Source organism: Scleropages formosus, chromosome 10 (assembly GCF_900964775.1).
Source record: "Scleropages formosus chromosome 10, fSclFor1.1, whole genome shotgun sequence".
NCBI classification, from domain to species: domain Eukaryota; kingdom Metazoa; phylum Chordata; class Actinopteri; order Osteoglossiformes; family Osteoglossidae; genus Scleropages; species Scleropages formosus.
The window spans coordinates 17,866,183-18,010,361 of NC_041815.1; the positions used below are offsets into that span (position 1 = coordinate 17,866,183).

A 144,179-nucleotide genomic window follows, 5' to 3' on the forward strand; every position below is an offset into this window, starting at 1 on the left:
GAAAACATACCATACTGATAATAAGAACCCATGCACTTAATTTGTATAAATGATCACTAACAGGCAAACCAAGTTTGTCAATGCAGCATTTATGGAATTAACCAGATTGAATTAGACTGGTTGCACACAAACACAGCTGATAGTGTAGTAGTTAAAGCTGCTGGCTTTGGACCCAAAAGTAACAGGTCCAAATCTCACCGCTGACTACCGGGGACGTGGTGGCACAGCAGGTTTGGCTGGTGCTTTGTTCCATGGTGGGTCTGGGGTTTGAGTCCTGCTTGGGGTGCCTTGCGGTGGACTAGTGTCCTGTCCGGGGTGCGTCCTCAGTCTCGTGCCCTGTGTTGCTGGGTTAAAGCTCTAGTTTGCCATGGCCCTGCTTGGGAAAAGCGGTTGTAGACAGTGTATGTGGTTGTACACAAGTCCTGCTTCTAGAAAAATGTTGTCCTGCCAGTTTTTCTGTACATTATGCAAAGGGTCAGGTAGGCAGATTCACCATCCACTTACATGACTTCTATTAGGATCCTTTCCAAGATACTTGAAGAAACCTAAATGGACAATTTTTGCAGAACACTTTCCCAGTCAGCAGTGCTGAAATTTTAAACATAGTCACAGTGTTTTTTAAACGTGTTTTGTCAACTCTGCACAGAACAAATGCTTTATTAACTAACAACAGCTGAAGTCTACAATATTTTCTAAATGAAAATCAATAACACCGAGACGTGATGTTGAAGAAAGAAATAACATGACCGCTAATGTAATGACTTTCAAAGAGCACAATCTTCCGAAAGAAGAATACATTATCACCTAATAATTGGCGTGTCTGTGGAGGGCTGGAAATTAAAAATTAATTATTAATAAAAGAAAAATACATATGAAAAGACTGAAATGAAATGAAAGACTCAAAATGTTTTTACATTTTTACAAATGCATATTTATTAAGCTGCATACGTTTAATCATTACATACGATTTTATGAATTTCCTTTCTTTTGTTACTTGTTTTTAATTTATGCAATTATCTCCTTTATGTGAAGCTTCCAAAAAAGGTTTTGTTACATTTAAGGAATAAATAGACAATCAATATATACTAATTAACCAACAAACGAAAGGCATGATGAGCGGCGCCAGTGGGCGGAGCCAATAAGTTAACTCCACCCCCTTCCCGCGAGCTGCAGGGGGAGAGGGGCTTTTCCTTCGCGTGGCCGCGCGCCCCTGCTATTTAATGACATTATTTTGTTCAATTGCTGTGCATTCACGCCCTTCGCTTGCAGGAATTACTGCGACTTTAATGGATGTTCGGCGGCTGTAGACCGATGAATGGCAAATTTTGAGAACATATAATCCAACCGGTTGTTAAACTCTTACTAAAAAGGCTGTGCAGGCATTTCTGTTAAGTACACTCGAAGTCTGAAACCGCCGGTCTGTTCGATGGATAGAAATGGAAATCATACTGATTTGAGGCATATTTCAGTCCGTTCTGTGTTTAGTGTATGTAAGGGATTTCACCATTTGAAATGTCATACAAATTCACCTCACGTAGAGTAGCCTAGTGGTTCTAATTTGCATTCAGAAGCTCGATTTCATGGCCTCTCCAAACGGCGTAGCCCTGTAATCCTTCTCCTGTGACCTGTCTCAGCAAAACCTGGAGCCCTTTCATTTCTCGGGCAGGGAAAAAAAAAAAAAAAAAAAAACTGCGCCTTCACAAAGAACCAACACCTGTGTTCACATACATAAACTCCTGCACACACCCCTCTTCGCCTGAAGGAAAAAAAAAAATGTACGTGATAAGCGCGTCTCCTGAAACTACTTGGTCAGCGAGTGCGCGAGGCGCAGGTCCGCGCGGCGGAAAGCGCGAGCGTGTCCCGCGGAGTCGATGACGGCGCTCGAGGGCACAGCGGCGGGCCGGGAAAACCGTCATTAGATCCCACGCGACTTCCCACCTTCAGCTATTTCCAAATATTTTCTCATTCGTTTATACAATTCTGCTCTCCAGTCGTTCGCGCCAAGCAAAAAAAAAAAAAAAAAGCTGTACATTATTTAATTTTAAAATAAATCAGATTTTTGTTTTCCGAAAATAAAGACAAGCTGGGCTGCTGTGTGATCCCAAAGTGAATCTGTGTGCGCTACGATGTTTGAAATTTCGGAATAGGATGTCACCTCACAGCCCAAGGTCAACGCGTCTCGGAGGCGAAACATGCATTTGAGGAGTTTCCTCGCTTTAAGGTAATTTCTATTTCCAGCGTTCCACGGTGCGCATGATTTTTCAATTTTTTTTGCCGGTAAGGACGCGCAAATGAATGAATATTTCTGCGCGACGGACGCTTTTAAGGGGGAAAGAGTTGCCGTTCGAGGATACAACTCAAGGACGGCACAACATCTCAGGAGCGGGGGGTGGAAGGAGCCTGTGTTCCTACGCAGGTTATAGAACACAGAACACAAGCAGCGGCAGCAGAGGATCCCTCACTGTGTGCGACACGGAGGCCGAAAGACCGACCGACCGACCGACCGCCCACTGTCCTCTCTCTCTCTCTCCCCCCCCCCCCTCTCTCTCTCTCTCTCTCTCTCTCTCATTTCTCTCCTCCCGGTTACATCCCGCTCCGTGTGCCTGACATTTTTCCTGCTGAACCTCGCCTATGTGACGCCTGTTTCACACAGCTCGGGATGTGTGTTCCTGTGAATACCGCCATTTCTTCTGAGCTGTCACTCGGATGAGAGCGTTTCTTTCTTCTGGAGCATCTTTGACCGAACACATCTCCTCATCTGAGATGTCCGCGTGAGCGCCCGTTCTCCCGTCGCACATCGAACCCCTCCTTACCCACCGACATTCCCGCAATACAAAGGAGCGGTGCGACACACCTGAAAGGTAATCGGTAATCGATCATCTGAGATCTCTTTGCATCCAGTACAGTAGTCCTGCATGTGCTCGTTTCCTCCAACGGCGCGTGGGCTTCTTTCTTTTTTCGCCCGTGATTCGCGTTGAACTCGATCGGAATGTAGGGTAGTAACTACTGTGTCGTGCCTTACTGTTAATTATTGACGCAAAAACTAACTCGAATTGAAATTACTGGAGTTTTCGACACGAAATATGGAAGGCAGAAGGAATGGCGTGTTTTTACATGACCGAATAACGCAGCGAATGAAATTCTGCGTGTCCTAGGGTATATAAATACGATAGCGATGTACTGGTGGGTAAAAACATGGTAATGCTGTGTTGCCTGTGTGTGCTGTGGAAGGAAGGGGAGCAGTACGCGTTTTGCAGACCTCCCATCATCACTGAGGACGGTCTCCTGTTTGCTATGGCGGCTCAGACTCACTTTTATTTTCCCCACAAAAGGCAGCGTTAACGAACGGCGCCACCTGGATAAATATTATAATATTCCAGTTATAATTACTCAAGTGCGGACTTCAGTGCAAAGACAACCGACTTTTTAATGAAATGTGTGCGAACCGACTCAGTCTTTGTGTGTCTTCTGCACAGCGATGTTTTCTCTTTGCTCAATATTTGGCACTCATTCGCTATATAATAATAATAATAATAATAATAATAATAATAATAATAATAATAAGTTACTAACGTAGGGCAGTACTGTGATTTAAGTCTCTCTGATTTTACTCTGATATCAATTAGTATCAAGAGGAAAATCCAGCAGCCGCCACTTTATTATGTACTACCGCATGGATACATGCCAGATGCATGGCAACATGGACTGGGCACCAGAGATTACTTTAATAATCTGCTTGCCAGCTCTACCGTAACATAACAGGATTTAGTCTATATGGCATAATCACCTTGATCCTCTTTGGTATATAGGATAGTCATGTTGCATATTACAACCTGACATAATGTGTTGTTTTGAAAGGTACTAAAAACATAAATCTACCGAATTTAAACGCACTATTTTTGTTGCATATATGCTTATACCTGCATATCAGTTTTAAAAGCAGGAGTCACCGATAAGAGGTGTTTTGGATATTAAATATCTAAGCCGTTCACGGGGAGAAGGTATGCTTATCCAGTGCTGAATAACTGTGCCTGTTGTGGCATCGCACTTGATGGGGCTGGAGGTGGGGGGGGGGTGGGGGGTGTAATTTGACCTTGTGCCATGAATTGACAAGGGAAGCACATCTTCACTTTTCATCCGTGAACTGCCAACAGTAAGAGAATGGCAAAATGAGCTTGCCCGTGGGGGGATTTTTTTGAGGACACACCCGATGCGCTTGCGGGTTTGGTAGTGCGTAACCATCATGAAGTCGGACAAGCTTTGCTTAATGACCTGATGCACCCAAGAAGGTGTTGTGCCACTTGACTAATGTGAGTGCTGCTCCACAATGCACAATACTAATGTCGAAAAGGCATCAGTTTAAGTCAAAGTTGCACCTCCATTTCTGCATATGTTCTTAGTTGTCTCAACTAAGAGCGAGATGAGATCCAGAGAGAGCATTTATACGGCAGCCCGGCATCTACAGAGCGGGAGAAGAGGGGATAATGCCTGCCAGTGTTTGTGCAGAACTGCAATCTACTGGAAGATACTCACTGCAGGACTTTATTTCGGTTGCCTGCATTTGCTGCCTTTACCCAATAATTGAAGATGTGGGAAACACTCCTCCTGGCACGACCAGAGGTAGATTTAGTGGAACACATGAAAGGCCTCATTTAACGCATCAATAACAGGGTATCATATAATTGTAATTAAAACTGAAGAGGCATTAAACTGCCTTTATGGAAAGGCAGCATAGGATGAGGCATGTTTATAGTTATTGCGACTTATGTGTTGTACATGGTTGTGATAGGCCTGTGATATTACAAACAGGTGGTTTGCTGGTGGCACCTGGCTGTATTAAAACGCTTTTGGATGGAAGGAACGTGGATGATGAATTACTCTATGAAGTTGTATAGAGAAATGGTCTTTCTGTCTGTAGTTACATGAATGCACTTGGTTATGCCTGCATTCATTGGTTATAGCTGAGATTGGAATTGCAGGTTTCCTCTCCTGCCTGGTGTTCTCTCAGACCTGACAACCTACTGTGAGTAGGACTTGTCACTTCCACTGACAGATGCTGATCTTCATTTTTTTATTTCTATATATAAACATACAGTCTTAGCACCTGCATATTCTTGTGTATTACAGTATATCTTTGTAACTTGTAGCTTTGTTCACTATTAATATATTACAGCTTGTTGGATGGTGTGTTCTGGTTGGATATCCACACTTACAATTCCTTTGATTCGACTGCAGCAAGAGCAGAAGTAAGTGCAGATTTAATATTTTTCCTTTATCTTTTCACTCTCTTTTTTACTTTTTCTTGAACTGGTTATCATCTGTAATACCAGTGGTGTGTTGTAAAGCAATGTAGCCTTTTTTGTTAAATATCTTTGTTTAAAAGTAGTTTTTCACTTTATCAAAGCAAATAGGTAAAAAAGACCTATAATTAATAATAATAATAAATATAGTTTTTTACATCATAAAGCTAACAGCATGACACCCTACAGTACATCACCTGGGCTTGTCTAGCAACAACAATCCAGTTAGAAAGTGCTGCTGGATTTAATTTAACAAAGTTTTTAAGAATCAAATTTGCATATGTGGAACATCAGTGCAAATTTGAAATTTTAATGTAATATTTTAACCTACTGGGATACGGATAGGATAGCTGGTATATTTGAAATATGACTTGCTGATGTAGGTCTTATTAAAAATAAGCAACACATTCTTTGGCTCTGAATAGATAGGACAAATACTTCATATTAAATATTTTATACCCAATCACAGTAAGAAACTAAAGCAGGAAATGCATTTTTTTTTTTTCTATCCAGGCTTAAATTAGTTGAAAATTAATATTCAAAATATTAAACTCAACACAATTCTTTATCAACAGTAGGAAATAACTGAATGTTTGAAGTGTTAACAGAGAGACAGATTGTAAAAATACAAATAATGTACGGGTTTAAATTATAAATTGTAAGTCTGAAAGATCGGCTGTTACAAAAATAAATATTCAACCAACAATATTAAACAATAGAATCTTATTTGTTTTCAGTTATAAAATCGTCTTTTTGTGTAATAGTTCTTTGTATAAATGCTTCATTTTGTATGCTAACCATACGACCTTGCAAAATGTATGTATGGATATTCGTTTGTTTCTACGTGTGTGGCATGGAAATAGAAATTTGCTGAGACTGTATGTGACAATTACATGGTGTTCATTTACTTGATAGTGATAAGGTCTGCTTTTTTGTATGTGAGAGCGGTATCCTATCAGCGTGGTGAAGATTTAGATAGCTCAACACCGCAACTGGCTTAAACAAGTGCACTGAAGACCGATTTTGGTTTTTAATGTCTCCGTGTGTATTCTCTGTTGATTGTGGATTTACTAGATACATGCATACACTGAAGACTCGGTGCGCTTTGTAAGTGAAGTTTTTGTGGAGGTTAGGCACTGACCCACTTTCACTGACTACTTGCTCTTGTCAGGTTGTAGTGGTCTGGAGGCTATGCCAGAATCACTGAGGGCGAAGCTTGGAGGGGTGTACACTGGACAAAATGCCACACACAGAATGTCTATAACCGCTTGTCCCAAGCAGGGTTGTGGCAAACCAGAGCCTAACCGAGCAACACAGGGCACAAAGCTGGAGGGGACACACCCAGGACAGGACACCGGTCTGCCACAAGGCACCCCAAGCAGGGCTCAAACCTCAGACCCACCACACAGCAGGCCCCAGCCAAACCCACTGCGCCATCCTACCACACACACCCAATGAGCAATTTAGTGTGACCAGTTCACCTGAACTGCATGTCTTTGGACTGTGGGAGGAAATCAGAGCATATGGAAAAAAACCATGCAGGTGTGGGAGAAGATACAAACTCAACACAGATTGAGCGAGTCGAAACCTATGCCCAAAGAGCCCTTGGGCTGTGAGGTGGCAGTACTCCCTGCTGCATCACTGTGCCACCCTGAAATTTGGCAGTTGGTGAATGTTTGAGTAACATATGGAATAAAAAATTCTCTATTTGTGTTTTTTCATACTTTAATGCTGATACACACTCCAAAGCATTGCTTTCGAGATGATTTATTTAACATTTTCAGTCCTACACATTTGCATCAGTCTCACCTCTGATGCATGAGACCACATCTCAATAAATACCACAGTGGTCTTAATGGTTTTTTATGTGCACTCGCCCTACAATCCCAAGATCTTCGACAACTCAACACTTTTAAGCTATATTATGTTACTGTGAGCGCATTAAGTTACTGAGCCACTCAAAGCCATGCTGAATGAATAATGCACTTACTGGCATGCTCAGCTTCACTGATTCTTTTCAACAATTATCATAGTCAGCAATACAGAAGTAGAAACAACAAGGAACAATCAAAAGCCAAGCGAATGAGAGGCAAACACATTTATAGCCCACACTTACATTTTTAAATGCCAACAGCACAAGAATTGTAAAACAGCCCTTTAATAACACCCAGCTAGCTAAGTATAACATTTATAAAGTCACTCTTAAGCTGGTTGATAATAAAGCTTTTATGGTTTCGGTTTAATCGCAGTGGTATGTACTTCAGTCTATTTACATATCCTTTCCAACATACAGTTTATTTAACATTCATAAGTATGTTTTTTATTAGGGGTAGGAGTCATGGGTTATTAAATACAATTCCAGACTACACTAGTGCAGATATGTTGTCACTTTTCTTCCCAGAGGAAAAACTTAAGCTTAGCTCAGTGCTCTTACTAAGCATTATTGCAATTTAGTCATTTTAGTGCACCTAGTACATACATTATACTGAATAAATGAGTTGTAATATGGAGTCAACCATCATTTCTGCCAGTATTTTCACAGCTGATATCCTCTGTCTGCTGTGAAATGTAGCCAAAAAAATATACTGTGGCACGCAGTGCCGTGGGTTTGGATGGGGCGAAGAAGGACACAGAGGCAGCATTTATCTCGAATGTGAATTTGAACACCGGCACACAGGGAAAAAACGCTCTCGGCCCGAGTACCCCGTTTCCTCCAGGGCCTGTACATCTATCCAGCCTTCCCAGCCTGCTTAGTGCCCCCAGGCTCTCTTCTCTTTCTCCCCCTGGCAGACGCAGTCACCCCCTTTCATTCCCCGTACGTCAAAAAAGATAACCAATTACAATGAACACATTTCCCGCTCAAACACAGTAATGCGGGTCGTTACAATACATTTATTGTGTAGCCCCCCTTCCAGTCCCACTCCGATTGGAGTGCCACTCATGAAGGGTCACTCACGTCATGGATAAAGTCCATATATCATACTAGTGACATAGATATGTATGCCTGGTTCTATATTTGCATTTTCAGTGTGTGATTGTTTTGCCTTATTTCTTTTATAGTTAAAACTGTAGGAACTTTCAGTGTGTAGCAAATCCTGGGGCAGGTATAACAGATGGGTTTACATTCGGTCTGCAGGGTACCAGTATATAAACATATGGATATGCAAATATATAAACATACATTAATAAATGAATATGATACATGCAGGGTAAGATGAAAAATATCATTATCTATGAACAAAAGCCTGAACCGATTAATCAATTATTCCTCATTCTCTGTGTAGAAAACCTGTAGTTATGGCCATAAGAACCACTGCAATATCTTCCTATAGGGGAATGATATTGAAAATATTTCAGTAATATATTCTGTACAGGGGGGTGCGGTGGCACAGTGGGTTGGACCACAGTCCTGCTCTCCAGTGGGTCTGGGGTTCAAGTCCCGCTTAGGGTGCCTTGCGACGGACTGGCGTCCCGTCCTGGGTGTGTCCCCTCCCCCTCCAGCCTTACGCCCTGTGTTGCCGGGTAGGCTCCGGTTCCCCGTGACCCCATATGGGACAAGCGGTTCTGAAAATGTGTGTGTGTGTATATTCTGCACAGTAATAGTAACTGTGACAGTACTGAACTGTAACAGTAGCTGTATTGAACTAAAAGAGAACAGATTTCTTGCCCATACATGGCTACATTTATCTTGGCTGTTGACAGAGAAAACAACAACACAAGCACTGAGACCATTATTGTTAGGTGGGTAATTAACAATTTATTGGACTGTGCTAAAAGCCTATTGTCCATCTTGCTGGTTATGTTATTGTCTGCTCATTTTTTTCTTTCATTAAATGTAATTTGTTGTAGCATATGCAGTGTGGGCACTGAAAGTCTGGAAAAAGTATTGCTCTATTGATACTATAGTTTTGCTGCAGTTTAGAAGGTGGTATGTAAACCATATGTTTTTGGAACAAGACTAATGGCAGCCAAATGTGGTTGTTTCTTTAACAAGAAGAAAGAAGAAGAGTAAAATAGAATGACTAAAGATAGAACATATAAAATGCTTCATAGGGAGATAACAAATTAGTAAAGGAAAAACTGATGTGGATGACCATTGACTACAGTATCTCACTTGGGATGGAAAAAGAGCCCGCTGTCCCCAAGGCCAGGGGCTGTAGCAGAAATGAATGTTCAGAATTTATTTTGAAAAGCGGGACACCCAGGAACACAATGCATAATTTTAGCTTACCATATTCAGCTATAATAGCAAGTGTGGATGTTTCTTGAGCTGTGTGTGAGTGACACAGAGAATGTGTTCCACTGATGTATGAATGAGTGACCCAGTGTAAGTAGTGTATCTAGCAGTGTAAGTCACCTTGGTGAATAAGGTGTGTAGGCTGATAACTCTACATAGAGTTCATTGGAAGTCGCTTTGGAGAAAAGTGTCTGCTAAATAAATAAACGTACTGTAAATGTGAATGTAACTTAGCTGATGAAAGTTGGAGAGGAGGCTTATGTTGATGTTGAGAAAAGCCTGTCCTGTCAATCACTTCTCCACCCCAAGATATGAAAACTCGCCAGATGACAGAGTTTCCTAGTAATGTTTCAGTATACTGCAAGGGCATATCCAACTTCTCACTGCTAGTAACAGGGAAAGCCATGAACACCTGTGGTACTTTAGAAAAAAGGACATTTTAAATTATAATTGTAAAAAAAGCAAATCACTGAGATACACACAAAGGCGGACACATATTTCTGCTTCGGTTCTGGACATAGATTTAGATAACGTTTAGATAATATTTTAGCATTTAATTCATAGCGTCAACCAGAAAATTGAAATTTGGATTTTTTTAGATGATAGCAAGAGGTTACCACTCTAATTGTGGATTAGTGTTGTGAAGAAAAGATTCAAAACATCAGGATTTTAAAGAACACCAGCATGAATTAGACAGTTTTATGAGGGGTGGTATACATCAGATCTTTCTTTTTTCCATTTTAAAAGATCCACCTAAGCAACACTCAACTCGGTGGTCTTCAGTTGCAATATTTATGGTCACTTTTGTATTTTTTCTTTCCAATCTCACAGCTCTGCTCTGTCTGTCTCCTTTCAGCCACTGAATTTTTTGTGGTTGCTAGTTCTTCAGACTGAGCATGGCCTCATTAAACCAGCAAACTTGGGAGGTGTGTACTTGGAGATGACAAAACCACTAGGTATCTGGATGGGTCAGAACTAACGCTGAAGTGAAACAATGATTGTGTTCCTCAAAGGTATTATGGGTTTCAAGACTCTAGACAATACCTACAGTATGTGTATCCATTCAGTGCAAGTAGGGGAGGAGATGTGGCATCAAAGTTCCAAATACATCGGTGCTAGAAACTTGCAAAGAGCAATAGCCATTGTACTTGCTTGTGCATTGTCACCTGAGCTCTTGATTGAAGCTTGCATCATCATGGGATCAATTTCAAGACCAGCGGAAACTGTAGAGTATCCAGGAAATGCAATAGACACAACAGGAAATTCACTAATGCTGCACTTCTCTAATTTTGTAAAGAATAGGTACTCCAAGAGTTTATATAAGACTTGGTGGCTGTGTCGAAAATACTTAATATAAGAAAACAAAATCATGAGCGTGTTATCCAGATGTGATGTGATACAGCTTATCTCACAAACTGTCACTGATGTAAGCTTTGGAGACAAATGAAATGTTGCTGAGCTTAAACAGCATGCCAAGGTATTCATAGTGTCTGCTAGAGATGTGAAAAGTGGTTTCCATTCATCAACCTTCTGGTTATAGGCACCGTGAAAGTTGAACTTGGTGTGAATTTGTGCTTTTTGCACCAGTTCTATAACTGCTAGGATCAATGGGAGTAAATAGAGATGGTATTGAATCCTGAGCAATGAATATAGGATGAAGGCTGCTGGTACCATCAAAGAATAAGCTATCTGTCAAAGTGTAGGGCCCATTTTGAGGGGGATGGTCTGACCAGTGTTTGCCGAATCCTTGCAGACTTCCATATTCATTCAGGTTGCAGGATTTTGCTGAGATGTGATCTGGTGAAGCTGACATCATTTAAGTTGACAGTGTCACGACCACACCCACACCACAACCAGAAGCACCTAGCTCCGATTAGGCACTTGTCCGCAATCGGAGCACTCAGCTATAAAAGCAATCCCCAGCCCCTTCCCTTTTGTGGAATCTCTTCGAGACAACCGTCCATCCTGTGGTCATGACTCTTCCACAGTGCCTTACCTGGTCTCCTCCATGTCCCTGCCTCCTTGTTCCCTTGCCCCTGTTCCTGTCTCCTACGGCATTGAACCTCGCAACGCCTTCATCGACCACGTCTTCGAATTCTCCCTGCGTACCACGTTTGTGCCTCAGATTTACCACGCTTTTCCCAGACTACAAGTATTGCCTTGACCCAAGAATATTTGCAATAAATGATCCCGCGATATGGGTCCACACCCAGGTCTCTGGTCTGCACTGCGCAACAGACAGTAGCCCAGAAGTTTTAAAAAATGGGAATTATCCATAGACTGTACATCCCCAACCTGTACGTTTTAAGATTAATAGATAATGAACTTGATTTGCAAACATGGACTTAGTAAAACAACAATGTCTCATGATTTGACATGAAGACCAAAATATACTCCCTATCAGTTTCTATTAACAATGAAGTTAGTCTACTAACCACTTGCAGCATCGAGAAATTAATGAAAAAACACACAAACATCCTCCATTCACCTATCTATCCATCCATGCATCCTTCCATTCGTTATCAACATCCACTTATCCAATGTAGGATTTCAGTGGTCTGCAGCATTCTCCCGAAATATGGGGTGTGAAGTCGTTTACACTCTGTATGGGTTGCCAGACATGGGGCAAACTCACAAACATTCACACAAATATAGCTCAACAAATACTGAAATAAAGTACTTGCAACTTGACACATTTTATATACAGGTATAACCTAACACTGCATTCCTGCAGATGCAGGTATTTTTCCTTTATGTTGGCTTGCAATTTTTAATGCAAAAATGGAAAAATATAACTTCTAAAATCTTTCACACAGCAACACATTTTAGTACTGTTTCAAAGTAATATACAAGCAGGTAGTATGCATGTCTGTTCCATGTTTTTTTCTGGGAGCTGGATTGTTTGGAAGCATGTAGAAGTTCAGATTAATAGTATTAATTTACTGTACAAACATCAAATGTATGTGCAGAAACTGTTGCTGTAGCTGAGTCCACTAGCTGAATCTGAGGAAATAGCAGCAATTTGAGTGTGTGTGAAATTTTTTGAGACTCTCAGTACAGTACCTGATATACAGTTATGTATTTAAGGATGTGCTATTGTTAGGTCTTCATATGTGCAGGTAGCATAGTGATTAGCGCTGTTGCCTTTGGTCCTAATGGTTGCAGGTTCAAACTATATCTCAGTTATAGTTCCCTTCAGGGAGGACTTATCCTGAAATTGCCCTGCTGTGTAAATTGTTGGTAGATTAACACTCCAAGTTGTTCTAGAGAAGTGCATCAGATGAATTTAGCTATCTTTTAAATGACTGCTTATTTTAAGGTAAATCTAGGCTCTTCTTTAGGTCATTGCAGTGAAAGTATTAGCGAGCCTGATCTGAATGTATGAAGGCAGAGGAAATGATCTGTAAACAAGGGAGTCTTTTGACTTAGCTCCTTTCAAACATTAAAAAGTATCCAAATAGAGCCAAGCGGCGAGGGGTACACCCCTCTGACTGTATTAAGAACCTTTTTGGAGGTTTAAAGTAGTCCAACACAACATTACTACTTGTATTATACTAATGATATTTGTGAAGTTAATTTTGAGTTGTCCGTTTAAATACCTATGCATTGCCCAGTTGTCTAAAGCATATTATTTTGTGTTACTGAAGATACAGTGTTAGCCAAGTGTCAACTTTTCATCATTTGTAAATAAATCTATAGTTATAATCCACTTTATAACTTCTTCAGGAGAACCTGGTGTTTATTTGATCTTCCTGTGTCACTTTGTTGAGGTTGTTGATTAGACTGATGGTGAAATGCAGAACTCAAAGTGAAGACAAAAAAACTGTCTGCAAAACCTACAAAACTGTCATCTCTCTTAAACTGTGGTTTCAGTGGAGCTTAGAAAGCAATACCAGTTTTAACACTGCCTCTATCCCTTTGGGAACCTGTCGTGTCTGACAGTGTGGAACACACCCATGAGCTATTGGTGAAGTGCTTTGATTATACACTGTACATTGCTGGAAAGCTATGGAAATGTACTTTGAAGCCCCATAGAAGCAATTCATATGGACTCAGCTGAAGAGTTCTTTTATATTTCTACAAGGATGAGCATAAGTTAATGTAGGGCTTCACTGACTGGCCATTACCCCCAAAGCCTAATTGAGTGATTGCAGTCTGACGGCATTCTTTCTGAATTTCAATTCGGACAATGCGATGTTCTCATGAGGCTGAAAAGTAAAGAAATATAAACAGATGTGTACATTTCAAAGTTAAATGACTATTCTTGTACCTCAAATGCAGTTTATTGTTGGTTTGTGTTCACCAGATTTCTTTTTAAACTGAGTGTACCATGTCAGACTGCTTCTTATAACCTCGATTAGTGACAGGTTGTTTGTTTCTAATTTCACCTTTTACAAATGAAATTGACACCAAAGGTGTTACTAGACCAGCTGGCATTTATGAAGAGGTTAAGAAAGGCTTTTTTTTTCTTTTTTTTTTAAGCTTAAGGTCAGTGCAGTACTTGCATACTTATAGATCCAGTGGTTTTAGGAGTTTAGGATGCTTTTAGAATAGTACCTTAGAGGTTTCCTTGTGCAAAAAAATGTTATATAGCAAAAAATCATTAATCTAATGTATTATCTCATGGGTGTGCAGAGGAACCTTGTAGGTCTGTGACAAAGTTGTGAATTTTTAATAAGCTGCTCCTGTGCTAGAATGATTCTAAAGCAATATTTACTGAGAGGACTGTACCTCTCTTGAAATATTTGTAGAGTGCCGTAAATAGATGAAGAAATTCTGAAAAAAATTTCCTTTATTTTCAACTGAGGTGAAGCAAATAAATGGATAACGGAGCAATATTCATAAAGGCTTAGTTTAAACATGTGTGTACCACTATGGAATGTAATTAGGAACGTCATAAATCAGAATTTGTTGTCTTTCAGAACGTGAAGATCAGTTCAGTGTGGTCAGACCTTACTATATTATTTGCTTGGATATAGTATTCTCTAGCCTGTAAAATACAGTCAATAATTTATCTTAGCATGTACAGTATAAGGGAAATAAGTTAGTCAAAACTGAGCAATGCAGGTATACAACTTATGGGTTATAAATTAGCACTTATATTTCAGTATTTCAGATTGAGTGATATTATTTCCATCAGATTTTTCTTATGCATATTTATTCACACCTTTACTAAAATTTTCCCCAGGAAATCTAAATCCAGTGCTTGACTGTATAATTAACCATACCTTTGAATTTATGATGATTAATCTATTTCTGTATTCTGATGTCCTAATTCACATTATCAAGTTTTTTTACTTGCAGGAAAAACATAGTTCAAATGATCAACCTGCTTTTAATAACCCTTCTCCAGGATGCAAGAAATGAAATACAGGAAAAGTTCATAAACTGACAAAAAAAAAAAAAAAGTCCTGATAATTTGTTACCCTGGTCTAGGAGGACAATTTAAAATGGTGAGTAAAGCAATAAAACAAGATTGGTAAATTTATTCAACCCATGGAGAAAATTCTGCATGCTGTATTCTGCATTTTCATCTTGCTGTATCAAACAAGGCCAGAATTATAGCCATTTATGTGTTCCTGCTAATGTAGGTCCATAAGTACAGTTGGAACTATGTTTTTCTAGTAAAAGAAACCACAGTTTCCAGCCAGTTACTACAGAATTTTACTTATTAGTCCTATGCAATATATTTTTTGTATCGGTAATTGACCTTGTCTAAAAATTCCTGAATATTAATTTATGTATAGGAACAAACTAATTAGCATAATGTGTCAATGTACCGCAGTTTAATTGCCTTGTAACAGAAAAAAACTATTAATTTTTTAATATAAATTTTTAACCGTCTCAGTAATGCCAAAACACTAAAAGTTCCCTAGTGGGTAAAAGTGAGGACTTGTTACATTTTTTTTCAGACATTAAAATGGCAGAAGACTATTAGAGCAAAAGTTATTGAATTTTGAATAAAATATCTTTGGATAGCCATATACTGTATGTATGCAAATTCATGTATTTACCATACATTTCCAGTTCTTTCAGTATTTCAGTATGGTCCTTGTCCCAGCTTAGCTATGCTGATACATCATGTCACTCATATTCACTCTATAAAATTCCAGGAAATATTCAAATTCAATAGCTTGAAGATAATTACTGAATTGCCTGGTCTCTGGTGGGTCTGGGGTTCGAGTCCTGCTTGGGGTGCCTTGTGACAAACTGGCGTCCCATCCTGGGCATGTCCCCTCTTTCTCTAGCCTTGCGCGCTGTAATGCTGGGTTAGACTCCAGTTCGCCGCGACCCCACTTGAGACAAGTGGTTTCAGTCACTGTGTGTGTGTGTGTGTGTGTGTGTGTGTGTGTGTGTGTGTGTGTGTGTAATTACTGAATTTCATTGCCAAAAGTAATGCTATTTTACGTACAACTAATAGAAAAAAGCCAAATGTAAACTCTCAGTTGTGAATTAGGGTCATTATACTTTTCACTAGCAGAAATGCAGAATTATCAAAACATCATTCTGTGACACTGGCAGCTTAAAATGTACTGATCTACTTTGATATCTTCAATTTGGTTTAATAATCACTTGTAGTCAAAATAGATCCTTCTCTAAGCTATTCTGACCATTCAGTAAATTCAGTTTTAAAAGCAGATTAATTCAGTGGAGCAAAACAGGTAAAACTGTAGCATCCATACTGGCAATTAGTGAAGGTATGCTGGAGATGAGTGGAGACAAGTGATCAAGTTACACCCCCTAATTATTACTGTTACTTATTACTTATAATAGAATTAATGCTGCCGCAGTACAGTAATAGCAGCAATACTAATAAAATATTGAAATCAGCTTCCTATGACATTATAAAGTGCCAGAGTTGCAGAGTGCAATGGGGTGGTGTAGCATTTCATTTTAGCAAGATAAATTTGCTAATTTCTCTAATAAAATGCCATTATGTGTGATATTGGAATTTTTCTATTAAAATGTTAATTGAATTTTGCATGTTATCTCAGATTTTCCCATACAATTTCAAATATAAATCAGAAATTATTAACTTTGATTAAATAATTCAGTTGTTAAGGAAAGCAGTGACAAGATGTTTTTATTTATTTTTTTTTTTTAATTTTTTGGTTTCGGTGTTAGTTCAGCTGATACATCACATGTTTTATATTTGTTGTTTTTGATAAACTGTCAGAGAAATATCTGAAATTCCAGTCAAGGGCCAAACATGTGGAAAATATACATACAGGGCATTTCCAGAAGTTCCTGGTCACTCAGGCACTGAAGCATTCACTTTCTTTAAAATCAGGGTCATGGTGGTCCAGAGGCCAGGACCGAGCTTTAGGATTGTTAGCCCACACCCTGGATGGGATGCCAGTCCATCACAGGGTAGCCACACGTGCACACATTCATTCACATAGTCAGACACTAAGGGAAATTTAGAGTCACTGATTCACCTGAAAGATGTGTGTCTGGACTCTGGGAGGGAACTGGAGCACCCAGACAAAACGTACCGAAACACACGAAGAACATGCAAACTCCATACAGATGGAACCGAACTGTAATTTACTTCAGAACAGCCCAGGTGAGATGTGACTTTCAAAAATTCCTTGAAATGTTCAGAGATTTTAAAGATTAAATTAAGGCCTTACTAGCTGCTAAAATGCAATTCAAGCATTTGGCACATTTCCATAGATTTATAGATTTTATAGATTTTTGTACTTAAAAGCAAAGCAAACAACATGGGGAACTGAGAAAAGGTGTAACAAATTACTTTATCAATGCATATAGAATCTGACGGGTTTCTTTTCAGCTACCGCACCATGACCTATGAAGTTTCAAGAATTTAGCATAAGACCCGAGAATCAAGGAACATCCTATAAAACCGTTAGCATGGAGTAGTTCCAAGACTTAACATTTTGAAGGAGCATTAGCATTCATGTGCTTTCTTTTTTTCCTGTGGATGTTGTTGCCAGTAGAAAGGGAGCACTCCTTCCACATAGCAATTAGTATGAATGAAACCATAAATTCTCAATTTGACTTTCAATTTTAGGGCTCTAATTAAGAGGGTCTGAACTCTGATGAGGACAAACACCCCAATTGAAAGACAAGAATCTATAAAGCATCTGAAGGCATCTTAGGCTTAGCGTGCTGTATCTGTCTCAGATTTAGTTTTTTGATACCTGCCTGAGACTTGCTTGCTTTGGAGCTATACCAATTCATGTTGCAAACGTTGGTGAAATCATGCGGATCAAAAAAAGTGCAATGTATTTATTTGTTTCACACAACAACACTTGTCCAATTCTGGGTTGCAGTGGTCTAAAGCCTGTTCCGGAAGTCTTGGGTGCTCTAAAGGGTACACCCTGGACAGGGCACCAGTGTGTCACAGACAGTGTACTGTTTGTTCAGAAATTTAGATGAGCATTTATTTTTAGCTTTTTATCAGTTAAGAGAGTAAAATAAAAGTACTTACAGTTTTTTGCATTTTAATGGTTGGCATGTATACTAAGTCAGCATGACTTTTATGTAACTAGCCAAGGGAACAAAATGTGAGGTTTCACATCTATATTTTAAGAGAGAGCAATTTGTTAAATTTAAGATGTCCATATTGAATATTTTTTAAAATAAAACATTTGTTAATTGTTGGTTCTAAGGAAAAATGTGTCACATGAAATTAATTAAAAAACCAAAATAAAACCAATTTTAAACTTCATTTGTGAGATGAAGACCTTATTTACACTGGTATATGGGTATTCATGTTGTTGAAGCTGTTTATGGGCTTGTTTGCATCTGTGACTGCGTGTGTATAGCCGTTACAGTGCAAAGGGAGGATGGAGGAAGGACAATATCCTCATCACCCTTTATTTGAACCTTCCTAGAAAGTAGGAGGGTGTGCAACCCCAAGAAACAAGCCAGAGAGAATACACTCCTGCCAGAAAGAATTTGCTTGTTGGACTTTCACAGTGTCGTGTGCCATGCTGTTATTCCTCACCAGTCATTGTCTTTGTAAATGGCAGAAGAAAACACACATTTTACGCATACCTTCAGTTTATCCTGTTCCATGTAAGAAAGTGAATAATTATAGTTTATTTTTATACAAGTACTCAAAGGACCCAGGTTTCAAGCCTTAGCTCCTGCTACAGCACCCTTGAACAATTTGGTCACCCTGAACCTTAAATAAATTAATAATAATAGTATTCAATCTGCTTATTCATTTGTAATATTATTTTGGCATTAATCAGTGGTTGTGACTGATGATGATTGTCAATGTGGTAGGACTTTCTTCGCCCATGTCCCCTAGTGCTAAGTATAACTGTTTCTGATCTTGATTAACTGAAGTCATGATGTTCTGTAACTTTTTGAAAATATCCTCAGGATTATTTATTCCATGTTTCCTGATATTTTGTTGAATAAGTACACTGAACCAATAACCATCAACAGGAGTTGCTGAGAATTTGTACAAGTCCACTGTCATTTATCTGCCACTCATTTATCCACCAAATGTATTATTTTGTCAAAATTGTGTAACGGAGCGTTCTTGTCGGGTTCGCCTAGACACTTAGGGCTCCAGAAAATAACAAACGATACCCGTCCGGGTTGGTTTCTAACACCTTCAAAGTCTTTATTGGATGCAACACGTGTATAACTTACAAGAAGAGTGGCTGATGCATTCCACTGTGCATGTACAAAGTCCAGCTTATGGCAAACCCCGAGGGGAGAAAAGACTCATCATACACACATATGCACCGCTACTGAACAGTCTCCTAGTGTAACCACATCCAAAATCAAATCTTTTACAATTGCAATGAATGAGTTCATCCCCCATTATAAAACTTTAAACAGCAACCCTTTTTACTACATTTTAATCTGCCAATAGGGGTGTGGTGGCACAGTAGGTTTGGCTAGGGCCTGCTCTCCGGTGTGTCTGGGGTTCAAGTCCTGCTTGGGGTGCCTTGCGATGGACTGGCGTCCTGTCCAGGGTGCGTCCCCTCCTCCTCCAGCCTTGCACCCTATGTTTCTGGGTTAAGCTCTGGTTTGCTGCAACCCTGCTTGGGGCAAGCGGTTTCAGACAGTGCGTGTGTGATCTGCCAATGGAAAAGTGTTCCAGACATCAATTAAATATTGATGCAATTAACCGTCCAAGGCTGCATATACAAATGAGACTGTGTCACAGATGATGTCAGTGGTGCAGCCTACTGGACACAGTGTAAAATAGTATATGGTATTGTGTCTTGTGTTTGTTAGAGTTCAGTCAATGAATAGAAAGTGAAAAGAACCAAACTATTGAAATATATGAAATTTGTGTTAATAAAGAAAAAATGCCAAAGGCATGTCAAGATAAAATTGCTTGTCATTTCAACTAAGAATGGAAAATCGGCATTTCACGCCATACAGTAGGCAATATCTTGACTGAGAAGGAGAAGTGGTCTATCATGTGTGCAGCTGTTTCTTTATCACAAAATGACTCAAAGCATGTGAAAAGTGCAAAAAAATTAAGAAGTGGCGAAAGCCCTGTACCTGTCGTTTACACAGATGAGAGGCAGACATGCTGTAATTATGGAGGCGATATTGACTGAGAAGGCACATTATTTTGGCAGTCAGATGACTGTTGGGAACTTTTTTTCTAACTCTTCTGGGTTGCTGATACGTTTCAAGGTGTGTAATAACATTTCCATGAAGGCAATTTGTGGAGAGGATGAGGGCATTGCTCCATTCAAAGTAGTTGTTTTGAAACTGTACAGGTGTATTGCAGTGAATTACATTTTTACTGAATTTTGCAAGACACACTATGAAGGTTATACTTGCAGTTGTACTCTGCCCAGAGGAAATATATTACATAATAAAATACAGGTATTATTTGATTTCTCTTTATCAAAGTCTCTTCCCAAAACAAACAATAAAAAATAGGCTTTCGGTGTCAGCACCGTTCAGTAATGGAGTGCTTCTGTAAATGGAAGGATGCCTGTACCTTCTAAACTAACCTTAATATTACCACTGTACAAAGACTCATCTTTTTATTGTAATTTGTATTATTAGTGCATAATGATCATTCTAGCCACAAACTAAACTTTGGCATCATGAAAATGACCTGTTATTAAACCATTGGCTGCCACCTAGTTAAGCAGTTTTGTTTCATGGTGTACATCAGTTTCTTTGAAGTAATGGGTTTACATGGTACAAGAGAAGAAAAATTTACAGAGAAAGCAAAGATAAAACTGTACACAAAGGATTCTTGAGCCTAAGAATTAAGATCTACTTCTAAAAAATTGTAATTCATCATGATGTTCTTTTGTATGGAAGAACAGGGAGTGAGGCAGGGCACATGCTGGATGGGTTGGCAATTCATCGCAGGTTGGTCTTAAACACACTAAGGGCAATGTAGTGTCTCCGATTAACCTGAAACACATCTTTGGACTGTGACAGGAAACTGGAGCACATAGAGAAGAACCACACCAACTCCACATAGACAGAGCTGAATTCATACGCAGATTTGAACCCACAGTTTAATAGCAATGAGGGACAAGTGCCACCATGCTGCCCTTTTTTTTTCAAAATGCTACCTATAAACAAAAATGAGAAAAAAAAACAGGATTTTTGTGCTCATAATTTAATTATTCACTCTGCAGTCCACATCCCTCCCATTTTAAAGTAGATACAGATAACTTTCAGTCCTCACTTAATTTCAAAACCTCAGTTTTTTAAAATTATTTTCATTTAAAAAACATAATCCACAAATAATGTTTCTTGTCATGTCAGATGCACTTGAGCTCTTTAATCCTTGCCTAAGCGCATTACCTTCACCCTTGTCATTTTTTCCCTAAAGGCATTTGTGAAAAAAATCTTAAACATAGTATTGCAGCTCAGTTATTTTAAAGCTGTAACTATGGGAAAATTACTCTGGTTACTTCAGTGAAGACATTGGTGAATATTGCACCAACTTAAAATTAGTGAAAAGGAGAAGGATTTTTTTAAAATACCAAAATGATATAACAATACTGTTACTGCAGTCCTTGCCAAGAAACCAGAATACTTAGGGCAAGCAGGAAAGTTCATGCATAGAGACATGGGACTGAATATTAATCCATAATGGTGACTCAAACTTTTTTCACAAACTTTGATGAAATTTAAATAGACCTCCAGCTCTGGACATAAATTCTGAGGTTTAGTAGAGATGTTGCCTGAGTGGAGTACCTGAACAACATTTTTTCATGCATTTTTATTCTCAAGTATGTTTTGATTTTGCCAGCATCTTTGCTTTTGAATTTTCATTAAATGTGACTTTTCACACACTACAATATTTTCCTCAGCAGACTTCAAGATCTTTTTGGTCTTACCAGACATATGTTTTCTTAATTCAGATCCTGCCTACCGTTCCCCTCCTCTGTCTGTCTATAACACTTCTCAGTCTCAATAAACAAGAACCTTGTTTCAAAAACATCAGGTGTTGGATGACAGAAAATCATCATGAAGAACACTAATAAGACAGAACTGTTAATGGTCCCAGAGTCAGGTAGACAAGATCTGAACCCAAGGACCTCAGGGCTACGATTGACCAAGGGCTGTTATTTTATGCCTGTATTAGAAATATATCTTGTTTCTTTCTTCTAAGTAGAGTATATAACTAAGGATATGTGCTTTCTTTGCTTGAAGCAGAAAAACTAGTTCATGCATTCATAAATTTCCGATTAGACCACTGCAATAATCTGCTATCTGGTTGTTAAAATATTTCCCCAAAGGGACTTCAATTTGTTCAGAAGGCAGCAGCACTGCTGGTTAGAACAAAAAATCAGGATCATATTAGTATTGTTTTTGTCCTCCTGCCCCAGCTTCATGTTCAATGAAGGGTACAATATAAGATACTTTTTACCCTTTCAAAGCCCTTCATAAACTTGCACAAAATAATCTATCTTTTTCCATCCTTACAGATTATTAAATAATTGACTTTAAATGTGCTCGGATCATTTACTATAAATATCTGAATTCTACACTTATGGATACTGTTTTCAAGTACCGAGATAATAATTTTAAGTTTTTCCCATACTGGCTTTGTTTTTCTTTTCATTCCCTCTTTGTTTGTAAATAGTTTTTTCCTTCATTACAGAAAAGCAATTGAGGAAATGACAATAGAAAAGCAGTTTAAAAAAATGTAGGATGGCTGCAAATGTGGCAGGCTTGACAGATGGCATTACAAGCTGTTTTCCAAAGAGTGCCAAAGGGCTCCAAGTGTTTCAGAGGGTGGAAGAGGAAATCAAAGACTGGAAAAAGGACTATAAGTGATGTACAGAATGCTGGAGACAGCTTTAGTGATGCAGATGACACAGCCTTTGTTTATTTATTCATCATCTACAAAGAAGATATTCTGCCATTCGATGGTCAGTTATGACTTATCATGTTATACAGACTTCTATTTAGGTCCTAAACTCTTATTATTAAAACATGAGATAACTGGAATGCATGCTGCTACTTCTAAGGCAAATCATCTTACTATTCAGAATGTTGCTGAAAAATGTAAGGTGGTTCATGTAGAAAGGCTAACCACATAATGAATACTATCTAACTGCACCATTTAATTTTTCTGTTTAATTTTTCCAGTCTTATAAATCTTTCACCTCCCTGTCGCCTAAAGCCAGAGAAAGTGTCTAAAATTTGTGTACACTAGTGAACAAAAAAAATTGTGTACGCAAGTTTAGCATTCGGTGTCAGAATATGTCCCAGGTGCTATGTATTCGGTCCGAATCTGAACAATGTGGAGAAAAAAAGTCCAAGAAAACCAATAATAATGACACATCTCAACTTTTCTCCCCAAAGCAGAAATGTTATCAAGGCTGAGTTGTAATTCACTCCAGCTCTCATTAACGAGGCAGTTATGTCAGAACATTCAAAATCTTTTCTACAGCTTCATGAAGAGAACACACAGAATAATGTTTGTTGAAAATAATATCATTTCTGGAAGGAAGAAATGCATAATCATTGAAGGGTCACTGTGAGGTCCATTGAAGTGTCTGTGTGCCACTCAGTAAGCGGAGAAACATTTTTAGATCAGATAGAGCTCACAATATTGTCTTGATCACTGTCTTTCTTCTGTGCAAAGCTCTGAAACAAAGGTGAGGATTACTTTCATTTTCGGAATTTTTAAATGTGAATTAACAGTCATGATTATTTGACAATGTGTCTCGTACAAGTTGCAGAGCTGTGTAGGAGAGCTTCATGATGACATGAGTAGAATAGAATATGCAGCAAGAGATAGATGCTGGATTGCGAATGCTGCTTGTTAAATGAGTGGGCGGGAAAACTGGCTTTCTGATCGCAGCCCAGTTAGCAGGAGAGAGAACAAGCTCTTGCAGAAATTAAAACAATGCTATGGAGCTGTCAGATGTTGTTAAAAAATACTTGAGAAACTCCCAAAATTAAAACAGTACTGTGAGGCTGTTAAGTCCGGGACTTTCTAGAATTTACTGTGGAAAGATATTGTGAAAGAGAAAAGGAGAGGGCCTGAAATTAGACACAGCTTGTAGCTGGGCTACTGTGACAATTGTGATTGAGGATGCTGTGACTAGTGCTGCTCTTTTGAAAGTCAGTGGGACTGAGGAAAGAGAGCAAAATTCAATAATCCTATTGAACTTAATCCGGCTTTCGGCCGGTAGCCAGTGAAGGGAGACCAGACAGGGATGAGGTACACCGATACTAGTATTTCGTCCGCTGTACAGTGCCTTGCAGTAAATTAAGTTTCCAGAGAACTGAAAGTGCCAAAAATACTCATAGGGCTATATATGCTGAAGAAGTACATTAGGCTACATCGGGTTCTAATTTTGCATCAGAAAACTGAAAGGAAACCGCTTGTATACGCTATTTTAGCGCTGCTGATAAAGCACAATTTTTGTGGAACTGGAGTTCTAGCTGTCCAAAAAAACACTCTCATGCCACCACACTTGTTAAGACCAGGTTTCCGTGGGCAGTAGTGGAATGTGATAATTCCTCATCAAACTCTCATTCCGTCAGCCGAATATCCGTAACACACCGGCTGCAGACACACCACGCCTACACTGACGGTAGCTCGTTACGAAACTTGCTGAGCTGGGCGCTCACATTATATTCTGCTAGTGTGAGGTTGAAAATTAGAAATCACACACCGCCCAATGTATACTGGCTCCTTCTGAAGATTCGTTCCTCTGTGAAATTTGATCCCCATTAGTGATAAGTAGGTCTAATGTTTTATTATGTGGGTGTATCCAAGCCACCAGAAGATGGTGAGACAATACAGAATGAAAAGGCATAGAAAACATTTGCCATGGGTGTCTGCTTATGTCGACTTTCCATAGATTTTCATCCGAAATATCACCGTAGTGCATCTTTACAACTATGTGCCTTCCTCGTAATTAGAAAACCATCACATAACATCTGACAAACAGTAATATCAATAAAATAATATCAGTAAAAGCATATTTAATATACACTCATCACTGTCATAAAGGGAGAACCACAGAAAAATAAAACTGATTTTTTGTCCTGGATCCAGTTATTATTCCTTTTGAATAAGAAATGTTAATTAATTCCCCTCACATTGGAAATTTGCCTAACGGGGGTGATTTCATGGAAGAAATGAACCGCACCAGGTGAGGAATGGGTGTGCTTGTTCAGGATCGATCGTGATATTGGTTGATACAAAACCCTTGCCGCTTACCAGTACTGCGTAACTTACACTCAGTCCCTGTTTGCATCACTGTTGAAAATGTAACCCTCAGTCTCCTTTAGTTTCAAAAAGAGCAAAACATCAAAGAAAGAGGTAGACAAAACCGTTCCTCAGATCTAGTAATTCATATATTACATTCCAGACACAAATTCTTCACACCAAGGCTTTGCTTTTCCAATTCAGGAATATGTTTTCACCTCATACAAACTGAGAACACCCAAGTTGTTAACTCAACTTGCTGGAGAACTCAACAACATGAACTCCCTGGTCAGACGTAAGCTCTCTGGCCCAGGCTCTAGACATTTTTTTCATTGCATGACCACAGTATGGAAACTTTTATCTTCTGAATACAGGCATAAAAAATTTAAGCCTAAATACAGTATATTGCATTATTCACCATCTACAAATTTAATATACCTAAAGGGTGTTTTGTTGTGGGAGAACCTAACAGTGCACTGTAAGTTATGTCATAGCAATGTTTACAGCAACATAAATGCATGCAGGAAATTATTTACAAAGCAGTTTCTTATATAGCTAATCTATTGAAATATTTTATTAATTAGCTTTGGCAGTAAGCTTTTTCTTAAAAGGACTGCTAGTTTTTGCAATTTGTGATATTTTGGTAATGCTGTGAGCTTTGGACACTTTCATTGTATTACATGTAGCTGTTATGCAAAAATTTCTGTAAGGGTGCAGTTTTCATTTCAGACAATCTCAAAATAATGACATCAGACATACTGTAGCCATATAAATGTGCAATGAAACGCATGTCTGAAGTCTTTGAGAACGCTAGGTCAGATAAATGCAAGACAGTAGTCACCTTTGATATGATGTGACAGACAAATCATTATTTCCATATGCTGTTCTCAGCAAGTTTTGACTTAAGTGAGATGTTACGTTTGACATCCCCAAGTGACAGTATTTCAAAACACAGATGTATTGAAACAATGCAGAAATATTTCAACGAGGTCACATGATTTTGAAAAATGAATCAGCAGAAAATTGATATGAAGGATGTTGACAACAGAGTTGAAGAGAGCACTGCTGCGCAATTAACCATTGCCTTTACTCCATTCGATGGACTTGCCATCGAGTTAAATTCAAATCTTAGCCTCTGAAGCATATTTTTTCAAAGTAAGGGAGGGAGCAAACATAGATCACCCTTGCCTTCCTCCATGTATGTCGGAGAAGTGTAAACACAGGGGGAAACATGCAAATCCCATGCCCACTGAATTGAGAGTGTAATTCATTACCTTTGATTTGTAATACATGCAGTTGGAGCCAATATATGCTTTGCCAGACTTATACAATGAATAGTAATATGTTAATACTCCTGGAATTTCAAATTTGTTTGTTTGTTTGTTTGCTTTGCAGTGTATACAGCTCTTTCTTAGAATCCCTTCTTAAAGAGAATAAATAAAAAGATCTCAGGTTTTCAGAGGTCCCTAAAGCTGTAAAGATTCCACTGTGTTGGCAAAGCACATTTTTCCTATTCACTGTATTATCTGTGTCAGTTTCATCTGGGGAGGAAAAAAAATTACATAGTTCCTGTTTGCTAAAGTGATTATGATGCATAGTACAGTACTCACTACAGTTTCCTCCTGGTACAATATGCTCTTTACATTTTAATTTTAGAATCATGATTCATCAAGAAAATTCTATGAAAAGCTCTTGGGTGTAAAGTACCATTAACCTGAGTCAGTTTATTGCATTGTTTGTTGCTTTGGTCTGAAGGGAAAGTTAAAATGGATCTCTTGAAACCTGTCAGTAGCCATTAATAAAAATTAAATTGTGAGCCTTCCTACTACTGCCTGCATCTCAGATTATCGGCAGTTTTGTGTTCTTGTTGAAATTAATTAGATTTAGACAGTTAGACTCTTTGATGTTAATTTCTTATACGAATGATGTTGATTTCTTATACGTACAGTTTAGTCATTGGTTATTCTGATTAGTTCTTACACATGTATCACTTCATATTTTAGTTGAACCGTATGTAGTCATGCAGGCATGAGAGAAATCCCTTTTGTGAGCTTTCTAAATAAAACCAACCAAAATCATTGTCTCCTAAATGAGTAAATAAAGATAAAGCATTGAGAGAACCAAGTTACCACCAGCACTGAAAAATTATAGTTCTTCAAGCAATGAACCCTCCAGTTGACGCTTGCTAATATAAGTTTAATAAAACCTCACGAATACAGGAATCCCTAATGTATTAAATCAGCGTATCTTCTTGCCTTGCAGCAGGGACCTATGGTACAGTGTTTCATAAGTTGAGTTATGGTGCTGTTCCAGCATACCTCCAGCTTTGCATCCTCCTACATAAGTCAGTTTTTTTCTTGTGACACATCAATCCCAGTGCTCAACCTGATTCCTGACGACTAAACAGACCACAGAACACTGCCTAAAAATACATCCCAAATATATCAGAATAGATATTTTCCACATATCTACATAATACATTTTCACTTTCACACTCGTTTTATTATTGATATTAAAAAAGACCTTGATTGCACACATCTTCACAGTCCTTGAGTCAATACTTGTTGGAAGCACCTTTTGCAGCAGCTACAGCCATGAGTCATTTTGGATAACTGTCTACCAACTTTGCACAGCAGGATAATGCCATTTTTGCCCATTTTCCTTGGCAGTGTAACTCAAGTTCTTTTTAAGTTGGCTAGTGGTTCTACGTAGGCTGTATTATTCAGTTCTTGCCGCTCAAGGGCATTCACCTTCTTCTTGCAGAGCCACAACATTATTGCTTTTACCATCATTGTCCTGCAGAAAGGTGAATCTCTCTACAGTCCTTTGTCTTTGCAAGACTGGGACAAGTGTTTCCTCCAGGATCTGCCTGTACTCTGCGTCATCAACTTCCTTTGATCTTCAACAAGCTTCACTCTCCTAGCTGCTACAAAGCATCCCTAAAACTGATGACACAATTCTTGACTGCTGGGATGGTGTTTGAAAAGTGAAGTACTGTGTTTCTATTGCATCCACACGTACCATTTTGTGCTGAGATGAAACACTTTTATCAGACCAACTTGCATACTTGGTCTCACCTAAGGTTTTTTTTTTTTTTTTTTTTTTTTTTTTTTTGCTGGAGTTGTGTGGCACATATGAGCTATAAGGCTTCATTTATTGTATATTCTAAGAGCAGCTTTCTTAAACCCAGCAGCTGGCCCTGGGGAAGGAATAACTGAGGCAGTGCCTTCACAATGTTGAACCTTATAGTGCCTCCAGGGGTGTTCAAAGACAATGCAGCACAATCCAATAAAACCCAACCAGAGCTCAAAAAAATTTGAAAAGATATTTTCATATGCACCTGACCGAAGCTCAGTATAATTTAATTGAACTGGACCCAATCCCAAACAAGTTTTATTTATTTCTCAGGCTTAAATTCACCCAGAAAACCCAAGAAGGTTTTAAACATTTATAAACTTACACTGTCTGTTGAGCAGCCAAAGACATTTTGCAAGTGTTTTGTTTCTTCAGGGAAGCACATTATTGGTACCACTTTAACAATCCATTTATTAGCATGCACTGAATGTGAGCCCAAACTTAAAACTGGGATTCTCTGTCCCATAAGGTTGAACCCAAGAGTTAATTTAGTACATGACTATTAGTTTAACCTGAGGTAATTATACCGTTCATTGTGTTTATGTAACACTAATTTATTTATCTGATGCTTTGTTCTACAATGACAAAGAAAGCAGAGTAAATAAAAGTGCTTTTACAACAAAGAGCTACAGATGCAGAAATGTCTCAAAGCACTGTCAGTTTTGACAATTTTTGGCCAGCACGAATTACACAAGTAGCTGCTCTAGAAATGATTGGAAATGTTCAGATGGTTGTGACAAATTATATAGGTTAAGTTTATGAAGCAGCTGAGAGATCTATAGATAATTGGATCCAAAGAGGTGAGCTTTAAGCCCTTTTTCAATGTAGAAAGGGAGTCAGTAGTTCTGAGAGAGAGGGGGAGCTAATTCTGGTATATCAGAGCCCACATTGAAAATCCACGGGCTTTCAGTTTCAGACCTCTTGAGTGAGAGACCACCAAGCAGCCAGATGTGGCAGAGTATAGCAGTCTTCTTGCAGTGTAGGGGCTGTACAAGTCCTGAAAGTATTAGGGTGCAGATGGTTTGGCCATCTTGCAGGTGTTGAATATACTCTGTAGATAAACGATTAAATTTTCCTAATGTATTCGAGTCCATTGTATTTTTTGTTGCAAAATTTGAAAAATGAGAATCTTTTAAAAGACTGTGCTCCTTCCTATCCCCTTTTTTATAAGCTTTTTATCAGAGTATCAGCAATTGCCCTAGGGCCTTAATTGTTTATAAAAATATTTAACCTGATTGCCTCTGCATTGTTTCTATTTTAATTTTCACGAAAAAAGTAAGAATCAAATGAGAATTCTTGTGTTAATATTTTACAGTTCATAAGTATTTTATTCTTCTCAAGAATATCTCTTCTGGCTGAAGCTTACAATGTTATTCACCATCCTCAGCACATTGTGTGTTTCTGCAATTCTTCATGTTTCACATACTGTCACAACCAGCTGACCAACAGTCTCAGTCCATAATAACCTCATTATGGTTAATGTCCTGCTAAATTACAGCCCTCTCCATCAGCAAAGAGCAGTGCATGCATGCATCCAACATATAAAATCAAGACCTGTGCAGAAAGGGGGAAAAAATTATGCCTCTGTTTAAGACAGTGTTTATGTCATGAATGGTGTTATGTAGAAAACGTATTTGACTCTTACTTAAAAGAGTTTGTGTTGCTTGACCTATTGTGTAATAGGGTCGCAGCAAGCCGGAGCCTTACCTGGCAACACAGGGAACAAAGCCGAGGGGGAGGGTACACACCCAGGACGGGGCACCAGGCCGTCGCTAGGCACCACAAGTGGGGTTCAAACCCCAGACCTGCCACAAAGCGAGCACTGGCTGAACCCACTGTGCCACTCCCCCACTTTTACCCTAATAATATTTTAATACTGATATTATGGATGGAGGATACTGCAGAGTACTGGGGAAATGCAAACTCTTTTTTTACTTCTTTTGTTTATGATAAATAGGGACTGTAAGAACAAACTAACCCATTCTGAGAGGAGAATAGAAGCAGAGTGTACAAACTTAATATTTTTTTTTTTTTTTTTTTAAACCAGGGGAAGTTTATAGGGTTTGGATTAATGCTTTCTTTAGTCTCCTATTCCTCTTGCATTCTTTTAAGTGCAATTTTCTTTCACATTCTTTCAAGAGCAAAACATGCAGTAAAATAATTAGATATTCCTTTATGTTATAGTCAGCACTGTGCCTTCAGTCAATTTATTTTAGGTTGCACCTGGACCCAGGTGCAGATGTTTAGGAAATTAATGCTTTCTCTTTTTTATTCCTTCATATCAGCAAAGTCTTTTAGCTGCCACAGTGTTACTACAAGCCAGCAGGGGCCTTTTGCAGCACTTGTTTTATTTTTATATGTGTGTGTTAAAAATTCAGTTAAAAACTCCATTCATGTATTTTTACTACACACACACTGTCTGAAACCTCTTGTCCTGAGTGGGGTCACGACAAGCCAGAGCCCAACTCAGCAACACAGGGCACAGGTCTGTAGGGGGAGGGGACACACCCTGACGGGACACCAGTCCATCAGAAGGCTCCCCAAGCAGGACTCAAACCCCAGATCCGCCAGAGAGCAGGACCCGGCCAAACCTGCTGTGCCACCACACACCCCCACTACATTATTCCATTTAAAAAATAATTTTAATCAAAACTTACAAGTACTCAAATCAGTTTTATTATCAAAAATACACAGTTTTAGTGTTTGGATGTTGTATGGTGCCCTTTTATATGCCAGTCTATACTTATCAGCCTTGCCAGTGAGGCGGAGTGTTTATCAGGTTGACAAAGGGCTCCAGCACTTTATCAATTGTTTTACACTTAGGAACGACATGCTGCTTGTCTTGTATCCCTGTATTCTGTGCAAGGTGTTGCATTGTACAAAGCAGGAGAGTTGTTGCCTAGGAACAGCCTGCTGCCTTGAACTATGAAAGTGTGTATTTCAGGAACAGCCTGGCATGAAGCATCCCCATTGAGAGGGCTGTCCTTGATTGAGCTCTCTTTATTTGGTAGGATTGCTTTTTTCTTTTGAACATGAAGAATTTCACTGGCTTATAAACATTTGACAGCATTATTTGAACATGCTGGTGTGACTCAACTGATTGGATCTTAAAGTCTTCATCTGCTGTAGACAGACTTGTTTTGCAGGTAGAATCTGTACATTTGACAAAAAAAAAAAAAGCCAGTTTCATGGTAATTATACTGGATTAGAAATTTAGGAGTATTGCTCAGAATATTACCTGAGTGCTTCAAAACATAAACACACATACGTGACACAAAACAATGTCACAACCTTAAGATTAGCAGTGTATTAATCCGAGATCATTTTATGATTTTTACATTTACATTTATTCATTCAGCAGATGTTTTTCTCCAAAGCGACATACATCTCATAGAAAATAAAATTTGTGCATTACATTAGGAGAAAGAGAGACATAGCTGCAGACACATGATCCTTAAGTAGAGTCAGTTTGTTTCTTTCCACCATATTCAGCAATGTTCATCACACGAATAGCTGCATAAAACTAAGAATATTAACAATTCCTGATCACCTTCCTACTCTGTTTTTGAGATACAAACATTTACATGCAATACAGGAGTAGCAGCTGTGTGAAGGTTTATCCGAGCATGATCTTAAAGTTATGGTGTGTGAACATTTACATCTCACAAGAACTTAAGAGATCATGGGAAAAGTGAGTCTAGAAGAGGTGAGTTTTCAGTCCCTTTTTAAATGTGGACAGAGTTTCAGTAGTTCTGAGTGAGAGGGGGAGGTTGTTCCACCACAATGGAGCCAGAACTGAGAGCCTCAGCGCTTTACCTTTCATGCGCTGGACCACCAAGCAGGCAGATGTGGAAGAGCGCATCAGTCTAGATGAAGTGTAGGGGATGATCAAGTCTTGAAGATAGCTGGGAGCAGTTCTACTGATACATTTGTAGGCAATAACCAGGGTCTTGAATTTGATCTGAGCAGCTATAGGAAGCCAGTGCAGAGAAACAAGTAGAGGAGATACATGGGAACACTTCCTCAAGTCAAACACAACTCGGGCAGCAGCATTCTGTATCTGCTGTATATTCTGTATTTTTGATTTATTCTAAATAGTAAGGGAAGCCAGCTTTGAAAGACCTTAATTTTAAACTCTTGTAGTGAAGAAACATATTTAATTAATGCAGGTAATGTAATTTTAATTACCCAAATGGCATTGATTATTGTCCTAAAGTCAAAATATAATTGTTATTTTACACTTGTGCAGATGGAGAGCTGATAAAAATGAAGAGTGTTTCTAAACAACACTTTTCAGAGTGGTACTGGACAAGCAATCGCAGATTAACTTAAAGCTCTTGACACGATGACTGCAACGGCAATGAGAGGGAACAGAGAGCATCCTTATCCATCGGCTGAATTGATCAAAAGCTTCCAGTAAAACAATCTGATGATGGTGTTTATACTTTTGCTGACAGCATGGAAAAATCCAGAAATCCCTACTGAAAATGGAGTTAATGTCTGACACTCTTCACTCAGCGGCCAGTGCAAACTGACAAGGGAGTATTGAACAAGTGGGAGACTGATGAACTTACCTTGAAACTAACAGAGCTGGAGAACATGGAGGCTGGGGCAGCAATTTGGTTTTGATTAATACTCCTAGATCAATACCTCTCTTGTCAGCCAGGATATCAGAGTCAAGAGAGCTCACAGTTTGGACAGTGGCAGTCAGTGTAATCGCAGTGATTTTTAAACTATGGATGGACAAATGTCCTGAAAGGGTCAAGTGGATCTATTGTGTTGAAACACAACACTGAGACATTGCTGTCCTTTTATTTATTTTTGGACTACTGTAACAGCACAGCAAAGAGAGAGAACTGTCTTTGACTTTCAGGCCTGTTTTTATCTACCCAGTCAGAATCAAGTTGAAAATCGTTCATCTTCAAATCTCCAGGAGAGGCAGAATCATTTCTACTGTCCATTATGTTGACTTCATCTCTGGACAAATCACCAGCTACAAAGCAAGGAAGTGATACTGAGACCCTCAAGATGGATTGCCCGACGCATGGACACTTGCACTTGTCCAGCAAATGTAATATTTTCAACAGTAAAGCAAGAGTCATGTCTAGAAAAATGCGACTGGTGGCAGTAATTGTACTTTTACCAGTGGCTTCCGTTTTCATGCAATATTGCATAGTCGGAAAAGCATAGCTGGTGTAACTGAATTGCCTGGCAGTCATAACACCATTACTTTTCTGTTTACACGCAGTGGGTGGTTTGATAACAAATGTAATGTAGATTGCTGTGTTTTGTCAGATGGGTGAATTTGGGACAAACGGCACTTCTGTGTTTAGTGCCACAGCTCTAAAGTGTGTTTGTGCTTTTTTTTTATTATTATTATTATTCAGACCTTGAGGAGGAGGTGTGTGCACTAAAATTTTGCTTCCCTATTTCAGATACTTTGTTTTTCTCTTTTGCACTTCAACTACAAGCCATTATCCATTTATAAAAGACTCCAAAGCCAAAGTTAGACTTTCCAAAGGCATTTTGGAAACTTTTAATGCTGTTTGATTACATATGAATTGTCCATTGTCTTATTTTAAGATTGTGTTGAAATGTACAGTATGAGACCTGTGTGGTACTACTTACTCAGAATTTTAACCCCAAAAATGTGTATGTTAAGTGAATTCAGAAAATCCACTTAAAGACACTCCAAATAATCCTTATCTTAATGGGAGACGCTTTCTGTGGACATGGTCTGCTACAACGAGTATGTTTCGCTTTGAGTTCTTCTCACACTGATCTTAGTCTTTTGGATGTTTGGAGTATTCTCATTAATCATGTAAAACATTTATTTTGCCTATCATTGTTCTTCCAGGACTGATGATATGTTGTGCCTATATCATCCACAATTCTCTGTTTCATACTGAAATGCTGCCTTGCTAATTTCTGAAATTATTCTCCTTACATATAAATCTAAAATGCAAAGAAAGCTCCTTGAACGTATTGCTGAAGGTAAACTTCACATCACAGATTATATTATAGCTATGGAAATTTGCTAGAGTAGGTGAAAAATTCTGGGAAGTGACCAAATTTTTCATTAGAGATACTTGTACCTCTTCGACGTTTTTAACACCACTGAACTCATTAAAAAAAGTACATTTTCCTGAATTGAGAGCATGGCTGAAGCACTAAAGAATGAGCAGGAATTGAATATATTGTTGCCTTTGAGAGGAGATAACAGTACTCTCTATCTACAAACTGTGGATTTCATGTTTCACAGAGCTAAGCAGAGCAATTATTTTTTAAGGGAGAAGGCCAAGCAGTTTGCTCATTCTGAAATTAAAGCAGAATGAGAGTACAGCAAACAACCGTTACAGGGTTCAGTACTGTTTTCAGGAATTAACAATCATCTTTACTGCTTTAAAAGCAGTGTAGCATGCTGGGGCATGTCTGGTCTGGGGGTAATTAGGTGGAAGGCAGATGGAGAGTTCAAAAGTTTTTCATTTAGTATTAGATAAACGAAGCACCGTTTATATGAAAATAAGTTAAAACACACAATGAAAGCCCTTTCAGGCAAAATACACAAAAAACAGGCCTTTGTGGATAGCAGAAGATCCAAAAACTTAACACTGTGCTTTCCTCTAGCATGCTCAGGTTTATCGAATGGCTACACCTTGGCTCATTTTGGTTTGAGAGCTATCAGTTTATCAAGTTATCATATAAATACAAGTTCCTGCTAGTAAAGCCATGGGAGGGGAGCACTATGACCATTAGTCATAACTATACTCTTGTGATTGCTTACATGTATATGGGTAGGCAGACATGTATTTGCATTTTAATAGGTATACCTCCCTAGCACAGAGTTGATTTGTCATGAGAACAGCCTGAATTTGTCAGGACATAGACTGGACAAAGTGTCAAAAGCGCACCACAGGGATTCTGGCCCATGCGACTTCCATTGCTTCCCCTAGCTGTTGCAAATTGCCCGGCGGTGCATCTCCAGAAAGCCTGTTTCATCTTATCCCACCAGATGCTTGATTGGACTGAGATCTGTTGACTGGGCAGATCGTTTTATTATGCCAAATTCACTGCCATGTTCCTAGAATCATGCGAGGACAATCCAAGCCTTGTGATATGGACCATATTCCTGTTGAAGAAACCCATTCACAGATGGACACATTACTGCCATGATAAGATACTCCAGTTAAGATATCCTATAACGCCGAAACATTGCTTCGCTCCTGTTTCCCACGAAAGAAACTTGTTCACATTTTGAACAATGGATTCATGGATTCATTTGCGTTATTCTTCCTCCCATCAGTAAGTAAGAACTAGAATTCCCCAGTCTTTCCGGTGTTTTTCCAGTCTTCCAGTGCTTTTTCCTTAGCTTATTGCATACACACTTAACTGTTTTGCTTGCTAGCAGGAATGCTTTAGGTTCGATTGCGGAAAACTATACAACATCCACGGCAATGTAAGAAGAGCTGTCCTTTCGAATATTTATTTTCCAGTACCTCTGATTTACTTAGCTGTTAGCTGACTAACCGTGGCACATTTATTCAACTCTATTAGCCTCACTGCCCACTTTTAATAAGTTTGCTATTTCCAACCACAAAGCTGCCATTGCTCCACCACCCAAAAAAATATTCAGCTCTTCTTCACATACCTGTGACACTCATGCCTGGAAACACAAGCAGCTTGCTATTTCTGACATTCTCATACCAGCAGATCTGGTGCAACTACCATGGAATATTCAAAGCTGCTTATATCTTTTCTTTGCCCATTCTCCCTCAGAACTGCACAAACAAAGAATCCCTAAGCATCTGCCCACATGCTTTAAATAGCATAGTGCGAACATGTGATACTGTCACTGATTGAGCATGTCTTTTCCAGGGAAAGGGGAAGTCTACTTTATACAGAGAGGCTACATACTCCTTGCATACCATGTATTTAAATACTGTTATTAAACGTGTTATGCATATGTGTTCTAAGTGTATAGTTGTATTGTTTGCTGTAATGATTTTTGATTTTTTTTATGCTCTTACTAATATATACTTATATATAACCACAAAATTACCTAAAAGCATAAAGTAAAACTGTTAAATAACCATCTTTCTGAACATAAAACTTAGGCTTTATAACTGCGTGTGGACAGATCCATCGGTTTTCAGTATAAGGGAAGGATATTGACCAACAGAAGCATCTACTAGAGGAAGTACTGCAATATGGAGGACACTACATGGCAGTAGTGAAGAAGAATGTCATTCATTATCTCCTTGATGGACAAGGGGCATTGGATGTTGTCATCCACACTTCTGTGAGTGTTTGTCGATCATGGTCTGAATGGGAAAAAGGTTACAGATAAATAACTATGACCTAAAGGGCACTTGTTTCACCCAGCAAACAATAGTGGGTAAAAAATAACGATGGCTATGAGGGCAAAAGGCAACAGCAAGACCTGAATTCACTAATGAACATCAACCTCACCATTCTTTCAGTTCTCCTTTCACAGCAGCTCATCCTTGTGAACATCAGTTGATATTAAAATAAGCCCCTCAATTTTTGGTGGATGCGGAATCTATATTACCACCTGCAAAGTCCAACATCACCAGCCTGATAAATTTAATATGCACCAAAAAACTGAGAGGCTTATTTTAATATTGAACTGATAGGATGACTTGCTATTTGAAATTAACTCGCAGACTATTTCAGTCACCCTTATAAAGAATAAGTAGCTTATTTCTGATGGTTTTGCAGAAGAACCAGACTCTTAATATTAAGGTAGCCTGATGTGAATCGAGACATATACATGCTGTAGCCTGTTTATGCTTAAGTAAAGTTTAGAAAATTAATAAGTCCAATCTCCAATTTCAATAATCTCTTGCCCTGAGCAAGATTCCAGAATTCGATGGATCTGTCCACACACAGTTATAAAGCCTAAGTTTTATGTATTCCAAGATTCCAAAATCTCCAGAAAAGGTATCTCTTAGACCTCCTAATAAGGTTGTCTTTTAGATACCCTTTCTGACTCTTTCTCACCCTTTCTGGAGATTTTTCTTTCTTAGCACACCCAAAACTACACACACAGGCTGAAACCGCTTGTCTTGAGCAGGGTCGCAGTGAGCCAGAGCCTAGCCCAGCAACATAGGACACAGGGCTGGAGGGGGAGGGGACACACCCAGGGCAGGACGCCAGTCCATCACAAGGTACCCCAAGCAGGACGCGAACCCCGGGCCCACCAGAGAGCAGGACCTGGCCAAACCCACTGCGCCACTGCACCCCCCCAACCAAAACTAATTTATTCCCAGTTACTGCTTGTAGTGTCATTTTTTACTGTCTCAAGAAACTAGCATATTGAACTGTCCCTCTGTTGCTGATAGCACACAATTTTGTGAAACTGAAGCATGGGCTATATAACTGCCAAGAAGTTGTAACTTAAAATCTGGGGTAATTTTATTATAATGCAGCAATGCCTTGCTACCCTCAGTGAATGACAGCTAATTTCCTGCTGTGAAATCACAAAAAAATCACTCAGGAAACCCCAGAGATAAAAATACCATTTTGTGTATTTGAGGCGGTATAGATGAGCAGATACCTTTATTGTGGTTTATCACTGTTGTAAACATAAACATTTCAAGTTCTCTTAATTTGATGATTACATATAGTTGTCACCAACGAATGTGTTAAAGGGTCAGCTGGGGTAAAAAAATACACTCGTTTCATACTCAGAGTAGTAGAAGTATTGTAAAATTCGCAATGTAGTAAAATGCCATGGTAAAAGTACGTAATAGCTCATTTAAAAAAATAATTTCGTGTTAAAAAAAACAAAGTTGGTGGGGCAGCTCAGATACACGGTTGTTAGTCCTGATGCTTTGCAACACCTGGGTCGCTTATATGGATGTGGGTTCAAATCTTGCTCAGTCTGTGCAGAGTTCCCCTGTACTTGTGTGTGTGTGTGTGTGTGTGTGTGTGTGTGTGTGTGTGTGTGTCTGAATTGCCCATAGTGTGTGACTGTGTGAGAGCAAGAATGTGTGATTGCTCTGCAAGGGACTGGTTGCCTCATGCTTTTCAGTTGCAGGATAGGCTGTGGACCACTGCAAACCTGCTTTGGACAAGTGGTTGTGAATGAATGGATGAATGGATGAATGGATGAATGAATGAATGAAAAACAAGCTTTTGTCTAAGGTTACCTGTAAGCTGTGGAATATGATTACATTAAAAGACTTTAAAGAAAGTTAATGTACTGCAGGGGGTTACTTGTTTTAAAAAGCAGCACGATTAAAACGTATCTATGTAAAGAAAATAGCGCCATACAAAAAAGAGCACAAACAATGAAGTGCGGGAACAATGAAGCTGAATGACATATCAACAGCATAGTTTTTGCTTTGTAGCACAGAGCAGTACAGCCCATCTGAAAAGTTCCTCACAGCTGTCGAAGGTGGACAGGTCTGCGTTCGGTTTGAGGGATGACGATTTCACGTTCATGCGGGGATGAAGCAGGTCCACTGCGAACAAAAACGGTGCGTTCCCTACCTCAGGTGCCGCGTAGCTGCCGTGCCGAATGTGCCCCAGACTGTTGGAAAATCTCACGCCGGGTGAACTGAGGCGGAAACTGTAACATAAGGTCACGCAGTGGGAGAGCTGGACACCTGAGCGGCAGCAGAGTACCTGTCGGCCGCCTTCTCGCTGCTTGTAAACAATTGGGCTGGTTGAACAAGAGGGGAGTAAATCATGGCTCATGTGCGTCACGGTTTGATTATAGTGACCACCAACATGGCAGTCGTACCAGCTCACATACATAATGTAAAAGATAAATAATAATACATTTTTTTTGGGGTACAATTAGTTAATGGATTACGTGGAGTTTTTTTAATATAAACACATGCTTATTATTGCCAAATTCTAAAGAGCTGCATATAATTTCACATCTTTTAAGAGTGAATTTCTTTCTCCCTCATCCAAATGGCTAAAATGCATTATTTGATGAAAAATGTCGTTATATATCTGCCTACTTGTGCATAATCTTCATTTTATTGTGTCAGTTCAATAAGCATTTTTGATGGTATGCAGAATGCTTATATTGAATGGATCTGTCTGCAGTCGCGCTAAATAACATCAGTGAATTGCACAAAACAGTCCCAGGTCCGCCAAAGCGGGCGTTTGACGTCAGTGCCTTTGTTTTCCCAGGTCACGGTGCAGTGCCTGAGGTGGGGAACACAACCAAAGATTATATCGATGCATGCAAAATAATTTTCACGTGAACTCGTGAAACAACCAGAGTGTGAGTTTTATACAAATTAATTGAAACCGGTACATCTATTGTTTTCTCTCTCGCTATACACCCCACCCACACTATTCCCTGTCAGAATGAAGCATCGTATTTCGGTCCGAAAACGAAACAAGTTCTGAAGTTGAATTAAGGAGCTCCATGTCTGTGGCATGCTGAAGCAGGCAGTTATGACAGAATGTATTTTTCTCCACAGATTTTATGGAAGCAGTTCCGTTTCCTTTTAAATGTACTATGAGCTGCTTCAGAACACTGTATAAATCTGGCTGTAAAAAAAAAATCCGACCACACCATTAAAAAAAATGGTGGAGGCGTTTGGCAGCCAAATATGCAAGTAGACAAATAGAGTAGCCCACAAGTAAATATCCAATCAACATATACGTAGTGGTATAGCAGGTCACATAGTGGTTAGAGCTATTGCATTGGGATTTGAAGGTTACATGTTTAAACTCCACCTCCTGCTGTTGTACACTTGAGCAAGGTCCTTACCCTGCATGACTCCAGTAAAAGTTACCCAGCTGTTTAAATGGGTAAATCTTCATAAGTAGCTTTACAGAATAAGTCACTTTGGAAAAAAGTTAATTAATAAATGTAGATGCTGCGTGGGTGACAAATGTGTTAGTCCATATTTTGTTAATGACATCACAGTGGGATATAGATTGAGTCCTTGCTAGGAAATTGGTCCCATGTAACCCCTATGTTAGTTATTTTACAGTTGCCATTCAGGCTCTAAAATAGAGTGTGAAAGGCCTGTTCAGTATCGGTACTGCTACAATTTTTAGATTAAACTGGTTTTATTTAAAAAAAAGATAATGAACAGTGACTTTTTAATATGTAGAATTCTAGTAGGTCAGCAAATGGTAAATGAAAATGATATATATTCCAGCCGAGCCTGGCTCAGAATGCAGTCACATTTTTGCTTAATGTAATTACAGAAAATTTTCAAAGTCCATATTTACAGTTTCTTGAAACTAATGATCTTCATACAAGAACACAATCGAATATGCATTTTACTTTATGATATTATTGTAAATAAGTATATTCAGCATACACAGGACACAATGTTATACCCCATGAATATATTACAATGGGTTATACACAAGGACCCAGTCCAACCGTGAAGCCACAGAGAAAAAACATCCAGCATTACCATCATACATCTCTATGACTGAAGACCAAGAAGCTTAATTTCCTCCTCCATCCACCACATCAACCAAAGGGTGCTAACCTGGGTATTTCACTGAGGTTGTCAAGTGGGAACCTGCAAATGCACTACTCCACAAACTTAAACCAACCCAGTTAACAAGGCCAACTTACATACCAATAACTGCCTCTAATTGCTAGACACCTACCACTAATTTTAACGATCACTACACACTAAATTAATTTACTTTGTATTACAGAGTAAAAAAAAGTTCACTTTCAATACATAAAGATGTTGAAGGTGCCAGTCTATCTTCGATAAATCTAGTGAACTCCAGAAGAAGCACAAGACCACTTAGCAAGACAGCAGAGTGCAACATGAGCAGCGTATCAGTGTGGCAGAAAAACACACTGAAACGCAACGTTAGGGTGAATTTGATATACACTTCTCATGATTCCAGCTTTATGTTATTCAAATAATTACAAAAATGTTATAAGCCTTTTATCTCCATTCATTCCAGTTCACTGGGTGCTCTGTAATGTCACTCTCTTTTAACAAGTGTAACTTGATTTGATAAAACAATTCTGTATATCTACGGATATTGGATTTTGTGCCATTGCAATCAGCCAGCTTTGAAGCTGCTTCATGAAACAGAAAAATTCTTCAGACTGCATATTGACAACTCCTGCCTAAGTGGGCCATGAGTTCTGTCAGAAGAATCGAGCTCAAGAATAAATTGTGTTAATTATAAGTGCCTCTTTTTTAAGTCACGTTGTCAGCTGCACTTAATCCAAAACAACTAAATATAGATTTAACAGAAAATGTCAGATACAGTTTTCTGATTTTGTCTGTGGATTACTTCTTACTGAACACTCTTCTATACAGATGAATGATGACAATGTTTTAAACAAATTTTAAAGATTATTTCATGTAATGCTAAAAAATAAACGGTTTTTAAAATATTAGACCATTGTCAGAGTATTGTAGGAGCATTCTGACTTTTTTGTTAAACTACAATAGGGGTCTATGAAGTGATATTTTCTACAGTACTTAATGTAACTTAAGTCTTTATGATTTTTTTTTATTTAAAAGCACAGGGTTGCAACAACATGCAGGTAAAGACAGTACACCGAGGGACTGTAAATATGTCATCATACATATAGCTAGGAGTCATGGTCAAAAGGTTGCACTAAATCGCAGGTGTGATCATGTATCATGTTTTAATAAATTCCAGATGGGTTTCCAGACCTTTGAAAATTAATTAGAGATGTCACAAAAATCAAATGGCAATTTTTCCAGTGGAGGTACTTTAAGCACTTCAGTTACAGAGATATTTACAGAGGGAACTTCTGGGGTGGAGCACAGCACATAAATTTCCTTGGCACGTATGTAAGTAGCCCACATGCGTACCATAGCATCATCAAAAGTAGAATGTGGGTTGTGGTTTAACAAGAAAATAGATTGTTATTAATTTCAGGATGATCGTTCTGCAAACTATGTTGCGTCCTGGCCTTTGGAAAAAGCATAATATAAGTGAAAGTCCAGTGCACTGCGGTCTGCCAGGAAGAACTAAATATAGAGAAACTGTATGTAAAAGCAGCTATAAAAGCCCGGCGTGAGCTCTAATGACTGTTTCTCAGTGCTTACTTTTCTTCGTTGCTCAAGGTCACTTTGAAAACCTTGCCTGTTCATCATCAAAGGCTGCTGTCACTCACCGATGCACAGACGTTGAAAGCGTCTACGTATAATTAGGTTCCCTACTGCAAATCTGCTGAGTTTATAACAGAAAAATGTGATGCAACATCTGTACATTATGTACGATCGTCTACTCGCTGTTGAACGCACTTAGAAAACAGATGACCTTGAGATCTAACTAAAACCTAAAATGGTCACGGCAACCATTTTAAAACATTTGTTTGATACTAAATCAAAGGTACGATTCGTAATTAGGACTTATCTTATAGACTTTCCCCACAGGCTCTAAAGTCTGGCATGGACTTTTTGACACACCTCCAAAACAGATATGCCATTTTTCTGCAGCTGCTTAAAAGTTAGAGGTAAATTAATCCTTTTGTTATTCATCATGATAGCAAGCTACAGGCGAAATAACCAGACAAGAAATTAACGACTCATTGTTGTTGAAGTGCCATTGAGTCAACAACAGCTTTCATTATCACATACATAAATAGACTGCATACAGAATGCTCTCGCCTCCACTTGTGTCCTTACAGTTAAACGGACTGTGTCCATCGTCACTGTAATTCCATCCTGTCTCTGATTGCTAGGTGTCCTCTTTTTTTCTCCTCCGATCATTACTACCTACCAATTGGGAAACATCTCCAAACAGAGGACACAAACATAGGAAACTAACATGCATGGTCTTAAATTTTAACCATCAAAAGGGAACGATTAGTAATTTGTACTGATATTAAATATAATCCTTTGCTTCAACTTTGATCTTTTTTGACAAGGAAAAAGAGAAAGAAACGTAAAAAAGAAGGGTGTCAGCTAACATATAATTTAAGTGGAAAGCCGCTGTTATGGCAGTGCATGTGAATAACATGACTGGCAAAGGGAAGTAGCAATACCCCTCCAGTCCTGTCATGTCCTGTCAGCATAAGAAAAAGCATGACGGGATCTTTTTTTATTTTAAACAAAGCGTTTTTATAATCAGCCATTCATTTAACAATTATTTCTTCCCAGAGCAAAAAGAAAGAGTTTTACTGCTGGTCTGCACTTGGTGTTCCTTGAATGTAGGAAAATTGCTCATTGCGCTACAGCTCTGTCTTCTGAAAACTGTCCATTGAAACCGTAATGTTTGATGTGGCACTGTACTTTATAGAAAAAACTGTCTGTCGTGGTTTGAAATGATCTCTTCAGTGTTCTGTGTTCAAAGTGATGCTTTCAATTAAAGACATCATTTGTTTGCATTCGGCTAAAAACATAATTATTTCATTTTGCAGTTCAACAATGAGGGCATCATTTTGGAATAAGAGAATTTCTGGGAATACGACTTAAAATGTACTTGGTGGCTATTGCCGTACTTCAGTTGCGAAATGTTTGGGGAAAACACTTCAATCTCTTCAGTTCTGCTGACTGATGCTGGAGCTGCTCTTATTTGCATGACTGACTGTACAACTAAAGGACCAGGGAGTACAATGCAGTTCCCTCTGCTCCATTCAAATTGCCCCCCTTTCGTTTTCAGTACTTGAGTGTCAGTGAGACAAACAGTCTGACCAAATAGAATGTCTGACCTGCTGTTCAACCTGCTTCTGCCAGTCAGGCCTTAGCTGTTCCCTTGGTGCAGGACTACAAATGAAAACTTGGTTTAAATTCCTATATAAAAAACCAATTACTCGACAGCTTTCTATTCTGTACAGTCTGCCCATCCTGCAGTCGATGAATGGGATGAGGCAACAAATAATTAAAAACAAGTGTAAAAGATTCACAAAAACCACAAAAACTGTATTCAAGTTAATAATTCCAGAGCATTAGATAGACATGCTCTAATGATTTTACCAATACTAAACACCAAAGACAAGAACTCAGAAATTCAGATTCAGCAAAGGGTGGGAAATAAAAGCATTCAGTGTTATAGTGAATTTCGGGTGGCTATTTTAAGTTTAAAGTGTAACAACCATAAATATGTAAAATTTAAAAAATGAGTAGTGAAATTTTTATCTGTAATGCTTACAGCGTAATCATTCATTAATGTTGTAAGAGCATCCAACAGCTGAGTTCTTGCCAAGTATAAGACCATGGAGACCATTTATGTCATAGAACATTTTTTTGTGCAAACTCTTAAGATTGTCTCTTTTTTCTCAGTGTGGACCCAGACTGCCTAGCAAGCCAGAGCTTCTGAGGATTTCTACATTTTGAGAGCCATTGCTACATATTAATCAATCCTTCTGCTGCTCAGCCAAGGTAATCTATTTTTCTGGGCTTAAAAGTTCCAATGTGAATATAACTGGACAATACACCCCATATTTATGTTTAATATTTTTATGAAAGTTTTACAGAGGGAGCTACAGGCCACAAATAAACACAAAGTGTAACCCATTTTCTGCAATAAGTCAGTGAACCCCTATAGCACTGCCTAACTATATAGTATATAGGTTGAGGGTGAGAATGGATTTGCTGCAAATCTTTCTGAGTTTGAAAAAGTGCATAAAGTACGTCTTCAAGTTGAAATATGAACATATATGAAGAGCTCTGTGTCGTTGGACTGTGTTGGTACTCTGTGACACAGAAAGGGGAAGGGGCTCAATATCATTGAAAGGAAAACAGTAAAAAGAAAATACACACACAAACACACACACACACACACATTTTCAGAACCGCTTGTCCCATACGGGGTCACGGGGAACCGGAGCCAACCCGGTAACACAGGGCGTAAGGCCGGAGGGGGAGGGGACACACCCAGGACGGGACGCCAGTCCGTCGCAAGGCACCCCAAGCGGGACTCCAACCCCAGACCCACCGGAGAGCAGGACTGTGGTCCAACCCACTGCGCCACCGCACCCCCATATAAAAAGAAAATACACACACACACACACACATTTTCAGAACCGCTTGTCCCGTACGGGGTCACGGGGAACCGGAGCCAACCCGGCAACACAGGGCGTAAGGCCGGAGGGGGAAGGGGACACACCCAGGACGGGACGCCAGTCCATCGCAAGGTACCCCAAGCGGGACTCGAACCCCAGACCCACCGGACAGCAGGACTGCGGTCCAACCCACTGCGCCACCGCACCCCCTCAAAAAGAAAATAGCTAACTTTTATTAAAAATTCAAATTGAACTTGAACGTTGTATTCCTTGTACTCATTTTGGATATTTAATACATAATAATACCCAGTAACATGACTCAAAAATATGTAAATCTACACTCCATACAAATTTATGTATGCGGGTGCCTTGTAATTCCTAATAAATGTTCAAATGTCCAAATTAATGAAATGAATGTTTACCAATGAAGTTGTTATACATTTGAAAAAGTGTAAAATTTGAGGAAGGACATTTTGACTGTGTAAATGCTTGCAGTCATGGAGAGTTGTCAGGCCATATACTGTGCTATATCTAAAATAATCTAAAAAATTTTTCTGTAAAAAATTCTTCGGCAATCTTGTGCCATATCACCAAAGAGGTCAACCCATCTGTCACCTCAGTCAAAAGTCAGAGTAATTTAGGAAAGAATTGAGACCCATAGGATGAGTACATTTCTTTCCATAAGTATTTTCCAAGTATCTGTCTCCTGTGAAAACATCCACATTTGTCTGTTTAATACCAGTTCCTCATCATGGTGGTTTAAATCAAGAATTATCACAAGAAGTTGGCAGCAAAACTTTTTTCTTAAAGTTGACTTCTGATAATTAATGAATTGTGTTTGTGTACAGTAATTTGTATACTTTATCAACAAGTTGTTCCATTTTTACTGTAATCTATATTTAACCACACGGTCATTATCAGTCATTAACTCAAATTGTGTAAATTGTTTAATCTTCATAGGATATGTCTGATATGTAATAGGGACTTCTTTAAGCCTTAGTTAACATACTTTTTAACATATGTCTGCTTTTCCACTGATTCTACTCATGAGGTATTCACACATATTTTCGTTTTTATTCAACAACTGAATTTTACGTGCTTCTGATTTTCACATTGTTTAGAAATAATGGACATTCACTGCTGCACATGGTATTGTCTACACCAAATTTTGATTCATGCTTTTTTACATATTTCGCTCATGTTGGTACAGCTGACAAATTAAAATCCATTCTCAATCTGTTATTTTTTCCAAGTGCACTGAATTTGAAATATTTTATAAGTATTTATGTAAATGTAGCAGATTTCTTAAAACAACCAATGTCAGCTGAGTGTTTCTTTGAATGATTTTACACGTTTGATTGTTTCCCATCGTAGCCTGCTAAAGGAGCACCTGCAGCACCTCTTCAGAAAAAAAGGATGTCAAGAGTTTTGCTTAGGTCATTGTTTCATCAACACGTTATCAAGGCCATTCATGTTATAATAACACTTCTAATTACCGGAAGAGTATAATTAGAGGGATTATTGAGATAGTTGTAGAGTGATCATTTCCAATTCATGTTTCACCCATACACACAGACAGTGTCTGAAACCACTTGTCCCAAGTGGGGTTGCAGCGAGCTGGAGCCTAACCCGGCAACACAGGGCGCAAGGCTGGAGGGGGAGGGGACACACGCAGGACGGGATGCCAGTCTGTTACAAGGCACCTCAAGTGGGACTTGAACCCCAGACACACCAGAGAGCAGGCCCCGGCCAAATCGGGTGCACCACGGCACCCCCCTCATGTTTCATCCTTCAACCCTTATTAATAATTTATAAGGATGCCACCAGTTAATCTTAGATATGTATATATTTTGCACTTTTACCAGTAATAAAAATGGCTTAATCTACAGTCTGCATATTTTGACAATTTAACTTCGGAGCTACTGCAAAAAAAATACTTTTATTATTTGGACTTTAGTAGAAATAAGTATGGGGGGTGCGGTGGTGCAGCGGGCTTGGCCAGGTCCTGCTCTCCGTTGGGTCTGGGATTCGGTTCCTGCTTGGCGTGCCTTGTGGTGCACTGGCGTCCTGTCCTGGGTGTGTCCCCTCCCCCTCCAACCTTGCACCCTGTGTGGCCAAGTTAGGCTCCATCTCACCGCGACCCCGCTTAGGACAAGCAGTTGCAGACAATGTGTGTGTGTTGAAATAAGCATTATTAGGAAACTAAGATATTATTATAAGCATTATTAGGAAAATAAGTATCATTAAGAAGTATTCTAATTCATGAGAAAAACATAATTCTGCTTAAATCCAACATACTGTATCCATGACGTTTTGGAAACTTGCTGAGTTTGCATTATTGCAGAATCCTTGTACCTGCCATTTCATCCCTTAAGTGCAGTGAACATCAATAATTATGGATCGAGGGGTATAAAAGAGATGAGCGTAGCCCAGCCAACACGTCTCTATGAGCCCCCTGTGGCTTACTGGTAACCTGTTTTGTGCTAGTCTACACTCAATCAGCTGGCCACCAAGTCAGGATATGAATAAATTTGAGGTGCATAACTGGGATGTGGATAAAATGAGTTTAAGCTTGCACAGTTCTGGATTCCTTCCTTAACCTTTTAGATATTATGTTAATTGAAAATACTTTGGTAAAATATGCTATTGCCAGACAAGCTGTGGAACTGTTCAAGTGAGGAGAGGACATCTGGAATCGACTACATCTTTTCTAATCAGTACTGGTGGAGGCTTGTTGTATTTATGGAGACTTTCTATCAGACCATTCCTAGAAATACACGTCCTATCCACTAACTTCCACATGGCAAAATAATTAAAGACCCAGTTACAATGATGAAGAATAAAGGGTAGACAAGACATCTATGACTAGTGCCATGATGCATTGCAAAGCAGCATGTGTATAAATGGTTGGTTATGACAGAAGCCATCGGGACTGGGGAGTCTGTGAAGCAAAATTCTAGTTTAAACAAAGCCTTTCAACTGAGTAAAGCAAATATCCACCATTCTGCAAAATCCAAAAACATTCCCTGCATAAAGAAAAGAGCATACTTTTAGTCAGAGCTAGATGACAGAGGGTATAAAATATTAAATATAATAAGTATATGTAAAATATTAAAGAAGGCTTAACAGTAGAATCTATCTTTAATAAATCCAGTTTGATCCAGAACCTTAATCAAAGAGTACACAATCTCACGTCTCAGTCTGTGCCACAGTTTTAGTCACGATTTTTACATCGCCATAGTGACAGGGTTCAATAGGATCTGCGGTTGAGGGGGTTTTTATTGTTATTTAATAATAGGGAGACAGAGGGCTGATAGTGAAGGAAAGCCAGACTAAAATGACTCTAAGAAAGTGGTGTGAATCAGGGATGACAGCTGGGAAGAAAAGGTTTTTCCAAAAGTCAGTCAGGAACCCATCTGGGCCGGGCACCTTCCCAGCCTGCATCGCCCCAATCATATTTAGCACCTTGGAGAGCAAGATAGCCTCTTCAATATCATTTTTAACATGTTGCTGTAACAGAAGGAACATAAAACGTATTTACAAAAAGAAATTTCTTTTAAAAAGTTGTCAAAGACCAGGCATTGTCATCTGCTTTTGCAATACAGAGGCCATAAGAAAAATTCGTAAATTGCTTGTTTCACCTTACTACAGTGAACAACTAAACCTTTATCCAGAAGCTCGGAAATTGATTAAGGTGCTTTCAAACATCACAGCTGTTGAGCCAAGAATTGCCTGGCATTATCTCTGTGTTCATATAGTCTGAACCAAGATTTAGCCAACAAGGTTACAGTTGGCCGAGTGGAAAGAAAATCAGATTTGATTTTCAATTTCAGGTGTTCCTTCAGAAGCTTATGAGTTGAGAGCAGCATCACACTTTCTATCTGTTTCTAAAATAAGAGCAAAGCCTTTTCCATCTTTTCCTGCCCCTGGTTGCTGAGTACAGACTAAGTCGACCACATAATTAAGCTTTACCGTCCCTCACTTTGAATTAAGCTCCAAAGACTGTAGGTAACTCTTGAAAAATTAATTGTGTCACTAAAGTCATAGGACTTTATTCTATCATTACATTTACAGATGAACACACATAGCTAAATAAGCTCTATATACAGTAAAAAATTAGGTTTGAAACCTTACTTTATATTCTAGAGTGGGGGTATGAAACAGTCAACATGTTTTTGCTTTTTCTGCAGAGGTTGAAAAACTGACATCTGAATTCAGTCTTGTTTCATCAAGCACTGTAATCCATTCCCTTACTTGCAACATTACTTTGCACACCATTAAATGCGAAGAAATGATTTCATAAAAAGAATAATAAAACAGTTTCATAGAAATTTTAACAATAAGCTATACTGTTTATAACTCCTGTCACCATTCGGCTTCCTTCAGGTCTTATTAACACAAGTCATAGAAATAGCAGGAATATTCAGTATTCCAAGGTGGCAGTGCAGGACTTAAATAGGGTTTAATATGTATAACTATTTACATAATATACATAACTAATATACCTACTTTTTTATTTAATTGACATTAGGTAATATCAAATGTGTTAAAACAACAATAAAGATTAACACTTGAAATCTGAAAGACAACAATATTCTAATAGTTTAAAATTTTTACCATTTATACAAAAGAAAAGAAGAGAAATTCTAATACTGAGTTTTGAGTCCATGTCTAGAAATTGTAGTACTGTATTTAAAACTTCTACATGCTCACAGGAAGGCACAGTTCTGTAATGAATGCAGTATGTCCATAAATGATACGCTATGACACAAGCAGTTATGGACAGTTATAGATAGTAATTTTTCAATTATAATAAATTTCATCGTCAACAACCTCTTGTCCCGAGCGGAGTTGCGGCAAGCCGGAGCCTTACCCTCAAGGCTGAAGGGGACACACCCAGGACTGCGCACCAGTACATCACAAGGCGATCCAAGCAGGGCTCAAACCCCAGACCCGCCACAAAGTGGGCACCAGCCAAACTCGCCACACCACCATGCCACCACATCCCATGCTCTAACAAATTCTACACATAATATTGTATAATGAACCACTGAGAAAAAGCAAGTACTCTACCATTGTTGAGGAACTATGCTATAAATAATTTGTTTCCAAAAAATAATCATAGATCACAGATTTGTCTCTCTTTGGCAGCTTGCGGTATCATCTGCATACTGTCTCCATAAGAAAACAGAGGTTACAAATTTTTTTTTTTTAAATGCAACAGACCGTTGTGATGAATCACATCCACAGCCCCCCCCACGCACCACAGCTACCACCACAACAATTCAAAAGACATGCTAAGTTCACTGTTCATCATTCTCCACCATGCTAGCAGAAATTTCTAGGGGAGAAATTACCACAATATTGTTTGTATCTCCAACAACACAGTGTGCATTCTTCCCTTTAAAAACCTTGACAGTCATAAGGAGGACTGATTCTTCAATAAGTCTGGCACCTTCTCTTACACTTAAAAAGTGTAACCTCTTGCCTTCCCAACACCCATGGACACAAGATCAATTGCGAAGAGTGGATTTGAGTCTCCCTTGCAAACATCATCCAAGCTTTTATTTATTTGAGACGTGAGATTGCCGTGCTGTATACAACTGGATGATTCATACCCATCGAACTCCAGTTAATCACATTAACATTCACCTTGATACCTGCTACCTATCTATACTAGATAGACAGAGTTTGACAGTAGAGAGAATTGTATTGCACACCTCCTAGCTTAATAAAGGTATAGCACAGCAAAGTTAAGTCCCACCCCAACCTTCAGCATCCACTCCACCACTGAGAGGCATAAACTACAAAGATATCAAAGGTTCCAGCACTACCTATGGATTCCAGTCCTGACTGCTGGGATCATGCCTCCTATAAGTAAAAAAAAGAAAAAAACTAACTGAAATTTCTGTCTTGAGCATCTATCAGGTAAAGTAGTAATTACAAACGCCTACGTGAACATTCTTGACACTGACGAGACTATGTACAGTATGTGAAATTACTCTCTTCTCGCCCACTCCCCATCTCAGAGACAGCAATATAAACAGAAATTAGCTGGGAGGTAGGGGAAGCTTGTCACTACTTAACCGTAGCCAGCAAGACCCACTTAATAAAGAGATAAATATCCTGCATGCTAAAATAACACTGAGCAAAACAAAAGTAGATGCCATATAAACTAGCTATTAAAATAATACATAATAAAGACAATACTTAGTAGTATGCAGGTCGTTGTGTCCTTTAATATCGCCGCTAAATGTCCAATATAAATACGGGCCAAGTTCCGGCAGAAAACTGATAATAAAGATGTGTCTATGTCAAACTTTGCATGGGAGAGATCTGCAAGCCTCCATGAAGAGAAGTGACTCACCACTGCCATTGGCAGACGCGTTAAAGATCACCAGCTGACCTGGCATGGGGCGACAGATCGACTAACGGACCACTCATACTCTTGCTCACACAACACTCATTCCTTTTTCATGTGTGTGTTTTTAGTTTACCCAGAAGGCGCTGGGCATCCACTTGGTTTCAGACCCTCGGTAATATTTTTTTTCCTCTTTCGTACTAACATAGTAGTCTTTTTGTGCCCTTTTTACGGTCTTCTACACTTAATTTTATGTTTTTATGTTAATATTTGAACGTTCTATCCATGATTTTCTTTTTAACTGAAATTAATTGAAATTTATTCATTTTGACCTTAGATTTTTTTCTTGGCGTCACCATACCCCTAGCAGTTAGAGCTGCTGCTTTGCACTCAAAGTGCTTAGGTTTCAATCCTTCCTCCTGCTGTATTACCCTTGAGCAAGGTGCTTACCATAAAATGCTCCAATAAATATTATTTAACGGTATACTGTATAGAGAGGGGTGCAGTGGCGCAATGGGTTTTTCCCAGGCCTGCTTGCTGGTGGGTCTGGGGTTCAAGTCCTGCTTGGGGGGCCCTGTGACGGACAGGCTGTGTCCCCTCCCCCTCCAGCCTTGCACCCTGTATTGCCGGGCTAGGCTTCGGCTTGCCTCGATCCCTGCTCTGAACAAGCAATTTAAGTCAATGTGCGTGCGTATGCTGTATATGGGTAAATCATTAGAAGTAACTTAAGTCACTTTGGAGAATTGCATCATTAAATAAATAAATGTAAAAAAATTCATCATGGTCAGCAGGCTAATGTCAAATTTCGTAGTGTCAATTGCTTATGTGAAAAAATAAGAATCTATTCATTGCATAAAAAACACAGATTTTCCCAGAGTAGAACAGATAAAACTAACTTCACTGTATTTTTTAAAGCATGTTGTAAAAAATAAAACTTTTCAGTTGTGGTCTTTGAGTGTATTAGATATATGGATCACTGTTCCCTGAAACCTGTGAAAACATAAAAACATACGATTACATAGGTAACCTACTTTCTGAGAATAATTTTGACAGATCTGAATTGCAAACTCAAAACTTCAAAGAGTATGGGTATGATGTCAGTCAATAAAGAAATATTTTTGCGCAGCAGTGCTCCTCTCTTCGTTTTTGGTGACTGAAGACTCCAAAACCCAGCCGGATTATCGTGAAGAGATGTTTGCTGATCTTATTCATGGATCTGTAGTGAATTACTCAAGTCTTCTAACTGTAAAAGTTTTAAAGAGAAGTTTAAAACAGGTTTATGTGACTCCAACACAGCTGAAAGTCACAGTAGAGGATCCAGTGTTTACAGGCTGTCCATACACTGCTGGATTAGTAGTTCTACAACAATTCAAATATAAAATGAATTTATTGAAAGGATATCCTTGTGACAATGAGCAGAAATACAATCATTCTGCAGAGTCAAACTCTCAATTGATTCTGGTTCAGATCATCCACTTGTATGTATACTTTTTAGCCTCCTAAGAAAGTACCATAATAAATTCAAGTGCCTTTACTAGACGTGGTGATTGTTAAAAAAAGTTTCTTCTTTAAAAACAACGTTTGTAGCTGACTATAGCAAGTGGAACCCATGCTAAATTTCATAAAAGTTCTGTTAGACATGTTTTATACTGATTATCTCTGTAATTACACATACAGTTTCAAAGTTACAGTAGTATTAGAATGAATTTTTAAACAAATTCTCATTGTATACTCTGTAAAATTCCACAGATGTAACATCTTCCAGGATGGATACTGGAAAAATAGGGAAAAATGTGAGTCCAGTTGATTTTCCAGTGGAGAGATGGTCTTTGAACACCTTATGTTAATAGTTTGTAATCATAAAAAATGTCAAGCTTCACCACTGAAGAAATGCACATGAAGTATACAAGTATACTTTTTGAGAAATGTCAGTTTTAGAATGTTTGATCATCCCCAAAACAAGTAGCTAACTAAAATGTCCATATAAAATATTAACACCAGAAGTTGCCTTGATTGTCGTAATGCTTTTCAAGTTACAAAAGAGAAACAAGACTGATAAATAATAAATCGTTTTAGTTTGTCATTACAGTGTTGTAAAAACAAAAGCCTCAACAGATTGACTACTCAGTTCTATCTGGGTTTTCAGTATTTTTGGTTTTGACATTGTTTGTTTTTCCGGTGTCTGCTTTTATCTCTGCTGTTTGGCTGTTTCCATTAGTTGTATAGATTCTACATTTTTTACTGTTCATTGAGCATTATCATGTTTTAGCTTCTGATATGCGTCTCACAGTTTTGTCTCCTTCTCTCCTAATTTCTTTGGCCTGCGGTTTCTTTTATGCAGAACTATTACTAGTGTCTACTTGTGTAGATTGTCAGCTTCTCTGTAGGCACATGCAAGTCTTTTAGTAAAGGCGAACTCATGGATAAATTCATCACGGAGTTTAAGACTCTTAATGTTCTCATACCTTAGCCAAAAACATAGACTCAGAAAAGCCTCTTACCAGACTAGAAGAATTATAGAACAGCTGTAGTTCTATATAACACTAGTTTTACCCCATTAGGACAACACCAACAGCAGAATCTGTCCCATTAACTACCTTAAAGAGCCCTATTTAGAATGACTCTTACATCTGTGAAGAGCATTCATTATTCCCAGTTTTAGATCAAGGGCCTGAAATGGTACCCATCTGGGTTACAAATGTAAGTTAAAAACCCCTGGATTCAGCTGTCAGACAAGCTCTCCTAAGATATCTCTACTGAGTAGTGTGTCAGCACCAGAAATGTCACAGAATGTCCAAGGGTCTCAGCCTGGGCATTGACACACCAAAATTGTGATATACACCACTACAAGTGTCTCTTATTCTAGACCCTGATGCCAACAGCAAAAGGTGTGTGCAAACCTTAACTTAGTGGCATTATGCACCTGATTGCATTACATTGCAAATATTGTCCTAACTATCATAAAAGAGTGCCCTATATATTGTATGTGTTTCTTTAGCTGGTGTAAAGAGACTGGTGCCTAACTAGAAGATTGAAATTCAGTTTGGAAATACAGACTGCATGTATAAAGAGACTTTATGGTCATTGGCACAGAAGACCACTGTCAAAGACAGCAACTTGTTCAGATGAAGGAGGCGGGAGGCATACATGTTCTAGTGTTCTTACAATTACACACCGTCTGAAGCATCAAGCACTCAGCCATTGGCTGTGATCCATCTGGATAATGAAAGTCGAATGCTCTGAGGTCTAAAGACCCTGCCGAGTCTACTCCATTCAATTCATTTGTAACTGTAGCTGTCAGCCTTTCATCTGGGCCTCTGGGACAAAAGGCTATAAGCCATGGAGGTGCCCCTCATTTATTCTGTCACTTTTTAACAGGCATCTTTTCTGAGCTGAGTGATGTTGCATCCTTTTCTGAAAACAGAAGATGTCCAGGATAGTCCTAATCTGAAGACACTTAGAATGGTGCACTTGCTTCCTTGTCCCTTTCGTGGTGGGACTGTTATTTTTTTATGCACTGCTTATATAATTTAGGGTGGCCAGGCTTGATGTGCTTTTTATACATCTTAATACAGTGACTTGTCTTCACAAACATACTGTACATTTTCACATTCTGCTGACTAAATACCTCAGACTCTCTGGGGAAAACCCATAGTGAGATTCAAACTCCACTCTCCCACAAGGAAGGCAGTGACCTTAAAAACATCACCAATAAGTCAAAACCTCTGAGTGAAGCTTCAAGGATCACTACATTGCTCCCTTCTGTACAGAGTAACCATACACTACTGTGTCAAACTTATAATAGCCAGTCATATTACTGCAGTAGCAAAGAGGGCATACTGAAAAATGTCCTATTGGTCTTACTGCCCACACACACACACACACACACACACACACACAGTCTAAAGCTGCTTGTCCCAAGTGGGGTTGTGGTGAATCGGAGCCTAACCTGGCAACACAGGGCACAAGGCTGGAGGGGGAGGGGACACACCCCGGACAGGGCACCAGTCCGTCGCAAGGCACCCCAAGCAGGACTCGAACTCCAGACCTACCAGAAAGCAGGATCCGGCCAAGCCAACTGTGCCACCGTGCCCCCTTATTACTGCCCACCCATCAGCTTTTCAAGTGCAGTGTAATACCAGGCTTTTGACAATGTACTGATTTTACTGGGAGCAGGTTATAATAAGAATCAAGCTTTGACTGAGCGACAGACCTCATATAGAGGCTACTAGGATCTCAAGAATGTAATTCAAAATACAGGAGTTAGTTTATTTTAAAGATCAGTAGAAAACACGCTACAATATAAGCAGAAAATAACTTAGAATTTCCAGTTTCTGTAATAAGGCTGAGTGGCTTTGTGGTTTGGTGTTTTGGCTGGATTGACCAGCCAAGGTTTTAAGGACTGTTTCCACTGTGGATACACTGAATAAGCTCTGCACTCAGTTTGTCATGTCAGTGATATTTATCACTAAAGCAAGTGAGCAGACGGGACTAACACAGTCTTACCAGCCATAACCCAAAATCAACACATAGGTGCTTTGAACTACATTCATCCTGGATTTCAGTATAACCATTTCACATGAAAAATGCACTACTTCCACTAAAATTTTAGACCAAATATTTACCTATGATATAGTACTGGTTATGCACTTCACTGTAGATAAGAACGTCAGCTAAAGCTAATAAAGTCATACATGAAAATAAGTACACAATGTTTAATCCTCAGTTTCTACATTAATTACACTGATAAATGATAGTAAGGAAGAAGGAACTGTAAGGAACCGTAAGGAGCTGTGTATTCACAGTTACATGCTGTAAGGTACCAAGCGAGCATTAACTATCCTCTCTCAAAAAGAATCCATGGTTCTAATCACAGTGGATGACTCCAACTGCAGTGGAACAGCCCTGATAACAACCACTTTCATCTTAGCTGCAGAATACACACACACACACACACACACACACACACACACATTTTCAGAACCGCTTGTCCCATACGGGGTCACGGGGAACCGGAGCCTACCCGGTAACACAGGGCATAAGGCCGGAGGGGGAGAGGACACACCCAGGACGGGACGCCAGTCCGTCGCAAGGCACCCCAAGCGGGACTCGAACCCCAGACCCACCGGAGAGTAGGACTGCGGTCCAACCCACTGCGCCACCGCACCCCCGCTAGCTGCAGAATAGCTATCTGCAATTTTGCTATTCACTGCAGCAGGTAACAACTATAATAATAATGCTGTGAAAGTTTACAGTAACTGGTCTTTTTTGATGGGAAGCATCTGCTTGCAGAAATGCAGGGCTTCCTGTTTGAACAGGTGAAGTGTTAAACGCACTAAACAGTAGGTAAATGTTTCTCTTGACTTTGGATTGGGCTGTAGCCTTTATTGGACATTTTATTGCTATTTAGGGAAGAGAATGATTGTTGTTGCTTAGCAATTACTGTTTTCACCAGCCTGCAATTATAAAACGAGGTCTGTCCCCTTTACAAGCATTCACAAAAACCCCAAGCCAAAACAGCAGTTCCACAAGCATGACAATCAGCAACATATTATGTTACCATTTTGTATACTCAGTGATTGTGTTCATAGGCTTTATTCGAAATTGGGAACTACTTCATATATTGTAATTAATTATATATGTTATACGTTTGTGTGTGTGTGTGTACATATATATGCATATATACATATATATATATATATATATATATATATATATATATATATATATATAATATATATATATATATATATGAATAGTTGAGTCCCCAGTAAAATAATTCCACCTCTTGAATTATGTGCAGCATTAAATAGCCTATTATTATTGATAAATGCTAACAGATGAGCAGATCAACCTAACAAAATAGTACTCTTTACAAGGATTATGCTGGTAGCATAGTGGTTGGTGCTGGGCAGCTGCTAGAGTAGTAGTTAGAGCTACTGCCTTTTCGTGCCACGGTTGAGTCACGATTTCGATCCAACTGTAGTACCCTTGAGCAAACTGCTTACCCTAAACTGCTCCAGTAAAATTATCTAGCTGTGGAAATGGGTGAATAGTTGTAAGTAGCTTAACATTGTAAGTTGCTTTGGAAGAAAGCATCTGCTAAGTGAATAAATGTAAATTTTCTAATAATTTGAACAGTTTCAAATTAGTATAAAATAACCTAAATGAGCTATGCTAAAAATGTTTAGTTGTCAAAGTAAATTTTTTCCCCAGCATTCTGTCTCCGTATTACCCCTAGCCCGGGGAAAAGTGAATAAATTGTATGGCACATGCCGATTTTTTTCCAGTTACTTATTACTCACACTTCTGTGTTGTTTCAGGACATCTGCCATGGAAATTCTGCTTCTCTATGTGGCGGTGCTTGCTGTGCCCATGTCTGCCATGCTGTGCCCCAAACGTTGCACATGTCAGAACCTGCTGCCCTCCTACACTGTCCTGTGTGCCAAGACAGGACTGCTGTTTGTGCCTCCCAACATCGATCGGCGCACAGCTGAGTTGCGGTTGATGGACAATTTCATCACCACATTACGGCACAAAGACTTTGCCAACATGTCCAGTCTCATCCACCTCACTCTGTCACGCAACACTATCAGCCAGATCAAGCCTTATGCCTTCTCTGACCTGCAAGACCTGCATGCCCTGCACCTGGACAGCAACCGACTGACCGCCCTGGATGACACCCACTTTCAAGGCTTAGTTAACCTGCGCCACCTAATTCTTAGCAACAACCAGCTACAGCATATCACTGAGGGGGCCTTTCAGGACTTTCTAGATACACTGGAAGACCTTGACCTTTCTTACAACAATTTAGCGGACATTCCCTGGGAGACGGTGAGCCTGCTAACCAGTGTTAACACCCTCAGCTTGGATCACAATCTCATTGAGTTTGTCCCGGAGGGCATATTTTCCAATTTGCACAAGCTCGCTCGTCTGGACATGACATCCAATAAGCTGAAGAAGATACCACCAGACCCACTCTTTTTGCGCATCCCAGTCTACGCTAAGATGAAGGGGTCACCACTTACAGCATTAGTGCTCAGTTTTGGGGGGAACCCTCTACACTGCAACTGCGAGCTGGTGTGGCTGAGGCGACTGACCCGTGAGGATGACCTGGAGACATGCGCTTCACCCCGAGAACTTGCTGGCAAGTACTTCTGGACCATTCGAGAAGAGGAGTTTGTCTGTGAGCCACCTATGATCACACGCCACACCTCCAAAATGTTTGTGATGGCAGGGCAGGAAGTGAGCTTGCGCTGCAAGTCAGTGGGTGATCCTGAACCCTCTACCCATTGGGTAAGCCCAGAAGGAAAGGTAATCGGCAACACTTCACGTACCATCTGTTATGAAAATGGCTCCCTGGACATCTTGGCCACCACTGTTAAAGACTCGGGTGTCTTCACTTGCATTGCATCCAATGCAGCAGGTGAAGCCACTGCCTCTGTAGAGCTGGTGGTCAACCCTTCGCCCCACTTTGACCCGAAGCTGGAGCCAGAGCCAGGCCCCTCAGACATTCCTACCTCCATGAAGTCCAATGCCAGTGGCAGCCAAACACGTCCTGAACAGCAGTCGGTCACTGTGTCAGAGCTCACTTCCTCGTCTGCCACTATTCACTGGCCTCCGCAGAACCACATCCCAGGGATGCGCATGTACCAGATCCAGTATAACAGCTCATCTGACGACATCCTTATTTACAGGTAAGGCTTTGGCTTTGCAGTCAGTCTGATTAGATGTACATATATGTTAGGTAAATGAACTGCACATTACATTGATGACACTGGAAATAATTTTTTGAAATTTTCATCGGGGCTGTTACAGTCTATCATATGCAGATAGTATGGAAATTAAAATATCTGATGTACTTAGCAAAAACAAATCTTATCTGCATTTAGTGAGCTCACATGCAGGAACGCAATATCTTCACTTATGACAAGTAACCAGCATTAGGCTAAACTGACTTCATGTGAACCAGAGTGACTCACTCTTTAGTGAAATCAGTGGGATGAAGTCACATTTAAGAGAAGCACATGTAAATTGGATACGTTTCAGTAATCTCCAGATGGGATTTAAATTTAATCCTATACTGTAGAACTGCTTACATTTACATCTAGCTGAAAGGATGTATGCATCTTTGTGAAAATACACCTTTTGTGACGATAGTCTGTGGGAAGGAATCAGAGACGGATGAGTCGGATTGCAAGTGGTACCTATTCAAGGACAAACCAACAGTGTGGCACTCTGAGTTTTACTTGTACTCCACTGATGTTCTGTCTGATCTTAGACATGCAAACGGCAATGCTTAAAGACTCGAGGTTCAGGCAGCAAGCCAGTTTATCTCTCTCTTGATTGGGTATATGCTTAGCAACAGACAGGGAGGCATACAGTCGCTGAGCTACTTTCTTAGAATATAACTCATCAGTCCGCTGTTAAGATCTAACAGTTTGTGCGCGCACACAACTGTCTGGTTTTGACAGCGTAAGTTTGCACATGCATTCTCACATCTTTTAGAGGTACAGACAGACTGCATCCTGTGAGCATTGCTCATGTCTTTAACTGGTAAAGGGACGCTGGGTTACACCTGAAAGGGGGTCAATGAAAACTTCTAAAAATGGCACAAAAACATAAGCTAAAAATAGCTGCAAGCAGCAATCCCAGCAGCATTGCACATATGGGGACCAAATGAACCATAGCATTGCCATGTGTCTGACCTGTGTTACACTGTGCTAGCGCGCTCTCACACATCAGTACCTGCGAAATTCCATGACATTTGGTTTCGGCATCAGGTTTTATGATCAGGTTTCAGGAGGTTCAACACATTCAGGTTTCGCTGGCTTGTGGTGGCGATACTAATTCACACTGATTCCTCTCGCATCTTATTCCATGCAGCGATTATAAGTCGTACGCTCACAGATACAATGCTTTAAGATTAGCGAACAGGATCCAAAATGGCTGCCATCTTTGTCATATCGCTCTTCTTGTGCATTTGTACAGATTACCATTTTTGTGAAATGCTACGAATCCCCATCTTGACCACCTTGTTTAATGCAGCAACTTTCATTTTGCAATATATAAAGAGCGGTGCTGAATTTTCCTTATTATGCACGTATCTCCGTGTTCCTCCGCATGAAGTGCAGACACTGCAGATACAAATTAGGTCGAGGTGCAGAACTGAGATGTGGGTAATTCAGCCAACATATCCACGTGAGACCCATACGGGTTATAAACAGGCAGCCTAGTTTGGGGCCGGTCGGCTTTTGTCCCCATTTTCCAGTTAGGCCCCAAATTTGGATGTCCACTTATGTGAGTTAATTATGTGTCAAGATGGGACACTGGTAGGGCCCTTTTAGTCAAATACTATTGCCAACAACCTCGAGTAATAAAACTTTGATCGATTTTTCACTGTCATTTGTGTATTTTACAAGACAAAAAAAAAAAAAAAAAAAATTACATTTCTTCTTATTCCTTTTTGATCATGACACATGACAAAATTGCCATTTGGGATTTGAGATTGTAGGACAGGCAGTTTGTACCTTGGATTAGACAGTTCAGTTGATGAACAGTTTATTTTTCTTGTTAGAGAAATACTAATCTAATAAAATGCTGATTTTTCTATGGAAATATTTACAGCACACTTTTGTCTTGGTCCTTTGTTGAACTGGAAGCTTAAATAATGGGGAAAAAATGCCCGCTTTACTTAAATTGATACATATGCAAAACACTTCACTCAAACTAATATAATTTATAGAATTATAGTGAATTAAAGTGATTTTGTGGAAAAGGAAATAAATTGTTACAGAAAAGTTGTTACTCCCAGAATTTGAAAGACTTCTCAAATTTTATGCACACACAAATGCAGAAAGTGCTTAATCACTTCATAGAATTGTACGATTGCTGTAACAACTGGAGGGCAATAAAGAGGACCCTAGGAAGCAGGCAGTTCAGTCAGTGGGTGGTTTGTTTGGATGTCTCTAATTAAGAAGGAATATATATATATATATACGCTATATGCTACTACAACTGCAGAAACTGTTAAAGTTTTGTATTTTGATTAAGGCATACCCAGGCCTCAAACTCCTGTAGATTTAACATGTAACATTTTTTCCTGTGGAGTGTGCATGTACCCACTCCAGTATTGAGAAATTAGATATTATACCAGTTCTTCAGTCGTTCAGATTTTTTGTAAAAATAGAAATAAAAAAAATGTAGACACCACCTACACTTTGTGAAAAAGATGTAAAATTATTCTTAATTTAATTACTTCAGGACAGTTGATGTCTGATCTCTTGTCAGTACAAAATTTTTCGCCAGTATAGCGTAAACTGTTGGAACAATTGCACACAAATCTCTGATGTTTTCATCAGCATGGTGCTCATTTGCATCACTTGTCATTTTGTTAAAGTTACTACACTTGAATCATTTCATCTGAATTTATGGAAAGAAGCCCAGGCATTAACCAATTTGTTGTTCTGATTTAACATTTCTTAAACTTAATCCTTAAGCTTAATCATCTCTTTCAGCTTCTTTTTTAAAAAGAGACCTAGTAACAACGCATATCGACATAATAATATTTTGCAACTGCATGAAGCCTGCAAAATTATTTAAATTGCAAAGGTTTTAATGATCCAAATAAAATGGCGAGAAAAGCAATGCAATGTTAATATTTTTCATTGAATCTCTTGCTGGTGAAAGTGAGAAATGTCTGCAGGCTCTAATTTTTTCTAATCCCAAATCTTTGATTAATTTCATAATGCCAATTATGCTTGTCATTCTGTTACCAGAGACTTTAAAACATCTTTTATTGAAGCAACACTCCAAAGCATCATTCTGAAATTGTTCTGACCTCATTAAAATCAAGTTTTTCCTCTTTTTTAAAGTGGTTATTTAATATGTTTCTGACTCGTGCACACATTTTTCTATTGTTTTAACATGGGTGCACCCATTCTATTTCTAATTATTTTCAAGGATAGGATAGGTTAGGATAAGAGAGTACTTTATTAATCCCTGTAGGGAAATTCTGTGTCTGTGCTTTGTCACACTGAGAATTTAAAACTAATTATTATTATTATTTCTTTTATAGAACAAAAACTAGAACCCTTTCGATCTCTAAATTTGTGTGACAGAGGTTGGTGTGCTGTAAATTTTTTGCAAGAAATTGCATTTTTAGGAATTTCCTTGAATTATCATTTTTCATTTGAATTATCAGTTTTCATTTTTAGGAATATTCCTTGCATTTTGTAGGAATATGGTTTTGATATACTCTATTGTTGAACATTACTATAGGTTTTCCTGTAATGCTAGTTTATTATATTCTATTAATGATATGATTTAGATCACTGATTGCTATGTCCCAGCCCTCCGTTATTGTTATTGTGCAATAAAATAATTAAACTAATAGAAATAATCATGACTACATTTATCCTTTTCTTGCTCTCCCTCTTTAGGATGATCCCAGCCTCACATAAGCTCTTCCTGCTGAGTGACCTGGCTTCATCTCGGGACTACGATTTGTGTGTCTTGGCAGTGTATGACGATGGAATTACCGCACTGACAGCCACCCGTCTGGTGGGCTGCGTGGCCTTCACCACCGAGCGAGAGTACCGCCAGTGCCGCTCCATCCATGACCAGTTTCTGGGGGGCACCATGATCATTATCATTGGTGGCATTATTGTTGCTTCTGTGCTGGTCTTTATCTTTATCCTCCTCATGAAGTACAAGCTCCACAACAACCACTACAAGCAGAAGGCTGCCAAGGTGAGCAACGTGTGCTTGCAGACAAATGGGGGCCAGGCTGGGGTGCCGCCGCCACCCACCTTATCTGCAAGTTCGGCCAGCAAGCCCCCACTGAGGACCACAAGCTCCAGCAGTGACAGGGTGTCACATGACCCCCCCCAGACGCAAGAGTGCTGCCCTTTTAAAGGGACCACAGTGGTAGACTTGAACCCAGAGTACAAGAAGACTTTCGTTGAGGACGACACTGTATCACAATAACACAGGGACTAGCCTCATTTTCTGGTGCTCCACTTGCCTTACCAAGGATTTTATTGTGTCCAAGGTGAGACTGGTTCATGCATGCACCTAGCTAAGATTCACGGTCATGCATATTGATGGGACTATCTCAGCTGATTAACGGTTCTGCTGTCACCCCTCTTCTCATTTAGGGAGCTGCGCTAAGTCAGTGCCTTGTTTGCGCATCAGTGACCCTACGGTATTTGCGTAGGGTGGTTGACAGGAAGGATGGAGTATGACCAGTAAGGTTTTGAATGGTTGAAATTGTGGTCTGACCTTTCCTTGATATTTTTTAGTTGCCAAATTATACTGGGATTCTGTGTCAGTATCACTGTCTATTAATGTGAAAAAAGTCAGGATACTCATACAACAATGCTGTGTTTCCTCAATGTGGTCAAATAAACCAGGCAAACTAAAGGCAGCCTTCCAGTCCCCTGATGAGATGCTATCTTTTGACATTTCAATTTCACTAAATCAGTCATTACCACCTCCATTCCATCTCCAGGTAATTTTTTTTTTTTTTTTTTTGTATTTAATAATAGAATAGGGCAGAAATAGGGCACTTCCTGCCCCATCTTTGTCCTAATGCAAGCCAATCTGCTGGGATATATGTGCACCCCTTGCTGCATGCTTGACTTTGACACCTAAAAAGCCCCTGGGATTTTCCACCAAGAGACGCTTGAATTTTGTCAAGAATCTGCTGTGAAAGAATATAGGAAATAAACACTTTCACTGAATTACTCTAAGCCGCTTAAGAAATTGAAAAAAATAAAAATAAAGAAAACAAACAAAAAAACAAATTTAAGCTGTATTCAAGCTGAGTGTTAATCTAGTTTACAGCCAACACATTCACAACCCTCATCGAAAAGGGAACCCAGTTAATGTCGAGTGAAAGGCAATGACTGTGATGTGTATGAGAGGCTTTGTGAACCATTAAATAGGCTGGATACATCATTAACAGACATGAACCAATGAAAACAGGCAGCACCCATTCACTGGTCAAAATTATTATCAGAAATGCGTAGCACTCCGGCATCCACATATCAGTTAAAGGGTTTTAAAATATGTCTACTTTCTGAAATATAGGACTTTTAAAACTTCAGATAAGTTTTTACCATTATAATAAATGAAGTTTCTCATTTGTAATTTAGCATAAAATGCCACAGCCCAGGAGACAGCATTATTATTTATTGAAAAGTTTCAGGCAAGTCATATTTTTAAAAACATTATTATTTATTTATTGTGACATTTCAGGCAAGTAATTTTAAAAACAGCTGTATTTGTTTTTCACATGCATGATATTATTTTTGACTTATGATTTTTGCAGTTTAAGAGATGTGACGCTGATAGAAAATAGCAGCTCGTAATTTTTGAAAGCATTGCACTCCTCCTGTATGTCTTAGTCTAATGTATGTGTCATGTGTTGCAGATCAACACAGAACCCAGTCTAACTTGCAGCCATGGCAGGAGTGAAAATGAAGTGGTGAGTCTCCTCTTAGCATTGAGGCAAAGATGGCTTGTTTCAACAGAAACCATTAATGTGCAGCGGGATCCTAAAAACTTCATTTTTAAGCCACCCCTTTTTCATTATGGGTAAAAGAGCAAAACAATATTAACAGTATTGTACTAAAGGATGTTAATGCATTTAAATCCATACAATACTGTTCTGTGTTTTTCTAATTGTTACATTTTTAAATTTTCATAAAATTATTCAGTACAATAATATAATAAGTACATAATAAAAAGTTCCAGTCAATATAGGAACTAATATTCCCATAAATACTGCAGCTTTTTTGTTTAATGTTAAGTACACATGACGGCTGTTCTAGAAAAATATTTTAAAAAGGTCTATTTGAGCCCTGAAATGGATGCTTCTGAAATCAAAATTATTTTAATACTTCAGCAGCTCATATCAATGGCAAAGCTGACTGCACATTTGTTTTCTTTTCCTAGGTTCTCGATACACTGTTGGAACATACATTGACTAAATGAATACGATTTTGGCTCAGAACCACTGGAATTGCTATTGAGTATTAGTCACAGAATGGTTTTGCTTCCTATTTATGCAATCCCAACCAGGAAGTCTGGAATACAACACTACTTTAAAGACCTGACAGGTGAGATTATGGGACCAAAAACCACCTTTGCAGGAGTGCAATATTACACTTTTAATGGCCTCGCTCCCTGAGACAGAGTGTGTCAGGAATTTGGCTTTTCTGTCACTGGATTTAACCACTGGATTTAACTAAATGCCTGCACTCGAAGAACACAATTGTTTTGATGCTGCGTTGCTGGGGATTTAATAAAATCATATGCCAAAGGAGTATAAGAGAGGTCTGGGACCTGGAAAACACCAGCACATACAAGGGATTCTGAACAAGTTAAATGTTTTGCAGAACGAACTGTAGGACACCTAACAACCTCTTATTTTTTTCATTCTGTCCATGGATACGCACATATGCTATGCTCATAAAATATACTGTAATAAAGCCTCCACATTTGTGTTTTACATTGGATTGACAAATGTGGATTTTTTTTTTTTTTTATTTTTTTTTTTTTAAATTTGTCCTAAATATAGTAATTTGGAAATTAACTGAAATCATTAAATGCTAGCAGTGTTACATACACCAAAAAATCAGCAATGGCTTTTGGTTTAGAATTGTGAGTTCAGTGGTTCCCAGGGGCAAGCCTTACAACAAAGCCTCTAATTGTATGATACAATGAAGGCCAAGTAAAGAGGCAATATGAGTTGCTGTGTTGTTCTCCTGTTGGCTGTCTGTTTATGTATGTGTGGAACGCCATCAGTCATTTCTGATTTGATAGAAAGTACAACGGTTGAATTATGTGCTTTCATAGGTACAAAATGTGAATTTATAAAGAAATAAAATATTTTTCTTCAAGAATTTTAGCAAGATTGTTGATTGCTGCGATGTTATGTGATAAAACATCATCACTTCTTTAAATCCCGTGTCTTTGCCAGTCAGTATTGCCTTGATTTAATTGAATTATTCATCTGTATTCAGTTTTCAAATTTAGATGATTTGTTTCAGCTTACAAATGACATCTGTAGAAATAATACTACTTTAAACATTATGAAACATGCTGAACCCTTTCTTATTTATGGCGCAGGGCAGAGGCGTAAGGTAGTAAAAACTTGATGAAAAGAATAAACACCAATGATGACTGATTTTTGTCTAAAATTCATGAACACTTCTACTACCTGACATACTACAGACTCAGAAATCACATATGTATGTGAGTTAGAAAAACAGAACATGCAGATATTAATCAGGAGTAATACATGAGTTTTCCTCAAAAGGAAATTGTGTAATGTCATAAATTATGGCATACTGATGAACAGCACATAGTAGTTAACATAAATAACGGCCATTTTGACACAGTAAGCGTGCACATCTTAACCCAGTGTTAATGAAGTGACTCTGAACTTTTATGATATTTGATAGTGGTGTCATGAATTTTAATGGATAGACATGTCATGGCTGAATAATAATAATAGCAAAGAAATACATTGGAGTTCCACCAGCTTCACTGCATGGATACTGTAGTATAGGTATAAGCAGCTCTCGGACAGTTGATATTTGATGAAGCACCTCTGCTGAGAACTTGGCGGTTTTGTTGACCTTGGTACACTTCAATGCTGATCTTTTTTTTTTGGAATGAAATTTTATTTATAAAAACAGGAGGAATACAGATCATAAATTTTTATTGCATTTTGATAGTACTGCACTAGTGCATATTTACATGCTTTGGGTGACAGTCTACTTTTAAGTAGTATTTGTTCAGCTATTTGTGTTCAGCACAGTATAAAGAATGCTTTATCCATTATGAAGAATATGATTTCTGAATGACTCTTGGGAAGTTAACAACATACAACGAACCCTGCAGAAATACTGATGATATTCTGTTGGTTTCAGTTGTTGAAAAGAGTTGATTCGAGAAACAGAAGTTAACCAAGTTTCAATAACCTATGCTGTGTAGCAGCTATTTCAGGATTAAAAACACATATATGTAAAATGTTTCAACGTGATTGTGAAGTGTCCAGATTGTCCAAAAATTATACAAAGCTATTATTATTATTATTATTATTATTATTATTATTATTATTATTATTATTATTGCACTATGCTATCTGCTTTAAGAAAACAACTCACCGTTTAGAAGTGCAGGAACTGAAATTAAATTCTGTGTTTTTTTTGGCAACCTAACATCTGCAATTGTTCTACGTTTACTGACATGATATTTAGGTTTGAAACTGACTGACCCTGTGAGGAAGGTCAGTCATGCTGTTTCTGTACAATGTGGGCCTGCAACTGCTGCCCTGTCCTTAAACGAGCAAGATGTATTAACTAACCTATTAAGGTAAGTGTAAAATTTAATATCCACCAAAGTGATGGAGCGGGGGTTCTTAACCAGGGGTCAATGGATTGCTTTGGGACCCCTTAGAAGTCTGTGAATGGGCTTCAAGGGCCTGTACAGATAACTCTAATTAAACACAAATTTTAAAATATTTAAATTTTTTAATTGTTTTAATGTTTTTAATTAAATGTGATTTTTTTTTCCAGTCTCGGTTACTATTGACTTTTATCCTAATGTCAATGGTCGTAGTTATGGAGTTATTACTAAACACTTCTGATATAGACAGCACTAATTTTGCAGATCTTGTGAGGGATGGTCTTTCTGATGTAAGGACAAAGGAATTGATATGATATGAATTCAACACAAAGAATGTTTAAAAATGGCACGATTATTACGTAGGTCATTATTACCTTTGTTATACCTTCACTTTGTCAGGCTGACATTTCAACTGTTGTGACAAAAAGTTGTACTCAATTTTACATTAAACATATGTGTATTTCCTTGTCACTATTTCACAGTGTTATACTAGTGCAAAAAAACTGTGTCTTTCTCACTAAATTTTTATTTTCAAACACTCAAAGATTGCTTTGTCTAATTTGCACAATTTCTATTTGTTTTTCTGACGCTTTTAATTGTTTCATTAAAAAAAAAAAAAAAGATTTTTTGCAGTATTGTTATAGTAACACATTTATATAACTTTTAATGCTGTCACTTCTGACATAATTGTATGTGAAGGTAATTCATTTTCTGTGCAACAAATTGAGTGCAATTTTTCTCCAAACATATTTACAGACAGTTTTGTAGGAGGGAGTCCTTAGCTTTCATCAGATTCATATTGGAGTCCTTGTGGCTTACAAAAGGTTAAAACCCTCTGTGACAGAGCAAAGACAGTGGATATTGTGGTTTATTTCCATCTTTTGCATCTGTGTTCCTATTCTGTAACATGTATATGTAAGGTTCAAGTAACTCTATCTGACTGCTGGTAGCATAATGGTTAGAGCTACTGCCTTTGGACCCAAAGGTTACAGGACTGATCCCCACCTCTGGCTGTAGTACCCTTGGGCAAGGTATGTACCCTGAATTGCTCCAGTAAAATAACCCTCCTGTACAAATGGATAAATAATTGTAGGTAGCCTACCATTGTAAGGTGCTTAGGTGAAAAGTGTCAGACAAATGTAACTATGTTGGGATCCCAGTGCTGAGTTGACTGGAGGTGGAAGGTATTCAACATTGCACTCTGTAATGGAAAAGGGTTTGAATCATACCACATTATGCGGTCAAGAAAGCATTCTTTTATCAAATGAAACCTGATGAGAATGTTGCTGAGTCAGACAGTCAGACCTATAGGTGGCGGTACAACATAGGCTCCTCCACTCCCTATTCCATGTTGCAAGTACTATAGGAGCCCTTTTGTTGGGTTAATAACATGCACATGAACTGAACTGAAGGCAATAATTTATAACCCCCCTTGGGAATCAGTTCAGCCACATTTACCGGACATAGTGTACAATAACGTAAGTGTTTCTTCCAGACTTAATTTAACAACAATGCCCACATTGTAATTAAAATAAAATTTAGCAAAAAACAAACTGCTAATGAAGAAATCAATTTTAATCCCCTGGAAGATTTAATGTACCAGCATTTAATCCATCTGTGAATATGTTCTGTAAAATTGAGAAACCGAGATTGTTTTAAAGGAAGAGAAGAATAATATCCAAAATACCCATTGCTACAATACACACTTCTACAGAACAGGAAAATAGAAAATCCAACCCTAAGGGCTTTTGTGCAAAATATACAGTAGCAGTCAAAAGTTTAAATACACATACTGAAAACTTTGCGTACTAAGTGAGCTGACGTGTCTTCCCAGCTCTTCTGCAACAGCTCCCAGAGATGTAGGACACTTGGGGGTTGCATTGCTTTAAATCTTCTGTCCAGTTTGTCCCATGCAAGTATTGCCTAGGTTGTGTAGCTGTACTCAAACATTTGACTGGAAATTTACATTTTATTACTAAACCCAATGGGGAATCCAGTGTGATTGTTGCACAGAATGCAGGATCATAAAGACAGAACATTTTCCCATCAGTCGCCAGATCCTTTCCGCTACAATAGAAACTTATTTTTGAATTTAAAAAAGAGATTGTGGCAACACTGCAGTAATGTAGGTAACAGCTAACCCCACAGGAGTTCAAGCTGCAAAACATTTTGTCTCATAACATCCAGTGCAAACAATATTTCCATACATCCACTGTCAACAACTGCTTGTCCCGAGCGGGGTCACGGCAAGCCGGAGCCTTAACCGGCAACGCAGGGCCAAGGGGGGAGGGGGGCACGCCCTGGGCGGGACGCCAGTCCGCCGCAAGACCCCTAAGCAGGACTTGAACCCTAGGCCCACCACAGAGCAGGCACCAGCTGAACCCGCCACGCCAACACACCCCCCCAAACAATGTTTTATTTCCTCAAAAGATGTACTTTATATGCCTTCATTATCTCCACTGGGATGCCTTACCATGGCATGGACTGGCTCATTAACTGAGAATATATCTGCGATTGTTGTATACCGCTTCAGTGAAACTGTTAACTTATGATCATATAGCTGTCACTCCTCTAAAAATGTGATTGATGGGATGTAACTTTTGGTTTGTCTAGCCATTATACATATATGCCCTGTTTTTTGGGCTTCAATTTTAAGCATTTTTAGATAAATGTGAACAATTTACTTTGCTGATCTTCTAGGTATTGCAAGGCTAATAACTGCAAATGTATTTTTGTACAAGTATAGGATCATCAGTAGACTCTAATTATGGCCATATTTTAACAGAACTTTGCCTCATAATAATCCTTTTTCAGATAAAGTACTGGAGCACTGTCTTGCTCACTGGGTCTGATAATTAAGTGCTTAATTTTATCAGTTTTCTCACTAATAGAACACATATAATTTACCTGTTTTTGCAGTATAGGGAGCATTGATTTTAAGATGTTGTAAAGATAGTAGCAGATTAAGCACAGTACATTACAGAAGAAGTACAGATAAGAATATATTACTAATGGCTGTTCTCACAACCCTCTTAAAAATAGCTAACCATTTAGTCAAGGCTTTGTAATGCAGAAGAGGATTCTCTGTAAATTTGTAAGAGTATTACCTACATTTTCTGAACCGCTCGTCCCATACGGGGTCGCGGGGAACCGGAGCCTAACCCAGCAACTCAGGGCGTAAGGCGGAGGGGGAAGGGACACACCCAGGACGGGACGCCAGTCCGTCACAAGGCACCCCAAGTGGGACTCGAACCCCAGACCCACTAGAGAGCAGGACCCGGTCCAACCCACTGCACCACCGCACCCCCACTATTTCATACACATATATATTTGGCCAAGTATGCACACGAATACAAGGAATTTTGCTTTGGTTCCCAATGGCTCACATTGTAAAGTAGACAAAATAATATTTATATATGTACGTATGTATGTATGTATGTATGTATGTATGTATGTATATATGTATGTATGAATTGTACAGTACTGGTTCTAAGAATCCTTTTCAGATAAAGTGGTCTTTGTAGATCAAAAAATCAGAGCTGAGTTTTAGACTGTTTTAAAGTGTTGAAAACTGATTTTTAATAAAATAGTTTTTCCTTAAGTTCTGATGGCAACTGCCTCCAAGGAAGAATTCAGAGCTGATTGAACATCAAAACTGCATCGACAACCATCAATGCTGATTTAGCGTGTCTGATTTTTTGGGTAGTTACATTATCAGGCAGCTGATTAATGAAAGTTTTTATTCTGAATTCAATCACACATAATTTTGGACTATCGTATTATTAGATAAGAATATACACAAGTGCAAAGACATACATGAAAACTTCTTGACATTTTTTTAACCTGTGGTCTATATGGCTTTAAAATCCAAGACATTATTTTGAAATTCTGGAACATCCTAAGCTGAAATCTCTGAAACTCTTACAGGTTTTTTTTTGTAATTGTTTGCTTATCAAGACAAAATAAGACATTTTTACTTTGTTTCTCAAGTATCCATTTTCTAAGTAGTGGCTGGGTGTTATCCTAGCCACATCTGTGCATCTTGAAGTAATTGATAGAAATAAAATAGAAAAACTTATGACTATTTTTTATAGGGAAAAAAATTGTAAATATTAAATTTTTATTATGAGTATGGGGGTAAAACAAGTCCTGAAAGTCAACGTTCATTAACACGAAAGCTGTACACTGAAGTCTAGGAGACATTTGCTTTTGCTTATATCAACATTTTTTGTAGTAATAATGTTCAACGGCTGAGATGTATTAGGACTGAAAAAAAAATGGAGTGATTGAGATAAATTTATCTTTTAAGAGCCCTTGAAAACATACATTAGATGTATTGTTTCACTTATTTCCATTTTTATTTACTTGTGGTGTTTTTAAATATGTTTGCATGTTTAAAATTGTGTCATTGTTTCATGCTTTTTATATGCTGGAAATTGCTTCAAATTTATGGCCATAAACTTAAACTGAAATAACTGAGGGCTTAGGTATTGGAGTGAACTGAATGCACAGCTATAGTGGCTGAGGTGTTCTCACTTTAATTTGCCTTCCTATACGGTGTTTTGTCCATGTGTTTTCATACCGTGACAACACCATGTTTGTGTGCGTTCCGAGCACCACAATTGGTTTCTGAAGTTTCCTCTGTTTTATTATAGTGCAACCAAAGGTATTCTGTTTTTCAGCTATTTATTATTTATTTATTATTGTATTTACTAGTATATAGTATTTTGCAAGTGATTCTATTAAGACCACGCTAATTATTTCAGCCTATCATTCCTATATCCTTCACAATGCACAAAATATTTTTTATAATACTGTACAAATGAAGTATTGTAGAATAAAATGTAGTTCATACAAGTTCATACGAGGCCTATTAATTTTGTGCTCAAAGTACCATATACTGTATTTCTGCTATCTGTTTTCAGTGGCATTATAGCCCACAGATAAATTAGGATAAGGCAGATGAGATTACAGAAATGAGGCTACAGAGGCAAAGAAGCTTCTTTAGTCTCAGTTCTGTAAATGAATTCTGTCTGTAAATGAGTTGTCAACTGTTTGTGGATAAGGTGACAGTAGTTTTATTGAAAGCCAATTAAGTTCTGATCATTCCAACGCTAGAATGTTTTTGGGAAAAGGAGCCTCTATTGCTTACCATGACGTAAGGTGAAGTTTTCAGAAGAAACAACTTCCCCCACCTCTGAAAATAGTTGGGTTTTCCATTGCAATTGGCAGTTCTCTTCCCTGCTGTCCTATAAATGTTTCTTAATGATGTGTAACCTTTAAATTGAAATGCAGATTACCATCTCCTATTCACTGACACAGCTTACATTAGCATACAGATGTTGCTAACAAAGGGATGGCAGCTCCGCAAAACGGCTTTGCACAAGAATTACCCCAGGGCTTGTTGTTTGATGTCATGTCCCTTTCTCCCAGTATAATAACTACTGACATTATTTAATATTCAGCTTTTTTTTTTTTTTCACCAAAACAAAAAAGAGAAATGAAAACATTTCTATTCACATTTGTACTGGATTCTTTTATGTCAGTTTCTTGTGTGACACTGTCACATCTTGCTTGATTTTACAAAGTGAAAATTTGGGAAAAATTCAAATTCCCATATACAGATTTTGTGTTTTTTAATAGCAAGTTTATTGTGAAACAATCTAAGAATATATTAAGAAAAGATTGCAGTTCACTGGAAGGAAAATAAAACACAAATTATATATAGAAAAACAAAATCCAACAAATATACAGCAACATTAAATAAATAGGCTGTCTTAAATTAACAAATGTGATTTCTTTAAATCAGAAAATGTGAGCAAGTTTAAAATAGATTTTCCTCTAGAGTCATGAAAGACCACGTGGCTTGCAAGTCACAATGTAAATTGAAAATCAGTTATCCCAAAAGACAACAAAAACAAGCATATATTATGCAAATGTTAAAAGTAAGATCAAAATGTTTCCTGAAAGTTATCTGAAGTAATAACTTTAGTTCAAGCACGTTGTTCTGAATGAACTACATTACATTTTTCAGGAAATGCTTTTACTCTATCAAAGGGTCCGATGACATAAATAATAATAAATAAATAAATAAACCTTGACACTTGTGTTACTAAAGTTTTATATTATGTATTAAGTTTTATGATGGAAATATGACTTAATATATCAAAATGACTTGTTAAAAACAGAAATTCATAATGACATGCAATTTCAATTTCAGCATATGTGGGCAAAGTTTTATTTCTAAATGGATATTTAATTTTTTTTTTTGTTTAACTGAACAACATGACATGGTACAAAAAGCTCCTATAATTTAAAATGTTAATACTAAACAAGAACCTGAGATAACTTCCTACATTCAAGTTATTTTGTCACTTTTTTGTTCTTAAAGCTCAAACAAGGTAAAAACAACAACCCAGTAAAGCTCTTGTCTTCATTTAAATGAATACAAAACACTGCTGGATAAAACAGCAATAAATTAAAATCACCACAGAAAGTCCTACATGCTTGTCAACTACAAGAATATAATACTGTTCAATACATACATTTGTTAAGACTACATTTCATTTACAGAATAGTTTAGCTATGGCTTAGCTCTCCTAACTGGAAAAGGATACAGTAAGATGAACCACTAAAAAACATTCGGGAATTCCACAAACGGATGAATTTCAAATTATTTACAATAATCATAACAGCTAACAACCTCAGCAGTCTGCTTTAACTTTTCCATGCTACTTAAAATAAAAAATAAGAGTGGGTAAAGAAAATTCCTAAAAAGAACTTTTTTGTCTAACACCACCAGGTCGAACTGAGATAAGTGAATTCCCATGACAGTTTTAAACTAGTATACAATAGTATACAATTCCACTTTTTAAAGAAAGATATCATCACTAGAAGTAGTGGCAAGCTTGGAAGAGATGCAATATGCACACATATAGTTGTTCTTTCAGCAGTCTGAGACAGAGAGACGGCTAAAAATGGGAAGACGCCTTCCTTCAAAACTTGGGGACTCGCAACTGCTGAGGCTGCTGGAGCTTGTGTATCCGTCCTGGTCAGACAGTGACTCGGCAGATTCGCTTCTCCGCAGTACTGAGACCGACAAGGAGGTGCTCGTTCCGCGGCCACCACTCCTCTCGGTGTGCCTCAGGGCGCAGCTCCTGTACCCATTTGAATCTGTCATGGGGTGAAAGCGAGCGCTCAGCTGCTCGCTCCCGAGGTCGCTAGGAAACAGAGTTCCCAGGTCTGAGAGCGCGGGGGAGAGAAGGCCGGGGCTGCCGCCGGAGAAGGCGGGGGACCCCGAGGAGGCCCTGGATAGTGCCAGTGGCTCCTGGAGCGTGTGGAGTCCGGATGGTGGCTGGGATGAAAAGCCCGCAAAGCTGATGCTCTGTCGCAGCAACCTGGGGCGTTCTCGTGGTGGGGGCGTGCTGCCAGCACCCACGCGCTGCTCGTCTGCATTGTGGATGAAGTGGCAGCGGGCACCATAGGGGCAGAAGCCGATGGTGTGGAATGTGCGGCAGGGCTCCGTTTTGTACTTTGGGTGCCTGCTGAGACCCCGCAGCTCCTCGGTGCCGTGGGCGAACTGACACTTACCACCATATTTGCACGTGCCGCTTTCTTCATAAGTGCGGCACAGTTCGGTCTTGTAGCGAGTGGACACGGGAGACGTGGACAGGGGAGACTTTGAGGACGACAGGGAACTGGCGCTCACACTCACACCGGGTGGGGGCAGACTCGAGCACATGGGCTGCACCTGCTCACAGGTGGGGGAGCTTCTGGCATAGCTGCTCTCGATCATGCTGACAGAGCGGTCCACCCGGAAGGGGATCTGGCTGAGTGACGACCTGGGCAGCTGCTGCTGCTGCTCCCTGCTCCAGGTGTGCTGCGTGTGTTGCAGTAGCGGGCAGCACGTGAACTCGTCGCCGGGCTCGGCAGTGCCGCTGTTGAACTTGGAGTTGGGCAGAGTGACGGGACACAGTGAGTGTCTGCGCTGAAACCCCACTGCGCGCTGCGTCTGCGCAGCCGCCACTGCGCCATCTGCCACATCCAGACTGCGGAAATTCTGTTAAAGCAGGGGAATAAAGGAAACAGATCAACAATGTGAAATAAGTAAGAGCTAGTCAAGAAAATGCTAGAGCTATTCTAGAGTCCCCTGAAGTATATGTTGTTGCAATAGGAGCATGTTTTATTTTGTAGCATAAATAGGTTCATACTATCAAACTTACTTCAATATTCTTACTTGCTACTCTTATTCCTATAGATATTAAGCAATGACTTTTCATATGTCTGATCTTCCACTGTAAAGATATATGTTTTCCATTCATGTTAGTTGTATACAGTCATTTCATTCAAAATTCTCACCCTGCAAAACTCGTCGTCCAGCTCCAGGAATGGTGTCAAAAGATTGGAAGGCATGTTGAGTCCTCAAAAAGTTAATCCAGATACTGAGGTGGATGTAACTGTTTCATTAAATAGATTCAAGCTGTGAAACCATGTCCAGTTATCATATCAGCAGAATATCTTGGGAACAACACTGCACCAGTATGAAGTCCTAGCAGACCAAACAAAACTCCACAGGTCCACTTGTAGGACTTGGTTAAATAGCCTAGTCCTCAGCACTCCGCCCACTTTCAGTGGGGCAGGCGTGTCCTCTGCAGTAGACACCCTCTGAAATCTGAGAACTTCAAAAACTTCTTGCTTTTCATTTACAGCCTTAAGCTTTGGCAGATCACTGCCCTTTAAAGGATCAGATTGCAGATCTAATTTAAGCTCTGATAAGAAGATCACAGGTTTAGTGGTCCAGTTTTATGTAGATTTTCTGTTTGTTTCAGAAACCAGTAGGTAATTGTGTAATGTTTTTTTTTTTTTTTTTTCTGGGAAAGATAATGCATTGCATAATTTAGTTCCATATAAGGATGGACTATTCAAAGAACATTGTACCTTTCTGCTAATATCACTGCTGAAATTTTGTTCTGAGAATGTTTGAGCTTTGCTCAAAATAGACAGAAAACCTTTTAAATGTAAAATCTGTGTCCTGCAATAATCAAACATGCCGTTCTTACATGGTAACTTGCAAAAGTTATTTTGAGAATCTGAATGAATGTATATGAACGATTGCTTTTGTAGAGTCTTTTCTCTCGACTGCAGGATTTTGAAGCTTTTATCTGTTTATTTCGATGGGTTTCCTCAAAGTGTCCCTATAGATTCCACCTCTGGCTTGCACTGTTTTTACAGTGGTGTTTCACCACTGTTCTCTAGCGCTTCTATGTAGGCAATTGACTGTTATTGGTAATTAATTCTTGTAAATGAATCTATTTAATTCATCTTTGGATTATTAATACCACCTGCAGTATTGTCATTTTAGTATCTTGTTTAGGCCTGTCCACTCACTGCTTGGTAAGAATACTTAATTACAGAATTATACAATCATGCGAACAGTTTTTTTCACACTTCATCATCAAACACAAAAACAGATTACGATATTTCAGACACTTGGCTTCTATTGAATGAAGGGTCCAAAATAATTGTGCTCCAAGACAAGGTAGTGTTATTCCCTGTGTGGAACTTTATTTGATGGTAAGTGCTGGCCTTAAATAACATTGTTGTGTAATTATCTGAATTATTGTTCATATGGTTATACTAACTATATGATTTATTTGTCGTAACTGACAAATGAATGACAACTGAAATGGGTGATACCAGTATTGTCAACCACCTGGTTATGGTGGACCCATGAAAGCAAGAAAACAAGTTGAGGAAAAGTCCACGGTCTGTTTGTACAAAAAAAAATGTAACAGTTTGCACAATAACCCTAGTCTGACATAAGTATGTTACACCAATAAACACTTTTGAATGAAAGATACTGAGCAGAAAATGTTTCACTATGTGTCAAAAATGAAAGCTGCAAGCATTTAAAATGCAGCTGTGTTTTCATTTACAAAATCATGTTCTTTTTGCTATTGTTCTGAAGCAAAATTGTCAAGATTACTATTTAGTGATGAAATCAGTTGCTACTAATGGGCTCATTCAGTTGCAGACTACACGACCTGGAGTTTCTGATTTGATCTGGACTTGACAGCTAAATTTGGCAACAAAATGTTGTTTCCTGTAGCTGTGGTGATAGTGACACGGCAATCGATTGCGACCGTGACTAGTCAGCGGTGAAGATGTAAGTGATATTAGGACTGAGGAAGAATCGGTTTCTTTTACAGTCTGTCTTCACGTGTAGGCGCTATAGCTCTGGAAGTGCAACTTTGCAACCGACATTTCTCCTTCATCCTTCTTAAAACCGTTCTCTGTGCCACAGGTGTACTTGTACATCCTTTGCAGCAGCTCTAATTGTAATATTTTTAGCTTAATGCTGTTTCAGCATGCAAGAAAGGCGGCACAAATTGTTCCTTTGGATGCCTGTTCAGTTTGAAAAACATGTGCTGTGCATATTATGAAGTGGCCTTTGTTTAAATGTTGACTATTTTCACTGGCTGTTAAAAGTCTCTGTTTATAAATATCTCTTTTGTAATTTGCAGATGTTTCATCATGACAAAAATCTGTTCAAATAAACTAAATAGTTTGTAGTTTCTGATTAAATTTATTTTCCGTATTAAAATATAAAAAGAGAGACATAGATAGCATTAATTTACAAATAAGAAGCAACCTCAGGGCTGGTATTTATTAAAAATGATTACAGTTACTGCATTAAATTCTATTTAGGGGCAGATGATTAATAATTGTCTTTGATTTCAATGCCAGCATCCAAAGTTTGCGAACTCTTGATCAGTATCAGAGCTTTTTAATTAAATTTCGGTCCTGTTTCTGTACCCATAACATCAGAAACACTTAAAAACACATTGGGTTTTCACAAAGAAAAGGCAGTCCTTCCCTCCAAAAACTAATTGGATGGGTTGACTCAGAAAGGGAAATTATCAGAGACATTAATCGTGGAGCAGTTTGGCATGGCTCCACCCATAATCCAGAATATACATCTGCTGACCATGGAACAATGGGATTATGCAAATATAGCCCATTCTCCCAATGGCTGTGTGAATGACGCATTACAATGGGTTTGCAAATCCTGAATTCCTCTGAACCAGTTCCAAAAGTACACTGTAAAATCAGTGTTAAATCAGCTGCTAAAGGAGCTTGTTCTCAGTATGCAAGGACCATATAAAGTCTCACAGAGTTGATTTAACATTGCAGATCTTAATGTTGCCCTGCAATAGACTGACATCCCAACCAGTTTACCCTGTCTTGCATTCTTTGTTTCTAGGATTGGTTGTGGACAAGAGCAACCCTGCACTAGAAAAGTGGTTAGGAATGGATGGATGGATGGATGGATGGATGGATAGATGGATGGATGGATGGAGCCAAGCCAGTTTTGTATGGCTTCAAAGTAGTTGTCCCCTGTTTGAAAATTAAATACATCGTGGTCTGTATTTGTTACAATATTTAAGCATTACGTGACTACAAATACATTTTATGCAAACATAGAAGAGTTTCATTAGACTTCTGCATTGAATTCATGCAGATAAAGTTTTAGCACACTGCAAAGACTTTACTCTTTGCATGTCCTTATCTGCCCACAATCATGACTTGTGGGCTTTGTCTGTATTTTCTTCTCTGCAGTCAGGAAGGAATGAGTTGGTAACTGTTGGCAGTCAGCTACACCACTTACGTAACCCTCGATAACGGCCACATTATCTGTGACCGTTTGTTGTTGAGGTGGAAAGTATGGGTCTGACATCTGAGAATTAATTGGTACATGAAAATATTATTTATTGTACGTTTGCCATTCAGATCTGGGGTAGTGGGGAAGCAGGTTAAGGAAAAAAAAAAAGAACAGCCCAGTAGAAATGTTGTGTATTTCCAAACCTCTTACTAAAGATTTAGTGATGGAAATATATTATATATATTTCATGCTACATTTCATTTGGTTTTAAAAAGCAGCACATAGCAATACATCCAATTCTGGGATTCATGATTACCCTCAATAATTTGATTTCCTTTTTTATTGTAACAAGTGGGCAAAGTAAACTGTACTGTCTCAATAGGATGTCTCACCCGAGAATAGTTCCAGTTCCAAAATCTGCATTTTTATGCTCCAAACTGTTGGATGAATTATGTATTTATTTTGACACATAATTTCATTATCACAATATTACTGTTTCCCTTCTATTTTTCACTGTTCCTCTCTGGTTTAAATATTCCAGTTTTTTCAGAGACTCCGTCCTTCTAAAGGCTGGTTTCTGTTTCTTGGTCAGCTTCCATCTGCTTCTTTACCCAGGGTAAGAGGTCTCTTTTTGAGTCCTTTCAGGTCTGCCAGTATTGTTTATCACCACAGAAGCACAGAGAGGACAGGAGGCTCCACCCCCTACACCCTCTTTGTATGCCTCACAAGAGGCCCTTTGTTATAGCCTTCCATATGTTGGGTAAGAAATTAATCTCTCTCAAATAAACATGCTTGGTCGGTCAGAAAAGTGGGCGCGAGAAAATTCAGTTGTTGTAGCAGAGTGGTTACATACCCGTGCACCAAATGAACAGTAACAGGAGCAATCTCATTATCCACAACCAAATGTGTAATTAATCCAGCCCTTTTAAGGGGCCTTATTGGTGGCCTTGTCTAGAGTACTGTAAGCCTACCACACAAGTAAAGAACATAGCAGGCCACAGTGAAGCAGTGTACAATAAGCTTTTATACAAAGACAAACGCTCAACTTTGTTTATATAAAACACATCAGTCAGGAAGCGGTAAACAAAACTCAAGGCTTACTGAAATAGAAAAGCACAAGAACTACAAACCTTCACCCCACACAAACACAGACAGCAAAATACGATTTCATAGACTTACGCTTTGGCACACAAGCTTTTACATACTATTTTAAACAGACTTGATCAACCGCTACACCCCAGCCAGAGCCTTTCGCTCATCTACTTCTGCTCGATTGGTGGTCCCGCACATGAAAGAGAAAGCTCGGAGGTTCTCGTTTCTGGCTCCGCTGTGGTGGAATGACCTTCCCCTCTTACTCAGAATTGCTGAAACTCTGTCTACATTCAAGAAGGGTCTGAAAACTCACCTTTTTTGCCCAAAATCTCTCCCATCCCAAGATATCACCCATTTTGCCCAAGATCTCTCCAGCTTATGTATGGTGTAAATGTTCTTGCACCGTAACTCATGAGCATCTCCAGATAGGCCTTTACACAGCCGCTACTCCGGCATTGTATGTGATTGTTTGTGTATCTTCTATTCTAAAAAAAAAAAAAAAAAATTGGTAGAAGGTCAACAGGATTCATCTATCCCGCGTTTTATGGACCTACTCGATTGATGAATATCAGTGCATCAAGTGGATAGTAGCAAACTAGGTTTACTTAAGAATCACATGTCTGCAGCCATGTCTCTTTCTCTTAATGTAATGAACAAATTGTATTTTTGATGAGATGTACTTCGCTTTGGAGAAAAGCATCTGCTAAATGAATAAATGTAAATGTATACAGAGACTAAACACAGTTATAGACTCTTACAGGCTGTTAATTCCTCAGCATTTCACACAGCCTGTAATTTTAGAACATCAGCATTGTTTTTGTACTTAGGTTCAGTAACATCGACATGTTGGACAAAGTCAGTTTGCCTTTCTTACAGATGTTGATTAAGCCCGTTGCTTTTTGTCTTAACTGATTCAACCTTTAGCTCAATAAAATTATGATGCAACTTCCTGCTTTATATTTGCTGCCCAGAAACCACATTACTGGCTTAATTCTAAGACAAAAAAGATTGCGTGTTCTCCTTCTAGTGCTGCATACAGTCACATTCTCAATGAGCACAGTTTTGGAAGGGTTTGGCAACCACATTAATCAGTCGTGCTGAAAGGAGGTATTGAAGCCCATTGTTCAGTCCTACTGATACTGTATGCAAGTGAGTCCTCATAACAATGCCTGTAACTGGCTGCTGGTAGTATTACAAAGCAAACAATTGTGCAGTCAGTTGTCGTCTGCATGAAAATGTAATTGTGCAGGCTAATTTAGGATCATTTTGGTCCAGTTCTCAAACTAAATGTTTCAGTAGTTTGTAAGCAGAAAATAATATCTAGAGGAAAATAAAGAGCAAAAATGCAAATTTTTTTTTTTATTCAGACAAAATGGCAAGAGGGATAGACATCGTTAAAAGAGCAAATTTTAAGCATCCTTTTATTCTTAAAATATCAAAATTAAACTGAGATGTGGTGTTTTTAGAAAAGCTGGTTTCTAGTGATTGTTTTCAGTGAATATCATCACTCCTTTAGAATGTGCAAATATAGAGGGAGAGTGTAATACAGTGCAAGTCTACACTAATTTACATTCATTCACTTAGTAGACGCTTTTGTCCAAAGCGACTTACAACGGATACTATGTAGTGTTACTAGCCCACACCTTATTCACCAAGGTGACTACACTGCTAAATACACAACTTACAAGGGGTTACTCATCCATGCATCAGTGAAACACACTCACTCTGTGACACTCACACACTGTGGGGGAACCTGAACAGCATGTCTTTGGACTGCGGGAGGAAACCCACGCAGACACGGGGAGAGCATACAGACTCCACACAGACTGAGCAGGGACCAAAGCCATGTCCTCTCGCAGACAGCAGCGCTACTCGCTGTGCCACTGGGCCTCTAGCAATCACTCTAAAATATTTAAATGAATAGTGTGCCCTCTTAACCCCTAGGAATGAGGTCCTATTTGATATCCTGTTGCAGTTTAGTAGGTCTAGGAATTACAATGCATTGGTATAATTATTCACAGCACCATAAGACTCAGCTTCATATTACCCACTGGCATCTATTAACACTTTGACAAATAAACTAATGTAATGCCGGCCAATTAACATAGCACAGCACTAACAGCAAATTGAGCATGAGCAGTGAAGTTGAGAGGACTTAAGCTTGAGGAAACTGATCACTCAAAGAGCTAGTGTTCCAAATATTTATAACTAGCAGTAATCTTAGAATGTGGTTAACATAGATATCTAACATGAGTGTGGGATAGGTTGGTCACTAAGGGACTGTTCTGAGTAGTTGGGAGAATTAAGCTTTTCCCCAAAGCTTTTGCAGCTTTTCAGAGCACACTTGCAACACATTTGCTGTGGGCATACATAGTGATGCAGCATTTCCCTAATGCTTTCTCCTGGAAGGTGTCTCCTGGGTGCACTTCATGCAGCCTCAGGGATGCCTACAGAGTTCTGTGCTCAGTGTATGTTTCATGCTAATCCTGTTTGTGGCATATCATGATGGAGGTGACTTTCTGTTTTTTAAGCTCTGTCTTTACCTCATGGGCATTTGTCATCATCTGGCTGAGCTGGATGTTGACTCTTGGTTGCACCTTGCATCACTTATTTGTTTCAGGGAGTGTTCTGGGTCTTCTCCATTATCTGGGGCTGGATAAGTGTTTCATTTACTATAAAGGTTAGTTATGCATTATGCATCGTGAATCTGGATGGGAACCGAAGTATTGACTGCAATTGCAAGACTTGCAGAGTGTCTTCTAGAACATTGTTGCGGTTGCTCCACTGGACAGTTTTCCTTGTGGTCACTTAGTCTGGACCCCAGGCAGGGAACCATGATGTAATGGCACACCCGAGTGTTCTATCAGGTAACCGGGAGCAGTTGCACTGGGTTCGATGTTGTTAAGATGGAGTTAGCCACACCTGGTGTCCTTAGCAGGCTTGAAGCAAACCATTGTACAACACTGTTTGAGTCCTGTAGGGCAGGAATTGGCCAAAATGTAAATTAATTCTACCCCTTGCTCTTGAAAGTTAAATGAGTGAGGTTTGAAACACTTTCTTTTGTTCTTTACCTTGCAGTGCTGAGAGGGCATAGCACCTCCTCTTAATGTGTTCTTCCACGATGCTACATGACGTTACCGTTAGTTATGTAACCTTGTTCTCTGAGTGAGGGACGCTGCCAGCAGATACATTCTGTCAAAATTGAGTAAGACATTATCTGTGTATGTATGTAGCCTTATGCTTTATGCCTTATGTAGCATTATGCAATAAAAGTATGAGGCAACTGCTCAGATTTCTCAGATTTAAAAAGCAATGCAGAAAAAGTTGATATTGTTAAGTATGTTTTCATCAGCAGTTTCCATGCTTCACAGAATTTATATAGTCACATAATACAGTAACATAATTACAGTGCTGCATGTTAGGGTCTTGTCATACTCTAAATTATGTGGTCTCCCAAGTCATTTAATAATAATTAGTATTTTATGTCTATAACAATACATTAAATCAACCTGAGTTGTCTACTTGCTTTGGTATTTGATTTTAGTGATGTGATTAAATGTAAATCTGCAGGGTGTACATTAGAAAAGGCCAAAAAAATCTCAGTAAAGTAAACAAACTTACTAGTAATATAGCCCACTTTTTGACTTTTGTGCTTCACACACAGACACACACACATTTTCGGAACTGCTTGGCCCATACAGGGTCGGGGGGAACCGGAGCCTACCCGGCAACACAGGGCGTAAGGCCGGAGGGGGAGGGGACACACCCAGGACGGGACGCCAGTCCATCACAAGGCACCCCAAGCAGGACTCGAACCCTAGACCCACTGGAGAGCAGGACCTGGTCCAACCCACTGCACCACCGCGCCCCCCTTCTGTGCTTCATTTAATTTGAATTATAAAAACACAGCACACAATAAATAGAGTTATGCATAGAGCTGATAGCTTGAGTTGAAAAGCACACACATTCTGAAACAAGTATTGTGTATGTGCAAATCCCTGATTTGCAAAGTCTTCCAGAAAAACACAGTGAAACATAAGTATATGCGTCTTTATTGGTGTATACCCTGTGAACTGGAATCTAAATGTAACTGTTTTATTTTTTTTTTTATTTTAGCTAACTTTTTACTACAAGAGACAGTTGGTGTGGATGTGGGGCACAGTGGGTAAACCAAGCCTTTGCGGTACTGATAAGGTCCCTTCTTCCATCATTTTTATATTGATAACTTCTGTGCAAGATGTTGTGGTTAGCCCAGTCGTAACACATTCTTATATCAGGGCTAACGGCTACAACCACATTCAGTTGAAACAGCATGCGTTAAGGAAATGTCTGAATGTAGTAACTGCTGCGGTGTCACATACCCATGCATAGATCCAAACAGCAATTAGAAATGCATGACAAAATGTATACAGTAAAAATAATATTTTTTAGTATTAGGTTTACTTATTTTGACCGATTCCCCATTCATTTATTTTTTGTTTAACATTTAAGTTAAAATATAAAACTAAATGTAAAATACAGAAATATGAAATACTACTTTAAATGTGACATATTACATGTGCAAAGTAACAGTATAATGACATTATACCACGTAGAAAATGAGGCATACTTCTACATGCATTATGAGTTTTATACATATACTGTAATAACTCTTGTGTGTTCAACAACAGGGTCGTCTGCATGTAATATTCAGTTAAATTTTTTTTTATTTATCTTTATAGAGCGTTCTCACACAGTGACACAGAGCGCTTTAACACAGGCATAAGGCAAGAAAAATAAATACATTAGAAGAAACAAAAAAGACAGTTGACTCCAACTATCATTATATATATATATATATATTTACATGTAAACTTTTTAGAAAAATTAAACAAAGGCTGATGACAGCATGAAACAACATCTGTCTTTATAAGTAACTATACCCTGATATCAACACCAGATTTCTTTCAAAACAAAAATTATTTTAAATATCTAATACCAGCTGAATTAGATATTTCAAATATTGTTTCTGAAGGGGTTCCTGGTCTTTTGCTTATGAGATACATGAAAACAGTATGATTGCAAGGGGTGGAAAACAGTGTAATCTATATATAACTTTTTATTTTTCTTTAAATCGAATGTGAGTTTAATTTTATCTGTATTATCTGTAAAGAAGCATATGGTTTACGCTGCTGTGTGTTTTGTTTTATTATGTCACAAAATATTTAACATAATATAAAATGTTTAATACACTGGCCTGACAATGCAGTCTCTGTATATCATACAGAATTTCCTTCCATACAATTAATATTTAAACAGTTTTGATTAAAGTATTTTATTGTCGGGTTGAGCAGTTTGTCCCCTGGTGCTCTGAAGCACTTCTTAAGTGGAATTCTTCAAATGCGCCACTCTGAAATGTTTCCTGCTGTTATGCTATACTGTTCTCAGCCTAGTGCTGTCTGCTCCTGCTAAAGTTCATTAAAGTTCATTATTTATTATTCTGTTTCCTTTCTCCTCTACGGTCTTTGCAGCTGATGCTTTTCTTTTTGAATCTGGGCTTTGTGTGTTTTGACGTTTACTTTTGGGCATTTTTGAAATATATTGGCATGCCTTTCTTTTAATTTGTGTTATCTAATTTGTTCCATTGTTCGTACTTCCAGACAAGCATTCATGTCACAAGTGGGACTTCCTTCAGCTGTGAAAATTTGATTTCTATTTGGAGGATTGTTCCAAAGCAGTAAAGAAACACTTCAGCAACAAGTTGCGCTGCTAACTTCATGGGCTCAGAAGACAACCCCTAAGTGTGTTCCACAGCCCCTGGCAATCTCTTAGAACCGTAAAACACAAATGCTTGATGCGCAACAGCCTGCAATGAAAATTAAGCAGAGAAACAAGAATGAAACTGATATTCCAGATGTTTATTTCAATAATGTTTGGCAAATGAAATCATTTGCTGGGTTTTCTATGTAAATGGCAGTTTATATCTTCAAAAAAATTGATTCTTTCCTAAGCAAAGAAAACACAGTGATTTTTTTCTTGAGTCCACAGATTATACTATGTATTGCATACCTTTGATTAAGGCATGTTGGCAATGTTAGGTTTGTATTACACTACTTACAATGATTTAGTAATTTACACAGCTGGGTAATGTTTACTGTATCAGCTTAGGGTGAGTACCATGAACAAGGGTACTACAGCAGGAAAGGGGATTTGAACTCAGGTCCTGTCAGTCTAATGTTCTTTGGACTCCATGTACACATAACATAAGTCTGATTGAAATAAAAACAGTCATCATCACATTTCAGATCCGGTGCTGTTGTCCAGCAGCTACTAAAGCAGAATTTATTTAGAATCATGCTGCTCCGACCTCTCCTTGGAGGTTCTGCAGAAGCTGTTTGCCTCGGCATCAGCTGTGCTACATCTCCAAGTACCTGTATTTGTAGTGACACCTGTCACTATGCAAACTGTTGCCAGCATTTAGACAACAAACAAAGCCTTCTCTTTGTTGGAGGAGAGACAATACTTTTACAACGAGAGGCTCATCTGAAACGATAAAAATCTGCAATTAAATTATTTTGTGAAATAATGTACAGTGTAATGCATGTTTGGTTGTCTGATTATGATTACACATTAGCACTGATCTCTGAAACTCAGAGGCCCCTGAAATATGAAGTCCATGATTTACATATTTGCTGAGACAAACTTTTCATTCCAGTTGTCAATCACGTCTTCATTTTTAATAAAGATCCAGTTAGCCGAGTCTTGGGCAATAAATAAATGTATGGAGCTCTACTTATTTTGACATCTTCCTGAGAGCAAGCAATTCATTTTTTTGTCAGTTCTAGAGAACACATTTTTAAAGTGCATCTCCAAAACTGCATATTGTACAATGCTAAGCCCTAATACACATTATGAATAACATTCTGTACTTTTAACTAATGCCATGATGTTTAGAGATGGGGCTAAATAGCTTTTTAGAAATCCCAGAAAAATTCAAAAACCTTTTAACTGGGTCTCAGGAGGATATTACCTAATAGTAGTAGCTTGGAATAACTGTTAAGATTTGCATTGTCTCAGAACTGCTGATGCTTTCATTCAAAAGGTAAAACAATGAGAAAAAAAGCATAAATATCCTGAGAATTTGATTTCTTACCATGAAAGGACTTTGAAACCATGAAAAATTGGTACGCCACGTTCAGTGTTTGCATAGTCTCTTTTGAAAGGACATGTTCACAAAGAAGTTATACAGACTTGAGAAAGGTGGCCCAGAGGTAGAGAAAAACCAATAAGCAACAGAAACAAAGTGTTGCCTGGAAGTTAATAAAACAATGTAATGCAAACTAACTGTGAAAACCAAACAAAAAAACCAACAGGATCGAAAGCATCACAATAAAAAAACACTGAACACAAAGATAAAAGACAGAACACAAAAATAAAAGCAAAACTAAAAATACATATGCATATGATTATGTAGGTATTTAAAAACTGCACTTAATTCTGTACTTCTCCAGTATGAGTTTTTCATTACAGTATAGCAAAATAAATGTAAATGTAAATGTATTTAACAGGCACTTGGTCATTTTTTTCAGAATTTTTAATTAGTGATTATCTACTGAGTGAAACTCAAAATATGAAACGTGTCCATATCTCCAGCATGTTAACTTTATGCGTAAAGCCCATTGACAGGTATAGCTGCATAATAAGTTCTCGGTGTATGATCAATATTGCAGCTCTCTAAGGTGGAAGTGTGTCCCTAGGGCCTTAGGGTCTGGATGAAAGAGATTTTTTGTGGCTGAACATTGACAAGATAGACTGTCTTCACAGCTTACAAATCACTTAGACTCTTCAGCTGCAAGGAGATTCTAGATGTTGCTCATGTTATTCCTGTTGCTGCAGTAATAGACCACTGATGCTCAGATACTGCAGATACTGTAAGAAAAATATCTGTTGTCATTTTTCCACCTGCAGGATATACCCAGTTTGAAGTTTGAAGAATACTTTCAAGGTTGAATTTTAAGGATGTCGAAAGTTGGTTCATATATTCATAAATCCAAGATTATATTATTACCCTGTTCTGCTATCTAGCTTCCCTAAAGTGTCTCCAAATGGTGCAGAATGCAGCTGGAAGCTGCAAGAGGTGTCACTGGAACTAAGATATATGAACATATCAGCCCTAATCGCCTCCCTACACGGCTACATGCAGAAATTTAGAACTGAATTCTAAAACCCTTCTCCTCAATCTTAAAGGCCTAAATCAACATTTACCAGCATATCATAATGATCTTTTCCCAGCTCTTCCATCAGAAATTACTTAATTCACAGATTATTGGCTCTCTCACTGTACCAGTAATTTCCAAGTTTAAGGCAGCATAGCCTTCTTATTCAGGGCTACTTCCTACGAGAAAATGCACTTGCTCATATTAAGGAGTTGAACACATTTTCTATTGCTAAATCCTGAATAAAAACTTGGCTATTTAACCTTTCCTCTTCTTAAAGGTGCTGTATGGAGGATTCATTCAGATTATAGATCTTTCTGAACCAAGAGGCGATTGCTAGCACATAAGTGTTATGCACTTATATGCAATGCTAATGTGATAGCAATGGCTGCTTGGTTTGGCATGGTGGCACAGCAAGTAGTGCTGTTGTCTCATAGTGCCTCGGTAGTGTGAGAGAACATGGGTTTGATCCCTGCTCAGTCTGTGTGGAGTTTGCATGTTCTTCCTGTGTCTGTGTGGGTTTCCTCTGGGTGCTCTGGTTCCCTCCCACAGTCCAAAGACACACTGTTCAGGTTCCCCCATGGAGTGAGTATGTTTTACTGATGCATGGATGAGTAACCCATTGTAAGTAGTCTATCTAGCAGTGTAAGTCACCTTGGTGAATAAGGTGTGTGGGCTGATAACACTACATAGTATCCATTGTAAGTTGCTTTGGAGAAAAGTGTCTGCTAAGTAAGTAAATGTGTTATAATTAACTGTACTATATAATGATTTGACAGTGAATATCTGCAGTCTCAGTTCATGACTTCATATATCCACTACACTTTATATTGTGCTTCAGTAGCTAAATCAATTGGGGTTATTCTGCATTAAGAAGACTAGTTGTGAGTAGAGGAATCCAGGCAAACTTCTTGCTCTGAGGGCAATCTGGTCCCCAAGAGCAGTGTTCACCTCTGGCACCCAGATGCTGTGCTCATGGTAGCTCCCTTAGAGAGGAGCTATGATATGTCTGGTAGAGTCTTCTGATGCAGTGCTTTGCATCCCACCTTCCTGAAAGGGACGAGAAGAACAAATGACTAAGAAGACAAATGGAGGGACACTTTTGCCACTACCACAAGAACGCTATAATGCATGGCTTTTTTTCTTTAACTTAATCATCTCTTGTTTAATTGCTGTCAGAGCACTTAATTCTTTGTGTCCTGGGAATATTTCATCCCACATTATGCAACAGAGAAACATAAAATAAACATTTTCTATGAAAGAGTCATACTGACAACAGGAAAGTTGACATTTGAGGCAGCACCACTGAGACTCTCGATTCATTTCTTGATGGTATGTTTACTGCTAAGAGATACCACACCAAAATGTAGGCACCCTCTGTACAGTGCTCCTTGTGCTGATTCAGGCTCTCTGGGACATAAAATCATTTTTGGGTATCTATCGTGGGCTGGAACTGCCTGAACAACTAGCACAATTCTAGTTGTAATTCAGCCAGAGGCTTCATCCTGAGGTTCTTTTCTTCTTCATTCTCTCGCCTTCCCCCCACTTCCTCTACATTCTTCTTTCATTCCACTCCTAAACCCCCTCAATCCCGCACCAACACAAAGAGTAATTTATGGACATCTGCAGCCATGCTGAATAAATAGGCTATGCATATCTTTCCTGACTGCAAGTGTGTGTGTGTGTGTGTGTGTGTGTGTGTGTGTGTGTGTGTGTGTGTGTGTGTGTGTGTGTTTGTGGGGAAGATGGGGATCTTCAGCTTTTCACGGGCCGAAGGGACATAGAGGAGCAACCAAAGAGCTGTAAATTTGATTAATGGGCAAGACAATCACTTTCCCTCACAATACACTGGTCCTCTGTAGCTTTGCTGGTATCTACATTCTCACAAAGTGCTGAAAAAAGAACACAGAATCGAAATTTATGCTAGCAAATGGGAAAAATGCATTTTTAATCTGTAACGATAACCCATTTGACAACCTAATGTACTCAACAGGTAGTGTAACGGTTAAGGACGTAGACATGTAACTAATGAGGTACTGGGTACTGTTCAAGTCCCACTCCCTGCTACACATATTAGTACTGATGTATGGATGAGCGACCCAGTGTAAGTAGTGTATCTAGCAGTGTAAATCACTGCGGTGAATGAGGTGTGTGGGCTGATAACCTTACATAGAGTTCATTGTAAATCGCTTTGGAGAAAACTGTCCGTTAAGTGAATAAATGTAAGTGTACTGAGAAAGGTACTTACACTCAGTTTTCTCAGTAAAAAAATACCCAGCTACATACATAAATATAATACTAGAAGTTATTTTATACAGTATTCCCAGTTAAGTAACAAATCATTAAGATATGCTTTTATTACTTGTTTGTCCATCCCAGGGATGCTCATCACACAACTGACAGATCTATATTGTCCATATAAAGTTTTGTTTTTGTAAAATTATCAAATAATTTTTTTTTCCAGTTGTTAAATCTTTAGCAACATTAGGAGGTCATGGGCTCTGGAGTGACTTCAGTCATCTGAGTCCATTCATTGTAATAACTCCTTTGTTGTTTTGTGTGCTACTTTGTTCAATACAAAATCTACAACCGACTCATTTGTTACAAAGGGCTCATTTGCTACGTCTAGTACGGTATGTTCATCATATTACTAAAATGACGATAATCAACCATTGTGGCAAAGCGTACTGTTGCTACTATCAATAGTGATTTTGTTTTGAAAGGATAGTTACACTACTGTGAGCACACAGTCTTTCTTATGTCTGCATCTTGTGCACTCACTTTCAGTTTCCGTCATCACTGGTTTGTTCATTGATAGTTTCCAAAGTTTGCTCATTTCTCACGCTTTGCTCACTGGACATAAGATTTGCTCATTCAACAGTGTGTAATGTACATTAGATGGTTCAGAGACTTATCAGTGACATAATCTTTGTGGTAACTGCAGCCCACCCTCCTGCATGGGATCCTTTTTTACTCCAGCTCAGTATATCAAGGTTTGAACTTAATCTGCTGCCTCCATCTAAATGTCTTTTATCTAATTAAATGCATTTCATTTGCATATTACAATATACTTATGTTATACAATATAGTCATAAAGTCATTGTGAACTTTCAAGTGTTGTGAAGAAATCTTTTGTGCAAGGTTTATCCATGAAAATACAGAAATGGTTGGTTAAACATGGTCATATTTTTCAGAATCAATACAATATCCTTCTGAGACCCAGCTATTTATTTTTGTCCACTTTAGAGGATGTATGTTTGCACGTGTATCTGTCAAATTGCACATACAACAAAGCTGAGCCCTTATGCACCTAACAGAGGACATTCTATGATTTTAAACGATACCAAGTTTTGAGGGTGTGGGCTGGACACTTTCCGGAAATCCATGAAGCAAATCTAAAAACTTTTTTTTGTTGGGTCTTATAATTACTAGCATAAAAATCCTATAAATATACAGACAGCCATAATGTAAATGATGGATGAACTGAAAATCACCTGAAAACATTTAATATGAAGCACAGAGTATTTGAGTTTCCTTCAGACAGAGTTTCAACTGCTTAAGCATTCAGATGCAAAACAGTTGTTCTCCTTGAATTCCCTTGGATGGTGGGAAAGGTATTGCCTCCGAAGCAGCTGTGCAGGGTGAGAGGTCACGGCAGTTGTGTGCTGTCGTATTGCCCTGGATCCAACTGGTTCCAAGCATTGTGACTCCTATCAATGCTCCGATGGACTGCAAAAGGTTGAATAAGTGCAAATACACAAAGATAAAGGAGCTCAAATCTCTGCAGAAGAAAGAGGGGTACGCAGCAGAAGCAGAGAGCATACTGGGGTGGCATTATAATACAATGTTTATCTGTTTATCTTTGTTTATGCTAGATGTTATCATCCAATTCAAGAAACAGTGCAGACTCTGGGAAAAAATCCCATTTCGGCATCTGAAATTTAGCAAGGAGCTCCGCATAAGCACTTCCCTCAGGGGCATAACAGCAGGGTCTGAATTGCTGTTTAGGCCCATTATCCAGTTCTACCTAATATTGTTCTGCTGAGCTGATCATTAGTTCAATAGAGAACTTACCAGCACATCATATAAATTTTTTGTATTAAATGGAAAATGTAAATTTGCAAAGAACTGATCAATAAAATATTTATAGGAGTAAATATCAAACATATTAACTGTAAAACCACTAATGTATATTGATTATGTGATGCATATACATTTATTTAAAATTATTTAATTAAATATTGTTTAAAATATATCAAACAGGTTAAATATGATGTACACAGTATATAATGGTGGGCAAAATACTTCTAGAATGCTTTAATGAAATGTCTGTAATAATGTCTCTAAGAAGAAAAGTCCCAATTATGTTTTAATTTACCTAAAAGTTTTTTGATGTTAATTGGAATTTTTGGAACAAAGCATGGTAAAGTATTGTAATTTTTTGAATTTACAATAATAAGACATTACACTCCTACTGTATTTAAGTGTCTGAAGCTCTATGCTGACATATTTTTCAGTTTCTTGTAACTAGTACTTGGTAAGAAATGGAAATTTCTTTTTCTATTTTAAAAAGTTGAGTTAAAATTAGTAAAAAAAAAAAAACATGTGCTCGAGTGTTTTCTAATATTTCTAAATTTTGAAGTAATTTTCGGACATTCTCTAAAGTTTTGTACAAACAGGGAATGGCAACGAGTGCAGCAGTTGGAAAATGCGCGCTACACGGAACATATCCTTAGGATACACACCCACATATGTATGTATATGCTGGAGCTTTGCTACACTTTAAAAACTCAGCCTGTCAAAGGCGCACAGTGTTGCAGTGTCCTGTGGCTCCACACAATCACTAACACAATGAGAAAATAAGAAAGGCACTTGTGTATTCCAAAACATCCAAACTACAATTTCAAAGAAACGTTTGCTTGGGTGAAAGTTGATGTCAAAGCCAGGGAAAATCTGAAGGCATCTGGAATGATTTCAGCTTCCAGCTATTTCTTTGCTTAAATTTTAGACAAACAACCAAACAAACAAGGGTCTTTGAGTCATACATTACAAAAACAAGGCAGTGATGTAAAGTAAATTAAATCCAAAGTCACATACACAGTAAACAATGAACAACACGCTATTAAATGCTTATTTTTGCTTTGTCCCTACTTTAATAAATGATATACGTATCCACATATGTACTTTAAGGCAACAAAAGGGCAGCTATTTAGCTGTCTAATAGCTTTTTAAGCAGAAGGTCTCCCTAAGCCTGGAGGTCCGACACCGAAAGCTCCGGCAAAACGTCCTCCAGATGGTGAAACTGACCAGACTGTGACTATGGGTGACGGGGGCAATAAATGTCCCGGATGCACTGAATCACACTGCCAGTGAAACACTGGGCTATTGTAGTAAAACTGTAACGTCAGAGGGATTTCTGGCGCATGAAACAGCCTGTTAGCGTGCTCTTTACACTACATCTGTAAAATCTAATGAGGGTATGGGGCCCATGTCACTTTTGTCTCTAGAGGAAGAGGAGTTGCTGGTGTGTCCTCATTATAAAAGTAACTGTTATTAGACCATGACCATTTTTATTCTCAACATGAAGAAATATAAAGTTTTTATACTTTTCACCTCAGCTTGAGTGGTGAAGCTCATGGCATGAATCCCCCTACTTGCTAAAGTCAAAAAGCAGCTCTTTTGTAGATTTTGCTAAAGTTTATAGATAGGTTGTTTTCTAGAAACTGTTCTTCCAGGTACGATATCTTTTCTCTAAGGCCAGTGCACTGCTATGATGGTCAAGTTATCAAGGAGAATGTTATTGTACCTACTGCATAGAGATGAACAGCAAGTCCAGAAAACAGGAGTTTCTTATGTCAACCACTGTTGTAGCTGATGCATATAGACTGATCGGCCAAAATGTTAAAACCATTGACAGGTGAAGTGAATAATATTGATTATCTCATTACAATGGCTCCTGTGAAGGGGAGGGATATATTAGGCAGCAAGTGAACATTCAGTTCTTAATTTTGATGTGTTGGTAGCAAGAAGAACGGGCAAGCGTAAGGATCTGAGTGACTTTGACAAGGGCCAAACTGCGATGGCTAGACGACTGGGTCAGAGCATCTCCACAACAGCAGCTCTTGTGGGGTGTTCCCGGTATGCAGTAATTAGTACCTACCAAAAAGTAGTCCAAGGAAGGACAGCTGGTGAACTGGTGACAGGATTATGAGCGCCCAAGGCTCACTGATGTGCGTGGGGAGCAAATCATGTGGACAGCCAGGTGTGTGTGCGCATTGTTTACCTGGGGAAAAAATGGTGGCAGGATGGACTATGGGAAGAAGGCAAGCCGGCAGAGGCAATGTGATGCTCTGGCCAATGTTCTGCTGGGAAACTTTGGGTCCTGGCATTAATGTAGCTGTTACTTTGACACGTACCACCTACCTAAAGACTGTTGCAAACCACGTACACCCCTTCATGGCAATGGTATTCCCTGATGGCAGTGGCCCTGCCACACGGCAAAAATTCTTCAGGAATGGTTTGAAGAACATGACAAAGAGTTCAAGGTGTTAACTTGGCCTCCAAATTCTCCAGATCTCAATCCGATCGAGCATCTGTGGGGTGTGCTGAAAAAACAAGTCCGATCCATGGAGGCCCTACCATGCAACTTACAGGACTTAAAGGATCTACTGCTAACGTCTTGGTGCCAGATACCACAGGACACCTTCAGAGGTCTTGTGGAGTCCACGCCTTGATGGGTCAGAACTGTTTTGGTGGGGTGAGGGGTACCTACACAATATCAGGCAGGTGGTTTTAATGTTGTCACTGATTGGTGTATACATTTGCCCTTTCACATTTTTTTTATGTTCTTTTTGTCTGTTTTTTTGTGTTGCATTTTTTTGTGCTTTAATTGCATGTGTATTTTAGCTCTCTGGTTTTGAGGGATAACACAATTCAGATTTCGCTCATCTCAAATATGAGATGTTGCTGGGGGGTATGGTGGCACAATGAGTAACACAGGTGCCTCACAGCACCTGGACTGTGCTGTCGGGCATAGGGTTTATTGCTGTTCAGTCTATGGAGTTTGTATGGGTTTCCTCCAGGTGCTCTGCTTTCCTCACACAGTCCAAAGACATGCAGTTCTAGTGAACTGATGACTCTACATTGCCTGTGATGCGTGAAGTAGTGTGTGATTGCCCTGCAATGAACTGGTATCCCCTCGGGGACATACCCTGCCTTGTGCCCCATGACTCTGCAATAGAAGAAGTGGTCATCCACAGTCAGCTATATGGCATCCATAAAGAGGACTGAATATTAACAATTTCTGAAGTCATAGCTTCTGACATTACAAATGAATATGAAATGTTTCAATGTGATCAGACAGATGTGGTTACATCTATTGACCTATGGGGCAGAATTGTTAATGTGCACCCCATACAAACCCACTTTCCCGCCCACCCCCGAAACAGCACATAAACACATAACTCCCCAGGGACTGTGGACAAAGGGATAGTCCCCTGCCACACTATAACTGCCTGTTTTAACCCCCCAGGTACCTCTATTTCAGTTTAATTTCCACAACAAAGCAGGGCAGAACATTCTCACGCAGTTTGAGGCCTACAAAGTCTGACGTTCCTGAATACACTGACCCCCTCCACTGCTCCCCGCTACCCCAATTCCTCATGCCTCCCCCATTTATCATTTTCCCCTAAGCAGGCTCCGTTTCAGACCGAAACAGCCCATCCCCTTTGTGGTCGAATGACAATTGCAGGAACAGATGTGTGGATTCAGCCCAGCAAACCACACACCCATAATGCAATGCTCAATCTTCGGCTCAACGGAATGTTGTCAGTGGCTGGACGTTTCCCATTATGGAGCACAGCCTGCTCGCTACCAATATTTCTTCTTTACTTTTGGCATTCTCCTTTTCATTTTCTCTCAGCATCCTGACATGAAAGCCTAAATCAGAGCACTTGCAAGATTGTCTTTGCCAGTACATGAGTGCAACTAGAATTTTAAACAAAAGCTTTTCAGTTGGTTATATTATGTACATTACAGTGATTTGACAGAATTAAGTGATTATTTCATTTTATTTCTGGGGAAAAATTCCTGCTGTAGCTTCTCTGTGCAGGAGATGGTTTATCATCTTAGTGCTTAAAAATATAAATATTGCCACACGTGACACTGATATGTATCAATGGATGTACGACGGCTCCTCAGCTGAGAAAACTAACTCACTTCCATCGCAATTTAAAGATTATTCAATGAAATAACATGCAGGCCAAATTAATTTTTCCCACTTTTCCAATGAACAGTTTTTTTTTTTAAATGAAATTCAGCTATGGACTGTGCTATAGTTCATGTTAACATCCATGCAAAATAAATGTGCTCGGATTAAAGCACAGTTTAATACAAAGAAATCACATCTTAAAGTGCCAGGTTAAGTCAAAAAGTATCCGCAATAATTTGCCTTTTACTAGAGTTTTAATATTTCACATACTTTTTGACTTCACCTCGTACGTGCTTTTTAAGAAGCCATTGTAAGTATCTTTCAAGAGCCTTGCAGTCATAAGTGGGATGGACGAGGCCACACAACATAAATCAAAAGGCTGGATATACTCCAGAGATCAAGAAACAAAGTGCAGCCCGCGAACTTAAAGCAAAGGCCTAATCTACTGAAAAGGGTGAGCAGCATCATCCTCACTCCCCGAAATCCCCCTCCCCTTCGAGCTTCAGCACGGCGGCTAAATTACTCTTTCGAACGAGAAGCCGCACCATTAGCAGCGCAACAGTTCATGGAGCAAGAATTAAGGAAGTCTACGGGTGTCAAGCCACAGTTCTCCCCTTAGGCTCCGCTCCGCCTCCCACTTCTCTTACATCACACTGTTATAATTTGCTTCACATTGCTGTACGCCGTGTGAGGCTTGTGCGGCGTCTCTTGCAACGCACAGCGCCCCGTCTGAAATTCATATCTAATACATTTTATAAATAACACCAAAGCTAACTGCAGGGCAGTGCAAATTGTCAGATATTATATGTGCCCCGAGCACGCAACAGCTGAAATTCAACTGGCAGCTATTTGCAGAGGTCTGCATCTCTGTTCTGGAAAGGAGGGAACTGCACTCCAATGCACCTGGGCTGACATTTCCAATGTGGGTTTGACTCTGACTCAGCCTGCATGGAGTTCCCCTGTTTGTGTGGGAATCCCATGCGATCCACGGACGTGTTTCGGGTTAATTCGTGCCTCTGCAATCCTCCCCAATATGTAGTTTTCCCGTATCTCGCCGTTCACGTGTGCAAACAGCGATTAATACCACTTATCGTTAATCGCTCCGCATTTTCATTCATCCCGTCTGGAGCATACAGTCCAGGCCGGTGGCACTGGGTCCTGCGTGATAAGCTGAGACTTCATTTATAAAGTGCGCCAAGCGGCTGAGCGACGACAGCGCTAAATTGTGGGAATGAGGTAGCCGCACTCTCTGTAGCAGTCTGGCATTAAATGGTCTCGCTCGCATACCCACCTGCTTGTGTTGGCGTCCCTTTTCGCACCGCTTTGCTCTCATGGCCCAATTATTTATTTCTGTATTTCAGCATTTTATCTTGAAAAGAATGGCTCCTACGGAAGACAGAGTCAAAGAAAATATTAGGATGGAATTGGAACAAATAAATTAGCAATACAATGTATAAATTTCCGGTTTTTCCAAATCTGGTCGGTTTTCAGGAACTTAGAACCGTTAGAAACAAGAGAAGAATATATTAGTGTAAGTGTGTGTGTGTGTGTGTCTGTGAGTCACTCACTGTGAAGGGCTACCCTGTCATGGACTTTGGTCCTATCTAGGATTTACCCTGCAGTTTCCAGGATAGGTTCTGAACCACAGTGACTCTGTACTGGACAAGGGGTTATTGACAATGGTCGTATCAATTGCAATTAATTTTTTTAGAATGTATTTAACCTACATACATTTTTAATAACCACTTATCCTGTTTGGGTTGGCCAATGCAGGAAGCATAACTTGGGCACGAGACAGAGCATACCCTGGACTGCTGGCGTCCTGCATAATGCATATACGTATTCACTCACGCTTAATTTACCAGACTGAATCCTACTTTTTGCAAAAACCAGCGGAGAAGTGGAAAGTTTGGTAGAAAATTCAAAATGGTGGAAAATCAAAATGGCAGCAGATGTTGCTTCTCAAGGCAAAGCCATTCTGCCTACAGAGATGTATCTATCGACTGAAGTTACATGACTTTACTGTAAAGGCAACACGAGATGTTCTTGTACAAAACATACTTTAATGCTACTGCGCCCTCTAATGGCCAACTGACTCCAAATTTATGCAGCGCTGCACTGATAGGTTAATATCAAGCCCCCCCCCCAAACATGGAGAAATGATCAGCCAATGGCAGCGTGGGTTTTTAAGCAGTTTTCACTCGGGCCTTCCAAGTTTCGTAGCTGTAGAACTTGCAGCTTTTCCTTCCGAGGCATCTTTATCACTATTAGCGGTGGAAAAATAATAAAAACATTGGAACAAAAACAGCTGGGTTCCACTTGCTTCATCACTTGGACTCTTAAAAATAATGAGAACAAATATAATAGGGTTCCTGCAGGTTTGCTTTTTGCAAAAGGTCCAGCATTCATTACCCTTTTGAAATTATGGAGCCCAAATGCAATCCTATTTTTTCCTCACTAGTTAGAGAAAATATTTTTTCTTCTTATTTATTCATTTTATTTATGCTATAGGTTCACAGGTTTATTCATTCTAACTGTAATTTCATAATTTAACACTTTTCACACCTTTCATGTATCAATACGAATGCATTAGGGAAAAACCTGAATTAATCACAAAAAAGCACCATGATATGTCACTTTTAATTTTCTTGAATATATTACGACACCAACAATTGTGGAGACAATTGCGTACATTGAGACATTTTTCAATCTTTTGTGCACAACTATTCAAAATACAGCCTTGCACATCCATCCAATGACACATACTAAGACTGTAGAACAAATGCAGTTTTTATTATGGCAGTTTGGCATGCTGGCTATACCTTTCAACAATGTAATACATAATGAGAGAAAAATAATGGTAATTTATTCTTGCTAAAATAAAGTTAAGTAAAATTTGGGAAATTTACTCTGCCAAGAAACAACTAGATAAACATAGGGCCAGCTTGAATCTTACATGTTTGTGATGCTGTGTCTTGGCATGTGTAAACAGATTCTATCCCACTTTCATAAGGAATAACTGATAAACATTTACAGTTACTGACAAATTGGGTACATGGTCATTATCACTGCAAAAAGGCTTCATGAACCTATTACCTAAAATAAAGGTACCAAAAAAAAAAATAAAATGAATACAATTAGGTCTAAAAAGTACTTAACTGGCCCTTTTTATTGCAGGTGGTAAATCTGCAGTTCTGCCATGATAATATAGGAAAACCCCACTGGTAGAAGCAACACTTATGTGGGTCATGGACAAGATGCTGCTCCACTGGAATCTGCATGGTCCATATTTTTCGGGCAGGATTTGTAACAAGTTAGCCTCCAGGGTTGAGGGCATGCAGACACATGTTTATATGAACCGACCACTCAGACTAAGGGACACATAACAAGTACACTAAAATCAAGGGTATGGAAACCTGCCACAGTTCATTTAAGTGTAATCAAGATTCCGAATATGGATTTTAAATGCTTTCCTTAGGTTACCTTACTCAAAATACATTTACTAAAAAATGTAATTTAAGGAATACATTTTTATGAATCCAGTGAGATTTTTTTTAAAAAATGTACAATTTGAAATGTGTTTACATAATTTTAGCTCATCATTGCCACATTTCAAAAAATTTATTAAAAACAGACATCACTGTGTTCATAGCTAATGTACAGACATTCTTCAATGTGAAAGAAAAAATTAAGCAAAACCATTTAACAATTCAACCGTAAATTCATAGACTTCATAGGAGAAAGCACCCAATGTTCATATAAAGTAGGAATTTTAAATCTGATCATTAGGCATACATGTTCAAATATGTGTCTACTAACTTAAGTCGATACATAAGAAATGAATGTGGACATAAATCTTCACCATGTGTTCCCATTTTCATAATCAAACAGAGATGGCATAGCAGAGACATCAAACTAATGCCTTCAAAACATTTTGAAGAAACACCTCTGGGTGTGACGGCAGGAACAGACATTTACCAACGAGTCAAAATGCTTACCAAACATTACTGCCCTCACTTTCACCCCAACCCTTCAAATCTATTTTAGTATTTCAGTCACTTTGTGAAATAAAAACCTGAAACTGCAAATTTGTTTAATGTACATCTTTAGAAGAGGAGAACCAGTGGTTTTTGAACATAGCTGAATGCTCTACAGTATATTTTCAAAGACCGTACATTTCTCTGGTTCTGTCTGAGGACTAGTTGATTGCTGGGCTCCATTTTTGGTGATTTCTGAAAATGTACCAAAAATGTCAAGCTCAGTCATCAACTAATAATCAAACTCAATCACATGATCTATCAATCTTATTTTCAAACTGTACCACAGAATGCACTAAAACTACTGGAGCAGCGTGTCATGTTGCACCATACACAATTACACTTACACAAACCAAAATATCCCAAAATTACCAGGCAAAAAGCAGACTACTCTCCACCCCCACCTCCTTGGGCAAGACATCCATCCATTGCAGTTTAAAGGCTTTTTTTTCCCCCCCTCACAAACACAGCAGACATTTATTATGCAACAAAAAATGTCCAATTCCCTGACATACAGACTTCTTTAAGTAGACATATTGCATTCTACCCCAAGTGATAGTGTGCAATAACATGCACAAAACTGCAGTTCAGTATTGCTAATGAGTTTAAGTCTTGCTTGAACAAACATAAGTTAAAACACTTCTGCCAGCAGTATACAATATACATATAGACCACTTCTGGGCAATTTACTGGCAAGATGACGACTAACACATTGCAAACTCAGTGCTTACTACACAATATCACTGCTGAGAATCAAGCGAGATGCTGACATTTTGTTTGTGGGAAAATTGCAAACGGTAAATACCATTAGGCTCAGCCTCTATTAGTTCCACTGCGCAATCCTTCTTCCAGTTTAGATTACAACTCACCATCTTAACCATACCCTGGGCTTTTCATAAGACAAATGTTCACAAATGTGCTAAAAAAAAAATTAAGTACAGATCACATGTTTGGTAAAACAAATTATAAGCAGTTGCAAAATCCAACAGAAAACAAAAACAGACATTAACTTGTGTTGTGAAGCTAACTGTCTCTGACTTTGTTTCCATGCCTTGTTTCTTGGAGATGAGGGGCAGAGGTTCTTCCGAGGTAGTATCCTATCCACGAGTCCACCTCTTTGTCCTGGGCATTCTATCTAATGAGGTGAAAGGTCAGCCAGTACATGAAGACGGGCTGAGCAGCTGCAATGGCCATGGTCAGATACATCCGCAGCTGGTTTTTGGCCCCCCGGACGAGCACTCCCTCTGCTGCAGCCTCTGACAGAATCTTCAATCTCAACGTGCGAATCTGACAGACAGAATCTGAGTGAGTTCCTCTGTTAGCACAAATATCTGATGATTACTATGAAGATTTAACCTCTCTGTAAGCTCTGCACCGTATAATGTACCCCTTACCCACAATGACAATTTTCGGAACCCAGAAGAAAATGTTAAATTTCATGAGGAGTTTATGAAAGTAAACCTTAAAACAATTCTGATACTTAGAAAAAAGCTGAGAACACAACTGAGCTAAATAGGAAAATTCACATCAGTATCACAAAAAAAATCACAACTGTATTTTTTTAAACAAATAACTATTGACACTTAAAAAATGTAAAACCCTACAAATTTACTGAACTTGCAAACTGTCATAAGTAGTATCTCTCTCACATACACACATAATTGCAGCAGCAGATATACAAACAAGTGACATCTAGCCCTTTTAATATGACAAATTATCAGGTGATACTCATGATGTGTTTAAGACTCCATATACACCTGGCAATGCAAAATCTGCAATCTAAACTTTTTCAAGACCTGGTGTTTTTTTCAGCAGGTGTAAATGTATATACACACACACACACCTAAAAAAATCTGATAAAACCAAAGAAAAACCATAAAGGTAAACAAATAACATGCATCAGCGAAGAATGTGTGTAAGCAACCAAAACCATTTTTTATGACTTGGTTCATCATAAGGCCATTCTTGTTTTGCCACTAAAAAAAAAAAAAAAAAAATTGACAACTGGATTAGAAACTTCCAGTAAAATAGCAACACTGCACTGACTGTGCCAATAGGCCCCAGAGTGGTTTGAATGTGGGCCGTGTCATTCACTACTTCTGACCGGCAGAGCTCTCAAATCTGATTTTGCCAAACTGCTGAGGATGGTGTAAACAGCAAGGCTCAGTCCCTCAGGTGCTCAATACACATGGCCCTAATCAATCTGTCACTGGGTCACCAGCACTGACAGATGATGTGCCACTCCTCCAACTGGCACTGAACCCTCCTGGAAGCTGCCAGTCTCCACAGAGACAAAACAGGAGAACTGGCGAAGTGTGGATCAGAAGAGCACACATCAGCTACCCTCTGCCTCCTGGCAGACTCAAGGGATGGGCTCATGCAGCCAAAGGCAAGATATTAAAAGATTTCATTGCAATGGACTCCTATGAATCACCTTTTCTGAGAGCACCGTGCTTCCAAAAATTTGCTCTTAGCTATGCTGGTGGTGTATAACTAAAGAGAATTTTTCAATGCATATAATCCTAATTGTTTGTATTGATACTGAATATTAACACTTTCCACAGTTCAAAATTCAATGTAAGCAGTAGGAAAAATTAAAGAACTGTTGTCAGTTGAATTTTATGTTCCATTTAAGAAGTCTTCTATTAACATATAATAAAGAGATATTAAAAATAATAATCACAATAATAATCTTAAATGTGTTGGAATACATTTCTGTGTGTTCAGAAAAATTATCAAAGCTCCATTTTGTTAAACTTGACTGAACAGGATCTCTATGGACTTACCATAAACACAAAAATGGCCATGCAGCACCATAGCAGAATTAAGTAATAACCGGTCTTTCCAAAGAGCAATCCTGCTAGCACTCCTACTATCATTCTGTGAAGAAAAAAATAAAGAATTTTTTAAATTCACAACTGAAGCATTTTTGGAGCTTTGATTTACTATTATCTATACTCCATTTCACCAAACCATTTAGTTACCATTTCATCAAATATTCTTTCCACAACATGTAACATTTAATCAATCTTGAAGGAGAGCTACAAATAGGACAATTACGTAAAAGGTTTTCTATTACTTTCAGATGGCAATTCAACAAGACACATGAATGCAAAAACTGCTCCCTGTCCGAGGAAACGCCTCAACTCTATTGTAAAATTCCTTTCAATTTCACCATCTCCTGAAATATATTCTCCTTGTCCTTACCCTACGTATTTATATCCAGAGAAGGCGATAAGGTCAATGGTGGTGAGGTCCGTGTTGACCGTTACGAGGTAAAGACTCAGCAAGGTGGCCAAGACTTCAATTATGAGCCACACCAGTGCTGAGCTGGCCTGCATGCCCAAAATCTCTGGGGAAAACCTGGAGGAAATGAGGACAGAAAGTTATATAGGAGCCAAGCAGAGTCTTTGGGATGTCAATTTCCCCTCACACACACACAAACAGCCTATAGATGAAATACAAAAATGCTATATTAAGCTGTATTCTGCTAAAACTACATATCCTGCTAACTAAAAAACCCACCAAACAACCTGTAATTAGGTTCTCTGTGAACAGACCATGTCATCTAAATACTGCAGACATGTGAGAAGTAGAAGCAATAAGAATTTGATGCTTTCAGTAGTTTGTCCTACCCACCTGTCCTGGGTTCCAAGTGCTAAACCCGCCACCAGGATGTATGTGATAAAAGCCATTGCTGTCAAATGAACAAAAACAAAGTAAAGTATTTGGAGAGAGAAACAATCAGAGAAATAAATCTCAAATTAAGGTCTGCATGACTCTCACCAGGAATGTATAAATCGGGAGCGTTGATGTCAAATCTGGGAGCCACAGGTGTGTCTTGCTGATAGCTGACTTCCCAATTCTGTTGCCAATAAATCAGGATACCTTAAGGGATTCTGTTGAATAACTCATTTAACAACAAAGCCACTGACCATTTCCTAAAATCATCCTAGCTGTGCCTCCTAGTGAGGACACATGGCCAAGTAAAAATGTTAATTTAAATTAAAAATCACTATACAATTATCAAAATCAGTGCTCAATTTTCAATAAAAACTAGTCAAAGACAATTTTGCAGTCTGAAAAAAGGTTGAGAAATACTTAACTTCTGTAATGATTAGTGTTTCAATTAATAAAAAGTTTTTAAAAAAAAAACTTCACCCATTTGATCTGTTTGTAGATGACACCTGACAAAGTATTTAAAGTTATATAGCCAGCTTTACTTTAGATGCAAGATTTATGTTGAATGTTAATTATTTCAGTTTTTCCACGCCTTCACTTTTGAGCCATTTCAAAAATCCTGGTCTCTGTAGTCCATCCCATATGTGGCAGCTAGACAATAAACAGCAGCTAGGCTCCTAACTGCACTGGATCCAACATCTGCATCATAACTTTTAAAAATAGATGTTGCCAGCTAATACAGTAACACCTGCAAAGCAGCCCTCACCAGGGCAATGCCCAAATGATATCTCACACACACATCGCACTGATCCTAGAAGCCATACAGAACAGTAAACTGAACCCTGCCATTAGGCAACTCTACTCTGCTGTAAAGAACAGAAACACAAACAGCCTTTGTAAACCTCACACAAAGCTTGTGTTAATTAAAGTATCAGCAAATCAAACAAGGCAGTCTGTGACCATCTCTTCAGAACACTGTTGAGGCCTCCAATTCCAAACCATGGTCTCCAAATAGACTGAACACTGTCTTTTGTATCAGTCAACTATAGCCACCTCATTATTATTATTATTTATGCTGCTGACTTTCTTCAAAGTGATTTACAACTACAAAGTTATGTTTGAATACTAAACTTGCTTTAATTATTTACCCATTTATGCTGTGGGCCAATTCTTACAGTATCAGTTCAGGGCACGCACAGTCAGCTCAGCTACAACTTGTCAATTGTGTTCCTATGAGCATAGCACATAAAACACAGTAATTACCACTTACTAAAACTCATAATACAGCCCAAATTAAATTAGGTCTGCATTACTCTATGTATTGGATTATACCCAAATCATGTGAGTAAAACACACATTGTAACAATTTACTGTACCTTTCTAAAGAGTACAACAGAAGGAGCACAGATTCCAATCTGAGTCCTTCAAATGGAAGGTGATGACTGGTCACTACATTACCCCATTTGGACCAAAATAAGCAATTCATCCCAAAACACTTAGAAACACAGAAAAAAAAAAAAAAATCAATCACATTAAACCAGCAAGTATACATGGAATAGTCACAATATACACAGACTGGCAAACAACATAACATTAAACACTGAAATGCCACAAGAGTGATATATTTGCAAAGACTCAAAAAGTTGAGCCCAAATGAAAATCAGCTGCTGCTGCAATTTGAAGACACCTGTTCATAATAAATGCTGTTCACTACTCCACACCACTCCTCCAACAGAGACCATGCTTTACTGGAAAACCTACTTACACATTCAGTATTGTTTGTCTGAATGCAATTACATTCCTTACACATTAATTAATTCAACTTCCCCCAATCTACTTGGAGTCACCTTGATACTGGAACAAGATCCCCATGCCTCCCCCTCCTTTGGTGACTCAAATCAGGTGGAAAAATATGAAACCAGCCACTAAAATATCTACCATGCAAAGATAAGACTTCAGGAGGTCTTGGCCTTTGTAATTTTAAAAGATTTTCTTGGCATTTTATCTAAACATCTCTGTCAGTAATTTATAATCTACACACATGTTGGGCAGAGTCCTATAGAGAAATTAACATATCCTCACAGACTTCGGTATCTAATTTTGTTCCAGTGTTCCTAGGAGACAGAAGAGACAAATTCTTGATTCAATTACCTCCCATCTCAACGCAGTTTGGTGCTGTGCTGAGAAGCTGTCCCCAGCTGGCACACCAATATTCCAATTTTCCATAATTATAACTTTGTAGTACAGTAAAAACATTATTTCAGTCTCCCATTCAAGGTGTTCAGATGTCAAAACTGCATCTCACATCCAAGGAGAGTTTGCATTCAAGGATAATAAGGTAAATATTGCTTCTTTTTCTATTACCTTCATTTACATACAGCAGTGTTTCCACTAGTGAGTGTTTTAGATCACTGGCGGGGATTTGGACATGATTCAATTAAAAAGAAGGGGAAAATCCATTTATGATAGACAAGGAGAAACAATAAAGAGCCCAACATTCTATATTATAAGCAGAGTTCTGAGAGTGGCATTAAACTGTATGTTGATAATCTTCCGTTTCCTTACTATAAATGCTGCACACAGTACACTTCTGGTAGCAGCCTCTACAGCTATACTGTTTTACAATGTGGATCTTTTTTTTTTTCTGTTTTACACTGTTGCACCTATATTCTGAGCAATGAATATTTTACTATAACTGCTGTAACTATAAATGTTATACAATTAATTGTTAATTTCTTTCAAAGGAAAGTTTGTTGCACTTAATCATGAAAATGTCAACAGTTTTGCTCTTTCCACTTGCTCAAATACCACTGGAGTCGACTGATTTCCAAAGCTTAATTAACCAAGCAGACAGGATGCTTGAAATATTCATTCACTGCAATGTTTCCCACAGCTTGGTGGCACAGCTGATAGCACACTCTGATTCAGACTCTTGGACTATGGGTCTGGACATGGGTTTGAATCCGGCTGAACTTAAACAGTTTGCATGTTTTCCCTTTGTCTGTGCTGATTTTCTCCCATGAGCTAGAAACACATGTTTAAGGTCAACTGGTGAATCTGAACTTCGTGTAGTGTGTCTACATGTGACTAACTGAAAATGTGTCTTGACTGCCCTGCGATGGACTTGTATCCCACTCACATGTACTCTGTCTCGCACCATTTGCTTCAGGGATAGGTTCTGGACCACCATGACTCTGTCCTGTACAAGCAGTTATTGACACTGGATGGATGCAATGTACTTGATTTGTGTTTCATGTTGTTATACCAGAGGTGTCCACCACAAAGTTTAAGGAGAGCTATATTCTTCTTGTTGCTTGCTTCTGAACAGCATAATCTTACATAAGTACATAATTTTAAGGTCAGCTTCATTGGGGCTAAAAAGCACAATTTGTTGACTATTCAGTAACTTCAGGCAAGACAGCAGTTAAAACTTTAAAGATACAAAAACAGTTCTCCAACAGGATATATTCATAATTAAAACTGCTTCTCAAAGGACCCATTACCTGGTGCATATAGGGGAAGACAAGAAGTCCCAGCTTCTTTCCCACATAGACTGTGTCAACAGCAAAGTAGTACTTGAGTTTGGAAATGGGAATGAAGCGGTCAAGCTGTGGGGGGAGGGGTGGAGAAGACAATACAGCGCATTAACAAAACTGTTCACAATAATACACATTAACATGATTGTCTTTTGCATTTACCAAACACGTGCATTCGTAGTCATGGCCAATGCACTGGAAATAACGGACACTAAGGAGACAAATAAGGATATAGCGAGAGAATGCCTAAAGAAAAGACACTCCAGAAGCACTGCAAAGAAGGGTTACATCAAGGGTCAGCAACTCCAGTCCTACACAGCAGCAGTCCAGAATGCTTCAGAAAACATTTCAATTAAGAACCTAATTAAAACCAACAGCAAGAGGTGACTAGTACAGGGTTCAAATAACTACTTTAATAAAGCAATCCCCAGGTAAGATGTAGCAAACACACAGCAAAATCTGCAGCTAGCTCTTGGGCTATGTGTTTTAATTAGCCAGTAATACAAATCCTTCAGATGGTATTGCTAGACAAACAGCTGGACTGAATACATTACAAATTGTATCCCATGCTAAACATGCACAGCACCTGTTTACAGAAAACGACGTAAAAACCTTACTGAGTGGTTAAATTATCCAATGCAGTAGATCTTCCCCTTACATTTTTGTCAACCATCTCTTTCCCTTGGCTGGCCAGACTGCTTCCGTAGGCCATGGCGAAGTTGGACATGGGTTCAGAGAGCAGTGCCTGCGCTGGGTATCCCAGTCCCGATGCTTCCTGGCTTCTGAAGCCAGCAGATCCAGAACTGGTATCATCAAAGAGCTGATTGGGATCCGAAGTGCCTGAGCCTGGACTCCTCATTCTCACTTTGGGCTCTGTACAGAGAAAAATGGCACAAAGTCACATTCTGTCAAAAGCTAAATTGGAGCAGGAGCAAAAGCCAGTGACAAGCAGTGAAGAAACTGTCAGAGGTGCAAAATGGAGATTCTCTGAGACCACATTCAAACAAATAGGAAACCCAATTTAGGCTGCTGTATACTAACGTGCAAAACCTCAAAGTACTTAATTTCACAGCTGCTCAGCAAATAACTAAAACACCACCTCTTAAATGTTATGAAAATTATTTTTCTGCTCTGTGAAACAACCCCTTCTCCTTTTTCTCCTTTAATCATATAAGTAAAAACAAGCATTAAAATACGCAGTGATACAAATTTATTATACGTTTCTATATTCTCCTCATCGAGTCCTCATCTGCAGCAACATACTGACATTTTGGGGGTACCATCAGTACTTTTTCCCCAAAAGTGAACAGCAACAAACTTAGCAATTCCCTCTTGCAAATAAGTCCACAAAACGAGTCTTGCACTTTCTCATTTCTCGGTTTCTTCTGTTCTGCTGCTCTGCCCTTAATCTCCCCATTTTGTATGATCAGCAACACCCAGTGAGCAAGTGTCATGGCTTGTACATGATAATCATGTACATTCTGTAATTCTGCTACTACTTTTGCCACCCATAACAGCTGAAAAATAAGTAACAATGATAATACTACTGTAACGGATGACCTGAATAAGTAATGTTAATAACTAAGACTTATTCTTCATGTCTAATGGGACAATTTTCCCAATTCATGCATTTAAATTATTAGAATTTACCAACCATTATCATTATCAGCTCTGAACACTATCATATGGGAAAATGGGGTAACTATGAAAAAGAGAAGCTCTTCATATTCACTGATATGAAGCTATTTTCTTATAAACCCGATGATATTATTGGTCAAGTTTACATTTACGTAGGCAGGGAAAACCCCTGAACACAGTTTGGACACCCCGAGGCCTGCAGAAAATATTCTCTATGGGCAGTGATGCTGTTGATCACACACAGATACTATCTTGAAAGCTTTAAAAGCAATGGACACACTTCTCAGTTTAGGTTCCACCACAAGAGAGGATCCAAGTCAATGTGAAGCACTCAAATGGTACGAGTAATTATAATGCATCTTAAATATAATCTTCATAGGTTACACCAAGAAACAACAAAACTGCACTCATTTTAGTGCTTAGCCCTTTTCTGCATAATTCCTAGAAATCACTGCATCTCAGCATCAGACCCAGTTGTTTGTTCATTAGCCCCTCTTAAAAATTCCTACACTCAGCGATTTGCAGAAGAAACTTCACTTGTACACGCTGTTGCTGTCACTGAAAGAAACTTCAGCACAATCTTACTTCTTGCATTTTTCTCGAGTGTTCGTCTCTGTGCTCCAAACATCTGGTATCTACTGCTGTCCAACATCTCTGCTGGGTTACGCTTCTACCTTGGTCTGCAGCTCTGCAAAGCCATGTGTTTGAAATTGGGGCCCTGGTAGTGTAGTGGTTACAGAAATCACCATGCAAGAGAAACACTCTGGTTCACATCTCAGCCTCCTCTGTAGTACCCCTGATCAGGGTGCTTATACTGAATTGATACAGTAAAAATTGCACAGCTTCATAAACAAGTAACAAGTCACTACTAAGAAAAATGTCAGCTAATAATAAATAATAGAAATCATATCCAGTTTTGCATAAAGTACATGCACTGCAGCTGTGAAACACACATCCTTCAATGACACGATGAAAGCAACAATCCTGAACTGTGGACACAACGCAGATTAATCTATCCTGCGTTTTACGCACCTACTCGAGTGATGAACATCGGTGCACCAAAGTGAAAAGTAAAACTAGGATTACTTAAGAATCACATGCGTGCAGCTATGTCTCTTTTTCCTAATGTAATGCACAAACTGTGTTTTCTCTGAGATATATGTCGCTTTGAAGTGTTTGCTAAATGAATAAATGTAAATACATGCAAAGCAGCACACAAACAACCTTGCAAAACCTTAATTTACTTCTCAAGAAGTTATGAGCTTTTCCGCATTACATGCTGATAAGACATGAGTCTCAACAGCCCAATTATCATCATAATGATAAACAAGACACTTTGAAATGATGACGAAAATCTCTTGAGGTGGCAGGGCAGAACATTTATCTGAACGGTTCGTCTATCAAACACTTCGCAATCTGGTTCAGGAGATGTCATCAGGCTCTTCAAAAATAATACACTCAGCTCAAACAGTGGGAACTAAGACAGCAAAGAACGCATAAGCTAAACATGTGACCTTGCTAACAAAACATCATTTTTTCACCATGGGGGTTGATATGGCCAAGTGAAATGTATAGTGCTGTGTATTTACTACGTTTACTGCAAGATTATAAATGACAGCAAATAATCTATTATGAGTTAGAGCGACTTTCAATCTGGAAATGATACAGTGGTGATACATGAATTGCTCCTATAAGACAATGCATTTGGACAAGCTTTTACATATAGTATACTGAAGTAATTTGCAAAGCACAGGGAAAAAAAGTGACCTCCTTGAATTCTTTCACTCATAAGGCAGCAGGTGGCGTAGTGGTTAAGAGCCATGACCTTGCAATTGCAAAAGTTGCCAGTTCGAAACCCCTGTCCTTGACTAAGCCTAAGGTACTTACCCTCAATTAAAAGACTAACAACCTGCAGCAGATGTTTATCCATTATATCGATGGATAAACGTTTGAAAACTTGACTGACACCGTAAGCCACTTCGAAAAAGAAGTTAGTTAAGTCCCACGATGGGATATCATATGGACTATGATGAATCTTCCCGTAGACTTGTCGAGAGTCCCGTAGACTTGTCGAGAGCGATGATGATTACTGCTGCATCCCAACCCAAGCACAGCAAATTTTCCCTAAATCTAAATGAATGGGGCCAGAGACACAAAACCGTTTTCAGATTCGACTAAAACTAAGACCCAGAGAGTCATCAACCACATTGATTGATTGACGTGTGTCATGTCTGAACTTAACTTTCTAAGTTAAAAACAAAGAAAGAAAAAAAAAAGCAGTGGAAGTGTAATAACTCGATTAGTTTCTTTTTAAAATGCTATCCAAGAAGTAAACGAAATCCACTGTGTAAACATACATCTTCAAGATCTTAACAGTCGAACTGAATATATAGTGTTAATAAAAATTAATATTTAGAGTTTCGATAACATCATGACATGATCATCATCTGTCATGATGATGAAGATCATGGCCTGAGTGATCGGCTGGGTGTTGTTGTACACTGAACTAACGCTTTAAAATAAAACTTTACATCTACAAAAAAATGGAGAACAACAGGAGAAGAAGAAATGGTCAACGCCACTCCCATTAAGTAAAGAACCGAATACAAAATTCTGTCAGCGCCGATTTCGACATCTTTAACTTATCACTCACTGTGTGCCGTTACGTTTCACACAAATGAATATCCATCCGCATCCAAGACTTGTATGAAATAGTGACGTACGTAACTTACGCTGTCTGAAACCGGTCGGGGTGCTCGAGTAGTCCATGATAATAACAATGTTAGCAGTGCGAACCGTACGCGTCAAATAAAACCTTCTCTAATAGCGACAGGGGAAAAAAAAAAAAAAAAAAAAACGTTCAGATTCTTTTTTTTTTTTTAAAAAAAATCAGCACTCAAACGGTATTACTTTCGCTTGGACACCGCAACATTACAAAAAAAACACCCAGTAGACCTTGCGCTTGAAACTGTGAACCAATAGGAATCTGCCACTCCCGGAAACGGTCACAAATTCAGACGCTGAAGGAAAACGTCATGACCTACGCCCATCCACTGAAAAAAAAAATACAATGTAACCTTTCGAATTGTAAAAATGTTATATATTCCCTCTGATTCAAATATATGTTTTTAAATTATTTCATATGTTGACATATATCGTGCTTCAGTATTTAAGCAGACTGCTACATAAAATAAAAGTAAGCTTCTGGAAAGAAGAATATTTCCACGTTCCACTGGAATATTTCAAAATAAAAGCCAGAGTTCTGGCTTGTACGCCCGTTCCGCACATAACTGGGTTACTGTAGTGATTTCCTTTTGGTGAAATCATTGCGTTAAGCGAATTTCCGTTGTGAGGGGTTCATATGCCAATGTTTCTTGTCGAGTGCAGGGTCCTGAAGCTTAACAGTCTGTCCTGGAAGCATAGGGCCAACAGCAGTTTACACCCTAGATGAAAAGATTTCTGAACCGCATGTCCCATACGGGGTTGTGGGGAGCCGGAGCCTACCCGGCAACACAGGGCGTAAGGCCGGAGGGGGAGGGGACACACCGAGGATGGGACGCCAGTCCGTCGCAAGGCACCCCAAGCGGGACTCGACCCCTAGACCCACCAGAGAGCAGGACCCAGTCCAACCCACTGCGCCACCGCGCCCCCTTAGATGAAAACATGATAGGCCTAATCTGATTTATGGATATTTATGGATGTTTATGATATTAAGAGGGGGGTGCGGTGGCGCAGTCGGTTTGACCGGGTCCTGCCCTCTGTCGGGTCTGGGGTTCGAGTCCTGCGTGGGGTGCCTTGCAAAGGACTGGCATTCCGTCCTGGGTGTGTCCCCTCCCTCTCCGGCCTTGCGCTCTATGTTGCCGGGTTAGGCTCCGGCTCCCCGCAACCACGTATGGGGCAAGCGGTTTCAGATGGTGTGTGTGTGAGTGTGATATGAAGAAATAATGTTCACAAGCTCTATGTCTTTTGCTCTCCAAACATTGCACCTTTACAGATATTGTGCAACATCTCTAATTAATGCTAGATGATCTTAATTTGATGTTTATGCTCCCACTGCTCCTGTAAAAATCATCCATCTGTATAAATGGGTAAATAATTGTAAGTAGCTCAACACTGTAAATCGCTTTGGAGAAAAGCATCAACTGAAAAGAAATAATGGTAATAATAGCACTGAATCTGCTCCTTTGGTTGTGATTTACTGTATATTTACCTTATAAGGTGGTTGTGATTACTTGAGACTGTCAATGTGACAGGAAGTAGGATGTATATCATTCATTTTGTTATAGAGAAGCATGACTGGTGATAAGGAAAGTAGACAGATTGACTGAGGGACAAAAACCTTGTGAGTCTAATATACCAATAGTGTATCTCTGCTCCAAAATGTTGTACAGATAAAATGCCCACTGTGGGAGAAGAATGATTGAGTAATGAGGAAAAAAATGTAGTTGTATTAAATAATACTGTCGTATGAAAACGTAGTATATTTTTCCTTTCATTAGGCGTTGTAGTGGTTTTTATTTTGGAAACTGTTATATGAAGGCTGAGTCTACAATCATTTTACGGGGAAGGGAAATAAGGATGAAAAGGAAAGTTCAAAATTTTCACTGGGTCTGCACGGTGTTCAATAGGATTCAAGGTCCAATACTGAGGAGCTCTACATTCTTAACCACATGAAGGGAGATGAAGGATAACTTCACACTTCCAGTGGCAAATTCTCACTTTTCCATGGCTAATCCATCCATAATCAACCAAAATAGGTCATTTTGCCCGGACATGTGAAGACCTGGAGCCATAACACATCTGAGGCTGGCAATTTAGCAAACCTTTTTTCAGGATTGTGACAAAATTGAGGTATCTGTAGCAGTGTTAAATTTTCACACCGTGTGCACAGGCTACCTACTTTCCTAAGCCAGGAGGTGAATAATAATTAATGATGGTAACGACAGCGCACAAATACCAATGACAATAAAATGATGGGTAATGAAGTATTCTGTGTCCAGCTGGTATGATGGGCTAGGTTTATGAAGCATTTGACAGTGGGAAGGCTAAAGTTGTTACCTGTTATATATTGTCTTATATTGAGTGTGACTTTGAATCAATTTTTCATATTTTAGTTATTCACACAATTTACAATAATCCAATTTATGTGATTACATTGAATTTTTATTGTTAATTCTTGCATACAAAGAGTGATGATACTTCACTTCTTATAAAAAGTATATTTAACAAATAATTTTCATGACAGTGTCCTTCACCTTTGGAGTATATATTGTCCTTTTAACTTAATTCACTCATTATTCTCCTAGGGCTGTCCTGGTTTACAAAAGTCCATGGTGATATTTGGTTCCAGAAACCTGCCCAACCTTTTACTGTTTAGCAGTGCTTATGATAATCTTCCCGGGACTGCAGTTAATATCCAACTGGAATATCAATGTAGACTGACCAGCAGGAGACAAATTACCAGTGGAATGCACCTTGAGAGGAAGTCCACAACACTGCACAGTTTCTTTGTCATCATGACCGGTGGTAGGATGGAAATCAAGAGTCTCATAACGTTCAGGACCATAACCCTCCTACTGCATTGTATAGTGAAGCCCATATTATAGAAGCACTGCACTGCAGGATCTCCATTCACATCTAGGGAGGGAGAGTGAGACTCTGGGTATTGATGGTGAACAGAATGTCAGTTGTCTGTCTTCTGCTTCACTTGAAGACAGATAGATGACAGGTGGCAGGTCCTTGAAAACCTCTTATGCATCATTTTCTGACTTTTGAAGTGGATGATGGTTCTTCAAAAACAGGCCTAAAAGGAATCCAAGGGTCCAACTAAACAGTGACAGTTTACACACACACATTGTCTGAAGCATTTGTCCCATACGGGTTCGTGGGGAGCCGGAGCCTAACCCGGCAACAGGCTGGAGGGGGAGGAGACACGCCCAGGACGGGACACCAGTCCGTCACAGGGCACCCCAAGCAGGACTCAAACCCCGGACCCACCGGAGAGCAGGACCAAGTCCAACCCACTGCGCCACCACACCCCCGAGTTTAGACACTCAGAAAGGAATTATGCTTATATTTTGTACTATGTGTGTTCAGTGCCTAAATTGCAAAGACAGTAATGAAGAAAACTGTGAACCTCTTGGCTCAGTGACTTAAACTGGTTCTTAGTCTAGGCATGTAAACAAGATGTGGGAATGACTGTGGTGTCAAGAACTTCACAGAAGGCCTTCTAGGAATTTGAAATTAAGTGAGAACCTTAGTTAGATAAGTTGCCAGGGAGAAGGCCATCATATGGAAAATGCAATTTTTTGATAGAAGGGAGCATTATAATTATCAGTGGATTTTGGTGAAAAACTGTAGAATTAGTTGGTGATAGTCTTGATGGTGGTGTAACTGTGTGATTAATGGGGGACCATATCTAATGAAGAACAGGAAGTGGATAAAGTAGGTCACCTGGCTGTTGGTCAGATGCCTTACAGCAGACCCTACTTCCTTCATGGCTGTGAATTCGGGCTCAGACAGGAGTTAAAATCCATATGTTTTCTCCTCAGGCCCATAAAATGGAGACAACAACAGGATACAGGAGATAAAACCAGTAAGTTGTCTCCTCAAACCCCTAAAATGAAGATAACAAGATGGAAATGTCATCAGTAAACTGATAAAAATACAGCTGGAAGTTTAAACTTTTTCTTGTAGAATAGATGTTATTACATTTAGGGTGGTGTGCGATGTAAATTTAATTGGATTATTATATATCATAGTGTTTGACATAGAAATACAGGCACGGTGCTGTAGAGGTTTTAAGGCAAGTTTGAAAACTTAGCTGTAAATTATTTCAGTTATGGAGGGACTGGGATCCTTTTCTCTGCGACTATGAAAGTAGAATGTCAACCTTGCTTTCTTACTCTCTTACCACCCCCTGCACCCCTCTGTTGAACACCATTCTTAGATTTTTCTGACATGCCCATGTCATATCTCAGGTGAATTGTGATGCTAAATTGCCTTTAGTGTGTGAATGTGTGAGTGAGTGTGTGGCTGCCTTCTGATGAGCTGACATCCCGGCCAGGCTATACCCCTCCTAGCCTAGTGTCCAGTGATTCTGGGATATGCTCCGAGCGCCATCAACCTTAGCAAGGACAAACTATTAACCTGTGATTTGACTCACAAATGAGTAAAGAGGTGTGCTGAACAGGTAAAGGAAAATTTTTGTGCCTGGATTTCTACGAATATAAATTTCAGTGGCCCTTTCAAGACTAGCTAATAAATATTTTATTAATGTTTCTATTTGAAAATGGAAAGAATATGACATTTAAACTGTAAAAAACCTGAATATATTGCTTTAGTAGATTTGAGCTTTGACCTACAGTTTCCCTCAGTTCTCATACTTATTGTACCCACATACCACCCCGACATCCTCCTGGTGGGAACAGTTGTGCTTGCCAAGTCTGGTTCTTTTGCACTCTAGCAATGTCTTCTCTGTGCCCTCACATTCCACATCATCTAGAAGAATGTTTAGTCCATTTCCTGCACCCATCTCTGCTCGCTTGGCCACCCGCAGAGCAAACGGGAAGCCTAGCTGACGGCATACCACGGTTGCTGCCTTACTATTGAACAGGTCATCACACACTGTGCCCCATTCCCCTTTCACAAAGATCTCCACTCGACCCCGGTCAGGCAGCTTCTTAACACTAACCAACCGCACTGCCCCCTGTCGATATTTACGCCGATGTGACTTTCCTGGATTGGAACTCTGGCCCTTCCTGTTGACCCCTGCCCGCTGTAACCTCTCTGCAGAGTTTTGTTTATTGTCTTGTTGCCTAGTGGACTTCTTATTTGTCCTCAAAAGTATTAAGGTGGGTGTTTGTGTTTTGATAGTGGGCTTGGGCATTGGTGTCCAATACAGGGGCTTAGGAGTGGTATGAGGATTTTTCAAATACACCCAATGTCCTCTGTCTGTGGTGTGTTGCCTTTTAGCTGAGCTTGTACTGATTTGAATAGGCCTTCTGCTGTTAGGAGTATATGAGACAGTATGTCTTGGAATGGCAGTAGTAGTGAAAATACCATATTGGTGCTGAAGAGTTGGAGAGGTATTGACCTGAAGGGCTGAGGTGCCTGAAACAAGAATCATTGTAGTTGCCTGGTTGGACTTTGCTGTTGTTGGTGCAGCTGTTACAGCAGATTTGGGTAAAAGCCTTTTGATGGCAGAGGTAATGGGTATAGTTGTTTGTCGGCTGCCAGATTTAGGCTTGATGGTAGGGCTAACAGGAGATGGTAATGGCCTGTTTGTGCGAGTCCTTGTCCTTGATGTGGTTGTAGAAGCAGTTGTGGTAGGTTTTTTGTTGATCACAAATTCTGAAAAATACAAGACAGCCAAAGCACTGGCAACTGTCAACACTGCCAGTTGTTGAGTTTGAATGGCACCGGAATTGTGGGTAATAGAATTGAAAATGAGCAATGCTGAGTATTCTGCTGCAGATCATGGTGTTACTTGCCTTGAAGAGGTCGGAAGGGAATCAGTCTGCCATTTACTTTGACAAGAGTGGGTCTGACGACACATTTTCCTGGAGGTGCTCTCCTGAAATTGGAAGGAGAATTGTTTGAAACAATGTTATTCAGCATCTACACCAGAGACAACCTTTTTGTGCCTGGACTAAAATTGCAGTAGTTAATTATTATTTTTTTTGTATCTGAAATACTTCAAGAATTTGCTTAATTGATGTGATTAGAATATTCTAAACTGGATTTACATTCTCTAATGCAACAAGAAACCCAGTTCACATGAACAGAAAACATCAGTGTGCCCAAAAATGTGTTTTACAGTACAGCTCTGAGACATTTTACCTCTTACCTAGAGGGGTCTACTATCTTATAGATAACCCCAGAACGGGCAGCTGCACTAGGAATCCCAGTTGACAAGAAGTATAGTTCTCCTAAAAACATTCACAGGCAAGAACATTATCAAAGTTTGCAATGATACCCACAAAAACATTCAAACAATACTTTCACCTATTCTATCCAATACTTTCATCTGCCCATGTATCTACCTATTGTAAATAACTGCTTCACCAGTGCAGGACTGCAGCAGTCTGGAACCCATCCAAAAACAAATAGACTGGGTAAACCCTGGAATTGCCCATTATGTGTCTATGATACATGCATTTGTGCTGTTATGCATACACACAAAGGGTAATTTAAAGTAACCAGTCTATCTGAAACATGACTTTTGAACTGCACCTTTAGGAAACCCACACAAACATGGGGAGAACAAGTAAAGTCCACATAGATTGAACTGGATTTGAATGCATGGTCCAGGAACTGTGAGGCACTAGCTGTGTCCTCTGCCAGAAAAGATAGTATGCCAGTGAAATATTTTGAAGAGCAGTAACATGAAATGACTTTAGTGCTGTCCATTTTGTCTTTCAAACTTACTTGATGTCACTATACATTAATACCATGAAACGAAGACCTTACTGATTTTGTACAAGGGCCATCCAATTAAATTACGTTTCTATTAATCAAATACAGCCTTTACAAAGAGACAGGGAGAGAAAATGGCATTTTTTCAATTCAAGTTATTTCTCATTTCATTCATAATTTTCCCATCAAGTCACTGGTCAGGAAATGTTAGCATCGCAGGCAGTAGTGTGCCAAATGATGTGGGTGTCTAATGTTCCACATCTTTCCAGCTGACATGTTACTTTAAAACAAATTACAAGTAACAGAATTCAGCTAAGTGAAACATTAAATGCGATACCATTTTGAATGACTGAGGTTTGAGCTATAATAGCTACTGCTTCCCAAACACTCTTTATCATAATTCCGTAATTTCATAATTCCTACCTGGCCCACACTAGTCTGAATATTGCACCTACTCTCCACATATACATTAATTTAAATTTAAATAATAATAGTTAGATCCTAATGGGGTGCAGTGACGCAGCGGGCTTGGCCAGGGCCTGCTCTCTGGTGGGTCTGAGATTCAGGTCTTGCATGGGGTGCCTTGCGACGGACTGGCCTCCTGCCCTGGGTGTGTCCCCTCCCCCTCCAGCCTTGCACCCTGTGTTGCCGGGTTAGGCTCCAGTTCACCATGACCCCTCTTGGGACAAGCAGTTTCAGCGAATGTGTGTGTGTGTAATTAGACCATTTAAAAATAAAAGGATTAAAGTACTATTTAATTTATAATTAAAATAAGCAATTTTTTTCCAGTTGTCATATTCAAACCACTGAACTGAGCAACAAAGCTCACAGTTACCCAATTCCGTTCTGAAATACAGAAAATATAGCAATTCTTTTCAGGTTTCTTTGGGGAACAATTCCCAGAGCCAGTTTTTTTGGCTTCAGCAGCAGGACGGTAAAATAAGCGTGAGGTAGTCAAGGTTACCTGCCTCGTCTTCAGCAAAGGAGATAATGTATTTATGGTAGCTATTGATGAGCTTGGGGAAGTTACATGTTTGTCCTTTACCCATACAGATCTCATTGTACATCCATTTTCTTGTGGTCAGGTTCTCCTTGAGGGACATCAAGCGCCTTGGAGACAAAAATAACAAAGTGTACTGGTGTTACACTTCACAACTGGTTGATTTTCTTTTTGTCATTTTATGCTATTTAATAAACAGTTGGATGTTTTACTTGTCAAATCTAGGAGAACATTTAATATAAATGCTTCTGATTATGAGAAATGAAATGCAGTATAAATATGTGCTTTGGGTGGATTTAACATCGAAACTTTAATAATCTGAACAGCTAGAGCTTCTTATGGTTTACTGAACACCGAACCAGCATTACTACAAACAGCTAACAAAAAGTGTTAGATAATAGCTCCTCTGAATAGGCTTAGGTCTATACTTAAGTGATAATGGGCAGATCATCACAGACCAGCATAAAACTGGGCAAATGATTTTAACCAAGCATTTGAAATGTGTCACAGAGTGGCTTTGGGTTTTGATGGTGACAGTTAGATTTGAATAGATTGTTAGTTTTGGGAAAAACCTTAGCATCTCTGTCTTTGGGCTCGTCTGTATTTTACATTTACTTCAGTTTTATTATAAGAACCACTTGAATGTCAGCCAGTGTTTTTGTCTTGCAATAAATGGCCACTGTAGTGGGAATTGATATCTATGTTCCCTTTCAATCACTTAGCCACACAGCAACAATACAGAAAACAGCTGCTCCATACTAAACATTTCTGGGAAAACAAATTGTGCATTTGTAACATACCCACTCATGAAATCTCCAAAGATGTAGATTCCATTCAAATTGGGCATCTCACATCCTCTGTAGATATAGCCCCCAGTGACAGACTTCCCCAGTTTGTGAGGGTATGCAAAAATAGGCAGAATATCATCTAAAAAGAATGAGCACAGGATAGTTCAACACCAAAGATGGCAGAACAGATCTCTTTACTGTTTCTTTAGTTACATTTTTTAAGATGATAATAATATAGCCCATTTTAATTTTTTCTTGAAAGATAATTCATAATAGTGCCTCCCATATTCAATCTTCCCACTTCAGGGCAGTTTTAATGGTTAACGATTAAATAATGGTTCATGGTCATGGTCATTCAGTGCTCACATGTTCTCCACAATTCCAGCCTAAGTGCTGATCTTACCCAGTGATGAGTTCAGGCACAGCTTTTTGTCATAGCAAGAGAAGCCCTCCTTTGCCCTCCAACCATAGTTTCCTCCTTTGATGATTAGGTCCACCTCTTCAAACTTGTTCTGCCCAACATCACCACAAATCATTCGTCCTCTTCCTTGGCCCGTGACAGGGTCTCCTCGATCAATAGAGCAGCGCCACATGTTCCGTACACCGTAGGCATAGATTTCAGGTCGGCTCTCCTTTTCCCCGACAAAGGGGTTATCTAATGGGACACTGTATGGCCTGCCATCATTGTTGTCCACGTCAATACGCAGTACTTTACCCAACAGCGTGGACCTGCATGCAGAAGTGGACATATGCATTAACAGAAAAATTAGATGATTGGGTTGATTCCACTCAAATTAAATCCTTCTAGATTTTAATTTTGAGAAAGCAGTGGTATTCTCATTTAAAAGTGTTTTTTCTTTTTTTTGTGAACAGCATTTTAACGGTTTTTCACCCTAACTGATTATGCCTCTCGCATTAATGGATTTAAGATTTACGGTCTAGAGCGTTCAGATGACTGAGGAGGGATGGTCTTTGTAATATTTCCTTCTGTTGCTGAACTTGTAATGGATTCATGATGAGCTTTGCTCTGCAAGCGCTCATTCATGGTTCACCTAGTTCACAAAGTTAGCATTCCATAACTATATTTTTATGGGTATTTAAAGATTTAAACACATTTATCACAGTCTTTGCTGATGCTGACACAAATGTTCAAACAGTAATAAACTGTGTTCCATTCTACTTTGCCTTAATATGATGAATGCATTCTTAGTTTACTGGAAAACTGTTCCGAGCAGTACAATGGAAAATGAGTGCTAGAGCAAGACCTTATTAGATAGTAATCCTAATTCTACAATACAGTAAATTGTAAGAGTCTCAGTTACATCATGTGTAATCCACTTCCATTATTTTGAATTAAAAATTATCAAAGGTCTGCTGTCTATGTAATATGTAAATGTAAATCAGATTAGTGTTTTCCCCAAATGTATTTGCTCGAGGGAGCTGTCACAATACTTCCATGTATTTACATTCTAGGGATTTAAAATGTAAACATTTTAGTTATGTTATGTTATGTTTGTTATGTTATGTTATGTTGCACATATTGAAAATTAATTTTGAAGTCTTACAGTGGTTTTGTGTAATCACTTCTTCCATACATGTTTATAAATTCATATGAAATGTATTTTTACATATATCGTTAACGTAAAAATGTCCTGCATTTTGGGAACTAATTGTTGCTCTGTACGATTATACTTACTTGTTCTGTGAGTTCCCAAACTTGCCAAATGGGTCCCCTGCTTTTCCTCCGTCTCCAATAAAAATGTAGAGGTAGCCATCATACCCAAAGAGAAGTTGTCCACCATTGTGATTGGAAGCAGGTTCCACAACTTCCAGCAGAATTCTAAAATGAAGAATGATTTAAATGTTTCATTAGGATATAAATACATAGAAAAGTACATTAGGTCATAAAAGTACAAACAACAGTAAAACCTAATAGCGGGTTTGAAGGTGCCAACAGAGGTGTGATTAGTATTTGTTAGCAAATAGATACATATATTTTTCCATATTGCAAGAACAAATAAATGATCATTAGTTTTATAATTTGAAAAATTTAATTTATAGGCAGATTCTGTCTAGGTTGAAAGCTTTTCCAGTAGTATCATGTGCATATTGAAGATCTATAGTACATTACAAGGTATTTCATTAGAGCATGTGGAAATCTCTTGAAATGAAAAGCACCACATCATATTATGTATCATGATGGTATCACTAGTGTCAAAATTAAACAATGCACAAAGATATTGAAGTTATAGAAAGTCATATTTTTCATGTTATTAGGAAATGCATTTCATACAAAACACAATGCACTACAGCAGTGCCAAAATTAACATAATGCAGATCAACAGAGAAAGTGGTAATGAGGTTCATCTTGGCAAATTTTCTTTATATTTAAAAATTGCAAAATGATAACTGTTCTGTACATTCAATTTTTTTTTTTCTCATTTGAAAACAACATCTTACAGGGATGTGTTTTCAATACTGGCCTTGATGGACCAGTATGTAAATTGAATTCTTAATTTCCTGGAAACACTGTTAAAAGGAAAACAGCAGTTTGTTATTTTTTATTGCTACATTCAAACATAATTCCGTTGTTAGCTGTTCATTGAAAAAAGAGCTGCAATTCAAAACCAAGCTCAACTAATGTGCAAGACTGTGCTTTTTCAATTCTCTGAAACTAAATTGCTATTGATATAAGAAAACTGCTTGAGGTATTTCTCTTACAATGTCATGGATTGTCTGTGAAATATGATTTTCGCTATTCATCCTAATGATAAGAAAGGAGGGGATAAATGACATAAGAGAATGCTTTTGAGCTTTTTTTTCTTTGCTAAAAGACTTGTCACAAGAAAACCTTAGTTGCGGCAGGGCAGGATTTCCATGGTTTTTCACACAATGTCAATGATGCTAATCATGGCATCAAAATGTTATGCAAAGTCGAAAAAGGATTATGATCTCTTACAGGAAAAACAATGCATTACAGAAGAGTTTTGCCTCCCAGATGTCTAGAACTATTACTAAACAGTTTAAAAATCAAATATATCCAATACATCAAAAAAGAGGATTAGGAAATTTTTCTTTGACAGTGGGATTAAATGGGCTTTACTGGATTTTACAACAAAACAAGCAACACAACTCCAACACACAACATCAACAATTTGCATGAGAACGATTTTGGTGTATATGATGTGTCATCATATGTAAATGAAGATGCTTCTGTAAATTTAAGGAAACACGAATCAGTTTACTAGAACCTTAAATAAACCAGTAACAAGCTTATTACAGTTGGATTCACATTCCACCTAACTCACAACTGATTAAAAAAGCATGAGCTCTGAAGCTTTGATATAGAAACACTTGTCCTTAAAGTGTATAATGAATTTTTATTCTCTGCCAAAAACGTAGAACATCGTGCTTCATTCTTCAGATGTGCTGAGAAAGAATATACATGGTGGATTATGCTTCACTCTGCAAGAGAGCAAATGCTTTAAAATTGGCATGCTTTGTAAGCATAGAAGAAGGCTGTAATAAAATTTTATGGGAGTCCCTCATCTGACAGGAGTATCTTTTACACAGTTTTACAGTATATTGAAGATTTTTCAGGGCGCTATCCAAAAAAACTTGAAAGCAACCATACAAATTGTACAAAACTGCATAATATTATGAAAATTTACAATTTAAATGGAGGTATTATGACCAGCTTTAAAAACATGCAGCCCAGGCTGCTCTATGTATGTGTGTGAGTCATTAAACTGACTCACCAAAGAGGTGAAGATGCAAGGAGTATGGATGAAGAAAGGTATCTTCAAACTGATGCCAGTTCTGTCTTTTGAAAACAAAGTAAATTTAATTTCTTTGAAATTCATGAAACATTTCACATAGACATTGATTTTGGTCGGCTCTATGTGGAATAATTATTTGTTCAGAGACAAGTGTCTGTTTTGCAAAACATTGGTGCAGAGAAATGTTTTAAAATATTTTGTGAAGCAAGCAACAGAAGCTAAAAAATTGTGACATATGTACTCTAAATCTAAAGCGTACTGTGAGTCTTCATCCTTATGACACAACTTTGGAATAAGGAGTGAAAGTGGATAAGTATGAGACCAGACGGTGAGTGTTAATCAAACTTAACATGACCCCTCTAAAGTTGTAAGAACCCAGACTTGACCTGTGCCGCAAAACATCAAAAACAAATGCAAAGAGTTAACAGTCTGAAAGGTTAGGGGACCAATAAACAGAGGCTAACAAGGACTTCATTGTTCACTCTTTTAGCCTTTCTATAAAGTGATGAAGCCAAATCCTTATCTGCTACCCGTGATGGCTCTTGATCCCAGCCTGTTTTCGTCCTGAGCTTCAGTTTGATATCCTGTTTTCATTCCAGCCCATTGTTCCTGAATTCTGGTTCCGACCTCATGGCTGTCTGACTCTGCTTTCTTCCTGATCTGCAGTTAAGCTTCTGCTGCCTGTAGCTAAATCTTGACAACTGTATGGTACCCTAAGGCTCAACTGATGGGGAAAAGCAGCTCTTTTAGATTGGGTCACTATAAAATGGGAATTAAAACTTGAACTACAATTCACATTCTTGTCTTGGCCAGCTTAGTATTTATGGAGTTTTTATGCTCGTTTTGTCTGAACAGATTTATCCCCCATATAAGATACAGTGTGCTCGAGTACATCTAAATTGCCTATAATGTTTATTAGTCTCAGCCGAAAGCTATGTCATTATTCCAAGCAGAATGTAAGTTACCTTTTTTAAACACATACACACACAGTCTGAAACTGCTTGTCCCAAGCAGGGTTGCGGTGAACCAGAGCCTAACCAGGTAACACAGGGCACAAGGCTGGAAGGGGATGGGACACACACAGGATGGGATGCCAGTCCATCACAAGGAACCCAAGCAGACCTCAAACCCCAGACTCACTGGAGAGCAGGAACCCATCAAACCCGCTGCGCCACCACACCCCCCCAAACACATACACTACATAACAAATATGCATCTACTCATTATAACGTTAAAACTTCAGTTTTAAAGTTTAAGAAATTTAAAGTTTATGTTTAAGAAGTTTAGTAAATTTAGGAGCGTTAAGCTATAACACACACACACACACACATCTTCAGAGCCGCTTGTCCCATATGGGGTCACGGGGAACCGGAGCCTACCCGGCAACACAGGGCGTAAGGCCGGAGGGGGAGGGGACACACCCAGGACGGGACGCCAGTCCGCCACAAGGCACCCCAAGCGGGACTCGAACCCCAGACCCACTGGAGAGCAGGACCCGGTCCAACCCACCGCGCCACCACACCCCCTATTAAGCTATAACATATTGTGGCATACTGTGTTTGAAGTGAGATATGTTGCAATCTCTCTGTGGAAACCTAACCCTAAGAATGTAACTGTTAGGTTAAAGTTCTGTAAATGCTCTTTGACAGTTTTCTCCAGGCTGGGTGTTGCAGTCATAAGGAATGTTTGCATGTAGGTGACATGGCTGTAACAGGTCCAAACTTACATTGCTTTCATGCTCTACTGGCAGTTAAAATATTTCACTGGTTTGAAAAATTCCTGCATTCTTTTCTGAAAGTTAATAAAATCACACAGTCAAGATGACACTTTACTCTATTTGTAGTTGCCCAGGATCAGGGGAGTGCGGTGGGGCAGCAGGTTTGGCCGGGTCCTGCTCTCCGGTGGGTCTGGTGGTGAAGCCCTACTTGGGGTGCCTTGCGGCGGACTGGTGGCTTGTCTGGGTGTGTCCCCTCCCCCTCCAGCCTTGCACCCTGTGTTGCCAGGTTAGGCTCCAGTTCACTCCGACCCCGCTCAGGATAAGCGGTTTCAGACAGCCTCTGTGTGTCTGTGTGTGTGTGTGTGTGTGTGTGTGTGTGTGTGTGTGTGTGTGTGTGTGTGTGTGTGCTCCCAGAATCAGGGATAAAATGGTCTATCCGGCTGAGGGATGAAACAGTATATCTGGCTGAAAGCGAGTAGGCAACTCAGGGTTTGACAAAAAAGTTCCCTACTTGTGTCACTGCTGTGTTTGAGACTGTAATATTTGTTCAGACATTTCTCGTTGTGCTTACACTAGAAATCTTTTGGGGCTGTTTCTTGCTACCTTTTAATTTAAATCTGTTTTTTTAACTTCTCTGTAAATAACTTTAATACATTTTTTGTAAAGAACATACAGGAAAATTTAAACTTGGACATTTATATGACTCTTGTTTAAGTGATTCTGAACCAATATTTGAGGTACAGTAACCATATAAATTTAAAAATTTACATGAAGCCTCAAAACACATGACAAACATTTAAAAACCTAAGTACTGGATTAAGCTTGGATATAATAGATTACTAAGAACCGGCATATCATGATTCAGATAAACTAAATATAATTGTTTTTATGGCACTTATTCAGAGACCACTGGAGCCTGCCTGTGTTTCTGACAGCATTTGGAAATTAACTTGTGGCCATAGTATCAAAGCTGTGTGGCATTGCAGTTCTCAGTAACTTTAAAGTTCACAATGATGTGAAATATGATACGCGCAGAAAACTGGCCACGTTGATCCTGTTATCCAAATTGACCTCCTGCTGTTTTAGTTACATTGGTTATCAGTTATCAAACCGATATTTGGAGTAATTAATACCTCTCTATCATCTGGGGTGGTTCCATATTCATTTAAAATATCGATTTTGAAACTCAACCTGGATCTTTCTATTCTCAGAAACTTTTTTCTAAATGGTCGTTGCAGAAAAGCATCTCTCATATCTAGGTGCAAATGAACTGTTAAAAATGAATAATTTCAATCCGGTTTTTCTCCACATCACTGTACTGAAACTTCCCTGGCCAGAGTCACCATCAACATCTTGTTGTCAGCTGATGCAGGTTTCCCGACAGTATTCATTCTGTAGCACAGGCTGAAGGAGTGCCTAGGCCTTTCCACTACTGTGCTGGAGTGGTTCAACTTCTATAAGACAAACAGATGTCATTCTATACCTTAATGACAACTCCATCCTCCTTCCTCTTATATTATTTCCTGTTAACATAAAAGGCCAACTATAGAATGTGTGAAAGACAATACAACAGTTGATGTATGCCTTTTTAGCTGTAACAGCCATGACTTATTCTGGATAATTGTCTACCAGTGATGACAATAATAATAATAATAATAATAATAATAATAATAATAATAATACACACACACACACACATTTTCAGAACCGCTCATCCCTTACGGGGTCACGGGGAACCGGAGCCTACCCGGCAACACAGGGTGTAAGGCCGGAGGGGGAAGGGGACACACCCAGGACGGGACACCAGTCCGTCGCAAGGCACCCCAAGCGGGACTTGAACCCCAGACCCACTGGAGAGCAGGACTGCAGTCCAACCCACTGCGCCACCGCACCCCCATAATAATAATAATAATAATAATAATAATAATAATAATATGTGCATCACTAGAACACAGTTTGCTTCAACAATGTCTTCTTGTTGGTATTGCGTTTGCAAGATGACATGTTTTTAGTTTATGCCACACACACACAGAGCAAATACTTCCCCCTGCCACCCTTCTACACAGGATGTGTTTGTGTAGTAATCTTTAAATAGCTAATTTTCCCCAGTTGCAGCCAAAGACCACTGTAGGAGTTTTAAATTAGTTCTCACAGAAAACTCCTACATCTGCCTTGTTAATCCACAAGAAGGAAAGTTTGTTAATCCACAGGAGGGACGGTTTGTTAATCCACAATGAAGTTCTGTCCAATCCAGTGTCCTGTTGGTGCCAGACTTAGTGCTTAATAAAGTCTAAATGGTATCACAAAGAATATATCTTGTCTTCCCTACCTGCGTACCTTTCAGTTTGTCTGTCACTGAAAAAATACTCAATATTGTAATGACCCACATTATTGAAGAGCGCCACATTCAAGCAGGAATTACTGTAATAGCTGTATTATTGTATTGTGTATTATTGTAAATAGCTAGGAATAATGAGAGTTGTAGGAAAATTGTAAAATGGTTCTCCAGCTGCTGTGGGGCCTGATAGGGATTATAAGGGAGTGAATGCCTGCTGGGGAGTGTGATTAAACCAAATAAGGCTGGAAAGATTAGCTTGAGGTGTAGATCCTAGAGGAAAAGGTGTCCTCGGACCAAGAGCATTATTTCCATTGTTACTTGGCGATACCTCTTGCTCTGTGCCGGTGTTCCAATAAACATTTGTAATGAACGTATCTGTGCGCCTTTGTTGCAACTTTTTTTTCTTGGAGTATCTAAATCACTTAAGGATAGCTTCATGAGTTTACAATGTGGATGGTGGGTGGGGGGGTTAGTTTTTATTCCACATCTAAAATAAATAAAATGTTGTTTATACCACTTAATCTCCTACATTAGTGCATGTTGTATATAATGTTTTATGCAACAAAATTTTAAAATGTATGAAGATTTTGCCAAGTCACTCTGTATTTGCATCATTAAACCCAGACTAAATTGGATTAATAAAATACAAGAGGGCTGTTTCTTCAGTTTGTGAAGACAATGCACAGGCTTCTCTGATTGGCCTTAGTGTAGCTGTTGCTATGCTTCAAGAGCGTGGAAACAGGCTCTGATGAATGACTGGAGCTTTTTAAGCTTCACGTGAAACTGTTGTTCTCAGCGGTACCACTTCTTAAGCAGTCCTTTACATTTACCTCTCTGATGAGTGGTCGAGCATGTTCATATCCGTTGAGGAAAGTGTAAACTCGCTAATGCGTATCCTCTCCTCCCTTTTCACCGAAACAGAGTAGTAAACATAAGCCTTGCGTGTGACAGTGAAGCGTGGGTGTAGGGCGAGACAAAGGAAGCCCCTCTCGTCACCAGCCCATCTGGACGTAAGCACAGCTTTGGTCAGATTGAGGAAAGGCTGGTCCACACGGGAGCCATTGGGCAGGTACACCCACACGTAGCCCAGTTGCTCCGCCACAAAAAAGCGACGGGTGCCATCATCTGCATGCACCATGGCCACTGGGTTGCGTAAGCCGTTGGCCACCTCTTGCAAGCACAGCTGTAGGCAGCCCTCTGGGTCAGCCTGCACCGTTCCCAGATTGGCATTAAGCTCTGCATTTGTTAGCACATTTGGATAGCAGTACTCAGGGTCCTTCAGCTCCAAGAAGTTACAAAACTTCTCTCTGTCATCTTCAATGCTCAAAGTGACATTGCTGTCCAAAAGCAAGCTGAGTGTGTAGCGACAGTAATTCCAGAACTCAGAACAGTAGGGTGCACACAGGCCTGGCAGCTGCCTCATCGGTGTGTTTGCATCTTCAGCATCGTACAAGTGAGCAGCGTAAGGTGAGCATTCCTGCAAAAACAAAGAAAAATGTAGATAAATTTTGCAAGACAGTCAAAAGTATTTGATATTAGTTGGGGGAAATTTTTACAGTTTCTCATTAAGAAATATTTATGACATATACTGTAATTGGATGGTAACTTTGTTCGGCAACCCTTACATCCTCATGTAAAGCCCAAGACCAGTTTAAATTAGTGTGAACTACAAAGAATTGCTATATAGAGGAATGACAATAAAAACAACTTGAGAATTATTGTGAAGCAGCTGTGCTTTGATATATCGCATACTGCATCACATGTACTTTTTTAAACCCCGGGGATTTCACCTACATATTTCAGAATTTTAGTATTACTCTTGAAACAATCTTTGACGCAAAAACCAGCATCATCGCTGCACATAAACTTGGTACAGATACCACAGCATTGACTGTAATTGCTTTAACGATCCAAAGCTTCAATGTTTTTAATGCAAATTCAGTGCTATGTTCAGGTTATATGGGGAAAAACTCTTTGAATACCTTAGAAAACATTGTACAAACCTGCAAAAAATAAGTTAATAGGTCCTATGGAGTTTTTAAACTAAAATTAGCTGCTTTCAACTGAAAGCCACTAATTCTGCTGTGCTTAACCATTCTTGTATAGTTAAAGAACTAACCTTGTGTTTTGTGGAAAACTTAGAATTCTTTTACTGTAACTGAAGACTAACTTTATCTTTTAATATGTTCACTTTATACCTTCCCACACACAAGTATGCTGCTTGTCTGGTCACCCTTCCTGCACGTGGTTAAGATCGGAAAAAAGTCAAATTTAAGAACTTGGTTTCTTGTTACCAACAAATAAGAAGTTCGGAGATGAAAACATCTTTCTTTGTGCCATGGCTTCACCACTCTGTTTTACAGCTGCCAGGCCTTTAATATACCCTGCCATCTGGCATTGCCTTTCCAGAGCTCATTCATTTTCAGCCATCAGCTCCGAATTGCGGAATGATCGTCCAGCATCTGTCGTAACTGCAGAGCCACTTGCCTTATTCTGTGTTTATATTTTTTTTTATTTACCACAGGAACAGAAGCCCAAATATGTAGCTGCAGTGAATACTACTGATGTATATATTATGCCAGATACATTAACAAGTTATTGCACTTTCATAATTTTGGCATTGTATCTCATTTCAGATATAAAATTAAATGAAAACAATTTCAATCAACAAAACTGCTGTCATGACAGTTGCTATCAACAGCAACATCTGTCATAACTGTTTATGCATCTAATTTTATTTTCACCCTTAAAAAGTAATAATAAAACTGTTTTTTTTATGAATCAACAAGTAACTTCTAGTTCTTAAATACTGAATAGTGAAAAATTAAATATTAAATTGCTACTAAACAGATTCAAAATAAAATTTCTCATATTCTTTTTCATTTTAAGTTTTTCAAGTACAAATGCCCCATGAAATCTTTATAAAGCTTAATATTGTGCAGCACAACTAAGAAACTATAATGAGTTCTTACCAAACACATTCAGTTGAAGTTATAATAACTCACCCAACACATTGTTGAAAGCTCAGTCATGGCTGAGTAATAAGGTCTACACTGGAAACAAAACCATTATACCTTGAGGCCCATTAGAACCAGTGCTGACTACCCTGACTTAGGTGATCCATAATGGATGCAACGTGTGTATTTTTCCGTTTTCTTTTCCTTCAAAGCATTTGCAGCCATATGCTGTACATGACTAAACGGAGTTCAAAGTTTAAAGATGAAACGTACTAACTACTAAACAACAGACATAATATAAGGACACAAAGTACAGTGTATAGATGAACTGCATATAAAACATTCGACTCTTGTGTTTTTGATTTTCCTTTACGACTCACCGAAGTCAGCAGAAATACCCTCAAAGAAACCTCGTTTTCTTTCCAAAACACTGAGTCACTAAATATAACATGCGTTTTGGCCACAGTTTAGGAGAGCAGACAGACACTCCTTCAAACGTTCCACGTTGTCAGTCACGTCATTTTGCTTGGAGGTGTACAGCTAAACATTTCTCATATGGGGAATCAAATTACACAGTGATGCATTTCCCAGCTTTCCAAAAGGCTAAGGGACAGCACAAGTGAAACAGGGTCAATATTTATATTTACATCCCTACAAAATTTGTGGTGAACCCCTCAGCAAGGCTCAGTTCCCACCTCAGTCTGGAAAAACTTATATGTCCTGTTCCTTGCTTGGAAGGGAAATGGTCATTTGGCAGGTCATTGGGCTTCTTAAACATCTCAAGTAGCTTCTGTAACTGTGATAAATTTCTCCACAAAAGCAGCCATTGACCAGATTTTTCTCTTTAGGTGCTACAGGACTTTTTTAACCGACAACTGGTGTTTTCAGTTCCTGACGGACACCACAATTTCAGCAGGAAACTGAGAGTTTGCATTCCAAATTATACAAGGTTATCTCATGAAAATATATAGCTACGGCGTTACAAAAAGTGCATTACAAACTAATGACTTTGAAATGAAATATAAATAGCTTTTTACGCATCTTGCCTTCTGCACATTTCTTAAAAAAGTAGCACTAATATGGAGTATTGTGCAATCCGAGTCCTGTATTATAACTCTTTGTATTTTGTGTTCAACTATTCATTGTAGCATAATAATATAATATTGTACTATTCAAGAATAGCTAATTAAAAGGTCAGCTTTAGCTTTACCCTTTAACAGTGTTGTTATACCCAGAGAAATTGGCATACCGTTGTCACGTGGATCAGCGTAAAACTTTACGTAAGCATTTACGTGCTAGTTTTGCCAGTTCATTAACCCTTACTACAGTGCAGGAGAATTTGGCTTGGCGTATAAGGTACAGCAAAAGTACACATGAATGTGCCGCCACTTATTATCTCCTATCCAAGCTAGAGAGTAAATGCCAAACACTGGTACGGCTTACCTGGCATAGGATACTGTGGATGTATTTTCCACAAGTGAGAGATCCCAACTGATCAAAGTATTCCATGATGTGGTGGTACCTCTGAGATATCAGGTTATCCTTCTCCTTGTCACAGCATCCAAACTTGATGTATTCTTTGCAGAAGGTCAATGGCTCTGGAGGCTGAAAAGGAGGCTTGTAGTCCAGGCACTGTGGGTGAGAATACCCCCGTTGACAGATGAACAGGAGCAGCAGCCAGCAGCAGAACACGAGGAACCCTTGCAGAGAGGCCCTGCCCATTGCTAAATACAGTGTAACTTAAAAGTTCTTAGGTCAGCAGGTTCAACCCTGAGGAAATAATTGTCAAAACATGGGAGTTCCCAGTGTGTCCTTTCCTTCCTAACAGTGTATGGGGCCTTTTATTCACCAGCTCAGCCACACTTGCACCACATGCGTTTTATCCCTCTCCCTCCTCCCGCCCCTTTTCCTCTCTCTTTCCTCCTCTGTCCTTCCCTCCCTTTTCACCCTTTCTCCTCCACTCCCTCGTTCTGCCTTTTATTTAGTCATAGACATTCCTGCTTATTGAGCCATATATCTCCAGCCTGCGGTCACCCTAACCCCAGCATTTTTCATTCCTCCTTGCATTCTTCCTTTCCAGCCTGCTTAATAAGGGCACCTCTGCAACCTCAATGTCCTCTACACTATATTGTTTTTCATGCTGCATTTCATGAAGTGAAAACCTCTGCAATCTAAACCATTTTTGTTGGAAGTGAAAAAAGCATAAAATTGCTTAAAACTGGTCTTCTAAGGATTATTTGAGTACTTTAGTTAAGCGTGCTCTCATTGACCACAGACTGAACACTACTTGTTTCATACTTTAAAAAAAGACATCATTAGACCTCAGTACTAGAGCCTGGGTATTTTCCTCTGTATCCTCTAGGTACCCCAGTTTCACATTAATGAGATGATCAGCACTATCAAATTACTAAATTTGTTCACTGTGCTGATGCTTTTCTCCAAAACACTTTACAGTTACTTACTTTATTTTTGCCATTACAATTAGGGGTAAGTACATCGCTCAAGGTTGGTTTAAACCTGCATCCTTTGGGCCCCAAGGCAGCCACTCTACACTATACTACCAGCAGCCCCACACTTAGTGAAAAGGTCTTTGTGAGTGTATTTAGTGTCAGACAGTTTACATGTTCACATTTCTGACTGAAGGTAGTCTACAGGTTACTGATGTATGTTGTTTGCCTTCAAGCAACATTCAGTTAAACAGAGTATAATACAATACAATGCAATGTAACAGATGAACACATAGTCTCAAGAAAGCAAATTCAAGAAATGCTATAATATTAAAAAACCACAGGTGGCAGAAATCAGTAATTACTAATTTACTTTGAACCAAGTCTGACTTTAGCACCTTATCCTTTAATCTTGTGAACCAAGTACTGTATTTCCAGTATTTCTTTTATATTCTATGTTCTATGTTAATTTTTGTATGTTCTTAAAGCATTATAAAAAATATTATACTTAGAAACAAAAAAGGCCCTTTTACCTAGGCTGTATTTAATTTTCGTTTGTGTTTGCGTTTCTCAGTCACTTGACTGCGTCCCATCACTATGTTGCCAAACTATGCACAGTACTAAAGTCTAGCTACAGTAAAAGTGGTTTAACTGACATAGCACCAGAACTTTAGCTGTCTCCTAAGATGTGTAGGAGTTGAGAAAATTTGGCTTTTCAGTGTTTGTAAATCTCATTTTTGACGACAGTATTTCTCTTTCTCCTGCTTTGTGCGTAAATTTTAAAAGGTGCAAAAACTAGATAGATACAAAGGGTCTGATTACCATTCCAACACAACTTAAGTCACAGCAACAAGCACAATATTACACATTCTGACTACGGTATTTATAATGGGCATGATTTGAAGGTCCTTGCAGTACATGTGTTTTTTAATTAGTACTGTCATTAGCAATAGAAGAAATATTTATGAGGTCCTGTACATGGATAGGATGATGAATGGAGTACATCATGCACACTGGCATTTGGTCATAATCAAGAAAAGCAGCCTGCAGGAGAAGGGTCTACTTGCACACACGTAGGCCGTGTGCTCAGAAACTTCATCTGAAAACTGTGTGTGCTGAAACATAATACTAATGGCAGCATTACCTGGAACTATTGACTGTAGGGATGAAAGGTAGGGAAATTCAAGTCATGAAAATGTTTTCCCTTCTGTTGAAATGATGTTATAACCCCAATAAGATTTTTGGGAAATTTGCACCAGCAGCTAAATTGTTTTTTGCTTATTCTTAATCTGGCACTTAAATTATATTTATACCATTTTAACATAATTAAATATATTTATTTTATAGCTTTACTTTTATAGGCTTATAACCACATAAAACCCACACGAAGTGCGAACACAGCCAAAATTACACTTTTAGTTCAAATAATTGCAGATCGACGTTACTCATCATATACAGTAAGTCTACTTTACTAGCAATTAGTATCAATGACATTCTGCCACCACAGATAGAAGTAACCACAAGAACAGGGACAAATTATGAAAAAACAGACATTGTGTTTTTGACAGGCTTTACTGAGAGCTCAGAATTTTGTGAAAATTTGTGTTCAGGAATTTTTGTAGAGGACTACTGATTTTATTTGTATTTGTGAAAAATCTTCACAAATGTGTTATTGCTAAATCATGTTGCTTTGATTTGTGCATTTAAATGTTAACCTTGGGGGAGGTTGCAGTAGCGTGGTGGTGCAGCTGGGTTGGCTAGGGCCTGCTCTCTGGCGGGTCTGGGGCTCGAGTTCTGCTTGGGGTGCCTTCACTTCCAACCTTGCACCCTGTGTTGCCAAGTTAGGTTCCCTGTTCAGGACAAGCGGTTTCAGACTGTATGTATATTTTAACCATTACAGGAACTTGGTTGAAACATGTAAGACAAGCACTCAAGTTAAATATTCAAACTGAGTGGTTTTGAACTGTGTGATTTATATACAGATCAATCATTGTAATGTCAAGTTCAGATCAAAAAACATCCACAGAGAACCACCAGGACTGAAAACAGTTGAAATATGCAAAGGAAATGCCTACATCCATTCACAGCAATTTTCTCCTATGATGGAAAATGGAGAGAAGCCTGAAATCACAGCATTCAGCCCTGAACACTGATAATGAATGGTTTGTGTTCTGGACTAATAACATGGCAAGGAAATAGAATACCTGTCCCACACATGGCAATTGGATCTTTGTTAATAGCTGCTTGTGTTGAAAACTGAATGTGTTAATAACATTTTGACTTTTTAAAAGCCTGCCACAGCCCTGCTAAACATATAAAAGGTTAATGGGCACTTAAAGGAAATTTAAAAAAACAAAAAAAATTTTTTACTTGTGTCATATGGAAACATTTGTGCAGCCACCCATATTTTGGTTCCTATTTGAATATTTTTGAATGGATATATGCACATAGCAGCATATTTAAAATATTAATTATTCAAATAGCAATTTGTAATTCAGCCATACACAAATTCAATGGGTTATTTTTATTTGCTTAATATAAATGCCATCCAAAATCATAAAAGGATATAATACCCTAGGCATAACCTACAAGACAATGTATAGGCCTACAACCAAAGTTAAAGGTTTTAGAGAAGGAACACAGTGAAGCAATGGAAAAGTCTTGTTTTCCATGGAAATTAATTATTACAGCAAGCAAGAGGCAAAAGGCAAGCAAGCTGCTTTTGATATGTCTGATGAATTCAGAAAACCTGAGTGGCAAAAAAAAAGAAAAAAAAAACAACAATTCTAAGTTTCCTTCCAATAAACTTTTTCTCTATAATTGTACCATTTGGAATTGTTAGCTCAAGGAGAGATGGCAACTGGACAAAGGCTTGGAGACAAAGAGCAGGGAAGCAGAAAATTCTTTTGATTGACCCACAGTGAGTTCCCTTGGGGCTCATTAAAATCCATTCCATGGGAGAAAGCAGAAAATAAAACTTGAAGTTCATCAGTTAGAGTATACGTTCACTAATATAATTAATGCTTACCAAAAAGGCAGTGACAAGTTACAACACTCACTCATGGGTGGGAGACCATTGCTGGCAGGCTCCCAGAAAAACAATTCCAACTTGGTGATCATCCTAATTAAATATCTGTCAAATGTTTTTGTAGAGGTTCTGCTGAAAAATGTTAAAGGCCTTAATTTTACAGTTGGAACGGGTGTTGAGTCAGGCATCATTTGGATGGTGTGTGAGTTTAATTCTCCTGCAATTGCAACATTTCACAAGCACCCAGGTAAGTTTCATAATATGTCAGTAGGATTTCTGAAGTAGGTGTTTAATGGGTTGTCTTCTGTAACAAATTGTTTGACGCAGTTTGTTTTTGTCCTGATGCTTCATTAGCGCTACTTAATCATGAAATAAAACAAAACCTTCCTATGCTTGCGCAAAACTCATTGCAAATAAATTATTTATGCTGTGCATCAAATGGTGCATTCGCCTCAATGACTAATAAACTGTTTCTCTGAGAAGTATATGGAGAATAATAAACAAATCAATAAGTGAGCTGCATTTTATGGACCAGGGTATCTATATCCTCCTGCAGTGTTCTTGGGGACATACTGAAGTGCAATCACTTTGAAACAAAATTTAGGTAAGCAACAGTAGACAACATGGACCGGGTCGGATCAAGAGCCGGAGCCTAATGTCTCACGGGCAGAGCTCTAGAGAGAAGAGCCAAAACGCATTAAGCTGCACAGTGCTCCGTACTGGTTGTGATGTGTTGCCAAGTCTGTCTAACCTGTTTAGTTTGGGAGAAGTTGATTTTCTGTCATGCTCATTATGCCAAAGAAAGGAAAACTGGTGCATTAGCTCAGCAGCTCTGTAATAGTGCTAAGTGAGGGTTGCTATAATTGGCACCATGGCCGAGTGTTGAAGGCCATGGCAGCGTAGGGACAGCACACAGTAGGACCTGCTGGCCTGTAAGGCAAGTCATAGCATTTGTCAGGGAGGGAGAAAATAGGATCAGCACTTAGCGACAGTTCAGAGCTCAGGACTCCTGGTGATCATGAGACTGGCAGTTGATGGTTGACTTAGGAAAGCAACTTGAATTTCCAGTCACCATTACAGAGACATCTTGAAGACCAGACATCATCTTACTGTTTGAACCCGCAGAATGTCTTGCTGGAGCTTACAGTTCCTCAGGAGCAATGTATAGAAGAGACTAAAGAGAGTAATGTGGTGAGATATGAGCAACTAGAGGAGCAGTGGCACTAAAAGGACTGGAGGGCAAGGTATAGATCCATCAAAGTGGGCGGCAAGGGCTTTGCAGGAAAGTTACTGTATATGTATGACAATGTGGTGAGTGTCACAGGCAGCCACAGGAGAAAGGCCATCAAAGCTGTTACTGAGGCTGTTGAAAGGGAATCTAGATGGCTGTGGATCAGGAGAGGTGAGCTCTGAGTTCAAGGCAGCACTACATGAATGCAGGCTGGAGTCTGATCAACCCTACTCAGGTCTCCTGGGTGAGAGTGTGTGATGCTGAAAGACGTGAAACATCCAGTGACCCCAGGTTACATCACTGATAATGTGTCCAGGTACATCATAATACATATAATACAAATGCCTTGGTAACCATGGCTGCGACATTTAAAAAGAAAACTCTTTAGCCAGCCTTGGCACATGCCTGAGAACAAGTTAATAATCAGAATGCCAACCTTTTAATGCTAACTGTCCCTAGAGTTTTTTTCATTGTTTCATAGGGTGTCTGCTTATTTGACCCTGACACCTAAATTTTCACTGCAGCCAATAAACAGGAAATTGAAGTCAAGAAGTACATAGAGTCAAATTACAGTTGCTGTGCTTGTATTGTTGTAGGAAGTTATGGTGATTACCTTCTACTCCTCTTCATTTGATAAGACTGGCAGGGTGTCTGGTCATCCTGTGGATTATGAAGAACATAGTGCTTTTCTTCACATTCATTAGGCCTCTTCTACAATGAAAGAGAAGCAAAGTAACAGTAATGAAATATATATTGCAAGGATGCATCTCAACATTAACCTTCACTGCTTATCTGTTGGGGGTGCCGTGGTGCAGTGGACTTGGCCAGGTCCTGCTCTCTGGTGAGCCTGGGTTTCAAGTCCCGCTTGGGGTGCCTTGCAACTGACTGGTATCCCGCCCTGGGTGTGTCCCCTCCCCCTCCAGGCTTGCGCCCTGTGTTGCTGAGTTATGCTCCGGTTTGCTGCGACCCCGCTTGGGACAAGCAGTTGCTATGTGTATGTGTGCTTATCTATTACTGAGAGCTGCTTTAATGCCTCTCAGCTTGAAACCAAATAACTTTGCCGAACATGTTCCTACTATTGAAAAGGATAACAATATTGATGGTATCATCTGAGCAAGGTCCTCATTCTCTCGACCCAGAGGACAACCAGCACATCGCTGTCATTAATCTGATGTAGAGTACATTAAGCACTTAATGAAGGTCGACAATTTGGAAATGTTTCCAACAAGTGCAACACACTGTAAGTTTGTGCAGAATGGACTGTATTCATATCATAAACTTTGCTCAAGTTCAGAAAATATGCATCATTAGTATCCTATAGAGGGCACTGTTCACATGTTAAATACAAAGTGCACTTAGTACTCAGCTAGTCTCAACCTGTGATGACACACTGTATGCAATGTATATTTCTGTGATTATATCAGCTGGTTATTAAAACTCTACCGAAAGAACATAACCTTCAGATGGGATTGCATGGTGCAATTGCACAGTGCAGCTGAACCATGGGAATGTGAACACAAAATTTAATTTAAAAAAATTTAGAAGGCCCTCTATCCTTCACTCTGCTATTTTTGTTCTCCCATTTATTCCTCGCATATTAGTCTAGCTTGATAAAAAGGATAACGAATTCACAAGCTAATAATGGCCAAATGTGATGGAGTATTACATCTCTTTTACATTCATTCATTTAGCAGATGCTTTTCTCCAAAGCTACCAACAAATGGGAATATACTAAAGTGCTTTAGACATGCACACACAACTACAAAGCACAGCTTGTTTCTATGATATTACCATTTTGCTGGTACACATTACCCAGCTATCTGCCTATGCAAATGATATTTTAGATATTAGAATGACAATGATTGCAGCAGATGCTTTTGGGCCAATTTATGCATGGAATAGGAGAAAAATGGTTAAGAGCCAGATTTTGGCTTTGTTCTAGGACGGATTCAGCATTTCTGATGTACAGAGGGAGTTCGGTCAACAACATCGGGGCTGAGAATAGATCGGCCTTTTGCACAGCATTGGAACTGAAACCACTTTGCAAACTGTCCTGAGACATGTGTTTTAGGTGAACTGGGCTACCTAATTTGTCCATAGTATGTGACTGTGTGTGAGTGGTCACTGTGAAGTGGATGAGTCTCATCTGGGGTGTAACGTAACTAGCTTTGTGCCCTGAGCCTCTGGGGTAGGCTCCAGATTGCTGCGATCCCAACTTGGACAAGTGGTTAACAAAAGCGAGTAAAAACATGAGCTCCAGTGTCTATAGGAGGATACAGAAATGCAAAAAAAAAATGTTTATTTTCAGCATTGTTGTTTATATCAAGTAATTGCGTATTGCTCATTTACTGATGAAAATGTAGCTACGTAGTCGTGAAGCATTTTTAAGAATATTAAACGTGTATTCTTGCTCATCATTGATGCATTCAGGGATTCTGACAATAACTGGCATAAGATTCAGTTTGCAAAACTAAGAAGGAAAAATATACTGAACAAAGACTGACAAGAGGGAGAATCCTTTCTCTACTGGGAAGTGTTTTGTCTTGTTATTCTGAGAATGGTCTATTGTCTTTTGGTCCATGAAAGGAATTTAAAGGGATCCAGATGTTGATTACTTGAATGCAGTCCTTACCCAGTTATTGTTCTCAGACCCCTCATCTCTGTGCTGTGATGCAGTTTTTTTTAACTGCGTTGTCTTTTTTATCTCTTTTTAGTGGTCTGACTTGCATGTCATCAGTAGACTTGCTTGTGATGCAGGACGGGTCTCCCTAGAGGCAGTTGCCTAGCAACTGCCTGCTGCTTGATTATGGGTTAAGTCAGACGCAAGAAGATCCATCCACGAGGGAGGAGGCAGCGGCTGTGATGTGTGTTGTGTGTATGTGTGTGTTTTTATGTGAGAGTGGAGGGGGCGGGGTATGGCCAACGTGTTTGTGTATTACAGCCGTTTTGAAAATATTGTGTAGCAGAGAAGAAAATGAAAATGATCAGACCACACCCAGAGAATCACTGCAAAACCCTTCCTTCCCGCTTTCTAAATTATGGATTGCATTTATCATGCACTTTATGGCTTTGTCTACAGCACTAACACTTAAGGACTAATGAGCAGTGCAAGAGGTTTGCTGAGTCAGACATGACATTACGGCGCACGCAGGGGAAGTCATGAAAGACTCAAATAAAGGATAACACAACAATTTCACTTTTAAATGGGACTGAAATGATTTTATTATTTGCAGCCCGACAACATTATTTAGATAATGTCCTTTATAATGTAATTGTGTATATGTCTTGGGTAATTTCAATTTAAAAATATATGTTTGTGTTTCCAGTGTAACATTAGCCAGTTGATGTTCTGCACTTGCGCGGGGGTGCGGTGGCGTAGTGGGTTGGACCAGGTCCTGCACTCTCCAGTGGGTCTGGGGTTCAAGTCCCACTTGGGGTGCCTTGCGGCGGACTGGCGTCCCGTCCTGGGTGTGTCCCCTCCCCCTCTGGCCTTACGCCGTATGGGACAAGCGGTTCAGAAAATGTGTGTGTGTTCTTTACTTCATACCTTTAAAGTTCAGTTTTTGAAGATATATGTAAAGGAGCATATTCATTTGTTTGATATCAATTCAGAGAGGGGGAATTACTGTATATGTGCAAGTCAAATACTGTGAATATGCTAAAGTGAGCACTAGGGTTACTCTGTACACTGTCCTTTTGTAGTTATAGATGGTCTGCGTGTCTCAGCCGCTGGTGTCGAAAGAGCGGAGTTCAGTATACCTCACTTCATGTGTGAGTTGATAAGCATTGAACAGTAAGGTAGCATGGAATGTAACATTTAACCAGTTGTATAAACCAATGATTAAACGAGTGCATTTCACTAACTACTTAATGTTTGGTTATTTGATTCGCTTATGTGGGGTTATTAGGAAGGTATGCAGGTATGTAGTGACATTATCTTTTTTAACTATACACATTCATGCATGTGTGTATGTGTGCGTGAATATGTTATTTCCATTTCAGGTATACACAGCGTGTAAATCTTGATTATATGACAATGTGAGCAACAAAATCTTCAACACTGAATGTTTGTTTTTCTAGGAGCTTCCATGGAGTGTGTGAGGGAGGGAAGAAGGGAGGGTTGAGAAACAGAGAGAGGGAGAAACACGTTCCAAGACACACAGAGAGAGGGGGAGAGAGAGAGAGAGAGAGAGAGAGAGAGAGAGTGTGAGAGAGAGACACAGAGACACAGAGGGGATGAAACGCAGAAACAAGACCAGAGGAACCAACCAAATCTTAGGCATAACAGACTGCGTTACTGCACTGAGTAATAGAGGGTAGTCATGGCTGCTGTTTGTTCATCAAACGAAAACAGATTCCTGAAGGAGCAAGTGTGACATAAAGACGGGCTGGAAAAAAACAAAAGCATCCAATTCAAGTGTTCACCTCTGCCGAGATGTGCATGGAAGGCCAGGAGAGGAGACAAAGGAAAGAGAGGGAAGGATGGGGAAGCAAGCTGGATGCAGCACACCTGACTATGTGGGTTGCACGACAACTTCATAGAGCCTGAGAAGCAGTAGAGAAAACGGGGACTCAAGGACAAGCAAAAACAAAACTTGACACCAATACTGATCCACTCATTTGCCATCATTTTCTATTGGTTTACTTCTTGGTCTTGTTTTAGCTTTGTTTTCCCTTGAGGGCATCTTCTTCTACCTTTTTGTCTATCATGTCTCAGAGATACTTTCTGGACAACTACAGTCACATGAATAGGTTCAAAACTAAGTCAAGTGTTGTTTTTTTTTTTACTGGACTGAAACAAAGCAAGGCAGCATTCACAAAACACATTTTTACGCTGAAAATACACCGGAACGAAAGCAAAGATGTCAGGTACCAACAAACAAGTAAAAGCAAGAGTAGAAATTCAGTTATATGAGTTCTCCAGAAAAACTGTTTCATCTTGGCATTTTCAAAACATTACAGTTAGTGCCACTGGAAATCAACCATCCTGAACAATTTCCATTGTGACAGGCAAGAGAAATGTCTTGATTGCTGTTTACATGTATGGGCAATAATCAGTGTGTCACCAAAGAGTTTCTAAAATACTGGGATTTCTGCAGAAATATCTGAAGCAGAAGCAGGCCCAGAATTTCATCAGCTGGATAAGTTGATTCTTTTGCTGTAAGCAGAATACCAACGTGGAGCACGGAGTCTGGGGAAGGAGCTTCTGAGAGGTACATCTGAGGGAGGCCTGTGCTATACTGGATCTTGCAGTAGAGACGGACTTTTGTGAACCTCCCACTGACATGTATGGTAAGTACTACTGCAAGCATTCTTGATTTAAACTGAGGCTACAGCTATTTTTCTGCCTTTTAGCTCAGTGT

At 39.0% G+C, this 144,179-nt stretch overlaps 4 protein-coding genes across 9 annotated transcripts; 1 reads left to right on the plus strand and 3 right to left on the minus strand.

The window, feature by feature from the left end:
- The first annotated feature begins 2,196 nt into the window (after nt 1-2,196).
- LOC108928644 (leucine-rich repeat and fibronectin type III domain-containing protein 1-like protein) lies at nt 2,197-66,135 on the plus strand. Of its 5 annotated transcripts, XM_018742682.1 has the most exons (7): nt 2,573-2,861; nt 5,174-5,246; nt 44,563-44,661; nt 57,969-59,342; nt 63,087-63,396; nt 65,081-65,134; nt 65,605-66,135. In XM_018742682.1, the coding sequence occupies exons 4-7, from the start codon at nt 57,979-57,981 to the stop codon at nt 65,641-65,643; spliced, it is 1,767 nt and encodes a 588-aa protein (XP_018598198.1). In that variant the 5' UTR covers nt 2,573-2,861; nt 5,174-5,246; nt 44,563-44,661; nt 57,969-57,978; the 3' UTR covers nt 65,644-66,135. The 5 variants fall into 5 exon arrangements, 2 of the variants coding, with proteins under 2 accessions (XP_018598198.1, XP_018598197.1); XR_001965682.1 differs by lacking the exon at nt 65,605-66,135 and having other exon boundaries at nt 63,087-63,697; nt 65,081-65,119; XR_001965684.1 differs by lacking the exons at nt 2,573-2,861; nt 5,174-5,246; nt 65,605-66,135 and adding an exon at nt 2,197-2,221 and having other exon boundaries at nt 63,087-63,697; nt 65,081-65,119.
- An 8,875-nt stretch (nt 66,136-75,010) lies between these two features.
- LOC108928663 (mRNA decay activator protein ZFP36L1) lies at nt 75,011-76,607 on the minus strand. The gene is made up of 2 exons (XM_018742707.2): nt 76,423-76,607; nt 75,011-76,123 (listed from the first exon to the last, which is right to left on the minus strand). Exons 1-2 carry the CDS (start codon nt 76,474-76,476, stop codon nt 75,011-75,013), a joined length of 1,167 nt encoding a protein of 388 aa, XP_018598223.2. The 5' UTR covers nt 76,477-76,607.
- A 24,368-nt stretch (nt 76,608-100,975) lies between these two features.
- On the minus strand, nt 100,976-113,058 carry yif1b (Yip1 interacting factor homolog B (S. cerevisiae)). 2 transcript variants are annotated; one of them, XM_018742631.2, is made up of 8 exons: nt 112,847-113,058; nt 109,135-109,349; nt 108,444-108,548; nt 105,046-105,124; nt 104,899-104,956; nt 104,467-104,622; nt 104,046-104,139; nt 100,976-102,546 (listed from the first exon to the last, which is right to left on the minus strand). In XM_018742631.2, exons 1-8 carry the CDS (start codon nt 112,881-112,883, stop codon nt 102,391-102,393), a joined length of 900 nt encoding a protein of 299 aa, XP_018598147.1. In that variant the 5' UTR covers nt 112,884-113,058; the 3' UTR covers nt 100,976-102,390. The 2 variants fall into 2 exon arrangements, with proteins under 2 accessions (XP_018598147.1, XP_018598146.1); XM_018742630.2 differs by having other exon boundaries at nt 112,838-113,058.
- Nucleotides 113,059-117,486: 4,428 nt separating this feature from the next.
- On the minus strand, nt 117,487-133,832 carry LOC108928664 (HHIP-like protein 1). The gene is made up of 9 exons (XM_018742708.2): nt 133,554-133,832; nt 129,984-130,630; nt 123,016-123,159; nt 121,723-122,048; nt 121,332-121,458; nt 120,496-120,641; nt 118,963-119,044; nt 118,607-118,689; nt 117,487-118,466 (listed from the first exon to the last, which is right to left on the minus strand). Exons 1-9 carry the CDS (start codon nt 133,830-133,832, stop codon nt 117,487-117,489), a joined length of 2,814 nt encoding a protein of 937 aa, XP_018598224.2.
- Nucleotides 133,833-144,179: the final 10,347 nt, after the last annotated feature.

What these genes read in the sequence shown, in the direction of transcription:
- yif1b (XM_018742630.2), bottom strand. Translation starts at nt 112,883, where the DNA reads ATGGACTACTCGAGCACCCCGACCGGTTTCAGACAGCGTAAGTTAC. An exon ending in TCCCGATTTATACATTCCTG is followed by an intron (nt 104,957 to 105,045) that starts GTGAGAGTCATG and finishes TTCATTTGACAG; the next exon opens with CAATGGCTTTTATCACATAC. An exon ending in TCTGGATATAAATACGTAGG is followed by an intron (nt 104,140 to 104,466) that starts GTAAGGACAAGG and finishes TTTTCTTCACAG; the next exon opens with AATGATAGTAGGAGTGCTAG.
- LOC108928663 (XM_018742707.2), bottom strand. Translation starts at nt 76,476, where the DNA reads ATGCCTTCCAATCTTTTGACACCATTCCTGGAGCTGGACGACGAGTTT. An exon ending in TGGACGACGAGTTTTGCAGG is followed by an intron (nt 76,124 to 76,422) that starts GTGAGAATTTTG and finishes CTGCTTTAACAG; the next exon opens with AATTTCCGCAGTCTGGATGT.
- LOC108928644 (XM_018742681.1), top strand. Translation starts at nt 57,979, where the DNA reads ATGGAAATTCTGCTTCTCTATGTGGCGGTGCTTGCTGTGCCCATGTCT. An exon ending in GACGACATCCTTATTTACAG is followed by an intron (nt 59,343 to 63,086) that starts GTAAGGCTTTGG and finishes CTCCCTCTTTAG; the next exon opens with GATGATCCCAGCCTCACATA.
- LOC108928664 (XM_018742708.2), bottom strand. Translation starts at nt 133,832, where the DNA reads ATGGGCAGGGCCTCTCTGCAAGGGTTCCTCGTGTTCTGCTGCTGGCTG. An exon ending in GTGCCTGAACTCATCACTGG is followed by an intron (nt 121,459 to 121,722) that starts GTAAGATCAGCA and finishes CATTCTTTTTAG; the next exon opens with ATGATATTCTGCCTATTTTT. An exon ending in CTTTGCTGAAGACGAGGCAG is followed by an intron (nt 119,045 to 120,495) that starts GTAACCTTGACT and finishes GAATGTTTTTAG; the next exon opens with GAGAACTATACTTCTTGTCA.